The 120000-nt window shown below is 45.0% G+C and overlaps 1 protein-coding gene and 1 long non-coding RNA gene across 14 annotated transcripts in view; one reads left to right on the forward strand and one right to left on the reverse strand.

Annotated features, from left to right (window-relative positions):
- Nucleotides 1-7136: 7136 nt before the first annotated feature.
- LOC147011040 (uncharacterized) lies at nucleotides 7137-80592 on the reverse strand. 12 transcript variants are annotated; one of them, XR_015052359.1, is made up of 6 exons: nucleotides 80310-80591; nucleotides 78578-78668; nucleotides 77838-77875; nucleotides 12557-12656; nucleotides 11992-12105; nucleotides 7811-11026 (listed from the first exon to the last, which is right to left on the reverse strand). XR_015052359.1 is itself a non-coding variant. In XM_085859452.1 (5 exons), the coding sequence occupies exons 1-5, from the start codon at nucleotides 80430-80432 to the stop codon at nucleotides 8969-8971; spliced, it is 603 nt and encodes a 200-aa protein (XP_085715578.1). In that variant the 5' UTR covers nucleotides 80433-80592; the 3' UTR covers nucleotides 7137-8968. The 12 variants fall into 12 exon arrangements, 3 of the variants coding, with proteins under 3 accessions (XP_085715578.1, XP_085715580.1, XP_085715579.1); XR_015052357.1 differs by lacking the exons at nucleotides 12557-12656; nucleotides 77838-77875; nucleotides 78578-78668 and adding an exon at nucleotides 24101-24173 and having other exon boundaries at nucleotides 7137-9186; nucleotides 10847-11026; nucleotides 80310-80588; XM_085859452.1 differs by lacking the exons at nucleotides 12557-12656; nucleotides 77838-77875; nucleotides 78578-78668 and adding an exon at nucleotides 24101-24173 and having other exon boundaries at nucleotides 7137-9186; nucleotides 10952-11026; nucleotides 80310-80592.
- Nucleotides 80593-115628: 35036 nt separating this feature from the next.
- LOC147011041 (uncharacterized) overlaps nucleotides 115629-120000 on the forward strand; it is a 147429-nt gene continuing 143057 nt past the window's right edge. For both annotated transcript variants that reach the window (XR_015052090.1, XR_015052089.1), the window contains exon 1: nucleotides 115629-116223. This is a non-coding gene — a long non-coding RNA (uncharacterized LOC147011041). The remainder of the gene's footprint in view (nucleotides 116224-120000) is intronic.

Consider the following 120000-nt stretch of genomic DNA (forward strand, 5'->3'; position numbering starts at 1 on the left):
TGACCCGCTCCTTTTGAAATTCCACAGTAGCTATCTAAAGGTGCCTTGCATTGGAAAAAAAAATTACTTGGCAGTTTGAAATAAGAAGGAAGCTCTTGTAAAGAAATTCTGTTTGATGAATCACAAAATCAGAAATATTCACCCTCAATGGAAACCCATGAGTTTTATGCTGTCCAATGTTCCAGAGCTTTATGGAAACCAGGAGGAAGCAGACATGAAATTACCAGATTGCTCATTCATGCCAAACATGCATCTGAAGCTGGCAAAACTACTACCATCACGAGCAAGTTCCCTTATCGAGCCATCGCAATCCTAGCTCATGCACATAATGCACGGACGTAATCTCTGTTAATTTTCATGTCAGTGAGTGGGAATTGTACGAAGTATGTTGATATATCTGCGATGACACAAAGGTTAGCACCCAGGATCTGCAAAGCACTGTTGGGCTTACATGCCATGACTGGTTTTGACATCACGGTGTTTTTGTTGGCAAGAGGAAAACGAAAGCACATTATCTCATCGAGACACAACCAGACGTGTGAAACACAATGCCAACGATGGGAATCGACTTTGCTGTGAATGAAACAATTCATAATGAATGCTCATCATTTGTGTGTGTGCCAACTGGGGACAGCAGGGAAACAATGTCAGTGAAGTCAGATACAAAATGTTCTGTACAGCCAATGCTCAGACATCCCAAATTCGACAAATAAACGATCTACTTCGGCAGCACATAATACGAGCAACTCACAAAGCCACCATTTGGTATCAGGCTCTTCTTTTTGTACAGCGCAAAATCACAATTCCATATTGAGGCGATGCATGATGTCAGTGACGGGTGCTGAAGGAAGGGAGGACTCCGTTTTTATTGTTTGTTTTCTTGTTTTAATTTTCTCTCTTGTTTTTTCCGGGTAATATCTCGGCTATCCTTTGAGCTCGGAAGCTGAAATTTGGGGACAAAAGTGAAGATGTGCTTTCACAAAAACGTTTATTTTTTGATAAATCGATTAATTAATTACTTAATTATTATCGATTTTATATTTTCTTATTTATTTTGTTTCTCATCTGGGCAATATCTCAGGCACCTTTTGAACTCGGAAGCTGATATTTGGATACGGCAGTGAACAGGTGATTTGGCTCTGAAGGGTAATTTTGATGTATTGATTAATCGATTATTCTGTTTTGATTAATTGCTCAATTTGAAAAGTTTACAGATTCGGATGAAACAGTGGTGGTTTTGGTATGCTATGAGCAAATTTATGAAGAAATGAATTAGTTTTACGATTTTTATTATGTTATTTTAATGATGCAAATAATCAACAAATAAATCAATTATTGGACACCTCTCCCTCACAATTCCATCTCCATGTGTTGCACAGCAAGTAAGTATCATTTGTACACATTCACCTCAGAAGGACACCGCTCCCTCCCAATTCTGTCTCCATGTGCTGCACGGCGGTACCGCAAGGTGCTGAAGGTGCCCTGGCAATGTCACGTGCTGGAGGGTATATTATTTATTTGTTTAGCATGGGGGAGGTGTACTTTGAATGTACCTGTACTTGTTCCTTTTTTTGTATACAGAGTAAATCGGAATAGCGAGAACGGATCATCAGTATGCTGAATAGAAATATAAGGAACAATACAAAAAGGGGGAAACATTAACAGTGGGGTTGAAGGACAAAAGTCGAGGGAGATGTGGATAGCAATGGGTGTTGGGAGGAATGAGAGGTAGGGGAGGACACATGTGGTGGACAAGATGGATACAGAAGTGAACTCTAAGGAAGGAAAAACTGGAAATTTGGAAGGAGGTGGGCTTTGGGGTGAGAGGAGGGGTTAGCAAGGGTAGAAAAGTTCATGGTTTGGGATGGGGAATGATCTGAGAAGGTGGTGAACAGCTGTCTTCAAGAGCTGGAGGGAAAAATGGGATCAAAGAGAATGTGGAACTCCATTCCACAGGTGGGAAATAAGAATCACAAATGAGTGGAGGTGAGCATTGATTCTGGATTTTGGGAGTTTCACAAGAAGGTGGTTGATGGTGGACTGCATGCATCCTACAGATACCTGAGGGGTGGACAAAGCATGGAAAGAGCAGAGGGTGCATGACCACAAAGGAGGTGGTAGAAGACAGAGACCACCGATCTGTCTGTGATGGGAAAGTGATAGGCCCAGAGACTCAGCTCTTAAGCCTAAACTCAAAATGACATGAATGTATCATCGTGTAAGAAGGAAGAGCTGCATCATATCTGGATGGACAAGCAACCTCTTAAAGCCCTTTTGTAGTTGATTTGCTGCAAATGTTCAATAAGTCTGAGAGATATTCCTGCATGAAAACAGCCCTTCCTTGCATGGAAAACCTGTCACTATAGCGATAATATGTGTAAATATTGTTCAAGGTACTCCTATTGAGACAAAAGATGACAATCATGAAGATGAAAGATATATAGGTGCATTTTGAGATATGGACCGGTTAATGTGCAGTTAAAATATCGTTTGCACCTTAAAGCATCCAATTCACTAATGGAATTTGTGGCATATCCGATCGAATAAACTGGTCATCTCGCTACTCGCTTGGAAGGCTACAACCAATGCCAAGCCATAACTCTTCAGATTATACCTTATAACCTCTTACAGCACCACAATGATGTGGGACTAACTCTGATTTGACTTACAAATTGCTCATAAATAGTTGATATTGGCAAACATCAGGATTACGATTACCGTTTTTATGATAATTACATTATTGAACATTTGGGAATTGAGGGAAAATATAAGCATCACACAGGGGTAGCAGCAGTGAATGTCAATAACCTTGTAATACAGTGAGCAAGAATTGTAATTCTTTCAACTATGTATGGCTGAGATAGGGTACAATATGTAAATCATACGTGTCTGCCAAAGTAATTTTTTCTTCCATTTTAGAACCAAAAATGACAAAACGTCATTGTAATAGTACATATGTAAGCATTATACAAAATGCAGATTTTCAATGAAGGAGAGGCCTTGTGAATAAATAAAAAAAACTTTTAAAAAATATATAGATTTTGCTCATTTGTTTCACCAACTTGCAGTTGTCGATCCCAGAGGTCCTTCTGATCACAGAAATACATAATGTTGCATAGTTTCTCTCAGGTTTTCGACCAATAATAATGACAGCAACTTAGTACAACTAACCAGACTCAGTTGCATAATAGTTAGATGATCCACTCTGAGTCTGGGAGGTCAGTGGTTTGAACACGACCCTTTGGCAGAGTCATACAAAAAACTTCAAAAATAGTATGTGCTGCTCCTTTGCTTGACATTCAGCATTTAGAGGATGGAGCATGAACAAACCAAGAGGGATTGGTTTCTGATGGGGAGGTGGAAATTTTGCATCAGGACAGGACTTTCCAAATGACGTAATCCATCCCAGAATGCTCGCTGCACATGCACAGAAACCCTGAGAAATAGCGATCTTTGGGGAATGTGAACTGCTATTGTGCAGGCATTGTAAAGTGTGTCACCTAAAATGGCTCACAAAGCTTCTAAGAAGCCAAAAATACTTGAATTAGTACCTGAGAGAAAGCTGGAGTGTTCCTCTGCACAACAAAAGAGTTGGAGGGAGAAACCGCATCTGGTTTTGGTGCTTCTGAATACTTATGGGGACGTCATATCTGGGGCTTGTGAATGCACAGGGAAGGTTTAAAATCTACTTTAAAAATGACGATTTTACTCTTAACCATCCAGGGGACGGGGGGTGGAAGGGGAACTGTGAGGGCTGTTGTAAATATATTGTTTGGTTCTGGTGCGACAAGAGAAATCATATTCGATTTGTACATGTATTGCGTAAAGGAGAAGTGAATCAAGGAAAACGCACAAACAGCACATGACGAAAGGCCTCTTAAGCATTGAAACATCATTTTGAAAGTCCCGTACTGCCCCACTTATCGAGAGAACAGTGACATCACAAAGATGGTGTCACTGGTTACCAGAGTGCCCCAGGAAATCATGTCATTTCCTCAAAGGTCAGCAATTGTGCTTCCTGGTCGACTTGTCAGGTCACCAAATGATAATGGATTACTAAAGGTCCAATACATAAAATAAAACCACTAAATAAATGTCTGATGGCAGGCTGCAATGAAAGGAAACCTTTCAGATTTTAAACTAGTCTATTCTTCTTTTGGTTCTCTCTGGTCTCATCCCTTTCAGCTTGCAGTTTCCAAGCTCAAAAGACAAAACAAAAATATAACTACAGCAAAGTCGATGGCACACCATCACAAATCCCCATGCTTGCTTCCTCGAGTAAAGTTGAAAGATGCCAAAAAGTTCCACCAGGAATGACACAATATCACATTTTGAGTTCAAATTTTTTTTCCCATTTTGACCCCTCTGACCCTAAGTCGCAACTAATTAGGGCATGAACGAGGTGTCAAATCCAATGTTTTTTTTTTGTTTTTTTTACATCTTTCATGTGTCCTCAAATGTTGATTGCATATACAAAGATTCATTAAAAAAAAAACGTTTAAAAATATGCCCGTAATTGCATTTTTTGGTCTTTGACCTTTTGAACCTGCCCCAGGTGGCAGGGCCAAAATTGATACTGCTCATGCACCTCCTGCCATGTGCTATTCATAACGACCAAGTTTGGTCAGTTATTGCCCAGCCGTTTAGGAAGAGATAATGTGACGGATGGACTGAGAGACAGACAGACTGACAGATGAACAGACTGATGGAGCCGATTACAATATTCCCCTGTTTTCTTCAAAAAACATAGGGATAAACATTTTGCTCTTTCGATAGAATGCTCGAATACAAAGTGTGAAACCGAGGCTGCGGGTTTTCACATCGAGACGGATTTGTACGTGGAATAAGCGTGTTCGTAACGGACGATAACACCTCCCCTGGCACAGATTTCATCGAGATTGGAGGGGTTTTTTTTTTTTTTACAAAATGCATTCCAGTCGGAAATGAATCGTGCAAATCGAAATAATATCCAGTCGACTCACTCGTAAAGCCTGGCTTTCCATTTAATGGTTTACTGCGATGGGCTTTGAATGGTGTGCAAACATTTGAAGGTTTTTTTTTTTTCTAAACATATTTTTGATGATCTTTTGTGGTGTTCGTGATACAGGAGAAATCAACTTGAGGAAAATAAAAGTCTGTTAGCGTAAAAAGAGTGGTGAGGATAAAATACAAACGGGTGTGCTATAAAAATGCAAAACCAAACAATCAAATGTCAATGCCATTGGTAAAGTGTGCAAAGTTGCCGAGCATTATTTTGAGGACACAATTTACCTTTGGGCAGCAAGCACCTTCATACAGGTTCGGCTCGATAACACAATAGCGTAATGCCCCTCAAATTCCAAATGACTTCCTAATCTCTTTTTCCAGAGCACTTCAGCTTGCCAAAATGCCTTTTCCTCACACAGGAAGCTGTTCCACAACTGGTTAATGAACTTGTGCATGTAACATTTACAAGGAACTTCAGCAAATCACAATCAATAAGGTAAATGCAATATACACATATGTGTACATATATATATATATATATATATATATATATATATATATATATATATATATATATATATATATAATTAAAATCCTATATTGTACATAAAGTTATTGCTGACTTGTGGTTCCCCTCATTTCTCTCGAGTTGCTGAGTTTATGTGGATGTGATAACACCTTGGAGGGCCTGTTCTCATTTGGAGGATAATGTGTGATGAGGCAGGACAATCACCTCAATGTTAACTTCCCACCGAAGAGCAATGTATAGTCTGTAATGCCACACCTTCTCTTTTGCTAAACAGTAACTTTCAGGGAATCTGATTCCGTTGGGAATCAAATCCAATGTCACTTACGATGAGAAATAATGATTCGAGCTGAAACTCAGGTATAGTTTCCGATGAAGAATTACCGTGCTTTCCAATGAGAATTTTTTTCTCAAAATAGTTTCGGAAAATGCGGGTGGAGGTCTTGATGTACCGAATGCATGACGCTACATCTCGAGGCACCAATTTGTCAACAGAAAACATCAAAAGTTAGCACTGACTGCTTCAGCACCAGTCAAAAGCCTGATCAATAGTCATTCAGGGATGGAGCCTAGTTCAGGCCAGAATATAACTTCAGGCTTGATGTCATAATCCCAGAGGTGGTAAACTTTCAAAAGAAGAAAATGGAAGTTTTTACATTTTCACATACTGTGCTTGAAAGCAACAGCAATAACCGAGATGGAAATAGTAATTGAGATAGAATCATCAAAATTGTCAAATTTCAAACAATGAAATGTGGCACACGCAATGTGACGCTTCATGAAGCATCACATCACCCCCCACAATGTCGGTGGGAAATTGTGCAGGTTATCCAAACTGCGTGCATGAACTTGTTGCTATGAAATATTATTTGTGCTGGTTATCCCAAACTACAAAGGTGATTGTGAGAATGTACACCTTGACCTCAGACTATTACAGGTCGTTAAATGTTGCTACACTCCTCATGGAGGCCATTGCAGATATGAGTGCACAAAACCAGTGTGTGACACCAATGAAGGTTATTCTGTGGCTGAAATTGTACTTTCAGACCTTTGTACTATTTCCCTTCTGCGTTTTCTGTTCTGCTCACAGTTTTTGCATTCCACGTTTACTTTTAATGACCTCATTCTTTACCTACCTTCATCACACTTGGTGTGTTCTCCCCATCAGACTCAAATACCACAGGTGCATGGAATGGTTGTTGATTAGCTCTGGGCAGTTCTGCTAGAACAGGCCCGCAGCATGGAGATATGGATGGCTGTTGGCTCACAAGGAGATCCTCTGCCCTTTGACAGGTTTTGTTTTTAATCCTGCTGGGTGTCCATATCATACACCCTCCTCACCGGAAAACCTGGTGGGGGAGATTGGTTAGTCGCCGACAACCCGACCATGGAACAGGTTAGTACAGGTTTACATGGTACCTGTAGCATGCCACAGATCTAATGTGGCCTGATATGACCTGAAAATCAATGCAGTCGTTGGCCATTAGGCCCTTTTAATACTGTGTACTAGTTCACTGGTTGCCAACCTATGGTTAATTGTCTGTGCTCTATCCTTTGTAAATGTTTTAAATGCAGCGTGTCAAGGAAGGAAGCAGTACGCAGTATTTAAAGCCTTTGGTATGATTCGGCCAGGGTTCGAACCATCGACCTCCCAGACTCAGAGTGGATATTCCAACCATTACAACCACAGTACTTATTTTCACACAAAGATGCAATACAAGTTCCGCAAATCACTGCATCAAACAAAGGCTTCAATACAAGCCACACATGGCCGTCACTGTACTTCTAAGTGCCTTGAAAATGTTTACCAAACCCACGATCCAGTCAGGTACTCAGGTAGTGATGCAACATCAGATGTAATGTATACATGTGATGCAAATATACTCAAGGGAGTTGTAATTTCATAACAGGTAATGGGAGGGCAAAATAAACAGAGTTTGTTTCTTTTTAACACATCAACAAATGTATCCATAATAAAGTAATCCTAGGTATGTTCAGAATTATAACATTTGCAGAAAACTACCACCCGAAAGGGGAATCTTTTTGCAATAATGATCTATCAGCATGTGTAACTGTGTTATGAAACGGCTGGTGTTTCAAGCACAAAATACGGGTATTTTTTGTCAGATGAGGCACTGTTCAATGTTGACGTTTCTGCTGCTGTTACTATAGCTGCGATTGGTGCTTTTTTTTGTCCCACAACTCTCTCATACTCCGAGGGAAATAAACTCCCCGCAAAATGTGGCCATGCATATTTGTAGCCAGTTACTGCAAGCTCACCCCCCTCCCCCACCGCCCCTTTCACTCCTAACCACCTAATTTTTCCAGAGGTCCTCAGACAATGGAATGTTCTCTCATGGATTGGCACACCACTTCATTCTGCAATGGTGCTATTCAATTAGGACGAGATTGGATATTCCACTACGGCAATGGCAAGCTCCATCGGAAAAAGACTGCGTGGGACTAACTTCCAGAAGGCGTTGCTGAGTCCTCATAAATATTCCACACGATCCTTGGAGCCTTGTTGGATTGTGGTCACGTCAACCATTACAGCTTTGACTACATTTTGTTTGCCACGGATACCAATCATCACATTACATTTTTGGAACAGTGGATGATAAATAATCATCGGTATAAATTTCTAATTGAATTGCCTTATGCATTCCGAAGAAAATCATTGTTCGTTTTGGGACCATTACACAACTTGCCTGCAAAATTAGACGACAATCAAACCGCTTGTTCAAGTCGGCCGAACACGATTAGCACATCATTTCCAACTCAGTGTCCCAAAGCATCAATAGAGTCACACCATTTGTCTTTCAACCAATCAATGCAATGGATATTAAAACTTTCCCAAATGCTCCTTGGCTTGTGGATGGATGCAGGAACCTTTTGATGCATCAACCTTTATGATCTGGACATGTATTATTCACAGCCAGTCCCCCATCAAAGCCAACTTGTCGTTGGCACTTTGGAAGTATTCTGAAGACACCAATGGGAATTATTTTCTTCTGTTTTTTTTATTTTTATTTTTTAAACCAAAAGCAACTTCCCTGATCATCTTCAAAGTCCTTTTGCAAAATTCCATTTTCTCGTTGTACTGTAATTATTCTTCGATTTTGTTCCCCTCAATGCATTTTGCTCCGGTTTATTGCCTAATAATGCACAATTCCCTTTATATCGACATTGCACAGCTTGCTCGAGGCAGGCGGTCTTTCAGAGAAGTAAGAAGCAAACTTTCAAAGCAAGGGACTCACCTATACTTCTTAAGTACAAAAGATAGCGGAAACACAGTTTTCCGAATGAATCCACTTTATACAAAGCGTGCATTGGAACATTGTCTCCATGATGTAATACCCCATTGCCAGAGCACCGTTATGCAATTATGTGAAAATATTGAGGCTTCCGAGTTCTGACCAATGCACGTTCCATGCAGAGAGATGAAAGAACCGTGGGTTATCTCAATGATGTCGATCGAGAATCAAGTGTTAGTTGTCTTTGAGGTTGACGGCATCTCTGTGGCAATACCATTTGTGTTAACAAAGACCATGGCAATGTGGTAGAACAATCATCCAGCCAAAGCTCGTGACAAATTTTGCAAAGACCCAAAACTCCTAAAGTAACAGAACTCTGCAACACACATTCCAGAAGCCACCAGCCAGTGAGCAGAAGAACTGTGGAAACAAGAAGTTTCATCAACACAGCACCGTTTGGCATGATGCTAACAAAGTAAATAGAGGGATGAAGATTACATGCTCACCATTTATGGACCGTATTTCAGTCTCAATGCCTTTCACATCAAGACCAAATTGATAAACAAGAGACCACTACAATACAAACTAGAGCGAAGTTGATGGTGCACCATTGCAAATCCCCACACTTCCCACCTCAAGTAAAGTTGAAAGATGCCAAAAGGTTCCACCAGTAATGAGCCAATATAAAATTTTGAGTTAAGAAAATGTGTGTGACCCGTTTTTCACCTATTGACCCGTGTGACCCAAAGTCACGACCCCCTGGGCCATGAACCAAGGGTCAAATATAAAAATAATTGTTACATATTAAGGCCTCCCCCAATGTTGATTGTAAATATCCATCCCATCCATTGCGACCATACTCTGTGCAGAGTGTTGGTGCTGCTTAAGCAGTCTCCATGGCTATTGGACACAACGCTGGACGGGTCGCCACTCCGTCACAGGATACCAGCATGCTGGGACTCATTTTGCCAACCTCGGAAGGATGACAAGCAGAGTCAACCCCACCTGGTATAAATTCAACAGCCGAGTGGGATTTGATCTCAGGACCCTCGGATCCAAAGATTGTAAATATAAAGTTTCATAAAATTTGTTTTTAAAATATGCCTGCAATTGCATTTTTTTTGGTATTTCACCTCTCGACCCCGACTCCAGGAGGCGTGGACAAAAGTGATAACTGCTCTTGGACATTATTGCCATGTGGTGATCATAACTACCACATTTGATGAAGTACTCCCTGACAGTTTAGGAGGAGATAGCGTGACAGACAGACACACAGACAGCTAATTACAATATCCCCACATGTGGTTTTTTTTTGTTGAAAAGTGTGGGGATAACCAGATTTGCAACTAGCTATAAAGTCCAGAAGCACCATGACATCAGGGCTATTCAAACATACTTTTGCAACAAAGAAATCATCTCAGCCTTGCGAGTTAATGCTGGTACATACGATTGGTCATGATAAGAGTGTAAGATCACAGGTTCTGTTGAAACACTTTCCTTCTTGACAAATATGCCGCTTGGTTTCCATTTGCCTTCCTGGTCAATATCCAGAGGAGGCCACTGACCTAATGGTTTGCTATTCTTTCTCAAGAATCATTGTGACATGTTTTATGTCTTCAAGGTAGTAGCATTAGACAGAACAACAAGTTTAATACCCATTCCCTCTCCCGAAGGCACCGCATACTCTGTGATACAATACCGAAGAGCTGGTTAATAGATCCTCTTCCGTTCGGAATCCAATCTTATTGCCCGAGTATAATTTCCATATCTCTACCAAAATAACCATCCTTTTGAACTCAAAAAAATTCTGGTGATTGTGTACGTGAATTTTCCGGCAGTGGTCAACCCTGAATGTCATGTGGCTGCTCATTACCCAGATAGCAAATGCCAATAATGGGGAAAAAAATAAAAAAATGAACAAAGATGAAGGCGTGAAGATTCCATCGAAGGTGCTAAAGTCGATATTCTACAACATTTGAGCCCTGCCCGAGCAGGACATCTGTTATTGCATTTTCTGGAAATGATTAATGTCACCCAAAATAATTTACATTGGCAGCTGTTCACAGCCTGAATGGTGCACCTGGAATGGCAGAGGAATGGTATCATATGCTGCTTATGGATTCCCTCCTGCACGGCCCATTATGCTCATGATCTTCACCCTATCGATCAGTCTTTCATCTCTCACCGATACTGTCTATGCATGCATGTTCGCTGCGTTCATGGCTGCCATGTTCCACATTGTTATTCACTCTTCCACATCCTGCGGAAAGAATTGAAAATGACGATTTTGCATTTTGGAATAAATAATTACAGTGTTTGACGTTAATCAATTTCCCTCCATGCTGAATTTTATTGCAATCAACATTGTACCATGTTTTTATATATATATATATATATATATATATATATATATATATATATATATATATATATATATATATATATATATATATATATATATATATATATATATATATATATATGGCCAAGCATTGCATCATCAGTGCAAGTGATGCCAGTGGAATCAGAAGAAAAAAATACAAATATCAACTATCATGGCACTCGGTGCAGCATATACCTCCGCCAGGTTGAACAGTTTACGTTTTGTATCCCACTGGTAGGCTGCATCTGGATCCGGACCAGAACAAAAATCTAATCAGCTTGATATTGTCACTTACCCAACTCATCCCCCTAGTTTTGTCCGAATCTGTCCACATCTTTTTGATATGTATCATGTTATACTGTGTATGATTTTTGGCCTTATCTCTCAATGGTGAAAAATTCTCACATCCAGAATTGGATGTTCACCAAAATGTAATAAATTCGTCCTTGTCAAACTCCCAACCTGCACACCAAATTCCGTCTGAATCTGTCCTTAACTTTTTGAGATATACTGCTCACAGACAGACAGACAGACAGACAGACAGACAGAGACAGGCAAATAAACAGACAGATAAAAAGACAAACCATCTTCACTAGTGGAGCTGATAATGTCTGTATATGAGGGACATTTGAAAAGTTCCAGGCATCAAATAAAAATAAATAAAATCAGCTCGTGAAATGGATTAAATAATTTCACTGCAATAAATAATGCAAGCATATTTTTTTTTCAAAAAGATTTTGACAAAGGTTGCATTTTGAGCAATTTATGGACGCTATGTGAAATTGGTAGGATTCTTTGTTTTATCGTGTGAAAGGGTAAAGTAGTAAAGGCTGAGTAAATACCTTGGATCCAAGTCTGCATTTGATTTTTGTCGCAAAGGGTGGCAGGTGCTTTGCCTGGCGAATGCAATCGAAGGAGTCCCATTGGTGCAGTACTCGACGCGACGACACCAACACCTGGTGTGAGAATGTTGCAATGCAAGAAAAGAAAGAGCGTGAGACTGTGGTGGAAGTGGGCTTCCAGGCAAAGGGACAGAAAGAAATGGTGGAAGTACAATGGCGAAGTGGTGCAACAGCCTTTGAATACAAAGTGATGTGATGACAAAGTGATGGAGAGAAGTGATAGGCCAAGAGATTCGGCCACAGTGCCCTCGGCACGTGACCATCAAGTGACCCTCATGCAGATGAAATGGTGTTTCAAGGTCTGGCACATGCTGTGATCTCTAGATTGGCACCCTATTACTTTGTTTGTGCCAACTGCTTTTGCTTGTCTCGAAGACCAAGCTGTGCACATATAATCAAATGAAAGACCAAATACTGCACCAATACAATGCACATTCTGCAAAGACCATACAGATGCAAGCCGATGAAGCATAGAGCAAAGATAGAGTCATCAGGAGTTACTTGCATAGAATTCAGGTTTCAGCTGTGACTCCTCGACCCATCTTGGCACAGTCAAAAGTGAGCCTTACAAAAATGTTTTTTGTAAGACTTCATATCACGTCTCCCTTGACAGATAGTGTGAAAGAGGAGTGTTAAAGTTTGTTAATCTGTTTTAGTAAAGCCTAGCTTAGTCCAAAAGGAAAACAGATAAATCGGATAATTCACACAAGGGCAAATAAAATGATAAACAAGGTGTTACAAAACACCAAAATGCAAGTTTTGGCAAATTGCTTGAAATCTCAAATGTGAACACAACAAAAACTTTGCACTGCGTTAACAAAACCTTTTGTTCACTTGTACATCAAAATTTCAGAATAATTTGCTGTGAAAGAGCAGCAATATTATTTTCTACATGCCATTACTACACCGATATATATCGAAAACAGTACGAGTAAGAGTACCCATCCCCAGTGACGGGAAAAGTTTAAGTTAATCTATCAATTTAAATCATATTTCATAGACTTTACAAGGTCAATTGCGTTGTACTCTTGGTTTCGCTAACAGCTACATATTATGCCCACCGCAACATGGTGGTGCAACATAGGGCGGTGGAGGTTGGATTTCTCAAAAGAGTGCAAAATATCCTGGCTGCGAAATAAAATTTGGCATCAACATTACTCATACCTGTTCTCCCATCATTTCAAAAGTGAATGTTGAGCTTTTCAATGCAGCGCAAGAAGCGGCCACCATAAATGGGAGACAGACAAACGCACAGACAGACACCATGGTTCACAATATATATATATATATATATATATATATATATATATATATATATATATATATATATATATATATATATATATATATATATATATATATATATATATATATATATATATATGGGCGTTCCAAAAAAATGAAAGTTTGATTTTTGCTGCTCCTGATTTTGCCTTTGTTCAAATACCCCATAAGAACTTATAGGTCAAAAATGAACAAAATTCCATGATATTTAGGGGTTCCTCAAGTTGGCACAATTATGTCCATTATGGAGAGGGCATTTTGCACTGCAATGTCAAAAAGCTCATCGAGGTCTCCTTGGAAAAACTATTCTTTCATCCTATATGACTGCTGTGGTTTTTGAAAATATCAAACAACCATATTAATTGTGAAGTGTACTGCGTTCTGCATATTCGACAGCAAGTTGTCAGTTACAGTTTGGCAAATTTCAACAATATTGTGCCAACTTGAGGAACCCCTAAACATCCTCCAATCTGCTTCATATTTGGTGTGTGTGTTTCTACTGTCAAATGGAACAAAGGCACTCCCAGGGAGCATGAATATTCATACTTTTATTTTTTACCCCCTATTATGAAGCACCCTAATATATATATATATATACATATATATATATATATATATATATATATATATATATATATTTATTATTTTTTTTAAACTATATACATATATATGGTTGCCAACCTCTGACTTTTTTGGATACAGACAAGGCTTGTGGGAGAGCTAGAACACTAAATGGATCAAGACGCAACAGGACAAAAGGAACAGAAGCATGGGTCGGGAGGGACACCAACAGTGGAGTTTAAGGACAAAACATAGGGATAGTTGGACAAACAATGGGTTAGGGAGGAATGGGGTGGACAGGATGGATACAGAAGGAAACCTGTTCTCCCCTCCCCCCTCCAAGCTTCCCTTTCCGCTGTCTGTCTCTGTTCTGTCTGTCTGTCTGTCTGTCTGTCTGTCTGTCTGTCTGTCTGTCTGTCTCTCTCTGTCTGTCTCTCTCTGTCTCTCTCTCTGTCTGTCTCTCTCTCTGTCTGTCTCTCTCTCTGTCTCTCTCTCTCTCTGTCTCTCTCTCTCTCTGTCTCTCTCTCTCTCTCTCTCTGTGTCTCTCTCTCTCTCTCTGTGTCTCTCTCTCTCTCTCTCCTCCTGTCTCTTCCTCCCCTCTCTCCCTCTCCTGCTTCTCCTCTCTCTTCCTCCCCCTCCCCTCTCTCTTCATGGTCCATGCTCGATCATTTTAAAACGGCTTTATTTTAGTTTTCTTCTTTTTTCCACATTCGTTATTCAGTTGATACTTTTATTACATTTGATGTAGCGTACCATTCTCATTACTGGGCGTCTGTGCCACCAAAGCAGCTTCCTGAGCAAGGGATACGAGGTGGTTTTATACGAGGTGGTTTGCCATTGTCTTCCCAGCAGTAGTTCGGGCAGGAATTTGAAATTTGGCCATGGTGCCGGCGATAGATCGCCCACTCTTCGTGAAGGACACTGTGGGGAACTTTAACGTCCATCAACTCATGTGGAAGACAGGATGCCCGATTTAAGATCCATCGGAGGGACGACACACACATTTATGATTCATCCAGCCTATGAAATGACATTTTATAGCTGGGTCGGGATTTCAAACCTAGGCTAGACAGCATAGAGGTGAGTGTGGATACCTTGAGGTAATCTGGTCAGAGGTAATATATTAACGCACTGTTCAAAAACAAGCTGCGATTCCATGTTGTATTTATATAATTTCAGAGAAGCTGAAAGTGTTTACGGATGGACAGACGGAGAGACTGACGACGCGCCATCTTTTAAACTCCATGGAACTACTTCCAGGTGAGCTAATAATTGATGGATTTAATTAAATTGGGGGATAGAAACCACATAAAGTTTCCAGATGCCTTACAATATTCAGGTACCACCCATACATATCTATCCTCTGGTGGTGTGGTGTTTCTTTTTTCATGGTGGGCAAGAGGGGGGGGGGGGTAGGAGAGCGGGAATGTGGTTAGGAGTATCGGGAAATTATTCCTGAAACCCCTTAAGCAATGCATTTTTGCACTCTGTTCACTATTCACATATAGTTTGCCAAATTGACAATTTGCTTGTTCTCTTTAAGACAAAGGATTTTGAAGATGCAGTCAACATATGCATACAACTAGAACGACAATTTTCAGCGTCACGACGTCACCAGTATGGCTCCACCCACATTATCACATCATTTACATTCTTGTACCGAGTTTAATTTAAATTCCTGAATCCAGCTTTAAAATATTAAATAATTCTGGCTGCCAAACCATGCATCTGATGAGGTTGAAATTTAAAACATATATTCCACATGTCTACGAGATCACAACTGTGATGTTTTACATAGAATGATGAAGTGGTTAAAGAGAAAGATTTTTAAAAGAATATCATTCAAACCAATATGGCTGCCAGTCAATGAAACCTATTAATTATTCGTGAATAACCTGGGATACCCAAGGCTTGGGGAACATGCGAGTAAAGTTTCCCCTCGATCTGCCAAGCCGTTCTGGAGAAGATTTTAAAATGTTTATTCTTCAAAAAAAATCATAGCTGCCAAACCATGTGACCTATGACATCATAGGTGGGGAACTTTTTGTTCTTCATGGATAGGCTATCATACCTGTAATGTTTCACCTCAATCTGTTCAGCCATTATAGAGAAGATGATTTTTGAAGGTCTTAAGTTAAAAACAATACGACTGTCGAACCACGTGACCGATGACGTCATCAATTTATTTGCCAATCGCAATTTCGCCCAAGATGCTTCTCAAAAATTTTCATACTGATCTGATAAAGTGCTTGCCAATTATGATGTCATAACAAAACCACATATGACTGTGATGTCATCAAAAAAATCACACTTGTACTTCAGATGTGCAAAGTTTCAATTTATTTTCCACTGAGCAGTTTCAGAGATACAAAAGTCCAAAGTTTTTTTTTCCAACACGGCTACCACACAACGTGATTTCTGACGTCAAAGTTTTCACAAAAACATTCTACATGAGAAGTCGCATCTATGGTGAAAAATAAAGCCATGGCGCCCTGCTTTGATGCAACCCCGCTTCGATCGAACACCTGACCTCCTGATGTCCTCTTTATCGTCAAATTCAGAATGGGTGGCCGATCACATTTTTGGAGTTTTGCATTGATTGGAGAAGGTTTTTTTGTCCAACAATGCTGCGAGAGCACGTGACTGATGATGTTTAAATTTTCAAGAAATATTCCCGATGCCGAGTCAATCATGCTAAAAAAAAAATTCTCTGAAACCACTTAGCCTTCATGTCTGGTGTTGGCTTAATGGTTAGGGTGGTGGCCTTTGGATCCTCGGATCCTGAGTTAAAATCCCACTCAGCTGTTGAATAAATACCAGGAGGAATTGACTCTGCCTGTCATCCTTCTGAGATCGGCAAAATGAGTGCCAGCTTGCTGGTATACTGTGTCAGAGTGGCGACCCGTTCAGGATTGTGCCCAATAGCCAAGGAGACTGCTTAAGCAGCACCAATGCTCTGCATAGAGTACGGTCCCAATGGATGGATGGATGGACTTAGCCTTTTGATGGGAGACTTTGCAGTGATGATCCACTACTGTTGCTGCAAATATTGTATTTAACAATGACATCATCAGTCACATGATGTGGCAACCATGTTGGTTTTAAGGGAATAATAAAATAATTATTTATCTGAAACCGTTTATCCCATCAATACTAAATTTTGCAGTTATGATCCACTGCGCTTTCTGCTACATTTGACTTAAAAATGACTTCATCAATCACATGGTGTTGCAGCCACATTGGTTTCATGGAAAATATTTAAAAATGGAATTTGGAAACCACTTTAGCAATCGAAGCAAAACTTTGCAGTTGTGATCCACTGCCCTTGCTCCATGTAATGCAACATGTTTCACATTGATCTGTTCAGCGTAGCTACATGAGTAGTTGCATCTATGGTGAAAATTTCATGTCAATCGGATAAGCGGTTGCAGAGAAAACAGAGAAAATTTGCATGTATATCCGTACATACGTATGTACGGATGGAAAACCTGAAAACGTAATGGCACCGGTGGCTTCGTCACCTGAGGTGCAAAAAACGCATTTCCATTTCGGTTTTTTTGTTTGATTTACAATCCAAGCTGTCAGGAAATACGATTTTCCAATGAGTTTCAGCAATAAACACAAAACATTTTTGGGTCAAACGTCATTTCTCATGTTAAATCTTTGGCACGTTTCCACCTGCAATCAGTTTTGTTTTGTTCTGGGTTGTGGGTTCAGCCAAAGGCAGAAATTGTTCTGCCATTCACCAGGATGATGTTTAGGTTTTCCCTGAATATTTAATCATTTGGTCGTGAAATACAAATGAGATGCTCAGACGCTACGATCCGTGACCAAACATATTCCATGAAATAAACTGATTAGCACCACTTATCAAAGATGGAATGAATCGGTCGAGAGAGATCACTTTACTGTTTTCTTTTACCAAAGAAAGTTGAGATCTATCGTAAGCACAAAAGATACCTGTAAAATTTTTACGCATTTACAAAACTTCGCAAGAAATTGATGTGTTAATGATTGTGCATTGTTCCAAATCTGGTGTGATTAATCAGATGTATTTATCAAATTTACAGGAGATATAACGTTTAAATATTGCAACATGCACATAGAAGGGTAGGGGTGGCAGTGATGTTTAAGTGATACCAGTGCTGAACCCATCGCTTTGCTGATGGTAGTTGAACAACATAACTTGTGTATGTTCCAGTACAATAATACCGTTTATTGAGTCAATATTTGCATTTCTTTTTAATTCCAGAAACATTTGTTTTCACTGCTAACACCCCAGGGTTAATTTTAGTGCAACACACACTTATTCGCCCAAACTAAAAGCTCGGAGAAATCTGGCTACTTTAATATATCGTTTGGGAAATGCCCGATAATTTGTGGTGGAGCAGGGCTTTGTGGGTTGACACTGGAGGTAACTTGTCAACCAAGTAATTAGAGCCGCATGGAGTTCCGCAATCCTGTATTTACCAATCAACCCCTCCCCCGGTCCTTTTTATAATTGCAGCTGCCTCAAATTCAAATTCTCCTATCAAATTCTGTCATAATTGAGCTTCGTTCTACCAATATGGAATTTGTGGAGAACACTTGCAGAGATGGAGCCAAAGCACATCATGGAGGGTGAGTTGAACTCTGTCCATCAGGTTAGATTTAAAAAGGAAGCTGCAGGTGTAGAGACACTTTTAGATTGGAAAGAATAGATTGGAGACTTGAGAATGGATTAGATAATGACATTGCACATAAGGAAGGGATGCCCAAGTCAAATAAAAGGGAAATCCACAACCGCAGTATTATCAAATTATCTGGATATGAAAGTGAGAACATTACATCTTTACCTTACCGAGATATCAGGTGCGGCACAGTTTGACTGGCAATTTCCACAAATTACTGACCAGGAAAGCAGTATGGGGGAATGCTCAAGGCAAGGCCGACATAACTCTCAAGCAACTTCTCATCAATAACCTATCTTGAGACTACTGCACCTGAGTACTGTATCGAAGTAAGCCATTTGTGATAAGGACCAATGCTTCTGACATTGGTGTTGTAGCTGTTTGTTTTGCAATGGCATGGGAACAGATTCTTCAATGTGAGTTTGGCAAACAAAAAGTTGATGACATCCAGTGGCTAATGGTAACACAGCAATCTAGTAAGTTTGGGTAGTTTGTACGAGGAGGGGCTTCAGCGAATGTTGTTGCTTTGATGATATATAAATGGTAAGGCAAAAGGAGAAGGGCAGAAGAAAAGCCAATCATCGGTTGCTGAGCACCATGCCATGAACACCACAGTGGGTGTTCTTCGTATAACAGGATCATTTGTGTTTAAACTAATAAATAAATGCAAATTTGGACTACACCCACCTGCTAGTTTGATATTGGTCAATTCAAGAACCTTTGGCTTTTGGCACACCAATTACATATACAGTATCCTTTTATGTTGAAAAGTAAAAAAAAAAGTTGGCATTTCTTTGATTATTTATCTTTCTCATTCATTGAACTTCTTGAATGGCACCACCCAACCCCACCCCCTTACCCTTACCACCCCCTTACCTCTTCCTTTTTTGAATCTGAACTTCCATGTATAACATAGTATTAAACTACAACGTTATGTTGATGCAAGATGAGCTGTGAAATATGTGCAGCCCAAAAAATGAAAGCAAAACATAAAAAAATGTCCTTGGATGTAAAAATCAAGGCACAATGTAAAGTTGAAGTTTTAAACATCACAAGTGCATCCTTGGCCTGATGGGGTCATTCAACGAAATTTAACAAACATTTTCGTCAGGTGTTTTGTGAACTTTGACAAATTGCATTTCACAGCCAATCGCACAGCCACAACACACAAAATGGCATCCAACATCTGTTTCATGCATTTATTTAAAGATGCATTTCAAAATCGAAGGATGTAAAATGAAAAATGTGACGATCGGATTGAATCTTTTTTGTGTTTTTTTTTCGAAATTTGACCATTTCCACGATAAGAGCCAGTGCTAAAGGTAGTCACTTTCTTGTGCAATTTCAAGGGCATTTTGTATCCGGTGGACTGAAGGTGATAAATGTTCCGCAGCTTAACCATGACTGGACACAAAGTTCTGCTAAACAAACAGAAGCGGTGCCAGTGATTCAAAAGTCAAAGGAAAAGGTAAAAAAAACAGAAAGTATAGTTTTTGGAGGAACTCGACCTCGCTGACTGTGTTCACAACATTCATCTTAACAAGGATTCGCTGTCCCACACCCAACAGAACTCCAGTTGTATGGGAGATAAACTGCCGTGACAAAACCAAGGACACACATTCTCCAATTGTCTTGTGCAATAGCTTCGCACATTGCAGCTTTCAATTTTTTTCTGCCAAGATATTTTGTCATAACAATGTCTTTCTTCAATCCTTGCTAATCTCTTTTTGACTCTTCAAAACAACATCCGGAGACATCATTGATTGGTTGAGAAAATAAAAATAAAAAAGGGGGAGGGGGGAAGAAGAGAACATAACGCTTCTTCAAGAATGTTGTGTCTTGTGATAAAAAGTACAAATAAAGTTATCTGATGGTGACCTCACCTCATGCTAAATGTCTCATTAAATGTTTTCTTTGTGGCCAAATGACTGTCTGGTCAAATATTTCATCATTTTTGGTATAAAAAAAATATTTAAGGCACGAAACAAACTTCCTTATTTTTTTAATTACAAGATAAAGGTGAATGGAAGAGCAAGGTGGGGGAGTGTATGAGCTAACATTGGGGGAACATGTCAACAGTTGGAAACAAGCAAGAGGATGATTAAACAGGAAAAGAGAGAGAAGAGGATGGCGACGAGGAAACCGCAACCCACAAGCAAGAGGACTGGGCTATGTAGGGTCAATGGGAGTAAATAAGGTTGTAGTTAAGGATGCATGAAATGGCAGTGAACATGCTGCTTGAAGGCCATTGAAGGAAGAGTGGGATACCACAGTTTCTACAAGGCAATTCCACAAATCAAAGCAAGGAACAAAAGAGTGAAAGTGTGCAGCTTGTCGGGATTTTTCAAGCTTAATCATGCGAGACTTACTGAAAAACACATGCATCTTGTAGTTCCTGTGAAAGGCCAGATGGCTGAGAGAGCAGAGGGTGTTAGATTGGAGGCGGGGGATTAAACAAAAACAAAAAAAAAGACAGAGGCCACCAACCTGTTAATGATGCGAGAGCAACCGTTCTTATGCTTCTGCCTTTCATTGGGAGATGCTGATAATGTTGAGAGTTTGATTCCACAGAATCCAGGAGAGATGTGCTACTAGGGCACCAACACTGACTGGACAGCAATATTCAAACGAGCAAAGGACAAATGCCTTGTAGGTTGTGACTAGCTCTGATTTGACAAATCAAGACTTGGGACAACAGAGGAGGACCAATAATGGTGGTTTTGGATGCCACCTTTACGATACGGTCGGCCATGATTGATGATGAGGATCAGAAGTTAAAGAAAATAAACCTCTTCTAGTGGCCGAACATGGAAATACACTGGTGGGTTTGTTTGCCAATCCTTCCAAAACAAGAACATGAATTTTGAGATTGTCCCAGATTGAAGGTCCCAGATTCCACTTATCAAACCAACATCTCAAGAAATTCCAGATCACCAGAGAGTGATGTCAGTGATGGCTGCCGATCAGTTGTATTCTATTTCATGCAACACCTGCCCACCAGTTTTCCCAACTCTCGACACAGTTCAGGTCAGATATGGGAGGGAGCATGTGCTGGGGCAGCATGTCACTGTATCAACTTTCCACCAGAACTTCAAGAGCCTCCATCTGGCTATCCACCAGTCATATGCCTGGCCCATCCCCATCTCCTTTAGATGCTGATAAACCTGCTGCAACCACGAGGCACATGGTCAGCCCATTGGCTTCCCCCACTCATGAGGCTCCATCGCTGAGAGAATCTGGTGAGCAGGATTGGCGTCATGAAAACGAGCCGCATGTCAACATAGCTGCAGCTGACTCTCACGGACTATGCAGGTCACAAATCTCATTTAAGTCTCTCTCAGCAACTGTTTGTTGGACACAAAGTCCAACCAGCAAAAGCCAAGGATTCTCCGAAGAGAACTGGTACCAAAGTAATTAAATCTCCATCTCAGATCCCTGGTCAGAGTCCAAGTCTCACATCCTTAGACCAAGACTGGAAGCACCAGGGACCTGAAGACTCAGACTATCTTCCTGCACAGGTACCGACCAAAAACATCCTCACCACAAACAGGTACAGACGAGATAGCAGCATCCAAGATATCAATAAAAGCCTGGATCTTAGTTTTGACCCAGGAAACCCGTGATATCCAAGGGCCCCCAAAAGGATATCCAAAGTCTCTGCAAAATCAAGGTCAGAGATCTTGACATTCCCAAACAATGTACTGCAGCTTGATCTCTCTGACATCCTCCCCAAAATCCAGTCCATATAAGTGGTGAAAATGTGGAGGGCCAGTCCACACCCCTAACAAACTCCAGTTACAACTGGAAATAAGTGAGAGATGGTATCACCACATATCACATCACTCTCAGGACTAGAGTACAGTTCAGATATCAGATTGATCAGTTTTGGTGAGACCCCACAAAGACCAACAATCCTCCAGAGGACATCCTGATTCACTGAATCAAACGTTTTGCAGACACACCGGTCAGAATACTTCCAAATTTGGTTTGCAACATGAGGCCAGGGTAGGGATGCTAAATTGTCGGTCATGCCGATCACGTGAGCGGAAGCATGTCAAAATGGCTGAAGTAGTCCATTTTTTGGAAAATCGCGTAAATTCCTTGAAAAATATTCTTCTCCAGACCCACCAGTCAAAATGCTACCAAATTTGGGTCACAACATTAGGATAGGGTTCTGATGTTAAATAGCCGAGGCCATGCTGATCATGTGACTGGAAGTGTGTCAAAATGGTGGACTTAGTCAATGTTTGTGAAAAATCATGTAAATTCCTTGAAAAACCTTCCTCTCCAAACTCACCAATCAGAATGCTACCAAATTTGGGTTACAACATTAGGCCAATGCCTGGATACGCTTAGGTCCAGTGGTCCAATTTTTAATTCCATTTTCAAATCCATGTCATAAAAATTTCACCCTCCCTTCATGCCATCTTATAAGGCACTAAAGTTAAGTATAATGAATGACTAAATATGCACTCTAAGCAAAAAAACTTTTCTTTTTAAAAAAAATCTGTGACTCCTTTAAAAAAAAAACATGCAATCCCACATTGTGTGTGCAATGATGAAAAGATACACCACATCTATTTTTACAGGAAATCCAACAATCAACAAGTTCTGAAGATACATTGTTCTTTCCCATTGAGTTTAATCTGATTCCCTCATATTATAAGCATGAGAATTGTTCTTTGGCCTTCATTGCAGATATTTACACTGTTAATTTACCCCAAGCTACCGCAAGTAGACTGGGAGTGGTTTGAGCACCACCGATCTTCCTTGGAGGTGCATGATTAAAAGCAACACATTAGAGAAGTCCAAGTTTTCGTGAGAGTTTCCGATGTAGCTGTTCTTTTTGCAGCATGCCGGCATAGCCTCGAAAATTGTCCTGATCCTTTGCCCACAACTCGAAGTGCAAAAGCTTTGCCGGCCATCTGGATGACAGATGGTGTGACAATATCAACGAATTCTTCATCCCCTTAGTCACGATGTCCTGTAGTTACAACTTGCTGGAGCTTACTCAAGACTCATGGAGATGCGCAACTCAAACACACTACTAATGAACTGCTCTTATTTGTCTCCTCCACAGGAGCTGTGATGTTAAGTGTATTTTGGCTCAGAGTCCTCTCTCGCTGGGTGTACCCAAAAATGGGAACTCATCATCCTTAAACGCGTCCAATTGGAGGTTGTGCAAGCCGGTATAATTTGAGAATGCAGCGTTCTCTATAAAAAGAAAAACATGGACTACCAACACACTGTATTGCATGTAGAGTGGAGGAGCAATCGCTTCATTTTTTATGGCTCTGTAAATACTCCCCGGTCTTCATGATAGCTACATCGATCGACTCTGCCTCATTGAAGCAACTTGGTTTCTCTTTTTCCTGACAGTGCCATTGTGTAATTAAACGATCTTTTTCCTCAGCCTCAGAGTCTGCTCCGCATGCCTTGCGCATTCTAGCTCCCAGGGGATATGCTTGCACACCTATCCACACATTCGGCATGCCAGTGGACATGCTCTGCCCATGAGTGGACACTGTTCTTACCTGTCCGCACAATCTGTCCACCAGTAGACACACTTTGCACATCCATCCCCACACTCTCCCCATGAGTTGACACCTGTGTGCACACAATGCCCATCATTGAACATGATTTGCACACCCGTCCACACACAATGTCTGCCAGTGAACACAAACACACATTGCACACCTGTCTGGACACTACTTGCCAGTGGACAGGCTATACACACCTATCCACACACATGCTGCTCTTCAATGGAACACACTTTGCAGACCTTTCCAAACACTCTTCCTGCCGGTGGAGAGGTTTTGCATACCTGAATGCTGAATTTTTCACTCCATTATTTTGACCTTCAACAGAAATTCTTATGATTCCTTACACTTAAACATTGATGAGTTGAAATGTGTTTTGTTATAATTTCATCACATTGTAATTCTTCATCTAATTATCCATATTTCATTACGCTTGCCTGTACGGAATGCTTTTGCCATTTTAATGACGACTTTCATTCCTCCCCCGCACGCTGCAATGATTGCCTTTCTGTTCTAAAGGTCAATGTGCTTTAAGGTAACCAGAGTTTTGGGTAACAGGAAGCATACTGGGACTTTATCAGTTGGATGAGTAACTTAATGCACCAAATGGCTTACACAACTTAAATCTGGTCTTTCCGGAGGCAACCGGGGCTGACTAAATGGTTTGCTGAGGTGTGCAAATCCCTTTCTTCTAAAAGATGCAATTTGTTTGAGATGCAACCAGGAATCTCTAATCTCTGTCAACATTTCTTGAATTGAAGCTTCAACATCAGCACAAAATGGCTCTCTCTCTCTCTCTGTCTCTGTCTCTCTGTCTCTTTCTCCAATAACAATACTTTCATCGCAATGATCTTAAGGACCCACTGGACACCTTTTCTTGCGTTCTATGCATAAGCCCCAAACGCTGCTCATTTGCAGAACCGTTTTGCGCTTCAAACCAATCGGTGGCAATGCATGAGCTCATCACTGACCCAGCCAATGGATTTGACCTCATAAATGGGCCTTGTTCCTATGTGGTTATGGTCACCTCATTAGATCATACTATATTTCATTTGAAAAGTGTCTGATTGTTTGAGTGTTTGACTTCTCTGAAATCCTGAACTGCTGGACGGTACAAACTGAACACTGATGGTTGTATATGGGGGTGCATGGGAGGTTTCAGGGGATAAAATATTATTAGCTTATCTGGAATTTAAATTCCAGATAAGGTATTGTCATCGCACATCGTCCATCCGTCCGTCTCCTATTTCAACTTCTTCGGCCAAACAGCTGGGCCAATCTGGCTGAAATTTGAGAGCAACGTTCCTCTCGTGACTGGTAACAAGGATTGCAAAGCTCATTCACGTCACGTGACTTTAAGTAGGCCAGAATGGCCGACTTAGTAAATTTCTTCAAAAATCTTTTTCTGCAGGCGACCCAGTCAGAATGCTACCAAACTTGGGTTACAACATTAGGCCAGGGTGGGGATGTTAAATTGCGGAGGTCATGCTAATCACGTGACTGGAAGTGTGTCAAAATGGCCGAAGTTGTCATATTTTATGGAACCAGAGTTGGTGTCTAAGCCACCCAATGCTCGCCTGTTTATACATTTATCGTTTTTAAAAGACAAGTCTAATAATTAATATATTTTATAAAGCATTGCAGTGAAGTATAATTATAAAGCAATATATGTATTTGTATATTGTAATCAGTAACAAGAGCGCAAGTGAGCACAATATACACCCTAACAAGAAGGTATGTACAGAATTGTGCTACTACATGGAAAACAGCATCCTGGTTGCCATGGCAACCACTTTAGATGACGAACGTATGTCGCTACACACCGTCTCCACAGTCTGTACCGATGTACCAAATATGAAACGTGAAAGTTGCAAACTTTGGGAGTTAGAGTGCGGACAGGAACTGATGGAAAACAGCATCCCGGTTGCCATGGCAACCACTTTAGATGACGAACGTATGTCGCGACACACCGTCTCCACAATCTGTACCTATGTACCAAATATGAAACATGAAAGTTGAAAACTTTGGGAGTTAGAGTGCAGACAGGAATGGATGGAAAACAGCATCCTGGTTGCCATGACAACCACTTTAGATGACGAACGTATGTCTCGACACACCGTCTCCACAGTCTGTACCTATGTACCAAATATGAAACGTGAAAGTTGAAAACTTTGTGAGTTAGAGTGGGGACAGGAATGGACGGAAACAGCATCCTGGTTGCCATGGCAACCAATTTAGATGACGAACGTATGTTGCGACACACCGTCTCCACAGTCTGCACCAAAGTACAAAATATGAAACGTGAAAGTTGAAAACTTTGGGAGTTAGAGTGCGGACAGGAACGGACGGACAGACAGACAGACGGACGGACGGACGACCGGTACCACATAATACGCCCCGATATGTATATGTGTGTATGTATATATATATATATATATATATATATATATATATATATATATATATATATATATATATATATATATATATATATATATATATATATATATATATATATATATATATATATATATATATATATATATATGTATATATATATATATATATATATATATATATATATATATATATATATATATATATATATATATATATATATATATATATATATATATATATATCGGGCGTATAAAAAATAGTGTGGTAGATAAAAACATTAGAAAGGAAACTAGAGGGGGAGCACTCGGGAGAGTGCAAAACCTCCGCCGCCAATACTACTGGGTCACTCAAGTGAACCTTATATCTTATTCATTAAATATGATGTCAACAGTGCTGACAGAGTTATAGTTCTTTTCTCCAACATTTTTTTTTTGGGGGGGGAGGGTTGGAAATCACTTAAAACATGTAGAAATGCAAAAAAAAGAAACCGAAATTTTGTTGAAAAAAAAGTTGCAAAATTTTTTTTTCTCCAACAATTTTTTTTTTTGGGGGGGGGGGGTTGGAAATCACTAAAAACATATAGAAATGCAAAAAAAAAAAATTTCTCTAACAATTTTTTTTTTGGGGGGTGGGGACCAAGTCCAAAATCTAATGGCATGATCCTTGGACCATACCTAACCCCCCCCCACCAAGTTTCGTCGAAATCCGTCGAGGAGTTTTTCCGTAATACCGTTCACAAACAAATAAACCAATGTCACCCGCAGGGTGACCCGTATCTTGCCAAAAGGTGACCACGTGTGACTTCTTTAAGGTCACACTGAGGTGAACAGAGCTGCTGTCCACCAGGAGCGACTCCTTGAGGAATATCTGCCTCCGAGAGATTCCGATGAGAATCGTTCTACAGAGTAAGGAATGAAAAATATGCGTTTGCCTCATAACGTCACCAAATGACGTCATAATGTCTCAAGCTTGACATATCTAGAAAGCACTCATCGAGGTGTTCAATTTGAGGTACTACACGATATGGTTCCTAAAACTTGACAATTTGACCTTGGGGTCAAATATGTTTGACCTCAGGCGCTAACCATGAAGGTCAAGGCCAATCACCACCAAAAATTAATCAGCTGAGCGCCAGACCATATACTACATTCTCATAAAGTTTGGAGATGATTCGATTAAAATTACTCAATAAATAAGGGTTTCGTTGACCTCCATGATTTACCGCAAAGTGACCTTGACCTTTATGTGTGCTGAAGGGTATTGTAATAATACTACGATATGTGTACCCACAAGAGTTTCCGATGAGAATTGTGCTCTACAGAGTGATATAAAGGTGAAAAATCCAATGATTCCAGACAAACAAAAAAAAAAAAAAAAAAAAAAAAAAAAAAAAAAAACTTACCAAGTAACAGATCTTGCAAAAACTTCGTTTTGGCAAGATAACAAACAAACAAACAGAAAGGGGTGAAAACAGTAACCTCCGATCTTCGATGGCGGAGGTTAAAAATAACTTGCATCAAAAAATTTAACATTTTCACGCTCACGCTGGGGGTATCGCGATAGCTCTCTGTTCTTCGAACAGGCGAGCTAAAAATCGCATAAATTCCTTTCAAAATCTTCTCCAGACCCATCAGTCAGAATGCAACTAAATTCGGGTTGCAACATTAGGCCAGATAGTAATGTTAAATAAATTGCAGAAGTCATGCAATCATGTGACTGGAAGTGTCTCAAAATGGCTGACTTTGTAAATGTTTGGAAAATCGAGTAAATTCTTTCAAAAACTTTCCTCTCCAGACCCACCAGTCAGAATGTTACTACATTTGGGTTACATTAGGCCTGGGGCCATATAAGCTACAAGTCCACTGGTCCTATTTTTTATATTCTCAGGAATTCATGTGTGGGGGTGGGGGGGGGAGCACCCCAATTATGTGAAAATGTGTATCGTACAGCCCCACTTCCGGAGGTGTTGGGAATTACAAATCATCCCATCCATATTGCTGGGGGAATTAACACCTCTGCACCAAATTTGCTCACACCACCGGTGTGTCTCCCCACTCACCCTGCCAGCGTGTCACCCAGCACACTCTGCCGGCGCCCCGCCCCACATATACCACCAGCTCACCGCCTCGCTTAGACCGCTGCCTCCCCACCCCCCTCAGACAGCTGCCCCACTCAGAACGCTGGCACCCCACCCCACTCAGAACGCTGGCACCCCACCCCACACACACCGCCAGCGCCTTGCACTGCCACTGCACACACCGCCGATGAATGGCACCACTCACACAACCGATGCCCCACCCCACACACACACTGCCACCTCCCTGCCCCGCTCCGACCGCCAGCTCAACGTCCCGCTCAGACCACCGGCTCTCCAGCCCGCGAAGACTGCTGGCACCCCGCCTCACACACTGCTCCAATCAAACTGCCGGCTCCCCACCCCACTCAAACCACATCCCTTGTCCATCGATTTGTAAATTGTGTTGTTGTTTTTATTTTTTATTTTCATAATTATGCTGTTGGAATTGTCTGTAGACAAATGCACACAAAAGCAGGTAAAACTAAAATGGCACTCGGTAGAGCGCTTACCTCCGCCAGGCTGAACAGTTTACATTTGTATCCCACAGATAGGCGTGATCTGCATCAGGACCTCAACAAAATCGAAATGCCTTGTTCTCTTCACCTACCCAACTCATGCATCAAGTTTTGTCATAACTCATCCACAACTTTTTGAAATATCATGCTATATATCGTTTTTGGCCCCAACTCTCAATGGTGAAGAATCACTTAAACCTAGATAATTAAAAAAAACATTCTTAAATCTGGATTCGGATATTCACCAAAATCTAATCAATTTTTTCTTGTCATACACCCAGCCTATCCACCAAGTTTCATCCGAATCAATCCATAACCTCTTGAGATATTGTGCTATATATCGTTTTGGCCCCATCTCTCAATGGTGAAGATGTACTCTTAAAAAAAAAACTTCAAGATTTGGATCTGCATCCAGATCCTGACCAAAAATGTGCATTGCTGTCCTTGGCTGGTCACCTACAAACACAAAAATTTCAGAACGATTGCTTCAAAACTGTGGAGAAAATTTGTGACAAATAAACAGAGATGCTAAAGACCAATATATTGGCAAAATACTTTCACCAAGTAATGAACAGAGAGGAAGACAGGGTTGAAAACATAATCTCCGTGCAACTTCAGTGGAAGAGGTAATTACAAATAAAATATTTCGTGAGTATTTAATTTGCAATCCAAGCTAATCTTGACCTTTTCTGTAATTTATGACGTTTCGGTTTTTTCATGTCAGAATCAGTTTTCCTTACAAGTCACAGATTCCGTAAATTCCATCCATTTTCTGCGATCATGAAAAATCATTGCTTTTACCCATGTAATATATCAACTCTGCACTGTTCGGTTTGGTCTCAATTTAAGGTCACATGAAAAAGGAGAGAGAGAGACAGAGAGAGAGACAGAGACAGAGACAGAGACAGAGACAGAGACAGAGACAGAGACAGAGACAGAGACAGAGACAGAGACAGAGACAGAGACAGAGACAGAGACAGAGACAGAGACAGAGACAGAGACAGAGACAGAGACAGAGAGACAGAGAGACAGAGACAGAGACAGAGAGACAGAGACAGAGAGACAGAGACAGAGAGACAGAGACAGAGAGACAGAGACAGAGAGACAGAGACAGAGAGACAGAGAGACAGAGAGACAGAGAGACAGAGACAGAGAGAGAGAGAGAGACAGAGAGAGAGACAGAGAGAGACAGAGATAGAGAGAGAGGGAGAGATAGAGAGAGAGAGAGATAGAGAGAGAGAGAGATAGAGAGAGAGAGAGAGAGAAAGAGAGAGAGAGAGACACAGACACAGACACAGAGAGAGAGAGAGAGAGAGAGAGAGAGAGAGAGACACAGAGAGACAGAGAAAGACACAGAGAGACAGAGAAAGACACAGAGAGACAGAGAGAGACAGAGAGAGACAGAGAGACACAGAGAGACAGAGACAGAGACAGAGACAGAGACAGAGACAGAGACAGAGACAGAGACAGAGACAGAGACAGAGACAGAGACAGAGACAGAGACAGAGACAGAGACAGAGAGAGAGAGAGAGAGAGAGAGAGAGAGAGAGAGAGAGAGAGAGAGAGAGAGAGAGAGAGAGAGAGAGAGAGAGAGAGAGAGAGAGAAAGACACAGAGAGACAGAGAAAGACACAGAGAGACAGAGAAAGACACAGAGAGACATAGAAACACACAGAGACACAGAGACAGAGACAGAGACAGAGACAGAGACAGAGACAGAGACAGAGAGAGAGAGAGAGAGAGAGAGAGAGAGAGAGAGAGAGAGAGAGAGAGAGAGAGAGACTTGACTTTTATTACAAAAGTATAAAAAACAATTTATAAAGGAGAACCATTTTTCATAAGGACACAAAAGTTACATATTTAAGAATACAAGGTTACATCACGATAGCAAAAGTGATCAGTCTGTAAGGCCAAAAAAAAAAAATGTTGCATTGGCGTAACCCGCCCGACCCTAAAAATTCCGCCGACCCTACGTTTTTTTTTTTGTTTTTTTGCGATCGAAAAATTTTGCCGACCCTATTTTATTGCTATTTTTGTTGTTTTGCTATCGTTTTCAAGTATCTTGTTGATTGCGATCGCGATCGCAAAAACCCGGAAGTGTTTCGGACAGAACCCGCCGACAAAAAGGGTGGTACTCGAGCCGGGGGAGATTTTGGGAGGGATTTATTAGGAAAAAAAAAAAAAAAAGATCCCGACCGACCTACCCTATTTTTCAGTGACCCGTTACGCCAATGCAACATTTTTTTTTTTTTGGCCTAATTAAGAGACCATTTTGAACAGTACAAAGTGCATCATTTGGAGCCCACACACTTTTAAAAATGCACATTTTGTTGATGAAAATGTAAAAAGAAAATTCCATTTTAATACGGGCAAAAACGGTTCCTTCAAACAAAGCCAGAAGGTTATCAGCACACCCTGAAATATTTTCAATTTTTGTTTTCCTTGTGCAATATATTGTTACGGTTGTGGAAATTCGCAAACAACCATTCAGGTTCCATAGGTAAGATATCTCTGGAAGTACATGTGTAGTTAGCCCCAAACCCGTTGTTTAGAGGGAATAAATGTGATTCATTCGAGCTGCAACGCTTTGAGATAGCCGTTTTTCTCTTCTATCTTTATTTTGAACTAACCACGCTCCAACCATCACACAACAACAACGCCAACAGCCACGATCTTTACCTTCACAACTCGCTCCCGCATACATCGCATCACCGCCATTCCAAATGGCACCATGGCCATAAACCACCACCATAAACCCTCCACCACCTTCACCTCTCTCCTTCTGCGGCCATTCCCGCACCACCTGTGAGCACCAAGAGTCGGGCTGTCCTGGGCTCGTACAAGATACGCGCCGAGCCGCGAGTACAAAATGCGGCCTTTCCGAGGAGAATTCGGATCAGGAATGCTACACGCCCACTTCTGATCCGTCCAATCAGCAAGCGGGGGGCAGTTTGGCCCCACCTCCAGGCGCGTCTGTGTGGAATCGAGATATGCAAATTGTCGGATCAGGGGAGATTCACGCCCCTTTTTCTCCATCCAATGGGCGAGCGTGACTCCGCCCCCGAGCTCATCCGGATCCGGAAATTTGCATATGGGTTCTCCTGCCGGCCTGTAAAGCGCCGAGCGCAAGGCGAATCTGGGCAGTCAGTTTGGAAGAGCGGAGTCGAGTCGGGTGGCGAGGGCGTCCTGGTGATTTTCGGCAGTCGGCTGAGGAGAATTGGGGGAAGAGTCTGAGGAGCTCGGGTCCGAGGCAAGGAAGATGGCGGTCAGCTACGAGGTAGCGGTGGAATCGCTCGTCACGGGACCCAAGCAAGCCAGCTATACTCTTTCCCCAGAGCATCAACAATTCCACCCCCTTTTTCCCCCGCGCTGAGATAGTGCGAAAAGGGGGCCCCTTTCCCACCCCACTCCAAGCGGTGCCAATGAAACCCGCGAAGGAGCACGAAGTCGGGGCACCGCCGCGCTGCCACATTTGCGGCTCAGCACGAAGACGCGGGTAGGACCCACCCGGTCTTGTGGACCTGACCGCTCCTTCAGGTCCCGTGCAAATATTGGCCCACAGGCCCCATCTGCCCCCTTGTCTTTGAGGGTGGCCTTTTCTTTTGCTTTTGAGTAAATGTGTGTCGGCGCCGTCTGTGAAGTAAAACTGTTTAAGTGTTGTCGTGTGCTCGCGGAGTCGGTAGTATCTCTGCGTCATTGTTTCTTTTGTAGCATTTGATATATGTGCATTGTTTGGCTGTATATGTGTGCTCTCCGTGTGCCGCGGAATAAATGTGCATCATGTTGAACTGTTTTCCCGTTTCGCTTCGTCTTTTCTTTAATTGAATCTCCACCTTGCTTCACGTAAAGGGTTGGTAGTGGGCTTAATACGCCCGATCATTAATCGGAACCGTCGAGGCCGACGATAACACCGCTCGGTTATCCCAATAGTACGGAACGGATCGCTTAAGCGGCCCGTGTCCGGAGTCGACCTGCGGCGAGGTGCGAGCGCCCGGTCTACCCTCCGCGTGGGTACTTAGGTAGGTCGAGTTTGGCGAACAACCCTCTCCCACGCGTGTGGCCGATTGACATGATCGTGGTGAGGCCGAAAGGCCCACCCGTGACTAGCTCCCGGCGTTAGTCCGAGAGGGTCACGACAGAATTGTCCGTCCGGTGGGCGACGTGCCGCGATTCGAGTCACGTGGCCGTTCGCACGCCGGCGGGCATGAATTCGCAACACTGGTGTCAGGAGTGGGATACGAACTCATCCCCCTCCTCGCAACACTGGTGTCAGAGAGCAGGAAACAAACTCTCCCATCTCCAGCTAAATTCAGGGGGAATCAGTCCAGGGGTGAGAGGAGCGACCCCCGATTCCCTCCAAAGTACGAGCAATTTAAATTAACCTGTTACGAGAAATAAGATGGCGTCTCAAGGCGAGCGGGAGCCGGGGGGGTATTAGAAATGGATTTTGAATGTGTAGAATCCATGGTCCAGGATGAGAACCCCGAGCAGGAAATGTTAGTTGTGCAGGAACACGAACTCCCCCAACTGAACCGAGAGCCCGAAATAGGTGTGGCGGTGGCCACGGTGTATGACACCTCCCCTCCCCCTCTCCGCCAAAATCCCCCGATCCCTGCCGAAACGGCTCACCCAAGCGCACCCGACATGGCCCAGATATTCGCCATGCTGGCAAAGATGAATACGGATGCGCAACAAATGAATGCGAACATAAACAGCAAAATGAACGAAGTGAAAACGAAAATGGATACGAATACACAACAAATGAAAAACGAAATAAAAGGCATGAACAAGCAAATGGAAACAAATGCGCAAGGAATGAAGGAAGAAATGAGAGAACTGCGGGGTGAGACGCAGAACATGGGCCGAAGCCTGCAGGTGGGCATGAAAGCAATAATAGGGGAGTGCGTAATGGCGACGCCACGTGTGGGAGCGAACGAGCTGGGAGGGGGTGCAACGGCTGTCAGGCCCGCGGTGGAGGCGGGTGAGGACAAAATAATTCGGGAGACGTGTTGGGCAAGGGTCGTGACGGAAAAAGTGACGGTGACCGAGAGGGAAAAATTCAATGGGGAGAACAAAACGTGTGAGACGAGACACGAGGTGACGACAAAGGAAATAAAAATAGTGGAGACAAGGGAGGTAAAGGGTGAAGAGGTGACCGAGTTGGCAGAGACACGGGAGATAGAGGGTGAATTGGACGGGGTTGGAGACGAACACACACACACACACACAGAGGTAGTGGAGGATAATGGGGGTGGGCTCGCAGAGCGTGTAGGAACCCAGTGCGAGCAGCGGGATGGCTTCCTCCAGGAACGAAGGGAGGGAGTATGCCCCCCTGAGGTGGATCACGACCAGGTGGGTTCGGTCATGCTTTGCGGGGTCGAGGGGAGGAGTGCTGCGAATGAGTGCACGAGGAGCTTGGGGGGTATAGAGGCCCGGGAACCCCCTGTGGGGACACAAGTCCCCAGTGTGGTTGTCCCTGTGTGTGTGTTACAAGGTGTGAGTCCGTCCCCGTGTGTAGAAGCGCCCCCATAGGTGAGTGGTGTGGTGGCAAGTGTGCCGAGATGCGTGCTTTCCAGCGCGCCGTGTGTGAGTGAAACACCGGGGGTGAGTGCCCCTGCGTGTGTGAGTGGTATGGTGTGTGCGAGGGAAATGGCATGCGTGAGTGAACGGCCGAGTGCAAGGGAGACCGTGTGTGTGAGAGAGCGGTATGTGAGGGAGATGACGGTGGGCATGTGTGAACATGCAGCCGCGTCTCCCGGTTTGAATGTCATGGAGTGGAGTGTGCGCATCGTGACACACAGGTGTGCGTGGGTGGAATGGCGACGACAACGGCGACAGAGGGACAAAAGCCGAGTAGCGGCTGTGGATGTTTTGAGCACCGTGCTGGGTTCACCCAGCAGCGAGCGCGAGGTCCATGCTGTGTAACGCACGAGGCCGCCACGTGCTCCCTTGCGGGAGTGAAGCCCGGTCCGGAAACGAGCGCGGTGAATGTTGTCGATCCCGCGACGGACAAAGTTTAGGCAGGATAACGGATTTGGACTGGATGGGTTCTCCATGCGGGCGGGTGTGTTCAGCTCCAACGGGCAGAGCACATGTGTTCGCGTGGGGAACCCCTTGAGACGTGGGTCTTGTGGTTTTTGTTTATGCGCCGGGTGACGTCATGGCTGCGTTTATGGTTGGAATCCGGCAGGAGGGTGAATCCCTGCCGGATGGTACAGTCCAAGAGGGACGAGGGACGCGAACAGCTGCCATGACATCAAACCACAGGTGCGTGGCTGTGAATTGCCGCGCTGGTGCGCAGGTTGCGAGTTACCGCGCTGGTGCTGCGCATGTGGAAAAAAAAATAAAAGGCAAGCCTCGCTTTCGGGTGAACAGGATTCCTGGGCAAGGGGTGGATGATCCCCTTGGCCTGGGCACAGGATGGAACTAGTTAGGGGGAAGGGTTAGCTTAGCTAGACCGACTTCATGGGGCAGGGGTAAGTCCTCATGGAGTCCGTGGAATGAATGTGTTAGAGGGATTGTAGCCAGATTTAGGATGGGAAATGATTTTAATGATTTGGAGACAGTGACTGACAGTGAATGTGTAGAGGGGACGTTGCTTAGCAACGTAGTGTAAAAAGGAACGTGCTGAAGTTTAAGGGATAACCTTCGGAGCATGAGTTAGGTAGGGGATTTAGTTAGAAGGATGGCAGAGTTCAGCGGTGTGTGTGTTGAAGAGTTGTGGGTTGTGAGGTGAGTACATGTGCTTGTTGAGTGAGTGAGGCCAGCGGGTCGGTGTGAATGGAGCGAATGTGGAATGCATGGTGCGATGAGTGATTGGGGGGAGGAGTGACTACCGCCCCAGGGACCCCGGGGTCAGTGTAGAGTGAGTTAGGGGGTTAGTTAAATTAACAAAAATGGAAGTCGTTTTGTTGTTGGTGGGAAAGTAGGCTCGAAACCCATTTGGAGGGGTGCAGGAGCCCTGTTGACGGGCTGGGAGCGTGGCCGCGAAAGGTGAGTATCGCTGAGTGGGTACCCCGGGCACCAGGCTAGTCGGCCGTAGTAGGCCAAGGGCCCATGGGGGGCCGGGATAGCGTAGTGGGCACGGGTGCGCCCGTATGGTGCAGGGGCCCGGGGCGCCATTAGCCGCGTGGGCAGTGTTGTGGGCACGGGTGACCCTCGGAAAGGGGCCCGGGAAGCCAGCCTACCACGTGAGCATTTCAGGGGAGTCGCCAGGGAGGGCACTCCCCGGTGTTTAGGGAGCTGGTAGGCTCGGAGGCGGTGTAGTGCCCGGGGGTGCCATCGTCGGAGATTCGGCAGAGGGTCGTGCATGCCAAGGGAGCCACGCGTCCCAGCCATGAGATCGTGTGAGGGCACGGAAAGAAAATTGGGGGGCGAGGCCCGAAATTGTAAGGACACCAACACAGGCGACGGGAATCTGGGTTTTTAGAACCAACAGTTGAAGCGAGAGGTTCTTGTTGAAAGCCCCAGGGTAGTTTAAAGGTTCATGGATAGGGTAGATTAGGAAGTGTACCCCTCCGCACCATCCATCCCTTCGCTCTCGTTGTGGGCCGCTGGACCCACTTTGGGTTAAGATCGCTGAAGTCTGGGGAGGCCATCCTGAAGCTTCGTTGGGCCTCGAAACATGACGCTAGCCCTCCCTCATTCCCCTCCGGGAAGGGAACGTAGGGGGTGGGAGTAGGCGAGGTGACAGGATAGGTTAGCCGAACAAGGACAGGAAAGGGGTTAGGGGACGATTCATAGTGGGCAAGTAAAAATAAAAACAACAAAAAATAAGTTGGGGCTAAATTGGGTTTTACAAATTAAGGGAGTGGGTATGGACAGTGACAGGCAAAGGCGATAGGTGGGAGGGAGACAGGTAGGTAGGTCCGAGCCCGCCTTCCGAGTGGCCAGCACCACCGCACTCCCTCCACCAACCTCCACTGAACGGCAAAGGCTGGCCAGCCTCATCTGCAGGCTGTGTTGCTGCAAGGCTTGTGCCGGGGCCCACTTCGTCTGCCGGCTGTGTTTGCCTGCAGCGGCCTTGTTCTGCAGGCTGTGTTGCCTGCTGCCTTTGCCATGCCATGCCCACTGCCCCTGTTCACCAGCCGACATTCAATTTTGCTTTGCCCCCCCCCCCCTTGTTCATTGCCATGTGTGCCAGGATCAGAAAGCAACAGTTTGCAAGCTGCAAGAACTGCCCTGTTGGCAGCTACAATACGGGCCTGCAGTGGCGGCCCGTGCACCGTGTTTGCGTCCATCCATTCATCCATTCATCCATCCATCCATGCATCCGTTGTGTTCATTGCGTGTGCCACTTGAGCTGGCACGGAGACTGCGTTTGTGCAGCCCATGCACCGTTGTGGTTCACTGGGTTCATTTTAAAAGGGGGAGGCCTAGGACTGCGTGTGAGCAGCCGGCCACGTTCCCTGTAACCTGCATTGCGTGAGCCAGAGACTGCATGCGAGCAGCCTGGCTCCCTGCGAACTGCTTTTCTCTTTGCAGAGTCCATTGATCCTGGGCCATGGTTTAGTGTAAAATTTGTAAGTTAAGATGTATTGTACTGTAAATATGAGTGCGCCCCCGGCATGTCTGTCTGGCGCCGGCAATTTTATTTAAGTCATCCGTGTGAGTGGGTTTGTTTAGTTAGTGACTCAGCCCTCAGGTTATTTATTTTGGGGACACGAATACCATGAATGTCGCACTCAGGAATCCTTAGGTAAAACGTACTAGGGGAGAACTACACATGATGGCACACGAGAATTTGACGACTCGGGACGAGTCTGTAAAAGGGGGAGGGGGTCGTGTTACGGTTGTGGAAATTCGCAAACCACCATTCAGGTCCCATAGGTGAGATATCTCTGTAAGTACATGTGTAGTTAGCCCCAAACCCGTTGTTTAGAGGGAATAAATGTGATTCATTCGGGCTGCGACGCTTTGAGATAGCCGTTTTTACGTTCTATTCTTTATTTTGAACCAACCACGCTCCAAAGAGTCACACAACAACAACAACGCCAACAGCCACGATCTTTACCTTCACAACTCGCTCCCGCAAACATCACATCACCACCATTCCAAACGGCACCATGGCCATAAACCACCACCATAAACCCTCCACCACCTTCACCTCTCTCCTTCTGCGGCCATTCCCGCACCACCTGTGAGCACCGAGCGTCGGGCTGTCCTGGGCTCGTACAAGATACGCGCCAAGCCGCGAGTGCAAAATGCGGCCTTTCCGAGGAGAATTCGGATCAGGAATGCTACACGCCCACTTCTGATCCGTCCAATCAGCAAGCGCGGGGCGGTTTGGCCCCACCTCCAGGCGCGTCTGTGTGGAATCGAGATATGCAAATTCTAGGATCAGGGGAGATTCACGCCCCTTTTTCTCCGTCCAATGGGCGAGTGTGACTCCGCCCCCGAGCTCATGCGGATCCGGAAATTTGCATATGGGTTCTCCTGCCGGCCGATAAAGCGCCGAGCGCAAGGCGAATCTGGGCACAGTCAGTTTGGAAGAGCGGAGTGGAGTCGGGTGGCGAGGGCGTCCCGGTGGTTTTCGGCAGTCGGCTGAGGAGAATTGGGGGAAGAGTCCGAGGAGCTCGGGTCTGAGGCAAGGAAGACTGCGGTCGGCGACGAGGTCGCGGTGGAATCGCTCGTCACGGGACCCAAGCAAGCCAGCTATACTCTTTCCCCAGAGCATCAACAATTCCCGCCCCCCCCCCATTTTCCCCTGCGCTGAGATAGTGCGAAAAGGGGGCCCCGTTTCCACCCCACTCCAAGCGGTGCCAACGAAACCGGCGAAGGAGCACGAAGTCGGGGCACCGCCGCGCTGCCACATTTGCGGCTCAGCACGAAGACGCGGGTAGGACCCACCCGGTCTCGCGGACATGACCGCTCCTTCAGGTCCCGCGCAAATATTGGCCCACAGGCCCCGTCTGCCCCCTTGTCGTTGAGGGTGGCCTTTTCTTTTGCTTTCGAGTAAATGTATGTCGGCGCCGTCTGTGAAGTAAAACTGTTTCATTGTTGCCGTGTGCTCGCGTCGTCGGTAGTATCTCTGCGTCATTGTTTCTTTTGTAGCATTTGATATATGTGCATTCTGTTTGGCTGTATATGTGTGCTCTCCGTGTGCCGCGGAATAAATGTGCATCATGTTGAACTGTTTTCCCGTTTCGCTTCGTCTTTTCTTTAATTGAATCTCCATCTTGCTTCACGTAAAGGGTTGGTAGTGGGCTTAATACGCCCGATAATTAATCGGAACCGTCCAGGTCGACGATAACACCGCTCGGTTATCCCGATAGTGCGGAACGGATCGCTTAAGCGGCCCGTGTCCGGAGTCTACCTGCGGCGAGGTGCGATCGCCCAGTCTACCCTCCGCGTGGGTACTTAGGTAGGTCGAGTTTGGCAAACAACCCTATCCCACGTGGGTGGCCGATTGGCACGATCGTGCTGAGGCCGAAAGGCCCACCCATGACTAGCTCCCGGCGTTAATCCGAGAGGGTCATGACAGAATTGTCCGTCCGGTGGGTGACGTGCCGCGATTCGAGTCACGTGGCCGTTCGCACGCCGGCGGGCGCGAATTCGCAACAATATCGACTACTTTGCTGTGGCAACGAGAAAGTTGGCCAAAATCACTTCCAGTGGATGCGTTTTGGATTCAAAGCCAAAAATAAAAACTTATAAAGTGAAGTTCAAAGAAAGCATGGAGCACAATTCACAAAGCAAACCAAACAAAAGGGATCAAGCGTGCACATTCAACACAAGCATGTGACAAGGTCTCGTGAGTTCCACAGAAGGGACATTGGTCAGGTATTTCAGAGGAGAAAACATGCAGGAGTTTATTGGTCGGTAATACCCAATGTGCCAGCCTCCAAGACAGGTCAGCAGTTTTCTTTGGAATAAGAACATGGTAAAAGGTTTTCCAGTTAGGTTGGAAAGGGTATTCTGGAGGCAAGTAGTTGTGCCACTTCCTTGACTGCCAAGTTCCTAAAGAAGGTCGAATTGCTTTCACACAGGCCGGGTAAATGTGACGTTTCCTCACACCTACTTGTGGTTCCAAAATGTGGTTCCTACATTCCAAAATGTATTCTTGGTAAATGTTTTACAATTGAACCGGAAATCATGACAGTGGGAGTGAGTACGAGATTTGGGAAGAGAGGATTTGATTCGCGAACAGTTGAGCCATCGCCAGTGCGAGGAGATCTCTCCCAGTGTACCTTAACTCTCCGGTACACCTGAAGTACTTCACATAATAAAAAAAAAATACTTGGCGGTAGGATCGTATGCCAACCTTGGTTGCTAGTGCAACAGCACTCAACCATCTCGTGTTGTCAATCATTAAATCAGAAATGCAATGGACACCGTTCTGAATAAAATGATCGATAAAAGAACGCTCCGTTGTTATTCTTTTAAAAAGAGAGTGGTGAAACAGAGGTTCCTTCAAAAACATATCTTTGGTGTAGGAAAGATAATCACGGTCAACTATAAAAACATGCCAAGCATTTGAAATGCTATTATAAAAAGGTGGAAGCAAGGACAAATCAATACATTTCAGATTCATTAAAAATAATCCTGATGAAAAGTCAAGCATACCAGCTTGACGAAGGATGAGAAGGGCGGCGGACCTCCAGACTAAGTCCGACGGACGGTAGAGAAGCCGCCAGATTGAGGCGATGCCGAAGGCCATTGCCCTACACACGATGTCCGCAAGACCCTGTCCACCTTCCTCCAATGGAAGATTCAGGATCTGTGGACGAAGCCAGTGTTTTCCACTCCAGAAAAAATTTGTAAAGGTTTTCTGTATGTTCAACAAAAATGTTCAGGAGGTGGTATGGCTTTGATCCTGTGCCACAATAGAGATGCTGCTGAATTGATGATGACCAGGACTCGGCCTTGATAAGAGAGCAAAGTCAGTAAGCCTTTCCATTTCAGCAGCTTTTGTTCGAGGGCTTCAGCGAGACCCTCCCAATTCTTTGCTTGCGTTGCTGCATCACCGATGAAAATGCCAAGGTACTTTATTCCGTTGTTCGACCAGGTGAGGCGTTCCGGAAGAACAGGCATGGGCAGCTGGCATGGGCCGATCCACAGTGCCTGGCACTTGTTCCAGTTTATTGCAGCTGAAGAAGCCAAACCATAATAGTTCAAACAGTCCACCAGTTTCTTGATCTCCTTGCTTGTGCGTACATTGACACAAATATCATCAGCATAGGCAGAAACTTTCACAGGTTTTACTTGCAGCTTTGTGAAACCAGTTAAGAAGCAGCGAACTTTGATTAGGAAAGGCTCGAGAGTAAGAGAGTACAAAATGCCAGACAAAGGATATCCTTGGTGGATACCCCTTCCAACCTTTACAAGTGAAGTCAGTTCAGAGTTTATTCTGAGTACTGAAGAAATGCCATGACAAAAGTTTTATAAGGGAGGTAAACCTGGGACCAAGTCCAAAACACTCGAGAACCTTGAAAAGATATGCATGACTAACACGGTCAAAAGCTTTCTCTTGGTCGAGCATAATCAAACCAAGATCATCATTTTTTGCTTTCCACACATCCCAAAGATCTCTTATTCGGAATATGTTATCATGTATCTGTCTGTTAGGGATACAGTAGGACTGATCACTTTGAATCGAAGATTCTAGAAGGGGGGAGATGCGTCGAGCTCGAGCTTTGGAAAATATTTTATAGTCGGAAGTTAAAAGAGAGATTGGGCACCAGTTGCCAACGAGCTGAGGGTCCCCTTTTTTCAGTAATAAAGTAATTACTGCTCTACGAGAGCTCATTGGCAATTCCCCACATTGTAAAGAACTAGTAAAGACCTCCAAGAGCTCTGGACCTAATAAAGACCAAAAGGATTTGTAAAACTCGACTGGGAGGCCGTCTCATCCAGGAGATTTTCCAGTCGGCAGAGAAGCAAGTGAGAGTGTTAGTTCTTCCAAGGAAGGTAAGGAATCAAGATGATCCCTTCGAGTCGCACTTAACGTGGGAAGATCAGACGTGAAGTATTGCATCGCATCATTGTCAACATCGTTTGCCTTAAACACGTCTGAGAAGAAGTTATAGATCTCCCTCTTTGTGCTATCTTGTGATGTCACAATGTCCCCAGTTGAGAGCCTTAGGGTTTCAATTTGCCTTTGATGGGTGGTCTTTTTATCAAAATGAAAGAAAAATTTTGTTGGAGAGTCCAAAGTATAAATCTGATCCATCCGTAATCAGATCATTGCACCTTTCACTTGATAGTCAACAAGATAATTTAAAAAGGGCCTTTTTTCCCAGTTGCAGATGGTTATTTGTTGCACTGGGGTTGTTTGCAGCATCAGATTGTAATTTCAGTTTTTCTTTTTCGAGTACAATCCTTTCCTTTATTGCACTAAAAGATGAGAAGTGATTAAACTGTTGGCAAAAGACGGCAATCTGTGCCTTTGCTTAGTCCCACCATAATCTAGGGCTACTTAAACTATTCTTTCGTTCGATGAGGCTATTCCAAAACACCCTAAAGGCTTCACAAAAAGTAACATTCTCAAGTAACATGACGTTAAACTTCCAATACGGACTGCCATGTTGCTGCAGAGCAAGCTTAAAGGAGAATGTTGTCACCAGATGAAAAGAGAAGGCACGATATCAGATTTTAAAATCTTATCAAACATTGTAGCATTGACATAAATTCTGTCTAACCGGGCTAGAGAGTGTCTCTGGGACACACATCTTAACCAAGTGAACTGACGTTGTCTGAGGTGTTGGATATTCCAAACATCCATGAGTCCCACAGTTTTTATAATTTTTTCCAAAGTTTTGGCAGATTTTGGATGTGGCTCCACACTGTTTCTGTCGAAAGCAGGATCAAGGGTACAGTTGAAGTCACCACTCATTATAAAGCAGCAGTTCAAGTCAATTGTGCTTAGAAAGGCCTCTGGTATAAGGAAGAAGTTATACTTTTCAGCATTCTCATTGGGGGCATAAATGTTTACAAAAATAAGGATTTGATTGTTGGCAATGAACTGAAGACAAGCCAGACGTCCAGGAATTATTTCATTAAAATGAACTTGAGAGAGTGTTCATGAAGGAGAGACAAAGAAGGCAATCCCGGCAGTGAAGGAATTTATATCACTGAAGAACCACTGACCCTTCATGAGCCTTCTCCGTTGGGCTTGGGCAGTCAGATCTCCATGGGTCTCTTACAATAACAAGACGTCCAGGTGCAAACGCCGAGTCAAGTCTTTTACCTGAACTTTGCGTTCTAAACTAGAACCACCATTAATGTTCAGACTTCCGAAATTGACATTCATGTGCTTAGAAAGGTAAAGAAGAAAAATAAATAAATAAGAGAAACACACCATAAGGACCTCACTTTAGAAGCTCCTGTCGAGCTTTCTGGATCATTTTTTTTTTACCTGTGTTTCTGAGCCTCAGTGAAGTTTGGGGTGACAGGGTTACGCAAAATTTATTTCAATTTCGTAATCAACACCGGAAGATCAGGGAAATGATCTTTCAGTTCATTATTTCTCTTACGCTAAGAGTCACTCAAGAAGTCCCGAAGCTCGTCATCCGAATGTCTGCTTTCAGCCTTTAGAATCTGAGAGGACTCATCTTGACTTTCATCATCAGATTCCTCACATGGGGAATCGATTGGTGTTTCAGTTTCGTTGTGAGCATCACATGATTGTTCGGTTTCAATGAAACAATCTTCTTCGGCGGCCTTGTGTATCAGAGTTACATCTGGGGATTCTTGGGAATGTAAGAGAGTGGACTCCAAGCTTGTCCGTGACACGGCCACGCTGCTCGGGTCGCAAGTGTCACTCTCCATTGGAGGATTTAAACTATCCTCCCTCATTTCCTCAGTGTTCTTAGTTGTTTAATTTATTGTTTTGTTAGAGAGAGAGAGAGAGACTGTAAAAGTTTCTCTTCCTCCTGTGACTGTTGGATATGGGAGCAGTCTACATTAGGAACGTCCTTGTGCGAGCGGACGCTCTCTGTGGGGTTGGAGACGCTGATTGGCAAGTTCAATACGATTGCTTTATTGATGATGTTTGAACAAGTGGACGTTTCTGGGTTATTTTCTTCTTCCAGAAAGGCAAATCTGTTATTACATGGGATTCCAGTAATTACATTTTCGATGATTTGCCTTTTACCAGAAGGTGACACGTCGTGCAAGGGATTTACGTTTTTTTATTTTGGAGACGGTAATGAACCTATCACTTGCACTGTCCATTGGCTCATTGGGAGGGGGTGTGTCCACTTGTTCGGTTAATTTATCCTTCACGTCATTGGGAAGGGGCGTGTCCAATTGTTAACGAGTTTGTCCTGTCCGTCATTGGGAGGGGGCGTGTCCACTCGTTCAGCCGGTTTCTCGTGTCTGTTCGTTGAAAGGGAAACGTTAACATTAATCTGTGAGCCGTTGTTACTCGGTTCGGCCGTAGAAAGCTGCGTTTTCCGAAGAGGGCAAAACAGTTTCATGTGTCCCACTGCACCACAACCAAAGCACTTTAGAGTGTCAGTGTTAACATATACTTGGTAATCGTGACTATTTACAGTGAACTTTAAAATAACGTTCAGAGAAGGATAATCCTTGTTAAGTACCATAAATACCTGTCTCCGGAAACACATCACGTGACTGACACGTTCATCTTTACAGCCCAAAGGGAGCATTATTAGAGGGGGACACGCAGTGTCCATAGTGCTGTAGCGCTTTAAGGATTAAATCACCGCTCAGGAATGGCGGTACATTTGAGATAACCACTTTCTGAGCAGGAGTATCTGATGGATAAGTCATCACAAAGTGTCCAGAGTCGAGGGACAGGCCTTGTTGGACGATGGGACACAAACACGATAACCCGTTTATTCATGCGCGACGCGGCTCGTACCTCACCGAACCCGATAATGTTCCCGATCGCGAGAACAATCGCTTCCACCGAAACGCCCTCGGGTGGAGAGCAGGCGACGCCATTTTTGCGCGAGAACCGTTCGAACGCGGATTGTCGCTGCAAACGAGCGGCCGCCATGTTTCACCACACGACGACCGACGTCTTCCTCACTCAGGAGGAGGAAGTCACCAAAACACTCCAACCTTTCCCAAACTTTGGGAAAGGGAGCGCAAACCAAACAAAATAAGGAAAGATAAAGAGAAAAATAAAAGAAAATCAAAATAAAGGTTTAAAGCGAAAAGTGTTTGAAGCGACGAACAGGAAACCGCCGAGAAAACCGACGATACCCGAACCAGCGCCGCGACGGGCTCTCTCTCTCTTCTCCACACAGAGGGGAAACATGAGGAAACCTCATGAACAAACAACACGAACACAGGGAGTGAAATGGGCAATGTGGGAACACAAACCAGCACAACGGAGAACAGGAACTCACGACACGAAGTAAGCAGCCGCCATGACAGTCCACACAACGAACCAACGGCCAGCAGGGGGAGGGGGAGAGAGTGATAGTGATAGTGATAGTGATAGTGAGAGTGAGAGTGAGAGTGAGAGAGAGAGACAGAGTGAGAGTGAGAGTGAGAGAGAGAGACAGAGTGAGAGTGAGAGTGAGAGAGTGAGAGACAGAGAGTGAGAGACAGAGAGTGAGAGACAGAGAGTGAGAGTGAGAGTGAGAGACAGAGAGAGAGAGTGAGAGTGAGAGTGAGAGACAGAGAGTGAGAGTGAGAGTGAGAGACAGAGAGTGAGAGTGAGAGTGAGAGACAGAGAGTGAGAGTGAGAGTGAGAGACAGAGAGTGAGAGTGAGAGTGAGAGACAGAGAGTGAGAGTGAGAGTGAGAGACAGAGAGTGAGAGTGAGAGTGAGAGACAGAGAGTGAGAGACAGAGAGTGAGAGTGAGAGTGAGAGACAGAGACAGAGACAGAGAGTGAGAGTGAGAGTGAGAGTGAGAGTGAGACAGAGAGTGAGAGTGAGAGTGAGAGTGAGAGTGAGAGTGAGAGGAGTGAGAGTCAGAGACAGAGACAGAGACAGAGACAGAGACAGAGAGTGAGAGTGAGAGTGAGAGTGAGAGTGAGAGTGAGAGACAGAGAGTGAGAGACAGAGAGTGAGAGTGAGAGTGAGAGTGAGAGACAGAGAGTGAGAGACAGAGAGTGAGAGTGAGAGTGAGAGTGAGAGTGAGAGTGAGAGTGAGAGTGAGAGTGAGAGTGAGAGTGAGAGTGAGAGTGAGAGTGAGAGTGAGAGTGAGAGTGAGAGTGAGAGTGAGAGTGAGAGTGAGAGTGAGGTGAGGTGAGGTGAGGTGAGGTGAGGTGAGGTGAGAGTGAGGTGAGGTGAGGTGAGGTGAGGTGAGAGTGAGAGTGAGAGTGAGAGTGAGAGTGAGAGTGAGAGTGAGAGTGAGAGTGAGAGTGAGAGTGAGAGACAGAGACAGAGACAGAGACAGAGACAGAGACAGAGACAGAGACAGAGACAGAGACAGAGACAGAGACAGAGACAGAGACAGAGACAGAGACAGAGACAGAGACAGAGACAGAGACAGAGACAGAGACAGAGACAGAGACAGAGACAGAGACAGAGACAGAGACAGAGACAGAGACAGAGACAGAGACAGAGACAGAGACAGAGAGCGAGAGCGAGAGCGAGAGCGAGAGCGAGAGCGAGAGCGAGAGCGAGAGCGAGAGCGAGAGCGAGAGATAGAGATAGAGATAGAGATAGAGATAGAGATAGAGATAGAGATAGAGATAGAGATAGAGATAGAGATAGAGATAGAGATAGAGATAGAGATAGAGAGTGAGAGACAGAGAGTGAGAGACAGAGAGTGAGAGACAGAGAGTGAGAGACAGAGACAGAGAGTGAGAGTGAGAGACAGAGAGTGAGAGACAGAGAGTGAGAGTGAGAGACAGAGAGTGAGAGTGAGAGACAGAGAGTGAGAGTGAGAGACAGAGAGTGAGAGTGAGAGACAGAGAGTGAGAGTGAGAGACAGAGAGTGAGAGTGAGAGACAGAGAGTGAGAGTGAGAGTGAGAGTGAGAGTGAGAGTGAGTGAGAGTGAGAGTGAGAGTGAGAGACAGGGAGTGAGAGTGAGAGTGAGAGTGATGAGACAATATCAGATTTTAACTCAAGTTACGGTCTGAAAAATGATTTTTCTTTTCCAAAATTTAAAATTGTATTTATGCATCTTTACATTTCAGTCCATAAATGTGTCAAGTCTGCTCGAAATCTCAAGTGGTCCATAAGTTATTGCAGAAACACAATTTTTCAATTAAAGGGCACTTGACCATAGACCTTTGACCTTTTCATCCCAAAATGTGATCAACTCATCTTTGTATTACCTTCCATAGTTTTACCAAGTTCGGTCAAAATCCCTTCAGTGATTCACAAGTAATTGTGGCAACAAGAATCTGCTACTTTCAGCTGAAGGTCACATGACCTTTGACTATTTGAACCAAACTCCAATCAGTACATCTTAGCATAGTAATACACCCTTTGTTCCAAGTTTGTTTAAAATCCTTTCAGTGGTTCACAAGTTATTGTGGGAACAAAAACTGAGCACGGACAGACGCACACACGCATACCCCTGTTCTGTATATACTCATAATATTAGTGAAACGTGCATTTCATACTTTTGTTGTTACTTCGACTTTTCATCCGAACTCTGCAAGATCTCCAAACATGCACAACCGCTTCCCACAATGCACAGCGGGCAGGTCCAAAGATGAACTTCGGGAGGGGCTCCTCCTTCTGACTCCCCATCACAGAGTTACATTTCAACCACAAGAGGGTGTAGTTAGATTAAATCATGGCCACATTAGAAAGTTTGTCTGCCATCGTCATTCCGGGCAAAATTTCATCTGAAGTGCTTGAAAGATGGTGGAAAGCTGTGCTTGGTACAGATGTATCAACCGAAGGAGGAGAAACAGTGGAATTTCCTTTCATCAGTGAGTTGTATAGTAGAGTACATAATGTCATGGAGTGCATAACGTCAAACGATAACGAGTTAGTCGTACTTCACTACCAGACCATGACCATGTTAAAGTTCACTGAAGTCGCAGACTGGCAAACATCAACATTGTTTAATCCAAACAATCGACGAGTTGGTTAAATCATTCATCAGTTCAACATTATGGTGAACAAGTGCAGAAATATCAACGAGTTTCATTTACTTTGTGAAAAGTCAAGCTAGTTTTAGGAAGCCTGTTTAACATAATACGAACGTAAGTACTTTGGTGTTGTGTGTTCAATGCAGTGTTTGTGATCCTTTTAGTGTCAGTCCTAAATATATTCATAACTAGCAGGGTTACCCGGCGTTGCTCGGAGGTAAGGGGGACTGAGAAGGGAGGAGGGGGGCAGGAGAGCCGGCAGAGCAGAGGTGGGGTGGGGAGGACAGGAGAGCCGCTTGCCCGGGAGGCAGGAGAACCTGTGTGTGTGTGTGTGTGTGTGTGTGTGTATGTGTGTGTATGTGGGTGTATGTGTGTGTGTGTGTGTGTGTGTGTGTGTGTGTGTGTTTGTTTGTGTGTGTGTGTGTGTGTGTGTGTGTGTGTGGGGGTTTGTGTGTGTGTGTGTGTGTATGTGTGTGTATGTGCGTGTGGGTGTGTGTGGGTTTGTGTGGGCGTGTGAGTTGGTGTGTTTGTGTATGTGCCGGTTTATGTGTGGGTGTATGTGTGTATGTGTGTATGTATGTGTGTATGTGTGGGTGTATGTGTGGGTTTGTGTGTGTATGTGTGTATGTATGTGTGTATGTGCCGGTTTATGTGTGGGTGTATGTGTGTATGTGTGGGTGTATGTGTGGGTTCGTGTGTGTATGTGTGTATGTATGTGTGTATGTGTGCGCTTGTGTGTGTATATGTGTGTATGTATGTGTATGCGCCGGTTTATGTGTGGGTGTATGTGTGTACGTGTGGGTGCCTGTGTGGGTGCGTGTGTGTGTGGGTGTATGTATGTGTGGGTGTATGTATGTGTGGGTGTATGTATGTGTGTATGCATCTATTTATGTGTGTATGTGTGGGTGTATGTATGTGTGTATGTGTGTGTATGTATGTGTGTGTATGTGTGTGTATGTATGTGTATATATGTGTGGGTATATGTGTGGGTGTATGTATGTGTGTGTATGTGTGTGTGGGTGTATGTGTGTGTGGGTGTATGTGTGTGTGTGCATGTGTGTGTGTGTGTGTGTATGTGTATGTATGTGTGTGTGCGTGTGCGTGTGCGTGTGCGTGTGCGTGTGCGTGTGTGTGCATGTGTGTGTATGTATGCATGTGGCATGTGTTTATTGGAGATCCACTGGAGCTTTCTGATGTGGAATGTGACACACCAAAATGATCTTCATGACCTCCTGAATTGATTGGGCTCATTACCAACAAATAATCTGGAAGAATTCCCATGTTTTAAACGCCCGCCATGTTAAGGTGTGGAGAGAAGCTAAATAGGTCCTCTCACAGCATGGCATTCTAACTTCAAAATGAATGTGACAAAAACAACGATAACATTGTAATCAGCATATGTTAATCAATATATAATGGAGCAAGTGTATGTGATTATGTATGGATGTATATCCACTCTCCACCCATTGGTTGGACAGCTTACCTGACGTCACCCTCAATTGTAACCTGAAATACTTCACCTAAAGTACCCAGAGGACACCTCAGACCCAAACGACCTTGAGGAACTAAGTGACCCCGATTCTGATGGTCTTGGGGGGAGGGGGAGGGGATGTAAATTCTCAATGTAAATGTGTATTGTGGAGCTCCACCTCCAGGTGAGGAAGAGTATTACACGTCTCCATCATTTACAGTACAATATTCATGTCCCCACATTTCTAGTACACTGAGGTGTTTTGAATTGTAAGCAGTGGGTATGTTTTTGCTTCATGCACGTAAAACCCGGGTTAATTTTTTTTATATAATGCCCCCTCCCCAACCCTGACTCAAACACATCTGGGCTTGGTGAAAGGCAAGCAGGTGTGCAACAAGGGCTTGAAGACCAATGAAAATTTGGTCCAATGGATGATCAACTGGCCCACCACAATGTCCAACAAATACAATAGAAACGGTCGCACACCAAAGTGGAAAACAATACTGTTCAAACAACTACAAAATGTGACTTCAATAAAGGGGGAAATAGCAATTAATTATCTCATAATTGCTACCTCAAAATGAGTGCTGCATCACATAATGCCGGACATGATTTTACATTGACCATTTCACAGGGAATCACTGGGTTATTGGATTCAATGAAACTCATCATTTAATTAATTATTCACAAACTTTCCTTCATTCTTACCCATCATTGTGAACTATACTGGACCACTGAAAAACGTGTGTGTGTGTGTGTGTGTGTGTGTGTGTGTGTGTGTGTGTGTGTGTGTGTGTGTGTGTGTGTGTGTGTGTGTGTGTGTGTGTGTGTGTGTGTGTGTGTGTGTGTGTGTGTGTGTGTGTCATGTCTGGCTTCCTTCTTGGGATTACGGTACAGTAATTGGTCTTTATTTTAATTAATCATGTACAACTAGTGGATTAGAGCAAAGCCTTTCCATGGGCACATTTGGGTTCTCCGAGCTCAGTTGTCCAGAATGGTGATGGCAGACAAGCTTTCTAATGTGTCCATCTGATTTGTACATGCTGAATGGGGAGCGTGTAGTCAAGTTGGTGGATGCAAGTCCATTCTCCCCGTTCATTTATCTTTCTTTCCCTCTTCCTCGCACTCTGTAGCCGCTGCCAACACAATAACTTAGTTTCGGGGAAGTTGTCACAAGAGGATCGATAAAACTGAAAACGATAGCCTGGACAGCATTTGCTCAAATACCATGATGGCATTGTTTCCATGGAGACCACCATATTGTTAAGTGGTGCCAAGCACTCTGTTCCGTTGGAGTGCTTGATTGAGCACTCTGAATCGATGCCTGGTGTTGGCTTAAAGGTTAGGGTGGCGGGCTTTGGATCCCAGGGTCCTGAGTTCAAATCCCGCTTGGCTGTTGAATTAATAGCAGGTGGGGTTAACTCGGCCTGTCATCCTTCTGAGGTCGGCAAAATGAGTGCCAGCATGCTTGTATACTGCATCGGAGTGGCAACCTGTCCAGGATTGTCCCCACGAGCCAAGGAGACTGCTTAGGCAGCACCAACGCTCTGCACAGAGTATGGTCCCAATCTCCTCCTCCTCCTCCTCCTCCTCTGAATCAAGCAAGCCACTTACTAGCAGAACACACCTCATTATTTCTGCTTTGCCATTGTTGGGTCGCTGAAATAGGCGAGCCTTATTGTCAGTAATTCTGTCTGTTGGGTTGCCGAAATAGGTGACCCTTATTGTCAGTAATTCTGTCTGTTTATTTGGATGTTTGTTTGGATGTTTGTTCTTTTGTCATCAGCATAATTGGTAGTAAACGTGGGCGGATTTTGACCAAACTCGGGTGGTAGGTACATCTTATGACCTCGTGCTTTGGAAATTGTGATGGTTGCTCGGGATGCTTTGGTTCCCCAGCAACAACCGAAAAACCTTCAAAATCGGTACCGTTCACGCGAAATAAATTCCAAAAGCCATTATCCCACGTAAGGTTATGAAATTTGGCAAGAATGTTCCACAGGTGATGCTCTATCAAACATATTCCGGTTTTTGTGAGATATGGAAAACTATACCCGCAGCGCCCCCCTACAATTAGGGTATGCGCGAAAATTGGCGAAAATTGAAGGCCCCCTCGCGACCAGGTGAGTGCATTGATACGAATGAAACTTTGCAGGTTCATGGTACTCAATGAGTACTGCAACTTTGCCTCAGGACATATTCACCGATTTCACTTAGGTCAGGGGTCAAAGGTCAATTAGTGCAAAAATCGATAATATGCGAGAGCTGGAGGTGCCTTCGCGCCAAATGCTACTCCTCCTCGGGTTATGGTCAGATGGTCATGAAAATTCACACTAATCGTATGGAATACATTGTGCACAAACGGTCAAGCCGGATTTTCGATTTAGATCTTTGTTCACCCACAGCACCCCCTCGAACTTTGGGGATTTCAGACTTCAAACCGCATTTTCGGTACTTTTCATTCAAATGGATACCGAGTAGTTATCAGAAGATGGAACTGAATGAGATTTGATATGCATAATCTTAAGGTGATTCCCTATCTGCTATATGACATCCATTTTGCTCTATATCCTATAGTTTCCATGCTCGGTGACCCATCGCTGCCTACCGACTTGTCACAATTTACTTCACTCAAGATTTAAAGCGAGCTTCGATCCTGAAACGAAAAAAAATCCAAAATGATAGCCATTAATTCCACAGGGAATCCCAAGCACAGCAGCAAAAAAAAAAAAAATGTATAAAAATATCAACAAAATCTATTACTGGTAAAAATCGAAGATTTTTCAAGTGCCCTATCTTGGTAGGTTGCGTGCGTTATTCTATCGAATCTGTTTGTATGTCAATCACCTGCAGGTTACAATTTTAAACTGATCTCTCTCAAACTTCACCACCTGGGAGAGTTCATTATAAGCAAGAAGGCTATTGTTTTTGAGGTCAAAAGGTCAACATAGGTCAAAGGTCAACAACTTTGTTAAATTTCTGAAATCCTCAATTTTCTTTCGATTGACTTGAAATGTGAACAGCGTTTTATATATCAGGTCACTGAATTCAACCACCAATTAATTATTATTGGTAAAGCCTGGTGTTGGCTTAGTGGTTAGGGTTGTGGCTTGGGATCCAAGGGTCCTGAGTTCAAGCCCCGTTGGCTGCTGAATTAACACCAGGGGGTTGACTCAGCCTGTCATCCTTCCGAGGTCGGCGAAATGAGTGCCAGTGTACTGGTCCCGGTGTATGCCCCGGTTAGAATAGGTGTACCATATCCCTGTGTGTCGTAAGAGGCGACCAGGGTTGGCGTCAGGAAGGGCATCCGGCCATAAAACATTGCCTCAAGAAAAAGCCAAACCCCTGCACAGCAGGGAAAAATGGCTGTAAAAACGGTCAATTAATTATTATTGAGGTCAATACAGGCTGGATTTCTAAAATTGTCAATTTTCATCCAATTGACTTGAAAGTTGAAGAGGAGTTGCATAGTTGGTCATTCAATTCAACCACCAATTATTTTTGAGGTCAACACAGGCCAAATGTCAACAACTTAAGTTAAATTTCTAAAATCCTCAATTTTCATTCCATGAACATGAAATTTGAAGAGGATTTATATTTCAGGTCACTGAATCCAACCAGCCAATTATTTTTGAGGTCAGCATAGACCAAAAGGTCAACATAGGTCGGATTTCTAAAATTGTGAATTTTCATCCGATTGACTTAAAATTTGAAGAGGATTTGCATATTTGGTCATTGAATTCAACCACCAATTATTTTTATGGTCCAATTTGTTTTCAGGATTTTGCAAGTACCATGCATTCTATTCACAACGTCTTTCTTGTTTATTTATTTGTATTCAGGCTGTGGTGGCTTGGCTGAATCATTTTCTGGGGGGAAGACTGTGCCACTGATGCAGTTCCCCCTGTTACCAATCAGTTGATACTCATTTTGCCAACCTTTAGAAGGATGACAGGCTGAGTCAACCCAACTGGTGTAAATTCAATGGCCAGACAGGGGTCTTGAACTGAAGATCCGAAGATCTTAACCCAGCCACCTTAACCATGAAGCCAACACTAGGCATACCAACAAAATCATTCGTAGTTTGTGCATACTTTTGTGTATTAATCCTGTTCGGATTTGCAATCACTGCAGTCATTCATTAATTGTTTTTTGGTCATTTTTATCACTGCGCAATTAGTTTTCAGGAGGGTGCCAATCAAGCTACATTTACTTCTTTTTCTTCTCCATTTATTTTACTGAATCTTCTTCAGATATTTAAACATTCGTGAAATCGTATGATTTGAAGTGTAAAAGTTAATATTTATATATTTCATTACCTTTTCATTGAACACCTCCAAACAAATGTAAATATGGGGTGTGTTCAGTTACAAACTTTCTTGCCAAGGGGCTTAAGCCCTCAAGCAAGCACTCCATTCAAAACTGTTGATAAGGAACGGCTGACTTGGAAAGCGCAAGCTAGCTGCTAGGGAACTGAAAACACCTCTGTTGTATGGGTGTGGCCAGGAGCGACACTGCACTTGTATATGGTGCAGAACTGTGCAGTATATTGTTGTGGTTACCAGATTCGCAAACCACCATTCAGGTCCCTTAGGTGAGGTATCTCGGTAAGTGCATGTGTAGTTAGGCCCAAACCCGTTGTCTAGTGGGAATACATGTCATTTATACGTGCTGCGACTCTTCAGGATAGCCGTTTTTCTTTTACTATCTTTATTTTGGACCAACCGCCATGATCACAACCACAACATCAACCACCAACCACAACGCCGCTTCACCACAACCGCCACGACCTTCCCGTCACACCTCGCAACCGTAGCATCGCCACCGTTCTTGCCCCGCTGTGGGTACCGGTGTTGGACTCATGCAGAACGCGCGTCGAACAGCGTGTACAAAACCACGGATTTTCTGCTTCAAAAACGGATCAAAAACGACACACGCCCACTTTTTGCCGTCCAATCGGTGAGCGAGGGGCGATTTGGCCCCGCCTCCAGAACGATCGATATATGCAAATTTGTGGATCAAAAAGCCTTCACGCCCACTTTTTCTCGGGCCAATGGGGAGCGAGGTGAAAGGTCAAAGGGAGGGGGTCAAAGGCGAAGTTACGGGGGGATAAAAGGACCGTGTTCGTCAGTCAGAGTCGGTCGGAGAGTCAAGAAGAGGAGAGTCAAGAAGAGGAGAGTCGGAAGCAGAGGGTCAAGACTTCGCGGGCGGTGGAGCTGCTCGTCGTGTGCGTTGGAGTCGGAACGGAGGGGACGGAGCTGTGGAAAGGCGGCGACACCAGACGAGGGGGTGCTCGCGTCGTGCAGGAAGCTGCACCCGAGGGAGGCCGGCAGCGCGACCTGGCCGAGGTGGAGACGCACACCAGGGATAATAAAGATCCTCTATACCCCGAGCATCAGCAACCCCCTCCTGTTTCCCCCCGCGCTGAGATAGTGCGACAAAGGGGGCCCCTTTTCCCACCCCCCTGCCAGGCACTGTCCACGAGGCCCGCGGGTTGCGGGGCCATCGCCGCTCCGCGTCTCATCACCAGACGGGTAGGCCCGACCCGGTCTCGGCCTCAGGCCTACCTCATTCTTGGGGGATTTCTTTTCCTTGGTTTTGGGTATGTGTTGTCGGCGCCGTCTGTGAAGTAGAATTGTATAAGTGTTGCCGTGTGCTCGGTAGTCGGTATTAGCTCTGCACTGTGTTTTCACTTTTATGTTTGCTTTTTGTGTAAATGGAATTGTGTTTTCTTTTTTTGTGTGCATTTGGTGGAATTGTATTTGTGTGCTTTCCGTTCGTCGCGAATAAATGTGCTTTATTGTTGAACTGTTCTCCCGCTTCGCTTCGTCTTTTCCTCAATTGAACCCTCATCTTGCTTCACGTAAAGGGTTGGTAGTGGGCTGAATACGCCCGATAATTAATCGAACCGTCGAGGTCGACGATAACACCGCTCGGTTATTCTGATAGTACGGAACGGGTCGCTTAAGTGGCCCGTGTCCGAAGTCGACCTGCGGCGAGGTGCGATCGCCCGGTCTACCCTCCGCGTGGGTACTTAGGTAGGTCGAATTTGGCGAGCAACCCTATCCCACGCGGGGGCTGATTGGCTCGATCGCGGTGAGACCGAAAGGTCCACCCGTGACTGGTTCCCGGCGTTAGTCCGAGAGGGTCACGACTGGATTGTCCGTCCGGTGGGCGACGTGCCGCGATTCGAGTTACGTGGCCGTCCGCACGCCGGCGGGCGCGAAGACAGCAACACTGGTGTCAGGAGTGGGATACAAATTCATCGCCCTCCTCGCGGCACTGGTATCGGAGAACAGGAAAACGGGCTCTCCTGTCTCCGGCTAAATTCACGGGAATCGGTCCAGGGGTGAGAGAAGTGACCCCCGATTCCCTCCAAATTACGAGCGAGCAAATTAACCCTTCACGAGAAGCAAGATGGCGTCTCAAGGCGAGCGGGAGCCGGGGGTATTGGAAATGGATGTAGAATGTGTAGGATCCATGGTCCGGGATGGAATCCCCGAGCAGGAAATGTTGATTGAGCGGGAGCACGGACTCGCCCAACTGAACCCAGGGCCCGAGGTGGGTGCGGCAGCGGCCGCGGTGTATGACACCTCCCCCCCCCTCTCCACCAAGACCCTTCCCCAACCCTTGCCGAAACGGCTCAGCTGAGTGCATCCAACATGGCCCAGCTATGCGCCATGCTGGCGGCAATGAACAAACAAATGAATGAAGTGAAAACGACGATGGATACAAATACAAATGAAATGAAAAACGAAATGAAAGGCATGAACAAACAAATGAACGAAAAGATGGATACAAATACAAATGAAGTGAAAACGACGATAGATGCGAATACACAGCAAATGAGGGAAGAAATGAAAAAGCTGCGGGGTGAGACGCAGAACATGGGCCGAAGCCTGCAGGCGGGCATGAAGGCCGTGACCGGGGAGATAAAAATGGCGACTCCACGTGTGGGAGCAAACGAGCTGGGTGGGGGTGCAACGGCTGACAGGCCCGCGGTGGAGGCGGGTGAAAAAATAATTCGTGGAACGTGTTGGGCGAGGGTCGTGACGATGACCGAAAGGGAAAAATTAAATGGGGAGACCAAAACGTGTGAGACGAGACACGAGGTGACGACAACAGAAATAATAGTTGAGACAAGGGAGGTAAAGGGTGAAGAGTTGGCAGAGACACGGGAGATGGGAACGATAGAGGGAAGACTACACGATGAAGACGGGGTAAGTGACGCGCACGCACACACGGAGGTAGTGGAGGACAATGGGGTTGAGCTCGCGGAGCGGGTGGAGACCCAGTGCGAGCACCTGGATGGCCTCCTCCAGGAACGAGGGGAGGGAGTATGCCCCCTTGAGGCGAGTCACGACCAGGTGAGTTCGGTCGTGCTTTGCGAGGTTGAGGGGACGAGTGCTGTGGACAGGTGCACGGAGAGCTTGGGGGGTATGGAGGCCGCGGAGACCCTTGTGGGGACACAAATCCCCAGTGTGGTTGTCCCTGTGTGTGTGGTGCAAGGCGTGGGTGCGTCCCCGTGTGTGGAAGCGACCCCGTGTGTGAGTGGTGTGGTGGCGATGGTGCTGGAGTGCGTGCTTCCCAGCACGCCGTGTTTGGATGAGGCACCGTGTGTGGATGAGGAACCGTGTGTGGAAGAGGCCGTGTGTGTGAGTGAAACGGCCAGTATGAGTGAGGAACCGCGGGTGAGTGCCCCCGCGTGTGTGGATGAGGCACCGCGGTTAAGTGCCCCCGCGTGTATGAGTGAGGCACGGTGTGTGGATGGGGCACCGCGGTTGAGTGCCCCCGCGTGTATGAGTGAGGGACGTTGTGTGGAAGAGACCGCATGTGTGAGTGTCGCCGTGTGTATGAGTGAGGTACCGCGGGTGAGTGCCCCCGCGTGTATGAGTGAGGCACGGTGTGTGGATGAGGCACAGCGGTTGAGTGCCCTCGCGTGTGTGGGTGAGGCACCGCGGGTGAGTGCCCCCGCGCGAGTGAATGGAGCACCACGTGTGAGTAGTATGGTTTGTGTGAGTAGTGAGGCACGCGTGAGTGAACGGCCGTGTGCAAGGTCGCTGTGTGCCAGGGAGACCGTGTGTGAGAGAGCGGTATGAGAGGGAGATGTCGGTTGGCATGCGGGAGCACGCAGCCGCGTCTCCCCGTGTGAATGTGATGGTGTGGACTGTGTGCGTCGTAACACGCAGGTATGCGTGTGTGGAATGGAGACGGAGACGGCGACAGAGGAGAGAAAGCCGAGTAGCGGCTGTAGTTGTTTCGGGGACCGTGCCGGGTTCACCCAGCCGCGAGCGCGAGGTTCGTGCTGTGCAACGCACGAGACCACCACGTGCTCGCTTGCGAGAGTGAAGTCCCGGTCCGGAAACGCACGCGGTGGATTTGCCGATCCCGCGGACGGACAAAGTTTAGGCAGGTAAATGGATTTGGACCGGACGGGTTCTCCACGCGATCGTGTGTGTTAAGCTCCAACGGGCAAAGCACATGTGTTCGCGTGGGGAACCCCTCGAGACGTGGGGCTTGTTTTTTTTATGCGCACGGTGACGTCATGGCTGCACGTGGGGTTGGAATCCGGCAGGAGGGGTATCTCTGCCGGATGGTCCCGTCCAAGGAGGGACGAGGAACACGTGCAGCTGCATGACGTCACGGGCAGGTGCAAAGTGCGCGAGCTCTGAGTTGCCGCGCAGGTGCTGCGCATGGAAAAAAAAAAAGGAGCAAGCCTCACTTTCGGGTGTACAGGATTCCTGGGCAAGGGGTGAAAGACCCCCTTACCTGGGCACAGGATGGAAAACTAGTTAGGGGGAAGGGTTAGCTTAGTTAGACCGACTTCATGGGGCAGGGGTAAGTCCTCATGGAGTCCGTGGAATGGATTAGTTAGAGGGAATGTAGCCAGATTTAGGTTGGGAAATAAAAGTTATTTGGGACATTTGAGAACATGGACAGACTTGTGAATGTGTAGAGGGGACGTAGCTTAGCTACGTAGTGTTAAAAGGAACGTGCTACTAGTGTAAGGGACGACGTGGGAGCACGAGTTAGTTAGGGGAGGTAGTTAGAAGGATGGCAGAGTTCAGCGGTGTGTGTGTTGAAGAGTTGGTGAGTTGTGAGGTGAGTACATGAGTGAGTGAGGCCAGCGGGTCTGTGTGAGTGGAGTGAATGGGGAATGCATGGTGCGATGAGTGATTGGGGGGAGGAGTGACTCCCGCCCAAGGGACCCCGGGGTCAGAGTAAAGTGAGTTAGGGGGTTAGTCAAATTGAAAAATGGAGGTTGTTTTGTTGTTGGTGGGAAAGTAGGCTCGAGACCCATTTGGAGGGGTGCAGGAGCCCTGTTGACGGGCTTGGGAGCGTGGCTGCGAAAGGTGAGTATCGCTGAGTGGGTACCCCGGGCACCAGGCTAGTCGGCCGCGGTAGGCCATGGGCCCATGGGGGCCGGGATAGAGTAGTGGGCACGGGTGCGCCTGCTTGGTGCGGGGGCCCGGGGCGCCATTAGCCGCGTGGGCAGTGTTGTGGGCACGGGTGACCCTCGGAAAGGGGCCCGGGAGGCCGGCCTGCCACGTGTGCGTTTCAGGGGAGGTGCCATGGGGGGCACTCCCCGGTGTTAGGGAGCTGGTAGGCTCGGAGGCAGTGTAGTGCCCGGGGGTACCATAGCGGGAGATTCGGCAGAGGGTCGTGCCTGCCAAAGGGAGCCACGTGTCCCAGCCAGGAGACCGTGTGAGGGCACGGAGAGAAAATTGGGGGCGAGGCCCGAAATTGTAAGGACACCAACACAGGCGACGGGAATCTGGGTTGTTAGAACCAATAGTTTAAGCGAGAGGCGCTTGTTGAAAGCCCCGGGGTAGTTTAACAGTTAAATGGTTAGGATAGATTAGGAGATGTACCCCTCCGCACCATCCATCCCCTCGCTGTCGTTGTGGGCCGCTGGACCCACTTGGTGTTAAGATCGCCGAACTCTGGGGAGGCCATTCTGAGGCTTCGTTGGGCCTCGACACAGGACGTTAGCTCTCCCTTGTTCCCCTCCGGGAAGGGAACGTAGGGGTTGGGAGTAGGCTAGGTGACAGGATAGGTTAGCCGAACAAGGACGATAAAGGGGGTTAGGGGACGATTTATAGTGGGGGAGTAAAAATAAAAACAACAAAAAAATAAGTTGGGGCTAAATTGGGGTTTGACAAATTAAGGGAGTGGGTATGTACAGTGACAGGCAAAGGCGATAGGTTGGGAGGGAGACAGGTAGGTAGGTCCGAGCCCGCCTTCCAAGTGGCCAGCACCACCGCACTCCCTCCACCAACCTCCATTGAACGGCAAAGGCTGGCCAACTTCATCGGCTGGCCGTGTTTTGCTTCAAGGCGGAGGCCGGCCAACTTCATCGGCAGCTGTGTTCTGCAAGGCCTGGGCCGGCCAGTTCATCTGCCGGCTGTGTTTGCCTGCAGCGGCCTTCTTCTGCGGGCTGTGTTTGCCTGCTGCCTTTGCCATGCCATGCCCACTGCCCCTGTTCACCAGCCCCCGTTCAATTTTTGCTTTGCCCCCCCTGTTCATTTCCATGTGCGCCAGGATCAAGGCAACAGTTTGCAAGCTGCAAGAACTGCCCTGTTGGCAGCTACAACACGGGCCTGCAGTGGCGGCCCGTGCACCGTGTTTGTGTCCATGCATCCATTCGTTGTGCTCATTGCGTGTGCCACTTGAGCTGGCACGGAGACTGCGTTTGTGCAGCCCATGCACCGTTGTGGTTCACTGAGTTCAGTTCAAAAGGGAAGGCCTTGGACTGCGTGTGAGCAGCCAGCCACGTTCCCTGTCACCTGCATTGTTTGAGCCAGAGACTGCATGCGGGCAGCCTGGCTCCCTGCTAACTGCTTTCTTTTGCAGAGTTCAATGATCCTGGGCCATGGTTTAGTGTAAAATTTGTAAGTTAAGGTTAAGATGTACTGTACATATGAGTGCGCCCCCCGGCATGTCTGTCTAGCGCCGGCAATTTTATTTAAGTCGTCCGTATGAGTGAGTTTGTTTAGATAGTTACGCAGCCCTCAGGTTATTTATTTTGGGGACACGAATACCATGAATGTCGCACTCAGGGATCCGTAGGTAAAATGTACTAGGGGAAAACTACACATGATGGCACACGAAAATTTGACGACTCGGGACGAGTCTGTAAAAAGGGAAGGGGTAGTGTTGTGGTTACCAGATTCGCAAACCACCATTCAGGTCCCTTAGGTGAGGTATCTCGGTAAGTGCATGTGTAGTTAGGCCCAAACCCGTTGTCTAGTGGGAATACATGTCATTTATACGTGCTGCGACTCTTCAGGATAGCCGTTTTTCTTTTACTATCTTTATTTTGGACCAACCGCCATGATCACAACCACAACATCAACCACCAACCACAACGCCGCTTCACCACAACCGCCACGACCTTCCCGTCACACCTCGCAACCGTAGCATCGCCACCGTTCTTGCCCCGCTGTGGGTACCGGTGTTGGACTCATGCAGAACGCGCGTCGAACAGCGTGTACAAAACCACGGATTTTCTGCTTCAAAAACGGATCAAAAACGACACACGCCCACTTTTTGCCGTCCAATCGGTGAGCGAGGGGCGATTTGGCCCCGCCTCCAGAACGATCGATATATGCAAATTTGTGGATCAAAAAGCCTTCACGCCCACTTTTTCTCGGGCCAATGGGGAGCGAGGTGAAAGGTCAAAGGGAGGGGGTCAAAGGCGAAGTTACGGGGGGATAAAAGGACCGTGTTCGTCAGTCAGAGTCGGTCGGAGAGTCAAGAAGAGGAGAGTCGGAAGCAGAGGGTCAAGACTTCGCGGGCGGTGGAGCTGCTCGTCGTGTGCGTTGGAGTCGGAACGGAGGGGACGGAGCTGTGGAAAGGCGGCGACACCAGACGAGGGGGTGCTCGCGTCGTGCAGGAAGCTGCACCCGAGGGAGGCCGGCAGCGCGACCTGGCCGAGGTGGAGACGCACACCAGGGATAATAAAGATCCTCTATACCCCGAGCATCAGCAACCCCCTCCTGTTTCCCCCCGCGCTGAGATAGTGCGACAAAGGGGGCCCCTTTTCCCACCCCCCTGCCAGGCACTGTCCACGAGGCCCGCGGGTTGCGGGGCCATCGCCGCTCCGCGTCTCATCACCAGACGGGTAGGCCCGACCCGGTCTCGGCCTCAGGCCTACCTCATTCTTGGGGGATTTCTTTTCCTTGGTTTTGGGTATGTGTTGTCGGCGCCGTCTGTGAAGTAGAATTGTATAAGTGTTGCCGTGTGCTCGGTAGTCGGTATTAGCTCTGCACTGTGTTTTCACTTTTATGTTTGCTTTTTGTGTAAATGGAATTGTGTTTTCTTTTTTGTGTGCATTTGGTGGAATTGTATTTGTGTGCTTTCCGTTCGTCGCGAATAAATGTGCTTTATTGTTGAACTGTTCTCCCGCTTCGCTTCGTCTTTTCCTCCATTGAATCCCCATCTTGCTTCACGTAAAGGGTTGGTAGTGGGCTGAATACGCCCGATAATTAATCGAACCGTCGAGGTCGACGATAACACCGCTCGGTTATTCTGATAGTACGGAACGGGTCGCTTAAGTGGCCCGTGTCCGAAGTCGACCTGCGGCGAGGTGCAATCGCCCGGTCTACCCTCCGCGTGGGTACTTAGGTAGTTCGAATTTGGCGAGCAACCCTATCCCACGCGGGGGCTGATTGGCTCGATCGCGATGAGACCGAAAGGTCCACCCGTGACTGGTTCCCGGCGTTAGTCCGAGAGGGTCACGACTGGATTGTCCGTCCGGTGGGCGACGTGCCGCGATTCGAGTTACGTGGCCGTCGCACGCCGGCGAGCGCGAAGACCGCAACAATATTAAATGGCCAATGCTTTGTTCACATTTTTGTACCATTATTTATTTTTCACACACCAGTCTGAGCTCCGGACCAAATGGGTTCGCAAATTGTCCATCATTTTTTGGGAGTAAGAAAAAAAAAAGTTTTGTATTTCTAATGTGTACAAACAGCGACGTATTGGAATAACACAGCCTGCTGGGATGTTTGCTATGGAGGTGCGGACAAAAGAGGAAGTCTGGCTGCTCAGCACCTTTTGGTACAGCATCATGGAGCGAATGAGGCAATACGCGTAAGCTCTTGTCCGAGACACCATCCCTGCCAATTTCAGACACTGCCCGCCTGTCAAAACCCATATCTCTCTGGTTGTTGTAAGAGAGCAACCTTAACCACCCACAATATGACTTCGCACAGATGAACTGGCAGGGATTGCAATCTGTCCTCTCACAGAAGGATTGGGCTACCATCTACACAGCGTGTGATATTGATTCCACATGGAAAAACTTTCACAAAATCCTTCTATTTTGCTCATGCATCGGTTTATCCGATCCAGTCTGCAGCCTTCCCATCCTCCAGGCAACTGTTATTCTGAATCCTGCAGGGATTGGGGTCAAGCATTTTGCTTTCTCAACATGGAAAACGAATCTGACTGAAGGTAACTTAAGGTCATTCTGCAAAGCTCATTACACCAGAAAACGGAATTCATGGAATCAGTGGACTTGAAATGTAAAACTGAATCAGACGTGAAAAAAAATGGAATGTAGTAAATTACAGGGAAAAAAGGTCAAGATTAGATCGAAGTGCCTGTCCATCCTGAAGCATGCCAGAATGTATCATTTTGTTGAACTATCAGAGTCCCTTTCCTCCAAGTCATGGTGGAGCCTTGTCAAGTCAGTCTCTCATGTATGCTCTCCCATCATCCTCTCTCTCACCTCCAACACCGTGACTGCAGACTCTGCTGGAGATAAGGCAGAATGACTAAACTCAATGTTTGCCTCCAAACCTCATGTATTCTCATGTAGCCAAGCCATCCAATTATAACTCCATCTTAGCCATTCATGCCCACTGTCCACTAATGTCCTTCTCACCTGAGTTTGGTTTTGTGAATCTGGTGTTGGAGTGAGCTGACAGGATGGCCTTGAGTTACATACACTCCCCTCTAAGCTGTCTTGTCTGGGTTTGAATCCTAACCCACCTATAAACTGTCATCCCGGTGTTTCACCTATGTGTGTGCTATCCCGCAGATGGATGTTAAATGGGTGTCCCATCTGCCAGCATTAGTTAGTGGCCATTAAAGATCCCACGGTGTCCTTCACGAAGAGTAGGTGAACTATCACCGGCACACTGAATAAATTACAAATTCCTGCCCTGACTTCTTGAGTTGGAGTGGTGATCTGAACAGGATTGTAGCCTAAATAACTGTCAAGGCAGCACCAACACTGAATAGGGCATGGTAGTTGATGTTGATGATGGAGTTTGGTTTCGTAAATCTCACATCGAGTAAGTTGGGTAGTTTTTAGTTACGTGATTTATGATGCTAAATAAATTAAAGCATTTTACTACTCCATTTCCTGTGCACAAAGCATGTATTTTGGGTGGTTTGTCTCAGGGAGGTTAAGGCTCAATTCAGCACTTTTGAAATGACGAAATTCGGCCCAAAATGCTCGGTGTGCATGCGGAGAAACCCCAGGAAACTGGCGTGTTTCAAGCGAAATATAATGTATTATGTGTCAAGGATAAGGATTGTTACTTGGAATGGCTCTTCAAGCTTCCAAAATAATCCAAAAATACTTGGAAAAGTAACTGAGATCAAGGATTGTGCCTCTGCACAACGAAAGACTTGAAGAACTTCCTCAGCTCACAGAATGGGCACGTGATAGTACTGAAGACTCCCAACCAGGTGGGTCGGTGCAAAGGCTGAGTGGACAGACAAGTGCTACACAACCCCCCCCCCCTCCCTACTCCCCCAGACAGATCACTACCAGTGAATGGACTATGTCTGGAATAGGTTCTTTGCAACACTGATGAGAAGGATATATCTGGGTCTTTTGAATGTATAGGGTAAGTTTGAAAATATATTTACTATTTATCATGTTTGGGAGGTAGGGAGAAAGGTGGGTGCTGCAGGTGCTGTGAGTGCTGTTATGAATATATTGTTTGTTTGTTTCTGGGGCCACAAGATCAATTATACTCGATTTTTGCATCCATGACTAAAAGGTTGAAGTGTGTGTGTGTGTGTGTGTGTTTGTTGTTGTTGTTGTTGTTGTCTCTATATGCGGGTTTCAGAAGGTCAAACGGAGCCCCCCCAGGTCTCGAAGTATCCACCTCTGTGGGTGCGGTAACGTGTGTGTGTGTGTGTGTGTGTGTGTGTGTGTGTGTGTGTGTGTGTGTGTGTGTGTGTGTGTGTGTGTGTGAGCGCGCGTGCGCGTTTTCACTGATTCTGTTCAGCTTGCCGGGCACTTTTAACCTGCTATTGCTAGCGCGAAATCTAAAATTCAAATCGTCTTTTAAACATAATTTTCAACATTTAAACAAAAGAGTGGCAATTTCGGGATGGTTAACCATAATTCTTCTGTTCCTGCATGCAAATCAGACTCATGGCGATATAAGATATATGAGAAATATCTGTGGATGATAAGAGTTGGGTTCTTATAATTTCCTATTAATACAATTGGCGAGCGGTGCCAATGCTGACAAAACACACACACACACACACACACACACACACACACCCACACACACACACACACACACACACCACACACACACACACACACACACACACACACCCACACACACACCAATAGATGCAAAATTAGAGTATAATTTATCTTGTGACCCCGGAAACAAACAAAAAATAACACATTTATAAATGCACTCAGAGCCCACACATCTCCCACTCGCATCCCTCACCCCCCACTCACAAACATGATTATTAGTACATTTCATCATTTTAAACTTACACTATGCATCAACAAGCCCCAGATATTACCTCCCCATCAGTGTTAAAATGCTCAAAGGTTTGGGTTGAACACACCATCTACAAACTTTTGTCCTTTCACAGGCGAATATTTCCGGGAGTTTTTGCAGTGCAGACGACAACATATCAAATCTTTGGACGAGTTGATCTGGAAGTTCTCCAACTGTTTCGTTATGTCAACGCACGCCCCTTTCTCACATGTACGATCACAAGTACATTCGGCTTCTTTTAAATTACTTAAGTCGTTTCATTCAACAATCCCTATCTGGTGGCATGAAATATCTCCAGGCTGCCCCGATTTAGTTCATTACTCCTGGATTTTGTGCATACGTGCCATGCATTCTGGGGCAGATTACGTCATTTCATTAGTGTCGTATTGTTTTGAATTTGACGACAGCGGTAATTTTTGCTCACATACTGAGTTGTTCCATTTGCAAGCAGTTCACTTAACGCTTGTCAAGCATCTCTCTTAATCGCTTGCTCCAGTTGCTGAGTAGCTTGGCAAGTGGCTTGCAAAGCAGTTGATTTGGAGTGGCTGGCTTGGTAAGTGATAGCAAGCTGCTTGCTAATGGAACACAAACATCAAAAAATATATATATATATATATATATATATATATATATATATATATATATATATATATATATATATATATATATATATATATATTCGTACATATATGTACACATGCATATATTCCTCCACTAAAGGGGTATGCTTACACATTTTGGAAGCATACGAACCGTGCTTCCCCATTGTCTCGGGCCGCTCACCTGCATTTGATTATTCATTTATGTTTTTTTCATTAATTTATATTTTCATTTACGAATGCTTTCTGACAGTTCTGTGATTTTTTTTCCCGGAGTATCAGCTTCGATGTCTGTCGGCACACAAAATTACCGTGCTCTCCATTGGCTCGGTTCATTCACCAGAATTTTTTCATTTATTTATTTTTTATATTTATGGGTGTTGTCCAACGATTCTGTGAATTTTTCTGGTGTATCAGCTTTGATGGCCATCAGCACACAAAATTTCAGCTTCCGACGTCACCCGGAAGGGTGAGTCAGTGATTAGAAGAGCTTTATATATTAGATATACATACAAACACACACACACAACTACAATGCTGTGTGCTCCCTTGACAAAATGGTAATTTCTAATGGACCTTTTTATAGGTGGGATCTAACCCAGGATAAGGTGTTCTGGATGAAATGATTGAACAAAATATTTGATTGAGCGAAACTCCTCTCTTAACGGAGTACTGCACTGACTCATTCTCAGTACTTTACATACAAACCAAAAACTATTAAATTAGAAACAGCACAAAGTCGAGCATTCTGCTCATTTGGAAACCACATCCATGGCCATTACGTACCTGCCAACACCCATCCCTCCCCTTCCTCTTCCACCAAAACCATAGGGCCATCTCTTCTATCCTAACATATGTGCCCATTTTGCAAGGAGGCGATTCTTAATAGTGATGACAAAAAATAATCTGCACAGCATGTTGAGGGTACAAAGTGCAAGTAAAAGGTCCATCTGTCACAAATGAATGAAAAAAAAAAAATTGTGAACAAGATGTAGAAAATTTGTCTTGTTTGTCAACATGATGGTGAAGATCATTTGAACTTGACACCTCGATGTGTCCTACCTTGTGCTTCTTTCTACCCTATCTCTCTCATAAGGCATGGATAGAAACCAAACAAGTAATGGCTGTTGGGAGTAAAAATAAGAAATAACAATTATCCCAAGTATTCCCACACATGGTTTCATCGATGCCACGTAAGCCTTCAAACACGTCATCATCGGTTGATTTTGAGTTTGCAGAAACTATTATCACAAGTGGTATAACCCATTTCTAAACTGTGCTTTCTAATTCCAGTAATGGATGGAAGTCATTTGCACGGCACTGATTAACTCGATCCACCCCTCCGGCTCAGCAAAGAGCCTTAATGGACATCGGGCTGATGGGGAAAAAGCGCTGTTGAAACTAATGAGGAGGGAACATGAAAAGAAAGAAGTAAAAAAAATAAATAAAACAACCACCACCCACGGAATCCGACAGCATCGGCCTCCACGCATCAGTCTCGTCTTAATGAAGCTTCGGACCAAAGCGGGTTCACTGCAAGGGCGCGATGCCCATTTTGCAATTGCTTTTGAGGATGTACATCAGTAACACTCGTCTTGCCTGGGTGTGAGTCCTAATACAATCACATTCAGGTGCAAAGATCCGGTGCAAACGACCTGAAATAAGTTTTCCAATTTCAATCGCACTCAACATCGAGTGATGATTAAATAACTCATCAAACATCCGGTTCGGTCCTGCACCAAAAAGGAGCAGAACACACAAATTTAAAGAAGTGTAAATTTCACAAAAACTAATAAATTCAAAAACAAACACCACATGACCTTTAAGCACGGATTCAAATTTGACTTTTGACACCTCATGTCAAGATGTCACTTTCAAAATGACCAATGAATGCTAAATGAGGCCTTTTACACATGAGCTGTGTGAGTTTACAGTGACTTGGTCATGTTCATCGGGCACTTTTAACCTGCCGTTGCTCATGCAAAATCGTCTTTGAAACAAAAATTTCAGCATTTAAACGAAAGAGTATCAATTTCAAAATGCTTCATCATAATTGTTCTGTTCCTAAATTTGAATTCGACTCGCAAAAATATAGGAATACGATCATTTTTTTGAATGAGAGGTGTCCGCTTCGTAATATTTGCTGTTTATACACTATATAGTGTCAGCCATGGGTATAACACACACGGACGCTTCAACTTTTAGAAATAGATGCAAAAATGTCACATAATTTCTCTTGTGGCCTTGGAACCAAAAAAAAATATACATTTATAACAACCCTCACAGTTCTGATAGCTCCCCCTCCCCCCTTCCGACATGATTGCTGGTATATATTAAAAAAATTTAATTTACCCGATACACGCACAAGCCCTGGATATGTCCTTCCCATCGGTGTTCTGAAGAAGCTAATCCAGATACACAGTCCATTGACTTGTCCTGATTCATCAGGGGAGTTGTGCATCACACGTCCCTCCACTCGGGCCTTGCACCAACCCACAAGGTCGGGAGTCTTCAGTACTAGCAGGTGCTCGTTCGATGAGCTGAGAAGTTCTCCAAGTATTTTGTTGTGCTCAGGCACAAACCTTTCGCTCGGGAACTTTCCCATGTATTTTTGGCTTCTTTCAGAGGCTTGTTGAGCCAATTCAGGTAACAATCCTTATCCCAGACAAATGATGTATTTTATTTCGCCCTGAAGCATTTTGGAGCAGATTACTATTGGCCCAATTAATTTGAGATGAGGTGTTACACACTCTTTACAGAGCGTCAGTGCTGTCAAAGCAGTTTCTTGGCATGGGTTATGCTGGTGGTTTTCCATTACCTTCCCAGCAGTCAATCAAGGCAGGAATTTGGAATTTGTTCAATGTGCCAAAGATAACTCCCCTCTTCTTCACGAAGTACACTGAAGGGTCTTTAACGTCCACAAACTAACACCAGAAGACGTCCATCCATCCATTGGGACCATACACTGTGCAGAGCGTTGGTGCTGCCGAAGCAGTCTCCTTGGCTATTAGGCACAATCCTGGACAGGTAATCACTCCGACACAGGATACCAGCAAGCTGGCACTCATTTTGCTGACCTCAGAAGGAAGACAGGCAGAGTCAACCCCACCTGGTATTAATTTAACAGCAGAGTGGGATTTGAACTCAGGACCCTGGAATTCCAAGCTCACCACCCTAGCATTAAGCAAACACCAGGCAGAGAAGACATGACACCCAGTTGAGCATTCATCTGAGGGACACATTGATGAATCACCCTTCTTGCTCGGCACCATGATGACAGTTTATAGCTGATCCGAGATTTGAACCGAGGCTTGATAGCTCAAAAGTGAGTGTGCGTTTGTTGAGTCAATCCTAACAGTCCGCCAGCTAGTTTACCGCAGTAAAAATTTTTTTAGTCCCATTGGGAAATTCCATTTAATAACTGATGGGAGAATAAAAGAAGAAAATCTCTCGGAAAAGAAAATTAATAAACATAAATTCTTCCATGAATGTTGCAATACAACGGTATTAATCAGTGGTTCTCTGTAATTAACTTATCATGTTTCTTTTTGTGATGTCACAGATATCAGCACAAACGGTTATATTTGTTTGTGAAGGAGATTGAAGGAATCCCAAGTACCATGTACACATCAGGAAACAATCTCATCACTTTTGAACACTTTACACAGCAGAGATTTTTTGATTTTTTTGGAAATACAGGTACTAAGGCTCATGGAAGGGCAGAACGGATGAACAGACAAAACTGGGAGTAGTAAAAACAGTCACCGTCGTCATCGTCTGTATACAGAATGTGGATGGAGGTTAGCATCACTTCTTTCAGAGGTGCGGTGCAGTGCCCTGCAGTTTAGAGCCTCAATTTGTAATTTGTTCATGATGTTGGTGATAGCTTGCCTATTCTTCATGAAGGACACCATGCAATTTTCAACGTCTACCAAATAATACTGACAGAGGGAACGTCCAGTTTAACATCCATCCGAGGGACGACACAAATATCGATGAATCACCCTGCCTGTGGAACACCGGGATGATAGTTTGTGGATATGTTGAGATTTTTACCCAGGTTGGACAGTTCAGGGGTGAGTGTGAAAACTCCTACATTATAGTGCCAGTCCAGTAATAACAGTGGGACAATGACAGCTGATCGATGCACAGCAGCACAAATAGAGGCAATTGTGGGAGAAGGGTGAGAACAGGATCTCTGCAGATGTAGTACATCTCAGTTGTGTAAATTGGAGATAAAGCATGGGGTGGTGAAGGGCATAGTGTATGCACTTAAAATCCTGCAACAGCCAATGGGACTCAGGAATACAGTTTCTTGTGTGAGAAAAAGGGGTGTGAAAGAATGGAGGTGAGTGTTGAGTGTAGACTAATTTGGAGCCAGTAAAACTGCAAACTGACCAATGTTCCCACAGTGAGCAAGAAATAGACCCAAACACTCAACTTCCTTTCGAGAGATTCCAATGTCATGAAGGGCCTAATATAATGTTATGGAGAAAAAATGGAGGCAAGATAGGAAAGAGTAATGCCAGTACATCGCATCAAGGCATATTCCATGATACTCTGGGATGAAGGTTTTCCATACTGTCCTTTCAATGAGAATAGCATGGGAAGGAATTGGCCCAGTGGAAAATTCTGAGGCAGAGGCCAGCTTGGAGATGTGATAAATCCAAAAGAGGTTGTCAGTAAAGGTGTGGCCCCCACGTTCCAGAGCCTGCACCTCTTCCAGAGGCTGACTTCAGAAATAAATTGGGGGATTTAACTGTCAATCCTTACAGAGAGACAAAGTGAGAATATCAGACTTTCTTACATTAAAAAGGCATGTTCCAGGAAGTTGACCAGTTGCTAATTTATCCAGATACACAGAGAGGGATTTTCCAGTGATGAAGATATGTCATTGACATATATCAAGAAAAAGATGGGTCTCCGAACACTCCCTTGAGTGCCACCGACCTCTAGACGTACAGCGTGGGATAGTATTCCAACTAAAGTAAACCATCGCTTGTGAGCACAGAGGATATCTGATAATCATTCCAGAAGAGAAGCCTGGATACCATTACTTAACAGTTTGGAAATGAGCTTAGAATATCAGACAAAATCAAAAACACATGAGATGTTCAGGAAGATAGCCCTGACCTCTTGTTCGACATAGAGAGGATCCAACAATTTCTGATGCAAAAGCAGCAGCAGATACAAGGTGTAATTTTTACCTGGGCAGAAACCAAACTGATGGTCAAATATCAGAGGGCTGGAGTAAAAATGAGTCTTGCTGGTACAATTATCAATTCCATTACTTCACTTATGATAATGAGAAAGCCGACTGATCTCAAGTTGAGTGTTACTTTTGGCACCGTTTATCAGAATTGAGATAACTGATGATTTTCCATGATGAATGTGGATGACCATCATAAAATGACACGGAAAAAAAAAAAGGCAGAGAAAAAGGGGTGAACAAGGCAGACAAACAGTTTTTCAATATTCGGGTACTGATGCTCTTCTCAGGACCAGTGGGAGTGAAGAAAGACTGCAAGTAAGAGCCAATGGGACTTATGAATTTCTCCAACTTGGCAGGAGGGAAGTTCACATACTGTCTGAGGTTTTCAGTTAGCCGGTGTAGGATGGGTACAGGAAGAGACAGATTGGAGACTTTGGCGTTTTATTTTTTTTTTTTTGCAAAGGCTGAGTTGAGGCAGTCACCCTTAGAATGAACAGTCCCAAAGAGTGAAGAAAGTGATGAAGACCACTTTCATCCAAATCTTGATGGATGGTGAAAGACATGCGTGTTCAGACCAAAGGTATGCTTGATGCCAAATCCTGAACCAAAACATATTGCTTACAAGCACTGTGGATTGAAAACAAGTTCTCATTGATTGAAAACAAAGCTTTCCACAAGGAAAAGGAAGGCTGCTCTCCAGCAGTAGTTCTTTAACATCAATCCACATTCTCAATGTGGTGATGTTGCCTTTTAATTATGCTTTTATTCCGTTATGCAGCCGGCATCTCTTCATCAGGAAGGAGCTTTTGATGTCAGAAAAGGGAGTGGTTCTTCCTGAGTTATTGATAATCGCATCAAACAGTCAAAGAAATGCGAAACGCTTCCAGTCTTCTCGCAGAGTTTAACATCAATGGAGATGATGTCACATCTTTTAGTTCATAAAGCTTCTCGCACACACCAACCGAAACAGATAATAGGTGTTTGCTGAATTTTTTTTTTGTCATTAACACATCAGCTACTTACGACTCACACTTTGGAAGATTGAGACCGTGGAGGATTAGAATCACAGCAACAACAAAGTGCAGCTCCCTCCATGAAAAGGCCTTTTCTGGAGAGTTGTGAGGACAAAGAAATAATGGGGAGACACTGAAACTTAAAGAACAAGAAAAGGAGCAGTCAGAGAGTGCAGACCTTCACCAGGACTTGTTTTGTGTAATGACTGTGCAGTTTTAAGTGGTGTATTTTGTGTGGTGTTTGTGTACTGGTGTGATACAAAATTAATAATAGACATAATTAGAACTGCAACTTCATAACTGCTGGCAGTGATGACCGGGTACCAAAATGTCCCGCATTGATGCAACCCCGCTTTGATCAGACACTTGACCCTGACCCATGACGTATATTTTTATTCAGTTGAATTCAGAATGGGATTAAAATAAATTCAATTCAAATCAAATGGAAGACCAAATAGGTACAGTGCTGCATTGGAGTAATCAGATGGAACCCAAACAAGCAAAAAGCAAAGATGAAGTCATCAGTAGGAACCTGGATAAGATTCGAATTTCAGCTGCTACTCCTCTACCCTCAAACCCATCTAAGCAGAGCCAAGTGAGCCTTATCCAAAATAAAAATAAAAAGACCGCACATCAAAAAAACAATAATTCAGGCTGCCAGACCATGCGTCCGATCAGATTGAAATTTAAAACATATTCTCCATCACTATTTCATCCTAATTGTGAAGTTTCACATTGATCGATGAAGCAGATTAAGAGAATTTTTTTTTTTTTAAGATTTTCGCTCAATCCAATGGAGCTGCCAGACCATGTGACATCAAATATTCATGAATACCTTGGTTTCCCCAAGGCTTGGGGAAAATTTATTATGGTTAGGGTTCAGGATTTTTGTCAAATTTCCCCTCGAACTGTCGAGCCATTCTGGAGAAGAATATTTTTTGTCGGTTATCGGGTAAATCCAATATATCTGCCAAACCATGTGACCTATGACATCATATGTGTGAACCTTTTGTTCCTCATGGATAGGCGGTCATACGTGTAAAGTTTCACCTTGATCTGTTCAGCCTCTTCAAAGAAGATTTTTGAAGTTTTAATATCTATATCTAAATATATATATATATATATATATATATATATATATATATATATATATATATATATACACATATCTATGTATATATATCTTCTTCTTCTTCTTTCGGCTGCTCCCATTAGCGGTCGCCACAGCGCATCATCCGTTATGATCCGCATAACGATTTGGCACAGGTTTTACGCCGGATGCCCTTCCTGACGCAACCCTGATCGTCTCTTATGACACAGGGATATAGTACACCTATTCTAACCGGGGCATACACCGGGTCCAGTACACTGGTACTCACTTCACCGACCTCGGAAGGATAACAGGCTGAGTCAAGCTCCTGGTGTGTATTAATTCAAGCAGCCAACGGGGCTTGAACTCAGAACCTTTTGGATCCCAAGCCACTACCGATATATATATATATATATATATATATATATATATATATATATATATATATATATATATATATATATATATATATATATATATATAGCTGCCAAACCACATGACCAATGACATCAATTTTTTTTCTGTGGACCAATTCATCCTGAGATGACCCTCAAAAATGTTTATACTGATCGGATGTAGCGTTCTATGTATGTAATTATTAAGTCATAATGAAGGCACCTATGACATCATAAAAACGAGACTTATTCCCCATGTTGAGTACTTGCTGTGTGCCAAGTTTCTATTTTTTCCTTGGAGCAGTTTCGGAGATACAGTGGTCCAAAGTTTTTCAGTTTTTTTAGAAAATGGCTGCCACACCATGTGACCTATGATGTCATAATTATAATTATAACATTCTACATTAGTTGTCGCTCCTGTGGTTGAAATTTTGTCTCAATCCGACAAGTGGTTGTGGAAAAAAACAGGTTCTGTGCAGACAAACAAACAGACAAACGGACCCAAATACAATACCCTCTCCTCTGGTGAGGGTAACTGGAGAGTTAGTACAGCACATTACCCCGTGCAGGTGCACTGTCTTGAAAATATTCTTTGTGATCTTGCATAACAGGCATGATGGTCACCATACAAATCCCATGTGTCAAACGGAACAGTCCAGAGCTGACGATGCTCCACTTCGATGAATGTTTTGTTTCCATCAAGGCTTATCCATGCATTCACACAATTACAAACCTTCTGCCAACTCCTCTCGGAAAAAAGTGATGATTTTGGACCAATCAGTGAGAAAACGATGCACTAAACAAATAGGGCTTGGCACGACCATATTTGTCAGAAGAAAGAATTTCAAACAGTAATGCAAACAGTTATGCTGCCCTCAAAGCATTAATATTTTTTGAAGTATTGCTAAATGGAAGGGTTGTTGAAGTGGTGAAAAGGCGATATGTTTTCTCGTGTTCAAGTATATTACTCATTCTCAATAAAATAAAGATTGTAAAAGTCATATAAATTAATTAATTCCAAAACTTTACTGCCGTATTACCGCCATTTAGGTAGTGTCTATTATATCACCCTAATTAAGTGGCCAAGCCAGCCGTTCCTTATCAACAGTTTTGAATGGAGTGCTTGCTTGAGTGCATAATCCACTTGTCCAGTACTGTACAAAAAAAAAAAAACTTGGTAACTGAACACACCCCTGCAAAACTGGAGGTTCTTGGAAGTATGATGAAGGCGATTTGTGTTCTACAGTGTTCATATATATAATTCAATTTAAATGAAGGATTAAACAGGTTTTAAAGGCATATAAATAAACTAATTACGGGTTATACCACCATGTTATCCAGCGTCGATTACACCACCATATCAAACTCGTTACATTAGTTATTCATGCCTGTTTTTTATGTCCATTATAACGCCCTTAAAAACAGTAAGTTTCCTGTTTGGAATGATTTTACATTTTGTTTGACTGCCAGGCAGGCAGACAGGGTTAAAATATTATCTCACTCCTCTCTGCGCATGTGCGGTCGGGATGAATTCTCAGCCAAGTTTCGTTAAAACGGCAAACTTGTCTTCCTATTCATGTTCAGATTCGTGTTCAAAATATAAAATCTCGATTTATATACGTTGTTCCTCGAACACAAACTGATGATCATAAACTGATCAGACGGATGGACGGACATGAACCAATTGCTTAATCCCGCTTTTTCGCTTCACATGTGCATGTTAAGTAGAGAGTTCACAGAACACTTCATCCCAGGCTGTCTTGAGAAAAAAGGACATGGGCAGGTTCTTCGAGCAGCAAATTTAATTGGTCATGACGACATAAAATGCCAGAATATTTTGTCCAAGTAATGCTAAACAGAAGGGTTTTGAAAGTACCAATAAGGAGATTTGTGGTCTGCAATGTTCAAGTATATATTTCAATTGAAATAAAATTTTAAAGGTCGTATAAAAAATTTTTCGGAAGTTTACCACTGTTGATGCAGCGTCTTTTACACCACCTTATTGAACATGTTACATTAGTTATTTGTGTCTTTTATGATGTTATTAAAAACAGTACGTTTTCTGTTTTGAATTGTTTTCAATTTTGTTTGACTGCCAGGCAGGCAGAGTTTTTTTTTATTTTTTATTAAAATCTCACTCCTCTCTGCACATACGTGATCTGGACAAATTCAGAGCTAAAGTACTGCTGAATTACAGGTTCGTTTTCCGATTTGTGTTCAAAATATAACATTCAATTTAAAACAAGTTGTTTCTCGATCATAAACTGACATTTGTAGACAGACACAAAAAACAAAGCGAACCAATTGCGTAACCCCACTTTTCACTTCACATGTGCGGGGTAAAATATACCACATGGAGAAGATTTAAAAAACAAAAAAAAATGAAAGAAAAATCTAGAAAGAAAATCCCAAAGTCAAAGCATCCTTTTGCCACAAGCGATTTGTATAATCACAATAGAAAACACCAAAGGCAAGGCTTCACATGTCCATGGGCTGCTTCGCCTCATTTTTAGCAACCGCTTATTATCGGCAAAAGAGATGGTTAGCCAAAGCGGGATTTCCAGGATTCAGTGAGCGAGTCAATAATCCGATGAGGTTATTATTTATGGGACAATGGACGAGGCTGCGTTGATCGTGTCATCCTCGGCTTCACTACGTTGCAGGGAGAACACGGCGCTTATTAGTGGATTGATTAATTATGGCCATAAACATATAACTGTTATCAATGTAATATCACAATTAAATCCTACTTATCCAAAAATCACGGAAGGAATTAATTTGATGTAATTTCAAGGTGAAATCCTGAGCCCCCACGGTGTTGGCGAAACCATCTTTGAGGAATATGCCGAGGTTTTAATTTTCTCCAACAAACGCTGAGCTATGGGGGTATTATCCCCGAGATATGTTTTGCAAATTACACTTCATGAATCACACACATCGAAGCATCATCTGGATCCATTGGTTTAATACCTGCAATGCCAGGGGGTTATTTTGTAAGCTTTGAGAAAAATCACGGCAGAAATGTGCAAGAGATGGAAGCTTCTAAAATCCCCTTTGGTAAAGTTTTTTGTTTGTTTGTTTGTTTGTCACTTTTGGTCATATAAACGTGTGTTGATTGGATCGCTATGCTCGCCTCTCCACACCTCATTACAGAGATTTCCATTACAGATTTGCTGTATTGTCATGATTTACACCAATCATAATACTATACAAACATTTATTTTGCAAAAATTTATTTGTAATATTGGTGATATATTTACTTGTAATTTATTTGTAATATAAAAAGGACCAAGTTGTCTAATCTGTTGGAAAAGTGTCAGGGGTCGAAAGGGATTTGAAGAGCTATAAAGGTCTAAAGCAGTGTTTCTCAACCTTTTTTGTCCCACGGCTCACTTTGATTTTCAAAAAAATCGTACGCCCCACCATGATTGGAGACACTCCAGTGTATACTACATATGTATTCAAAAGGCTTTATTAAAGCTTTATTGAAAATTTTATTCAATTGCTACTCACTTCAATGGGAAAACTTAACAGCCCTTCATGGAAAAACAGCCCTTGACACTGGCTGCAGATTTGTTTGATTCGAGGAACCAATTTTGTCAGGTTCAGCCTTAAATCACCACGTTTCCTGATTTCCAGTAGATTTCTCTCAGCTTTCTCTCTCTCATTCTCTCGAAAGCGATCATATATTAATTCATTAATTCTGAATCCTCATGCCCCACAAAAATATTTCCATGCCCCACCGGTGGGGCATGCGCCCCACCTTGAGAAACACTGGTCTAAAGGGTATAAAAGGCTGATTGGTAATGGAACACAAACCCCAATTGATGGGGTAAAGGCTGCAGACAAGCTGTCTCTGCCAGAGGTTCGGAAAGCAGTGGAGAATCAGGATGTTTGAAGAATCTGATCATGAATGTCACCAGAAATCGGCCACGACTTAATGGAACTGGATAACTGATTACAAGAGCACCGATGGGTGTGTGGACCAGCAACTGTTAGCCAATACACCGTCCATACGTAAGTACGTCAAATTTTCATCAAATTCCCCTCGAGCAAGTATTAAACAATGCTATTGAACCCTAGGGTTATGGTTAAGCATCAAATAAATGTCACAATTGGGCCGTAAGGGTGTCTTCGGACATTCAATTGGAATCATCATTCATGTGTCATGACTCGTGCAAGCAGCTTCAAGTAAGGATCATTGGTGCTTACCTAGAGGCCTAGCAAGTCGAGACAGCTCTGATCCGTTCCTATGAGGGAAACATGGTAAGTGTAGAATGCCTTAATTATGTCGAGTTTCCTCCAAACTTCTTCCAATTTAATAGCAACTGTTTAAAAATGTAAGTGTACGTTGAACAGAATTGACTCAATAATTTGTGGTTATAATAATATTTATGTCTGGAAGGTATGCCCCATGAAAGCCATTATAACCTACTAGCAAAAACCCATGCTCCGCACGGAGTTGAATGAGTGGCAAAAGGTGGATGAGGCATAATAGTTGATGTTATGGGAAGCTGGAGAGTGTGTCATTAGGGATGTGATGCATTATGGTTATCGGTCCTTAGTTTTCTAAAGGACCTCCCTGTAGATGACATTTTGGGTGAGTGTCTTGTTGCTGAATAGTCCTTGTGAGGAATTATTGTCCACTTTGATAGATATATAGGAGTAACCTCTTGCACATAAAAATGCAACATATAGTTGGCCATGGGAGAACATGGGGGCTGGGAGGTATATTCCAAGTTTGTCAAATGTTTGGCCCTGGGATTTGTTTGCGGTCATCGAGTATGCGAGTCTGACTGGAAATTGCATCCTCTGCAGTGTGACTGGAAGGTTGGCATCTGATGGGGCAAGTTTAACATGATACAGGCCTAGCCCAAGACTGAACAGGAGCAGCAATATTTTTAAAAAATAAATCTTTACTTTGTATGCAATGTTTCTTGTGTCAAATTCACCTTCTGAGGTAGTCAGCATGTGCAGAAGAGGGTTTTTACATTGCAGATGCCGTTTTCTCGGAGTGGCATTACGCCTCTCGGCGGTGACGGTCTGTCGACGACAGATGTAATGACGTCAGCGAATGCCCGATTATGTCATGACGGAATTACGCCTCTCAGCGGTGGTCACACGTCGCCATGCAAACAAATGTAAAAATTAGAAAATCGCCCAAAATTCCCAAACCTGTCCATCTGGCACAATCTCACATGCTGTTCATTAAACCATAGACCACCAGCATGCCGAAAGTGGCAACAATCCGTCCGGCAGTTTTGAAGGAGATACATCAAATTACGCGCAGACGTTAACAGAAATAATATATAGATTATACACCTCAACACGGACTTCACCCAAGGTGCAAATCTCCCTTGGGGAGCGCGGTCAAGTCAAATCACGACAACCTCAGTCATTACTCTTTGTCCTCCTGTGAAGTTTCGCTGTGATTGGAAAAGTAACGATTGAATGCATTGCATCACGGTCAAAAAAAAGTCAGACAAACAGCAAATTGCATATTTTCGGAAGATTATTAGCTTTGTAAGGAAAGCTAATTGTGGTGCCTGGCAGGATAGCAGAGATGTATCTGAGCTGTCTAGCCCGGGTTCGAATCCTGACCCAGCTATAAACTGTCTTGCCAGTCTTTCTGTCATGATATTGTGAATTATATGCTTGTTTGATTGAATGTTTTCTTCTGGCCTGTACATGTGTGCACACGTGCCAATAAATCCGGCAGTTGATCCATGCAATGTAATCCCATTCGTGCACGTCATCATTACATGGTGTCAGAGATTTGGGATTTTCTTCATCACTGGTGATGGAATTTAAACTGCCTGGTTATCTCTGGCTGGATGGGAATGGAGCTGAGAACTGGCAATGCTGGAGTAAGGGCCTTGACTGGTATATTGAGGCTGCCAGCCTCGAGTCGACGAGCAACAGTCGAAAGGTCGCCATCTTGCTGAATTGTGCTGGGCCAGATGCTGTGGATGTATACGAGAACCTCCCATTTGAGTCAGCAGTTGCTTTGAAGGTATTTGAAACTGTCAGAGGCATTCGACATGTACTGCAACCAGCGGAAGAACCTTGTCCATGAGCGATCCAAGTTCTGAGAATTTGCTGGGTCTGAAGGTCAGTCATTCAAATCGTACTTGAACAAGCTGCACATCATGGTGATGGCATGCAAATTCGCCGAGACTGATACCATGATCATGGATAAAATCATTTTTTCCATGCGCAACCTTGCCTTAAAAGAGCATCTCTTACATGAACCAAGACTAACTTTAGAAAAAACGATAACTCTCTGTTTGGCTGCTGTCGAGTCAAGTAACTCTGTTGACTTCCAGTTCTGGGTTTGGAGCAATGGCAGGGTCTTTCAGGGCTCTCTGCTGGCGATCTCAAAGTTAAGTTTCCGGTTGTTTTCTGTCCCGTCTTAACTGTTTATTTTCTCACCTCCATGTTACTGTGTGTTCCTAGTTCGGTTTTGTTTCAAAAATCGTGCTATTTTGTGAGTTTTCATCGACCTTGTCGTACCGGGTTGCTTGAGGCCTACCCATCCTTCCCCTCTCGGTGGACGATCGTTTTTAGTTGTATTTTCTCCATATTACCTTCAATTCCTATCTTCCCCACTTTCTCAACGTCCCCCATCCTTCTCAACTGAATACTCTGTTTCTTATCTTAAATCCAAAAAAAAAAAAAAAATACCTTTCTCCTTGCATCCCCACGAGTCCCGATCCTTCTTCTTCTTCTTCTTCTTCTTAGTCTTCTTCTTCCACCTTTTGACGGCACACCATCTTTATTCCACTTTAGCTGACCCACTATCACCATTACTTTCACGATTTCTTCCTACAACCTTCCATTCCCGAATCTTACATATTCTTCAAAAATCCATCAAAAATTAATAATTTTCCTTGTACATCCTTTCGATCTATTCACCTGCTGTTACCACGTGTTTCTCTCCCCACCCTCTTCCTGATACTTTTCATTGACCCAGCAGCTTCACTCTGCGTTTACCGTTCCATATTCACCACACACTTCTACAATTTCACTTCAACCTTCCCTTTTCCGAATATTCCGCAATCCTTATTTAAAATAAATAAATTAACATTTGACTATACACCTCCCAAAGCCACGTTCTTCTCTCGTAACCACGTGATCTGTTTACACCCCCTGCGTTGACCGATCCAAATTCACCATTCACCTCACGATTTTTTTCTCCATTTCCATTACCTCGTCTGATGAAAACTCTCTCAAACAACAACAACAATAATAATAATAATAATAATAATAATAATAATAACAATAATAATAATAATAATAATAAAAACGATCACTTGTGATGCTTTATCTTCATTCAAAGTGTTGTACTCATGACTGTTTCATAATGCACTCCTCTTCTATTTCAACAGACTGCTCTCAATTCGACCTTTCCTTCATACCTTGCCGAAAAAATCCAACTGTTACAACGTTTCTTCTCTCCATTCTCTCAATTCGCCTTCATTTCATCCATCAATAAATGTGTTTAATCGCATCTCTGAATTAAAAATGAAAAAAACACCCAGTTTGTGATGAGTATTCGCTTTCCATCAACCATTCTTTTTTTCCAACTTCAGTGACAACTCACCCCTCTCACCCCTCCCTCTCAAAGCAACCATCACACTCTTCTCCCTCCAAACCTCCCTTTCACCTTTCTCAAAAACTCTCCCCACTCACCCTTCCCCGACTATTCACCCCCATTCTCAAAGTTGCCCTCCTCTCATCCACAAAACTGCCTCCTTCCCCTGCCCTCTCTCCTCCATCTCTTCACTCCACCTCCTCAAATCAACTGCCTTCTGCCCCCTCTATCCCCCTCACCACAGACCTTTTGTCCTCCTCATCCGGCCCCCTCCCCGCGCTATTCTGCAATCCCCCACACTCATTCAACAACTCTCCTTACCCTCACCCCCCATCTTTCCTTGTCCTACCTTCCCCTTCCCCTCCCCCCCTGCACCCAAAGCCTCCTCCCCTCTCTCTTCATTAACAGTGTGGATCTCAAATATCCGGGACCTTCGCTCAAACCTTTCAGATCTTTCCAGACAAGTTGTGATGCATTATGGTTACCGGTCCTGAGTTTTCTAAAGGACCGCCCTGTAGAAATAAAAAGTTGCCACTGACAAACCAGGCATTATCTGCCGAACAGAAACGTTCCTCCCTCAAGACGTCTCCGACTCCCAAGTATCTCTCCCTGGTTACTCCCTCCTCCAATATGATAGTCCCTCGTCAGCCTCGTCCTGGTGGAGGAGCTGCTCTCTTCATCAAAGACTCTATTCCTCACTCTCCATGCACTGCCCTCACTCCCCCACATCTCCAGGAATACCTCTGGCTATGCCTTCCCCTCCACTCCCACCTCATGTTTATATGTGCACTGCACCGTCCACCAAACAGTGATGACTCCATCCTCATCTCACTATCAGAATACATGGATCAACTTCTATCTTCTCATCCAAACTCTCTCTTCCTCATATGTGGTGACTTCAATTGTCATCATGTCAGTTGGGTAGGTGTGGGTACCTCTCTCACCTGTCATGGCACTCCAGCAAAAGCTTTCTGTGACTCAATCGGTCAATTTCCCGACTTGGATCTCAACCAATGGTACTCTATCTCTTCTGGATCTGATTTTGATAAATTTCCCTGAAAATATCTGCTCTTCTTCCTCCACTCCAATCGGTTCTTCTGACCACATCCTTTTCAAAGTGGACATCTCTCTGGCTGTTATCAGAGAACCACCTCACTGCCGTCAAGTCTGGCATTTCACTCAAGCCGACTGGCAGGGTCTCCAAGCAGCCATCAAACTTCGAGACTGGTCTCCCATCGCTACTTTCTCCAACATCAACTCATCCTGGGAATTCTTTCAAACAAACTTGCTCTCCCTCATGCACAGATGTATCCCCTCTCGTCTTCAGTTGTCCTACCCTTCCTCCCGCCCATGGTTTACTGAAGCTTGTGGCGAGGGAGTTGTCCTGAAACAACTTGCCTTTGCCTCATGGAAAGCAAACCCAACTGAGGGTAATCTCAGTTCCTTCCATCAAGCTCGGAACAAATGTGTACCTATCCTCAGGAGGCCAGAAAACAACATCTTTCTTAGCTCAAGTCTGAACTCTCAAACTTCTCTCCCTCCTCCAAATCCTGATGGCATCTAATCAAATCCGTTTCCAGTGTATGTTCCCCCTCCATCCCCTCCCTTACCTCAAATGGCCGCACTGCTGATACTGCAAGTGAAAAGGCTGAATGCCTTAACAGGGTGTTTGCTTCAAAATATTGTGTTCCTAACCCATCATTATCTCTACGCACCTTACCCGGTCGCACCCAACTGTCCCTGGACTCTGTGTCCTTTTCTCCTGACAAGGTGGAGAGCTTGCTGTCAAACCTCGACTCAGATTCTGCAACCGGTCCAGACGGCATCAGCCCACATGTCCTAAAAACCTGCTCCTCTGCGCTTGCTCAACCTCTCTCTATTCTATTCACCCTCTCATTTGCTCAAGGTCATCTGCGATCTGCTTGGAAATCAGGAAACATTACTGCCCTGCATGAAAAGGTGCAAAAACAAATACCTGCAACTACAGACCAATCATCAGCAAGGTTTTGGAATCCATCATCGTTTCAGACATTAAATCCTTCGTCTTCTCCAATGTCCTGATTTGTGATCATCAATTTGGTTTCAGACCAGGTCACTCTTCCCTGGATATGCTGCTTCTGCTCTCCCAACAATGGATGGAGGTCCTCAATGCCAGACATAAAATCAGAGCCATGTCCCTAGACATATCGTGTGCTTTTGACATCGTGTGGCACCCTGCCATGCTCACCAAACACTCTTATTATGGTATCCAAGGCCATCTCCACTCATGGCTCGCAGACTTCCTCTCCTGTCGCAGTCAACGTGTGGCCCTAAATGGAGTTCTTTCATCCCCTCTTCCTGTCCAGGCTGGAGTTCCTCAAGGTAGCGTTCTGGGCCCTGTTGTTTTTCTAGTTTTCATCAATGATCTCTCCGACTCTCTGGAAAATCCTCTTTATCTCTTTGCTGATGACTCCACCCTCTGCCATATCATCTGTTATCCCTCAGACAGGCAAGAAGCAGCTTCTTCGCTCACTGCAGATCTGGATAAAATCACAAACTGGTCCAACACGTGGAACATGTCTTTCAATCCAGACAAATCTCACACTCTCATGATGTCTCTCTGAAAGGACGATTTGGAAACCCCCCATCCACTTTCTCAACAATCCTCTGGAAGAAGTCTTTTCTCTCAAGCTTCTGGGTCCAACTATCTGACATGATCTTTTCTGGGAAAACCACATTTCCAACCTCGCCTCAAAAGCCAGTTGCCGACTGAGAATCCTCCATCGTGCAAAGTCCTTCCTCGGCCCACCTGAGCTCTTGACCACATACAAAGCTTTCGTCCACAGCCTGATGGAGTACTGCTCTCCCCTGTGGGCTGGTGCTCCTGCCTCCCACCTTTCTCAGCTTCACGATGTGGAAACCAAGGCATTTCGCATCATTGGCATCTCACGCAATGAGGCAGAGTCTTTTGGCCTTTCACTCTCTCACCGCAGGCAGATTGGTGGTCTTTCTGTCTTCTGCTGTCTCCTCTCCGGTCTCGCCCCCCCCCTGCTGTGTCTGTGATTTGTCCCCACCATATTTCTGCAGGGTGCTCAAGGTCCACGAAAAAACCCCTTATGGTAAAACTACCAAAATCGCGAATCGCTGCTCACCTTCACTCTTTCATTCCTCTTTTTCCCTGCCTTTGGAACTCACTCACTCACTCTGTTCAATCCCATTCTTCCCTCTGGGCCTTCAAAACATCTGTTCACCACCACCTCTTATCGTCCCCCATCCAAATCCTCGATCTTTTCTACCCCCGTTAATCCACCCCAAACCCACCTCCTTCAAATTCCCTGCTTTCCTTTCTGAAAGTTCCTGTAATATCCATCTTGTATACCCCATGTTCCTCACCCCATCCCTCTCCCTTCCACAGATCTCCTAATGTCTCTGTTCCGCTCTGTTTTGTCCTTCCCACTCCCACCACTCTTGTCTCATGCTCCCTCCCCCCTGCCCCCTGCTGTGCGTTGTGTGTTAGCTCTCAGACGAGCCTCGAGAAGGTATACAAAAAAAAAGAAAAATAGATCGCATGCAAGGGCCATGACGTCGACTCCCACATTTGACGCTTCCACCAGCCTCTCCCAAGACATTGACTTGATTTTCCATAAAGGGCGCTGCAGTTTCAAGTCTGCTGGCAAGGGTCCCTTTGCATCCAAGCCTGGGTCAACCAAGAGCAATAGTACACTCAAAATTGTGGGAACTGGGGGCGTATTCATCAATCTTGCCAATGCCCTGCCTTTGGGAAATGCTGTAGGAACTGTAATTAGCAGAACTATTTTGCAGAGGTCTGCCGACCATCCAAGCGCGTTCATGCATTGGCGCCGAGCACGGCATCGAACGAACTGCCGTCTCTTAGTGACTTATACATTGATGGCATGTCTACCCTGCTGGTAGGAGATACGCAGGCCATGAAGCCAAATGTCTCTTGGTTTGTGAACATCAACATAAATGGCCAGAGTGTAAAGGTGAAGGTTGACTGGAGCAAAGGTATCGATACTCCCTCGGAGAATATTCAATTCCATGGAAAAGCCAGTCAAGACTATTAACTCAATTATCCTATTGAAAAGCTACAGTGGGGGCACCATCCCTCATCATGGAGTGGCCAATCTTCAATGCTCTGCTGGGTCATCAAAGGGGTGCTTCGACTTCTATGTGGTCGACACCAAAGCACCTCCTATTCTCAGTCTTCATGCGTCAACATGTCTGGATCTTATCCAGAAGGGCCCCACATCAGTGGCTTCTACACAGCCTGACCTTCCACTGAACAAAGTCAAGGCTGATTATGCAGATTTGTTCACTGGCCTGGGGAAGTTCGACACACCATACCACATTGAACTGGACCCGTCCATTCAGCCAGTCATCAAGCCACCTTGTCGTGTGCTTCTCAGCCTACGTGAGCGCTTGAAGGCCAAACTGCTTGGTATGGAGGCACAGGGTATCATTTCCAAGGTGGATGGACCAACGGACTGGGTGCATAATCTTGTCGTCGTCGAGAAGAAAGATAAATCGTTGCGTTTGTGTCTCGACCCCAGGAATCTCAACAAGGCTATTAAGCGTGAGCACCACCCCATCCCTACAACAGATAAAGTCATGGGTCAGATCGCCGGAAAGAAGGTCTTCAGTATATTTGACCGAAAGGACTCTTTCTAGCAGGTTCTATTAGATCAAGGGAGTGCCCTCGAGTGCACTTTTAATTCTCTTCTGGGACGTCATTGTTTTAACCATCTACCGTTCGGTGTGACGTCAGCCAGTGAAGTTCCACAAGAGAAGATTGAGAGCACATTTGGAGACATTGATGGGGTCTTCTGCATCGCAGATGACGCAATTTATGCAACAACTACCCCGACTGAGCACGACGCAATCGCACACAAGGCGCTGGACTGTGCACGCCAACAAAACGTCAAATTAAACCCGAACAAAATCCAGTGTAAGGTTGCAGAGGTAAAATACATGGGTCATGTCATCACCTCTGCTGGAGTTCACCTGGATGAAGACAAGGTGCAAGCCATGTTGGAACTGCCAACTCCTCAGTCACGTCTGGAGCTTGGCTGTTTTCCTCTAGCCTGTACATCTGTGCACCTGCACTAATTAATCCGGAAGTTGGTCCACTCAAGGTGATCCTATTCGTGTCTGTCGACATTACACTTTCCTCGGCAGGGTAATTCATCAATGTGTGTGTCGTCCCTCAGATCGATGTTTAGCCGGGTGTCTCATCTGCCAGCATTAGTTGGTGAACGTTAAAGATCCCATGGTGTTCTTCTCGAAGAGTAGGCGGGCTATCGCCGGCACCATGGTCAAATTACAAATTCCTGCCCAAACCGACCGAGGGTATTTCACCAAGGCCACAGTCATGTTCTCAGCCACTAATGCTAACCCTACAGCCTTGTGCCACATAAAAACGAAGAAGAAGAAAGAGCTATATATTCCAGACCGAGTAAAATGATAAATATATAGAAACGTTTTTGTAACAAAGAAGATATGCACTTGGACTATATTTCAATGCATGAATATACTTGTCAATACTGCAGCCCAAATGATTATCAGGTTGAAATGTAATCATGAAAAATGCTTCAAAAGATAGAGGTTGATAACGGTGGGGGACAGTAGGCCTGAGTCGGGAAAGGTGGGCGGGTGGGTACACAGTCACACAGACATTAACATTGGTTTCACGTCGGTATTCATCACAGACATGGCGGTGAACAAGGCCTGGCATTTAAACATCTGAGAGTGGGTTACGACATCATCGTAGTATTCAAACAGAAATGATGCAAAGGCAGCAATGGGATATAAAATGGGGTTTTGACCAAACACCTGAAGGTCTTCGGGTCTTCTGGGCGATGTGTTTGTCTGAGTGAAGAAACTGAATGTGGCAGAACTATGTTCTTCATTCCAGCTGACAGGTGATTAGCTACATCTTCCAACTCATTATAAAACGTGCTTGTATGTAAAATAAATATTCCAAGGCTCTATTTGTCATCTCCACAGCACTGGAGGAAAAAAAATGCATTCCAGCACCTTCCATGTTGATCATGGGAGATGTGGGACCATTTTGATTTCAGGGAAAGTTCTCATCTCTACATAGTTAGGCCTGATCTGCTTGCAGGGCGAGAAAAAATTGGGATATTAACGACGACGATAATAACACTTCAAAGCTCGAGGTAGAGTCACTGCAAGTGTATTTGAGGCCAGTCACCTGTCACCTGCCACTGATGTTTTTGAAAAGAAATACAAATGGTGACAATTTTTTAACAACAAAGAAGGGAAGAAAGCAAACAGGTTCATAGAAGCTGAATCAGACACAGACACTTTAATAAGGCCAACCAATAGACAGGTGCACATATATGTATGTATATATAAATAAATAAATATATATACATATATATGCACATTCATATACATACATACATATTTATACATACATAGACATACATACATATACATTAGGGTGGTCCACAAATATATATTTTTCCGAATTTCCCGTGTCCACAAGGCTTGATTTTGTCCACTCCCACTATGGATTTATTCTAAAAAATTTCATGGCGATTGGTGTATAACAAGGCGTCGCTCAGAAAGTCAACTTTTGATCAAAACATCAAAAAACATTCGAGAATATTGGATTTTTTGTTTCAAACACTTTATGATTCCACAAGTTACATAGAAAGATGCAGCACACTGCACTCTGCACTACATCACTGTCATAACACATGTCACATTTCTCTGTCCGTTATCCTGTCCTCGGCCGAGTTCATCAAAAGGGCCTTTGATGGCTCAGGAAGGGCCTTGCGATGGTTCAAAACAAGTCTGAGTAGGTATTGTTTCTGTTCCTCGTCTTTCGTGAGTGTCTCGCTGTACTGCTGGACGAGTCGGATACCGCGCTCGGCAGTGTCGTTTACGACTTTCAGCCTCCTACATGCCTGCTGGAGCTCTGTAGAGCAGGGATGGCTCTCCCACTCGTTCGGCGCTACCTTCAGGAATTCGGAGGCCTTTTCGTGGCTTTTTTCACCCAGCAGGGAGAAGGTCATTGTTCGTTTTGTAACCAATCCTGGGATTTGTTCAGGCCCCACAATCATGTCTGATGGAGGAATTGGTCGATGGTACTCGACAGCTTTTGGTCTGGACAAATTGGTGACCATCTTCGACTTCATCTCCTCCGTCACGCGATCGTCGAAGAAGGCGAACCCCACCAAGTGTTCCGACAGGTACCACAGGTGGTTGGAGAATGCTTTAACTGTCTTGTCCGATAATTTCCGATCCGGGTAACATTTGAGCACATTCATGAACTGGATGCCATTATAAGGAGCCCGGACCCCAATGGGTGCCTCGTTCCAATATTTTACGTACGCCAGGCTCACAAACAAGGCAAAGTCCAGAATATTCTTGCTTTCATTTTTTGTCAGTTTGAAATGATGGCGGAACAAGTAAATTCTAAAAGTGTATATTCCTTAAGCCATCCATCGAGCGTGATGCATCACTCCTGGAGCCCGGAATCTGAAGGATCCAGCATCCGCATCGCCACCTAGGAATAGGAGAGATATCTTCAGCAATTCCAGTAATCGTCCCTCCGTTGGTATTGGGTGATTGCTATCGGTAAATAATCCAACATCTCCACTCGCAGCTCAGCGAATACTGGATCATCAAAAACCGTACTCATGTCGTACTGGTTATGATCCAAGTCTGCCCATTTCTTCTGGAAGCGTTTGAACGGAAGATCGTCGGGGCCAGAAGTTCCACCGAATGTGCAGGCATAGGCATGCGACAGAACTATTTCATGCATGTGGTGTCTACATGCAACCCACACGATTTCTCTCTCCATGTAGTTCTCGAGTCTGATGTAAGCGCCTCAATGTAGGCTGGTATTACTGCTCGTAGTATCAAAGACAATGCCATGAACCTGATCTTTGACTCCCCATTTTTCAATGCAGTCAATGCAAGCAGTTACTTGCTGTTCGCCTGTTCCACTGGTTGCTTTTGGGACACCCAATAGCTTCTCTTCTCCGTTACCAGTAACCAGCACCGCGATACAGTCGACATTTTTCTTTGAGCCGTCAATATCGGGTAAGAGTTTACCATCCCAGTGGAGAAGAAGAGGTCCTTTCAGGGAGAAGTCGTCTTCCTCGGCGGCAGCTGCTTCTGTACGTCCCTCCATACGAGAACATCGTACAGAGCTCCGTGATAGGGTGATGTCGCCGATATCATGACCGAAGGCCTTGGCGACAGCTCCGGCCACGAACACAGCCCCGCGATCTGGCAAGTTCACGCGATCCAGCGCTGCTACAACATCCGGAGATCAGAAAATGTTCTTTGGTTTGGGATTGGATGAAGTAGCCGAATGAGCTTCTGTTTTACTGCAGCCAGGGGTCTCTGATGACGTTGAGGGAGCTATATATTCATCCTCTGGACTTTCAGATTCAGATTCACCTGATGTAGACGATAGCGGTTCGCTTTCAGTTACCTTCAGCTTGCGGCTTTCCCTTTCAGCGTAACGATGCCGAGCTAAGTCTTCATTTTCGTCTCTTTTTCATTTATTTTCCTCTCTAGAGTGGGTGACTAAATCAGCTCCAGCCATGCTACTAGAGAACACACTCTCTCACTGACGCTCCAGGAAGTCACGGTCGGCACTGATCACTATTTCCGACAATGCATTGGCTGTCGCTACATCGAATAACTCCTCCAGGTCTGAGAGAAATAGATCATTGTTCATTTCACCAGTGTCGTTGTCCTTTTTGAGATTTTTCTTTAGTTTTAGATATCTCTTGTGGAGCTTTTTCAGCTTACGTACGCATGCATCCGGACGTTGTGTGGGCAATCTCGCTCTATTCCACACCTCAATCACTTCACAACACGTGATTCTATAGCTCTCAGCAAGTCTTTTTCTCGGTAACATGGTGGAATTGTAAGAGGCGTAGAACATCCTGTGCACGTGGCAATCTTCCGGCAGAAAGCTGTGATATCGATGCTTCCAGTAGCCAGCTTACGGAAGAAGAACGGAGTCCTGGCTTCAACGCCATCACTCAACCTTAGCCAAAGAAAATGAAAGAAATGATGGACCAAAAATATCACATCATCAGCACAATATATTATTGAAGAGTGCGGCTGTTCTCGACACGCGAGTCGAAAACCAACCGCCCAAACCGTTCCCGCTCGTGCTGCCACCCCCTTCCATCGCTGTAACGGAAGCACCACCACGCCACTGGTTTGGCAGGGGAGGGTGGGGACAAGAAGGAGTACCAACAATCCATCTCAAAATTACACAAATTTCACTCATCAGCCAAAAATCCTCATCTTTGAGCGACCGCTAAATGTTATCGTTGGACCACAACAATTCACAGGCAAATAAGTATATCACAGTGAACAAAAACAAGCCATGTGGAGGGAACATTTAGACAACTTTATATTTTTCATATTGATCATGGACCACCCTAATATACATTCATACATATACATATGTATAGTGTTGCGAATTCGCGCCCGCCGGCATGCGATCGGCCGCGTAACTGCAATCACAACCGCGTTGCCCACCGGACGGACAATTCAGTCGTGACCCTCCTGGAACTACCACCAGGAACCAGTCACCGGTGAGGGTTTAACCTCACCACATCCCAGTCCGCATTCTACCCGCGCAAGATAGGTAAATCGACATTCGGCGATTCACCCTAAGTACTTGCGCGGGTGACCTACCGAGGGGCTGCACTGCGCCGCAGGTCGGCTTGGGACACAAACCGCTTAAGCGGTCCGTTCCGTTCTAAAGCGATAACCGAGCGGGTATTAATCGCCGACCTCGACGGATCCGATTCTCTTTACCGGACGTTCAAAACCCACCACTCATTCCACGATGCAAGATGTCACTTTCAATGTGGTGAAAGGAGGACGCGACGAACGGGATACATTTCACACAAGGACATTTATTCACTAAGCACGTATATACAGCCAAGGCAGTCATGCAATGTACAGGCAAATAGAAGCAAAAGTAATACGACCGACTATAATTATTATTTACAAGCACAGTCACTTACACAGGTTTACTTATGGGGACACGGCGCTACAGCAGTCATACAAAACAAAAGGAAAGACCCTCTCATAGGCAAGGGGGTAGACGGGGTTCGTAAACCTTTATGGCCGTGGGCCGTGGATGACCGAATGGGTCCACGAAACCGACGCTGGTTACCTGCACCCTCGTGGTGCGACGGTCGACGACCTCTCTCTGGCACTCTCCTCTCGTGCGCGCCTCGACCCTGGATCACCGCTCACAACCCTAACGGCTTGGCGCCGAGGGAAGGCACCCGGATCTCGAACACCACGGAGCAGCAGCAATCCCCAATGCCACGAGGAGACGAAGCTCCCCCGAAGAGACAATACGACTCGACGACCAACAAAAAACCCCTGGCATCTCGTGCGCCCTTTTATTCCTCAGGTTCCAATGCCTGACTCCTCCCCGTTTTTGGCTCCGCCCCCTTCCAGCTCCTGCGGGAAGCTTCTAAAAAGGGGCGTGCCCTCTCGTGCCCCTCCCCGCGCGCCACCCGGGGGTGGGGGGGGCAGAGAAATAATTCTTGGCTCAGGTCCAAAGAAATCATTCCTCCAAAAAGAGGCCCCTCCTTTACATGACCTCTGACCTTTGACCCGCATTGCACTTCCCCCACACCAAAGCATAGGAAAACAGGCGGGAAAATCCGCGCACCATTGGAACTCCTCTGGTTTCCTTCGCGTTGCGCTGGCTTTCGCAGATGCTATTCGTTGGTGCATGGGATTGTGGTTTGGTTGCTTGTAGTTGTGGCGTGGCTGACATTGTGGTTGCGAAGGTGGTTAGGTGATTGATGGGGTGGAGAAGGTGGTGAGGCGATGTTGGTGGTTGGGAGTAAAGTGGTGAGGATGGCATGGTTTGTTGAGAGGCGCGTATGGTTGTGGTGGAGGGGTTGTGGTAGAGGTTGCTGTGAAGCGGTTGTTGAGAGCGATGTTGGTGGTGGTGGTTCGGTTGTGGTTGATGCGATCGTGGTTGTTGTTATGGTGGCGTGGTTGGCGTTGTGGTTAAGGTGGTTGTTGTAATGGTGGTTGAGACGTGGTTGGTTCAAAATAACGATAGAAAAAGAAAAACACCACCTCAAAGGATCACAGCCCTGTGACACGAATAAATCCCATTACACAACGGTGGGGAAATCTAACTGAACACAGAGTTATTGATCGAACTGAACTACGGACCCTTTATGATGTTCTGCGAATTTCCACAGCCGTAACAATATGTATACATATTTATACATACATATACATATTCATGGATATAGATATATATATATATATATATATATATATATATATATATATATATATATATATATATTGTTGGGGGTCGGTGGTGAGAATGACCACAAGGTGGGGAAAGCTACGTGTCTCCACCAGACTCCCCGGAATTGTCGGCCGTCGCTCTGGATAATTCCGTGATGCGGCGGGTAGCTGAACTGACCGTGGTCGCCAATATTTCAACCGCGTAGCGTAGGGTCTATTTCTCTATCACCAATTTACCTAATTAACTATGCGATTTCGACTACCGGGGAAACCACGTCCTCGGCACATCTTGCTCGAACTGGGTCACTCTACCAACTGCGGTGGAGTTCCAACAACCGACTCCCAACTCCGGTTCGGGTGCAGCCGAGTGGAAACTGCCAAAGCCGTGCCGGATGAAATGAATGGATTATCGGGTATAATGCCCCGCCGAAACTCAGATCCAAACCATGCTGGACCAATTCAAGAAAGGACGGAAACGGACTGGGAACATTTCTGTGATGATTTATTTACAATAAATGAAGACACAAAGCAAGACTTAATGCGAATATGCAAGCAAGGAATATTTACAATGGTCCAAAAACACTTATTCAGTTCTACTTAAAGATGGGCCCACACGCAGACACACACACACACACACACACACACACACACACACACACACACACACACACACACACACACACACACACGAAAAGAAACCCAGATTTCTTTATTGGACCCTCACAGCTGAGGAGAGACAAGCTAGGGGTCAGAGTTCGAATGGGTACCTGGCCGTCGGAGAAAGAGGGTACTCTGTGCGGCACCTGACAGTGGTTGCTGGTTTGGTCCCCAATCGCACATGTGGGACTCGAGGTTCGTGGCGGAGTTTGGGTGGTGAATGGCCAGGGTTCACGGAAGGCGGTCGGGGTCGCTCTTTCCTTCCTTGTAGAGGGCCAGCAGAGACACGTTCGATGCCTCGACGACCTTCTGCTCAACCCTCATGGCAGCCCTCGTAACAACCACTGTTACCACCCCTTCATAATAGCCTTCGTAACCCCTTCATAACAGCAAAAACCCTTTCGTGACAGCAAAAACCCACCAAAAACTCTGCTCTCCGAGAGTGCTTGGAGATTTTTTTAACCTCCCTCAACGGGGAGGTGCCCTTGGTGAAACACACCTCGCTGTCCGCCTTTGATTGGACAGGGTCCTACGGTCCACCCTTCCGCGGCGGGGCCTCGGCCCGTGCTGGGAAACCACAGCGACCACGTGGGTTCATACTTGACGAGTAACAGTAGCAATGTTGCAAACGTTGTTGTGAAAGAGTTAAACGTTCGTGGGAGCCGAGAAACCGGAACCGCAAGATCTTGCCTTGGCACGTCAGGGTGCGAGAAAGCAGCTGGTTGGTGGTGGTGGATCGTGATGGGCCGAGGGGTCATGCAGATGGGATGGTTGTTAGATGTAATAACAGAACTAAAAGAAATCGCAACACACGCCTTTGATTCTCGCACTAGGCAAAAGGAAAGGGATCTGACTACACACATACTTGTCCCAAAAGTCAGTTATGTCGTTATCTGCATGTTGATTGTAAATGGTTTCCAGATCCGTAACAACATATATATATATATATATATATATATATATATATATATATATATATATATATATATATATATATATATATATATTATTTCTGTTAACGTCTGTGTGTAATTTGACTTATCTCCTCCAAAATAGCCGGACGGATTGTCGCCACCTTCGGCATGCGGGTGCTCTGTGGTCTAATGAACAGCATGGGCGATGTGAGACCACGCCAGACGGACAGGTTTGGGAATTTTGGGCGATTTTCTAATTTTTACATTCATTTGCATGGCGACGTGTGACGTCACCGCTGAGAGGTGTAATTCCGTCATGACGTCATCGGTCATTCGCTGACGTCATTACGTCTGTCGTCGACAGACCGTCACCGCCGAGGCCTAATGCCACTCCTCGAAAACAGCGTCTGCAATGTAAAACCCTCTTCTGCACACGCTGACTACCTCAGAAGGTGAATTTGACACAAAAAAATGTAACAAGAAACATTGTATTTAAAGTAAAGAGTTATTAAATAATATTATTTCTGTTAACGTCTGCGTGAGGTTTGACATTTCTCCTCCGAAACCGCTGGTAGGAATGTGCTCATTTCCCATATACTGGGCTTTCTTAATGTGACGAAGACGATGCACTAGATTTCTAAGCTGTAATTGGATGACAACGTGGATTCGACAAGATTTTCAACCCATCGACGGCCTCATTTATTCCCGTTCGGTCGCCATCGCTGAACTGCTGTCCGGTAAGTGCTGCGGTCTATCCACAAAATATGAACTCGAGTGAGGGAGTACTCATGGCATCAAACACTGAACATAAATACAACTGATAATAAATAGTAAGGCTCAGAACATCAGCAATGGTTGTCATGTTTTAAAAATCAGCGTGGAAGGAGGGGAACGATGAGCGCCAGAGCTCTGCCAACATGATGTACCCCGATTGGCGCCTTCCCGGACTGAACACGTCCTCTTAGACTGTCAATTTGTGTCTGAAATCCAACGTACTTCCCGTACTGAACACGCCCTCTTTGACTGTCAATTGTGTCTGAAATCCAACGGACTTCCCGGATTGAACACGTCCTCTTGGACTGTCAATTTGTGTCTGAAATCCAACGTACTTTCCAGATTGAACACGCCCTCTTGGACTGTCAATTTGTATCTGAAATCCAACGTACTTCCCGTACTGAACACGCCCTCTTTGACTGTCAATTGTGTCTGAAATCCAACGGACTTCCCGGATTGAACACGCCCTCTTGGACTGTCAATTTGTGTCTGAAATCCAACGTACTTTCCAGATTGAACACGCCCTCTTGGACTGTCAATTTGTGTCTGAAATCCAACGTACTTCCCGTACTGAACACGCCCTCTTTGACTGTCAATTGTGTCTGAAATCCAACGGACTTCCCGGATTGAACACGTCCTCTTGGACTGTCAATTTGTGTCTGAAATCCAACGTACTTCCCGTACTGAACACGCCCTCTTTGACTGTCAATTGTGTCTGAAATCCAACGGACTTCCCGGATTGAACACGTCCTCTTGGACTGTCAATTTGTGTCTGAAATCCAACGTACTTCCCGTACTGAACACGTCCTCTTAGACTGTCAATTTGTGTCTGAAATCCAACGTACTTCCCGTACTGAACACGCCCTCTTTGACTGTCAATTGTGTCTGAAATCCAACGGACTTCCCGGATTGAACACGTCCTCTTGGACTGTCAATTTGTGTCTGAAATCCAACGTACTTTCCAGATTGAACACGCCCTCTTGGACTGTCAATTTGTATCTGAAATCCAACGTACTTCCCGTACTGAACACGCCCTCTTTGACTGTCAATTGTGTCTGAAATCCAACGGACTTCCCGGATTGAACACGCCCTCTTGGACTGTCAATTTGTGTCTGAAATCCAACGTACTTTCCAGATTGAACACGCCCTCTTGGACTGTCAATTTGTGTCTGAAATCCAACGTACTTCCCGTACTGAACACGCCCTCTTTGACTGTCAATTGTGTCTGAAATCCAACGGACTTCCCGGATTGAACACGTCCTCTTGGACTGTCAATTTGTGTCTGAAATCCAACGTACTTCCCGTACTGAACACGCCCTCTTTGACTGTCAATTGTGTCTGAAATCCAACGGACTTCCCGGATTGAACACGTCCTCTTGGACTGTCAATTTGTGTCTGAAATCCAACGTACTTTCCAGATTGAACACGCCCTCTTGGACTGTCAATTTGTGTCTGAAATCCAACGTACTTCCCGTACTGAACACGCCCTCTTTGACTGTCAATTGTGTCTGAAATCCAACGGACTTCCCGGATTGAACACGTCCTCTTGGACTGTCAATTTGTGTCTGAAATCCAACGTACTTTCCAGATTGAACACGCCCTCTTGGACTGTCAATTTGTGTCTGAAATCCAACGTACTTCCCGTACTGAACACGCCCTCTTTGACTGTCAATTGTGTCTGAAATCCAACGGACTTCCCGGATTGAACACGTCCTCTTGGACTGTCAATTTGTGTCTGAAATCCAACGTACTTTCCAGATTGAACACGCCCTCTTGGACTGTCAATTTGTGTCTGAAATCCAACGTACTTCCCGTACTGAACACGCCCTCTTTGACTGTCAATTGTGTCTGAAATCCAACGGACTTCCCGGATTGAACACGTCCTCTTGGACTGTCAATTTGTGTCTGAAATCCAACGTACTTTCCAGATTGAACACGCCCTCTTGGACTGTCAATTTGTGTCTGAAATCCAACGTACTTCCCGTACTGAACACGCCCTCTTTGACTGTCAATTGTGTCTGAAATCCAACGGACTTCCCGGATTGAACACGTCCTCTTGGACTGTCAATTTGTGTCTGAAATCCAACGTACTTTCCAGATTGAACACGCCCTCTTGGACTGTCAATTTGTGTCTGAAATCCAACGTACTTCCCGTACTGAACACGCCCTCTTAGACTGTCAATTTGTGTCTGAAATCCAACGTACTTCCCGTACTGAACACGCCCTCTTGGACTGTCAATTGTGTCTGAAATCCAACGTACTTCCCGTACTGAACACGCCCTCTTGGACTGTCAATTGTGTCTGAAATCCAACGTACTTCCCGTACTGAACACGCCCTCTTGGACTGTCAATTGTGTCTGAAATCCAACGTACTTTCCAGATTGAACACGCCCTCTTGGACTGTCAATTTGTGTCTGAAATCCAACGTACTTTCCGGACTGAACACGCCCTCTTAGACTGTCAATTGTGTCTGAAATCCAACGTACTTTCCGTACTGAACACGCCCTCTTGGACTGTCAATTGTGTCTGCAATCCAACGTACTTTCCGTACTGAACACGCCGTCTGAGACTGTCAATTGTGTCTGAAATCCAACGTACTTTCCATACTGAACACGCCCTCTTAGACTGTCAATTGTGTCTGCAATCCAACGTACTTTCCGGACTGAACACGCCCTCTGAGACTGTCAATATTTGTCTGAAATCCAACGTACTTCCCAGACTGAACACGCCCTCTTGGACTGTCAATTTGTGTCTGAAATCCAACGGACTTTCCAGATTGAACACGCCCTCTTGGACTGTCAATTTGTGTCTAAAATCCAACGTACTTCCCGTACTGAACACGCCCTCTTAGACTGTCAATTGTGTCTGAAATCCAACATACTTCCCAAACTGAACACGCCCTCTTGGACTGTCAATTTGTGTCTGAAATCCAACGTACTTTCCGGACTGAACACGCCCTCTTGGACTGTCAATTGTGTCTGAAATCCAACGGACTTTCCAGATTGAACACGCCCTCTTGGACTGTCAATTGTGTCTGAAATCCAACGTACTTTCCGGACTGAACACGCCCTCTTAGACTGTCAATTGTGTCTGCAATCCAACGTACTTTCCGGACTGAACACGCCTTCTTGGACTGTCAATTGTGTCTGAAATCCAACGTACTTCCCAGACTGAACACGCCCTCTTGGACTGTCAATTTGTGTCTGAAATCCAACGTACTTTCCGGACTGAACACGCCCTCTTAGACTGTCAATTGTGTCTGAAATCCAACGTACTTCCCAGACTGAACACGCCCTCTTGGACTGTCAATTGTGTCTGAAATCCAACGGACTTTCCAGATTGAACACGCCGTCTTGGACTGTCAATTGTGTCTGAAATCCAACGGACTTTCCAGATTGAACACGCCCTCTTGGACTGTCAATTGTGTCTGAAATCCAACGTACTTTCCAGATTGAACACGCCCTCTTAGACTGTCAATTTGTGTCTGAAATCCAACGTACTTTCCGGACTGAACACGCCGTCTTGGACTGTCAATTTGTGTCTGAAATCCAACGTACTTTCCGGACTGAACACGCCCTCTTGGACTGTCAATTTGTGTCTGAAATCCAACGTACTTTCCAGACTGAACACGCCCTCTTAGACTGTCAATTGTGTCTGAAATCCAACGTACTTCCCAGACTGAACACGCCCTCTTGGACTGTCAATTGTGTCTGAAATCCAACGGACTTTCCAGATTGAACACGCCCTCTTGGACTGTCAATTGTGTCTGAAATCCAACGTACTTTCCGGACTGAACACGCCCTCTTAGACTGTCAATTTGTGTCTGAAATCCAACGTACTTTCCGGACTGAACACGCCCTCTTGGACTGTCAATTGTGTCTGAAATCCAACGTACTTCCCAGACTGAACACGCCCTCTTGGACTGTCAATTTGTGTCTGAAATCCAACGTACTTTCCGGACTGAACACGCCCTCTTAGACTGTCAATTGTGTCTGAAATCCAACGTACTTCCCAGACTGAACACGCCCTCTTGGACTGTCAATTTGTGTCTGAAATCCAACGTACTTTCCGGACTGAACACGCCCTCTTAGACTGTCAATTGTGTCTGAAATCCAACGTACTTTCCGTACTGAACACGCCCTCTTGGACTGTCAATTGTGTCTGAAATCCAACGTACTTTCCGGACTGAACACGCCCTCTTAGACTGTCAATTGTGTCTGCAATCCAACGTACTTCCCAGACTGAACACGCCCTCTTAGACTGTCAATTGTGTCTGAAATCCAACGTACTTTCCGGACTGAACACGCCCTCTTAGACTGTCAATTGTGTCTGAAATCCAACGTACTTCCCAGACTGAACACGCCCTCTTAGACTGTCAATTTGTGTCTGAAATCCAACGTACTTTCCGGACTGAACACGCCCTCTTGGACTGTCAATTGTGTCTGAAATCCAACGTACTTCCCGGACTGAACACGCCCTCTTGGACTGTCAATTTGTGTCTCAAATCCAACGTACTTTCCAGATTGAACACGCCCTCTTGGACTGTCAATTTGTGTCTGAAATCCAACGTACTTCCCAGACTGAACACGCCCTCTTGGACTGTCAATTTGTGTCTGAAATCCAACGGACTTTCCAGATTGAACACGCCCTCTTGGACTGTCAATTGTGTCTGAAATCCAACGTACTTTCCAGATTGAACACGCCCTCTTAGACTGTCAATTTGTGTCTGAAATCCAACGTACTTTCCGGACTGAACACGCCGTCTTGGACTGTCAATTTGTGTCTGAAATCCAACGTACTTTCCGGACTGAACACGCCCTCTTGGACTGTCAATTGTGTCTGAAATCCAACGTACTTTCCAGATTGAACACGCCGTCTTGGACTGTCAATTGTGTCTGAAATCCAACGGACTTTCCAGATTGAACACGCCCTCTTGGACTGTCAATTTGTGTCTGAAATCCAACGTACTTTCCGGACTGAACACGCCCTCTTGGACTGTCAATTTTGTCTGAAATCCAACGTACTTTCCAGACTGAACACGCCCTCTTGGACTGTCAATTTTGTCTGAAATCCAACGTACTTTCCGGACTGAACACGCCCTCTTGGACTGTCAATTTTGTCTGAAATCCAACGTACTTTCCGGACTGAACACGCCCTCTTGGACTGTCAATTTTGTCTGAAATCCAACGTACTTTCCGGACTGAACACGCCCTCTTGGACTGTCAATTTTGTCTGAAATCCAACGTACTTTCCGGACTGAACACGCCCTCTTGGACTGTCAATTTTGTCTGAAATCCAACGTACTTCCCAGCCTGAACACGCCCTCTTGGACTGTCAATTTTGTCTGAAATCCAACGTACTTCCCAGACTGAACACGCCCTCTTGGACTGTCAATTTGTGTCTGAAATCCAACGTACTTTCCGGACTGAACACGCCCTCTTGGACTGTCAATTGTGTCTGAAATCCAACGTACTTCCCAGACTGAACACGCCCTCTTAGACTGTCAATTTGTGTCTGAAATCCAACGTACTTCCCAGACTGAACACGCCCTCTTGGACTGTCAATTGTGTCTGCAATCCAACGTACTTTCCGTACTGAACACGCCCTCTTGGACTGTCAATTGTGTCTGAAATCCAACGTACTTTCCGGACTGAACACGCCCTCTTAGACTGTCAATTGTGTCTGCAATCCAACGTACTTTCCGTACTGAACACGCCCTCTTAGACTGTCAATTGTGTCTGAAATCCAACGTACTTTCCGTACTGAACACGCCCTCTTAGACTGTCAATTGTGTCTGAAATCCAACGTACTTTCCGGACTGAACACGCCCTCTTAGACTGTCAATTGTGTCTGCAATCCAACGTACTTTCCGGACTGAACACGCCCTCTTGGACTGTCAATTGTGTCTGCAATCCAACGTACTTTCCGGACTGAACACGCCTTCTTGGACTGTCAATTGTGTCTGAAATCCAACGTACTTCCCAGACTGAACACGCCCTCTTGGACTGTCAATTTGTGTCTGAAATCCAACGTACTTTCCGGACTGAACACGCCCTCTTAGACTGTCAATTGTGTCTGAAATCCAACGTACTTCCCAGACTGAACACGCCCTCTTGGACTGTCAATTGTGTCTGAAATCCAACGGACTTTCCAGATTGAACACGCCGTCTTGGACTGTCAATTGTGTCTGAAATCCAACGGACTTTCCAGATTGAACACGCCCTCTTGGACTGTCAATTGTGTCTGAAATCCAACGTACTTTCCAGATTGAACACGCCCTCTTAGACTGTCAATTTGTGTCTGAAATCCAACGTACTTTCCGGACTGAACACGCCGTCTTGGACTGTCAATTTGTGTCTGAAATCCAACGTACTTTCCGGACTGAACACGCCCTCTTGGACTGTCAATTTGTGTCTGAAATCCAACGTACTTTCCAGACTGAACACGCCCTCTTAGACTGTCAATTGTGTCTGAAATCCAACGTACTTTCCGGACTGAACACGCCCTCTTAGACTGTCAATTGTGTCTGCAATCCAACGTACTTTCCGGACTGAACACGCCCTCTTGGACTGTCAATTGTGTCTGAAATCCAACGTACTTTCCGGACTGAACACGCCCTCTTAGACTGTCAATTTGTGTCTGAAATCCAACGTACTTTCCGGACTGAACACGCCCTCTTGGACTGTCAATTGTGTCTGAAATCCAACGTACTTCCCAGACTGAACACGCCCTCTTGGACTGTCAATTTGTGTCTGAAATCCAACGTACTTTCCGGACTGAACACGCCCTCTTAGACTGTCAATTGTGTCTGAAATCCAACGTACTTCCCAGACTGAACACGCCCTCTTGGACTGTCAATTTGTGTCTGAAATCCAACGTACTTTCCGGACTGAACACGCCCTCTTAGACTGTCAATTGTGTCTGAAATCCAACGTACTTTCCGTACTGAACACGCCCTCTTGGACTGTCAATTGTGTCTGAAATCCAACGTACTTTCCGGACTGAACACGCCCTCTTAGACTGTCAATTGTGTCTGCAATCCAACGTACTTCCCAGACTGAACACGCCCTCTTAGACTGTCAATTGTGTCTGAAATCCAACGTACTTTCCGGACTGAACACGCCCTCTTAGACTGTCAATTGTGTCTGAAATCCAACGTACTTCCCAGACTGAACACGCCCTCTTAGACTGTCAATTTGTGTCTGAAATCCAACGTACTTTCCGGACTGAACACGCCCTCTTGGACTGTCAATTGTGTCTGAAATCCAACGTACTTCCCGGACTGAACACGCCCTCTTGGACTGTCAATTTGTGTCTCAAATCCAACGTACTTTCCAGATTGAACACGCCCTCTTGGACTGTCAATTTGTGTCTGAAATCCAACGTACTTCCCAGACTGAACACGCCCTCTTGGACTGTCAATTTGTGTCTGAAATCCAACGGACTTTCCAGATTGAACACGCCCTCTTGGACTGTCAATTGTGTCTGAAATCCAACGTACTTTCCAGATTGAACACGCCCTCTTAGACTGTCAATTTGTGTCTGAAATCCAACGTACTTTCCGGACTGAACACGCCGTCTTGGACTGTCAATTTGTGTCTGAAATCCAACGTACTTTCCGGACTGAACACGCCCTCTTGGACTGTCAATTGTGTCTGAAATCCAACGTACTTTCCAGATTGAACACGCCGTCTTGGACTGTCAATTGTGTCTGAAATCCAACGTACTTTCCAGATTGAACACGCCCTCTTAGACTGTCAATTTGTGTCTGAAATCCAACGGACTTTCCAGATTGAACACGCCCTCTTGGACTGTCAATTTGTGTCTGAAATCCAACGTACTTTCCGGACTGAACACGCCCTCTTGGACTGTCAATTTTGTCTGAAATCCAACGTACTTTCCAGACTGAACACGCCCTCTTGGACTGTCAATTTTGTCTGAAATCCAACGTACTTTCCGGACTGAACACGCCCTCTTGGACTGTCAATTTTGTCTGAAATCCAACGTACTTTCCGGACTGAACAAGCCCTCTTGGACTGTCAATTTTGTCTGAAATCCAACGTACTTTCTGGACTGAACACGCCCTCTTGGACTGTCAATTTTGTCTGAAATCCAACGTACTTCCCGTACTGAACACGTCCTCTTAGACTGTCAATTTGTGTCTGAAATCCAACGTACTTCCCGTACTGAACACGCCCTCTTTGACTGTCAATTGTGTCTGAAATCCAACGGACTTCCCGGATTGAACACGTCCTCTTGGACTGTCAATTTGTGTCTGAAATCCAACGTACTTTCCAGATTGAACACGCCCTCTTGGACTGTCAATTTGTATCTGAAATCCAACGTACTTCCCGTACTGAACACGCCCTCTTTGACTGTCAATTGTGTCTGAAATCCAACGGACTTCCCGGATTGAACACGCCCTCTTGGACTGTCAATTTGTGTCTGAAATCCAACGTACTTTCCAGATTGAACACGCCCTCTTGGACTGTCAATTTGTGTCTGAAATCCAACGTACTTCCCGTACTGAACACGCCCTCTTTGACTGTCAATTGTGTCTGAAATCCAACGGACTTCCCGGATTGAACACGTCCTCTTGGACTGTCAATTTGTGTCTGAAATCCAACGTACTTCCCGTACTGAACACGCCCTCTTTGACTGTCAATTGTGTCTGAAATCCAACGGACTTCCCGGATTGAACACGTCCTCTTGGACTGTCAATTTGTGTCTGAAATCCAACGTACTTCCCGTACTGAACACGTCCTCTTAGACTGTCAATTTGTGTCTGAAATCCAACGTACTTCCCGTACTGAACACGCCCTCTTTGACTGTCAATTGTGTCTGAAATCCAACGGACTTCCCGGATTGAACACGTCCTCTTGGACTGTCAATTTGTGTCTGAAATCCAACGTACTTCAACGTACTTTCCAGATTGAACACGCCCTCTTGGACTGTCAATTTGTATCTGAAATCCAACGTACTTCCCGTACTGAACACGCCCTCTTTGACTGTCAATTGTGTCTGAAATCCAACGGACTTCCCGGATTGAACACGCCCTCTTGGACTGTCAATTTGTGTCTGAAATCCAACGTACTTTCCAGATTGAACACGCCCTCTTGGACTGTCAATTTGTGTCTGAAATCCAACGTACTTCCCGGTACTGAACACGCCCTCTTTGACTGTCAATTGTGTCTGAAATCCAACGGACTTCCCGGATTGAACACGTCCTCTTGGACTGTCAATTTGTGTCTGAAATCCAACGTACTTCCCGTACTGAACACGCCCTCTTTGACTGTCAATTGTGTCTGAAATCCAACGGACTTTCCCGGATTGAACACGTCCTCTTGGACTGTCAATTTGTGTCTGAAATCCAACGTACTTTCCAGATTGAACACGCCCTCTTGGACTGTCAATTTGTGTCTGAAATCCAACGTACTTCCCGTACTGAACACGCCCTCTTTGACTGTCAATTGTGTCTGAAATCCAACGGACTTCCCGGATTGAACACGCCCTCTTGGACTGTCAATTTGTGTCTGAAATCCAACGTACTTTCCAGATTGAACACGCCCTCTTGGACTGTCAATTTGTGTCTGAAATCCAACGTACTTCCCGTACTGAACACGCCCTCTTTGACTGTCAATTGTGTCTGAAATCCAACGGACTTCCCCGGATTGAACACGCCCTCTTGGACTGTCAATTTGTGTCTGAAATCCAACGTACTTTCCAGATTGAACACGCCCTCTTGGACTGTCAATTTGTGTCTGAAATCCAACGTACTTCCCGTACTGAACACGCCCTCTTTGACTGTCAATTGTGTCTGAAATCCAACGGACTTCCCGGATTGAACACGCCCTCTTGGACTGTCAATTTGTGTCTGAAATCCAACGTACTTTCCAGATTGAACACGCCCTCTTGGACTGTCAATTTGTGTCTGAAATCCAACGTACTTCCCGTACTGAACACGCCCTCTTTGACTGTCAATTGTGTCTGAAATCCAACGGACTTCCCGGATTGAACACGTCCTCTTGGACTGTCAATTTGTGTCTGAAATCCAACGTACTTTCCAGATTGAACACGCCCTCTTGGACTGTCAATTTGTGTCTGAAATCCAACGTACTTCCCGTACTGAACACGCCCTCTTAGACTGTCAATTTGTGTCTGAAATCCAACGTACTTCCCGTACTGAACACGCCCTCTTGGACTGTCAATTGTGTCTGAAATCCAACGTACTTCCCGTACTGAACACGCCCTCTTTGACTGTCAATTGTGTCTGAAATCCAACGTACTTTCCGGACTGAACACGCCCTCTTGGACTGTCAATTTGTGTCTGAAATCCAACGTACTTTCCAGATTGAACACGCCCTCTTGGACTGTCAATTTGTGTCTGAAATCCAACGTACTTTCCGGACTGAACACGCCCTCTTAGACTGTCAATTGTGTCTGAAATCCAACGTACTTTCCGTACTGAACACGCCCTCTTGGACTGTCAATTGTGTCTGCAATCCAACGTACTTTCCGTACTGAACACGCCGTCTGAGACTGTCAATTGTGTCTGAAATCCAACGTACTTTCCATACTGAACACGCCCTCTTAGACTGTCAATTGTGTCTGCAATCCAACGTACTTTCCGGACTGAACACGCCCTCTGAGACTGTCAATATTTGTCTGAAATCCAACGTACTTCCCAGACTGAACACGCCCTCTTGGACTGTCAATTTGTGTCTGAAATCCAACGGACTTTCCAGATTGAACACGCCCTCTTGGACTGTCAATTTGTGTCTAAAATCCAACGTACTTCCCGTACTGAACACGCCCTCTTAGACTGTCAATTGTGTCTGAAATCCAACATACTTCCCAAACTGAACACGCCCTCTTGGACTGTCAATTTGTGTCTGAAATCCAACGTACTTTCCGGACTGAACACGCCCTCTTGGACTGTCAATTGTGTCTGAAATCCAACGGACTTTCCAGATTGAACACGCCCTCTTGGACTGTCAATTGTGTCTGAAATCCAACGTACTTTCCGGACTGAACACGCCCTCTTAGACTGTCAATTGTGTCTGCAATCCAACGTACTTTCCGGACTCAACACGCCTTCTTGGACTGTCAATTGTGTCTGAAATCCAACGTACTTCCCAGACTGAACACGCCCTCTTGGACTGTCAATTTGTGTCTGAAATCCAACGTACTTTCCGGACTGAACACGCCCTCTTAGACTGTCAATTGTGTCTGAAATCCAACGTACTTCCCAGACTGAACACGCCCTCTTGGACTGTCAATTGTGTCTGAAATCCAACGGACTTTCCAGATTGAACACGCCGTCTTGGACTGTCAATTGTGTCTGAAATCCAACGGACTTTCCAGATTGAACACGCCCTCTTGGACTGTCAATTGTGTCTGAAATCCAACGTACTTTCCAGATTGAACACGCCCTCTTAGACTGTCAATTTGTGTCTGAAATCCAACGTACTTTCCGGACTGAACACGCCCTCTTGGACTGTCAATTGTGTCTGAATTCCAACGTACTTTCCGGACTGAACACGCCCTCTTGGACTGTCAATTTGTGTCTGAAATCCAACGTACTTTCCGGACTGAACACGCCCTCTTAGACTGTCAATTGTGTCTGAAATCCAACGTACTTTCCGGACTGAACACGCCCTCTTAGACTGTCAATTGTGTCTGCAATCCAACGTACTTTCCGGACTGAACACGCCCTCTTGGACTGTCAATTGTGTCTGAAATCCAACGTACTTTCCGGACTGAACACGCCCTCTTAGACTGTCAATTTGTGTCTGAAATCCAACGTACTTTCCGGACTGAACACGCCCTCTTGGACTGTCAATTGTGTCTGAAATCCAACGTACTTCCCAGACTGAACACGCCCTCTTGGACTGTCAATTTGTGTCTGAAATCCAACGTACTTTCCGGACTGAACACGCCCTCTTAGACTGTCAATTGTGTCTGAAATCCAACGTACTTCCCAGACTGAACACGCCCTCTTGGACTGTCAATTTGTGTCTGAAATCCAACGTACTTTCCGGACTGAACACGCCCTCTTAGACTGTCAATTGTGTCTGAAATCCAACGTACTTTCCGTACTGAACACGCCCTCTTGGACTGTCAATTGTGTCTGAAATCCAACGTACTTTCCGGACTGAACACGCCCTCTTAGACTGTCAATTGTGTCTGCAATCCAACGTACTTCCCAGACTGAACACGCCCTCTTAGACTGTCAATTGTGTCTGAAATCCAACGTACTTTCCGGACTGAACACGCCCTCTTAGACTGTCAATTGTGTCTGAAATCCAACGTACTTCCCAGACTGAACACGCCCTCTTAGACTGTCAATTTGTGTCTGAAATCCAACGTACTTTCCGGACTGAACACGCCCTCTTGGACTGTCAATTGTGTCTGAAATCCAACGTACTTCCCGGACTGAACACGCCCTCTTGGACTGTCAATTTGTGTCTCAAATCCAACGTACTTTCCAGATTGAACACGCCCTCTTGGACTGTCAATTTGTGTCTGAAATCCAACGTACTTCCCAGACTGAACACGCCCTCTTGGACTGTCAATTTGTGTCTGAAATCCAACGGACTTTCCAGATTGAACACGCCCTCTTGGACTGTCAATTGTGTCTGAAATCCAACGTACTTTCCAGATTGAACACGCCCTCTTAGACTGTCAATTTGTGTCTGAAATCCAACGTACTTTCCGGACTGAACACGCCGTCTTGGACTGTCAATTTGTGTCTGAAATCCAACGTACTTTCCGGACTGAACACGCCCTCTTGGACTGTCAATTGTGTCTGAAATCCAACGTACTTTCCAGATTGAACACGCCGTCTTGGACTGTCAATTGTGTCTGAAATCCAACGGACTTTCCAGATTGAACACGCCCTCTTGGACTGTCAATTTGTGTCTGAAATCCAACGTACTTTCCGGACTGAACACGCCCTCTTGGACTGTCAATTTTGTCTGAAATCCAACGTACTTTCCAGACTGAACACGCCCTCTTGGACTGTCAATTTTGTCTGAAATCCAACGTACTTTCCGGACTGAACACGCCCTCTTGGACTGTCAATTTTGTCTGAAATCCAACGTACTTTCCGGACTGAACACGCCCTCTTGGACTGTCAATTTTGTCTGAAATCCAACGTACTTTCCGGACTGAACACGCCCTCTTGGACTGTCAATTTTGTCTGAAATCCAACGTACTTTCCGGACTGAACACGCCCTCTTGGACTGTCAATTTTGTCTGAAATCCAACGTACTTCCCAGCCTGAACACGCCCTCTTGGACTGTCAATTTTGTCTGAAATCCAACGTACTTCCCAGACTGAACACGCCCTCTTGGACTGTCAATTTGTGTCTGAAATCCAACGTACTTTCCGGACTGAACACGCCCTCTTGGACTGTCAATTGTGTCTGAAATCCAACGTACTTCCCAGACTGAACACGCCCTCTTAGACTGTCAATTTGTGTCTGAAATCCAACGTACTTCCCAGACTGAACACGCCCTCTTGGACTGTCAATTGTGTCTGCAATCCAACGTACTTTCCGTACTGAACACGCCGTCTGAGACTGTCAATTGTGTCTGAAATCCAACGTACTTTCCGGACTGAACACGCCCTCTTAGACTGTCAATTGTGTCTGCAATCCAACGTACTTTCCGGACTGAACACGCCCTCTTGGACTGTCAATTGTGTCTGAAATCCAACGTACTTTCCGTACTGAACACGCCCTCTTAGACTGTCAATTGTGTCTGAAATCCAACGTACTTTCCGGACTGAACACGCCCTCTTAGACTGTCAATTGTGTCTGCAATCCAACGTACTTTCCGGACTGAACACGCCCTCTTGGACTGTCAATTGTGTCTGCAATCCAACGTACTTTCCGGACTGAACACGCCTTCTTGGACTGTCAATTGTGTCTGAAATCCAACGTACTTCCCAGACTGAACACGCCCTCTTGGACTGTCAATTTGTGTCTGAAATCCAACGTACTTTCCGGACTGAACACGCCCTCTTAGACTGTCAATTGTGTCTGAAATCCAACGTACTTCCCAGACTGAACACGCCCTCTTGGACTGTCAATTTGTGTCTGAAATCCAACGTACTTTCCAGATTGAACACGCCGTCTTGGACTGTCAATTGTGTCTGAAATCCAACGGACTTTCCAGATTGAACACGCCCTCTTGGACTGTCAATTGTGTCTGAAATCCAACGTACTTTCCAGATTGAACACGCCCTCTTAGACTGTCAATTTGTGTCTGAAATCCAACGTACTTTCCGGACTGAACACGCCGTCTTGGACTGTCAATTTGTGTCTGAAATCCAACGTACTTTCCGGACTGAACACGCCCTCTTGGACTGTCAATTGTGTCTGAAATCCAACGTACTTCCCAGACTGAACACGCCCTCTTGGACTGTCAATTTGTGTCTGAAATCCAACGTACTTTCCAGACTGAACACGCCCTCTTAGACTGTCAATTGTGTCTGAAATCCAACGTACTTCCCAGACTGAACACGCCCTCTTGGACTGTCAATTGTGTCTGAAATCCAACGGACTTTCCAGATTGAACACGCCCTCTTGGACTGTCAATTGTGTCTGAAATCCAACGTACTTTCCGGACTGAACACGCCCTCTTAGACTGTCAATTTGTGTCTGAAATCCAACGTACTTTCCGGACTGAACACGCCCTCTTGGACTGTCAATTGTGTCTGAAATCCAACGTACTTCCCAGACTGAACACGCCCTCTTGGACTGTCAATTTGTGTCTGAAATCCAACGTACTTTCCGGACTGAACACGCCCTCTTAGACTGTCAATTGTGTCTGAAATCCAACGTACTTCCCAGACTGAACACGCCCTCTTGGACTGTCAATTTGTGTCTGAAATCCAACGTACTTTCCGGACTGAACACGCCCTCTTAGACTGTCAATTGTGTCTGAAATCCAACGTACTTTCCGTACTGAACACGCCCTCTTGGACTGTCAATTGTGTCTGAAATCCAACGTACTTTCCAGACTGAACACGCCCTCTTAGACTGTCAATTGTGTCTGCAATCCAACGTACTTCCCAGACTGAACACGCCCTCTTAGACTGTCAATTGTGTCTGAAATCCAACGTACTTTCCGGACTGAACACGCCCTCTTAGACTGTCAATTGTGTCTGAAATCCAACGTACTTCCCAGACTGAACACGCCCTCTTAGACTGTCAATTTGTGTCTGAAATCCAACGTACTTTCCGGACTGAACACGCCCTCTTGGACTGTCAATTGTGTCTGAAATCCAACGTACTTCCCGGACTGAACACGCCCTCTTGGACTGTCAATTTGTGTCTCAAATCCAACGTACTTTCCAGATTGAACACGCCCTCTTGGACTGTCAATTTGTGTCTGAAATCCAACGTACTTCCCAGACTGAACACGCCCTCTTGGACTGTCAATTTGTGTCTGAAATCCAACGGACTTTCCAGATTGAACACGCCCTCTTGGACTGTCAATTGTGTCTGAAATCCAACGTACTTTCCAGATTGAACACGCCCTCTTAGACTGTCAATTTGTGTCTGAAATCCAACGTACTTTCCGGACTGAACACGCCGTCTTGGACTGTCAATTTGTGTCTGAAATCCAACGTACTTTCCGGACTGAACACGCCCTCTTGGACTGTCAATTGTGTCTGAAATCCAACGTACTTTCCAGATTGAACACGCCGTCTTGGACTGTCAATTGTGTCTGAAATCCAACGGACTTTCCAGATTGAACACGCCCTCTTGGACTGTCAATTTGTGTCTGAAATCCAACGTACTTTCCGGACTGAACACGCCCTCTTGGACTGTCAATTTTGTCTGAAATCCAACGTACTTTCCAGACTGAACACGCCCTCTTGGACTGTCAATTTTGTCTGAAATCCAACGTACTTTCCGGACTGAACACGCCCTCTTGGACTGTCAATTTTGTCTGAAATCCAACGTACTTTCCGGACTGAACAAGCCCTCTTGGACTGTCAATTTTGTCTGAAATCCAACGTACTTTCTGGACTGAACACGCCCTCTTGGACTGTCAATTTTGTCTGAAATCCAACGTACTTTCCGGACTGAACACGCCCTCTTGGACTGTCAATTTTGTCTGAAATCCAATGTACTTCCCAGCCTGAACACGCCCTCTTGGACTGTCAATTGTGTCTGAAATCCAACGTACTTCCCAGACTGAACACGCCCTCTTGGACTGTCAATTTGTGTCTGAAATCCAACGTACTTTCCGGACTGAACACGCCCTCTTGGACTGTCAATTGTGTCTGAAATCCAACGTACTTCCCAGACTGAACACGCCCTATTAGACTGTCAATTTGTGTCTGAAATCCAACGTACTTCCCAGACTGAACACGCCCTCTTGGACTGTCAATTGTGTCTGCAATCCAACGTACTTTCCGTATTGAACACGCCGTCTGAGACTGTCAATTGTGTCTGCAATCCAACGTACTTTCCGGACTGAACACGCCCTCTTGGACTGTCAATTGTGTCTGAAATCCAACGTACTTTCCGTACTGAACACGCCCTCTTAGACTGTCAATTGTGTCTGAAATCCAACGTACTTTCCGGACTGAACACGCCCTCTTAGACTGTCAATTGTGTCTGAAATCCAACGTACTTTCCGGACTGAACACGCCCTCTTAGACTGTCAATTGTGTCTGCAATCCAACGTACTTTCCGGACTGAACACGCCCTCTTGGACTGTCAATTGTGTCTGAAATCCAACGTACTTCCCAGACTGAACACGCCCTATTAGACTGTCAATTTGTGTCTGAAATCCAACGTACTTCCCAGACTGAACACGCCCTCTTGGACTGTCAATTGTGTCTGCAATCCAACGTACTTTCCGTACTGAACACGCCGTCTGAGACTGTCAATTGTGTCTGAAATCCAACGTACTTTCCGGACTGAACACGCCCTCTTAGACTGTCAATTGTGTCTGCAATCCAACGTACTTTCCGTACTGAACACGCCCTCTTAGACTGTCAATTGTGTCTGAAATCCAACGTACTTTCCGTACTGAACACGCCCTCTTAGACTGTCAATTGTGTCTGAAATCCAACGTACTTTCCGGACTGAACACGCCCTCTTAGACTGTCAATTGTGTCTGCAATCCAACGTACTTTCCGGACTGAACACGCCCTCTTGGACTGTCAATTGTGTCTGCAATCCAACGTACTTTCCGGACTGAACACGCCTTCTTGGACTGTCAATTGTGTCTGAAATCCAACGTACTTCCCAGACTGAACACGCCCTCTTGGACTGTCAATTTGTGTCTGAAATCCAACGTACTTTCCGGACTGAACACGCCCTCTTAGACTGTCAATTGTGTCTGAAATCCAACGTACTTCCCAGACTGAACACGCCCTCTTGGACTGTCAATTGTGTCTGAAATCCAACGGACTTTCCAGATTGAACACGCCGTCTTGGACTGTCAATTGTGTCTGAAATCCAACGGACTTTCCAGATTGAACACGCCCTCTTGGACTGTCAATTGTGTCTGAAATCCAACGTACTTCCCAGACTGAACACGCCCTCTTGGACTGTCAATTTGTGTCTGAAATCCAACGTACTTTCCGGACTGAACACGCCGTCTTGGACTGTCAATTTGTGTCTGAAATCCAACGTACTTTCCGGACTGAACACGCCCTCTTGGACTGTCAATTGTGTCTGAAATCCAACGTACTTCCCAGACTGAACACGCCCTCTTGGACTGTCAATTTGTGTCTGAAATCCAACGTACTTTCCAGACTGAACACGCCCTCTTAGACTGTCAATTGTGTCTGAAATCCAACGTACTTCCCAGACTGAACACGCCCTCTTGGACTGTCAATTGTGTCTGAAATCCAACGGACTTTCCAGATTGAACACGCCCTCTTGGACTGTCAATTGTGTCTGAAATCCAACGTACTTTCCGGACTGAACACGCCCTCTTAGACTGTCAATTTGTGTCTGAAATCCAACGTACTTTCCGGACTGAACACGCCCTCTTGGACTGTCAATTGTGTCTGAAATCCAACGTACTTCCCAGACTGAACACGCCCTCTTGGACTGTCAATTTGTGTCTGAAATCCAACGTACTTTCCGGACTGAACACGCCCTCTTAGACTGTCAATTGTGTCTGAAATCCAACGTACTTCCCAGACTGAACACGCCCTCTTGGACTGTCAATTTGTGTCTGAAATCCAACGTACTTTCCGGACTGAACACGCCCTCTTAGACTGTCAATTGTGTCTGAAATCCAACGTACTTTCCGTACTGAACACGCCCTCTTGGACTGTCAATTGTGTCTGAAATCCAACGTACTTTCCAGACTGAACACGCCCTCTTAGACTGTCAATTGTGTCTGCAATCCAACGTACTTCCCAGACTGAACACGCCCTCTTAGACTGTCAATTGTGTCTGAAATCCAACGTACTTTCCGGACTGAACACGCCCTCTTAGACTGTCAATTGTGTCTGAAATCCAACGTACTTCCCAGACTGAACACGCCCTCTTAGACTGTCAATTTGTGTCTGAAATCCAACGTACTTTCCGGACTGAACACGCCCTCTTGGACTGTCAATTGTGTCTGAAATCCAACGTACTTCCCGGACTGAACACGCCCTCTTGGACTGTCAATTTGTGTCTCAAATCCAACGTACTTTCCAGATTGAACACGCCCTCTTGGACTGTCAATTTGTGTCTGAAATCCAACGTACTTCCCAGACTGAACACGCCCTCTTAGACTGTCAATTTGTGTCTGAAATCCAACGTACTTTCCGGACTGAACACGCCGTCTTGGACTGTCAATTTGTGTCTGAAATCCAACGTACTTTCCGGACTGAACACGCCCTCTTGGACTGTCAATTGTGTCTGAAATCCAACGTACTTTCCAGATTGAACACGCCGTCTTGGACTGTCAATTGTGTCTGAAATCCAACGGACTTTCCAGATTGAACACGCCCTCTTGGACTGTCAATTTGTGTCTGAAATCCAACGTACTTTCCGGACTGAACACGCCCTCTTGGACTGTCAATTTTGTCTGAAATCCAACGTACTTTCCAGACTGAACACGCCCTCTTGGACTGTCAATTTTGTCTGAAATCCAACGTACTTTCCGGACTGAACACGCCCTCTTGGACTGTCAATTTTGTCTGAAATCCAACGTACTTTCCGGACTGAACACGCCCTCTTGGACTGTCAATTTTGTCTGAAATCCAACGTACTTTCCGGACTGAACACGCCCTCTTGGACTGTCAATTTTGTCTGAAATCCAACGTACTTTCCGGACTGAACACGCCCTCTTGGACTGTCAATTTTGTCTGAAATCCAACGTACTTCCCAGCCTGAACACGCCCTCTTGGACTGTCAATTGTGTCTGAAATCCAACGTACTTCCCAGACTGAACACGCCCTCTTGGACTGTCAATTTGTGTCTGAAATCCAACGTACTTTCCGGACTGAACACGCCCTCTTGGACTGTCAATTGTGTCTGAAATCCAACGTACTTCCCAGACTGAACACGCCCTCTTAGACTGTCAATTTGTGTCTGAAATCCAACGTACTTCCCAGACTGAACACGCCCTCTTGGACTGTCAATTGTGTCTGCAATCCAACGTACTTTCCGTATTGAACACGCCGTCTGAGACTGTCAATTGTGTCTGCAATCCAACGTACTTTCCGGACTGAACACGCCCTCTTGGACTGTCAATTGTGTCTGAAATCCAACGTACTTTCCGTACTGAACACGCCCTCTTAGACTGTCAATTGTGTCTGAAATCCAACGTACTTTCCGGACTGAACACGCCCTCTTAGACTGTCAATTGTGTCTGCAATCCAACGTACTTTCCGGACTGAACACGCCCTCTTGGACTGTCAATTGTGTCTGAAATCCAACGTACTTTCCGTACTGAACACGCCCTCTTAGACTGTCAATTGTGTCTGAAATCCAACGTACTTTCCGGACTGAACACGCCCTCTTAGACTGTCAATTGTGTCTGCAATCCAACGTACTTTCCGGACTGAACACGCCCTCTTGGACTGTCAATTGTGTCTGAAATCCAACGTACTTTCCGGACTGAACACGCCCTCTTAGACTGTCAATTGTGTCTGAAATCCAACGTACATATTAAAAACACCCGAAAATAAGTTGCAATAGGCCTACGTCCAGATAACATCAAAGGCTATAATCTGAAGGTAGGGGGAACCACGGAACGGGTGTGAGGTCATCCCTTCATTACCCGGATTATCTTCTTTTCTTTGTTGTTCGAAAGCGCGGTGTCCGACAATAGATTCTGTACCTTGAATTCGTGCGTGTTAACTGTTCAAATTAAAGAGGTGTTCGATTGTCGGATGCACCCAATGGTGTATGTTATGTCGCAATTCATACAATGGTCAACTTTTCATGTGGAATCTGGAAACTTGTGTTTTTTCACTTCCTAAGATCACATAGGACTACAAACCAGCTGTTTCCAATTTTTCCAAACATTGCTAATGACAAAAATCCAAGATAGCGGCCAGCGAGTGACGAAAATAGATAAAAATTTTGATGACAAATTTCGTTTCCTAGTTTCAGACACAGTGTATGCAGTAGAAGATCTACAATAGGCATCATAATCATAATCCCTAACACTCATCAATATGACCACTCTGATATCTTTGCCTGATTCTGTATATTTAGACAATATACGTGTAGTGTCTTTAACATAAAAATTATCAATTATGTGTTTTTTCTATATTTGCAGATAAGTCATGGCACAGAGCGAAGAACCCCCTAACAAAAGGGCGCGCACAGAAATAAACTACAAACTATGCATAAAGTGTCAGAGCTCCAAACAAGAGCAATTGAAAGAACCACCACAATCTGAGGAACATTCAACGTACGACAAATTCTTGACGGCAGTTCGTTTGAGAGCGAGTTTTGGGAACAGTGAGTTCATTACACTCTGCTCGCAGCTCGCAGTCTTTCAGCATCCTCATCGGTGTCCATTTCGTTTGCCATGAAGTACTGCATCGGTGTCATCGGTGTCCATACTGCTTCAGACGATCGGCATAGTATTCATAATCACCCACAACTGCATATTCTTGCAATATGCCGGTGCATGAAGACATCTTCGTCGCCACTGTAATGTACTCACAAAGGACGGGGATGAAGGCTCTGAAATGGGAACAACAGGTTTAATTCGGACACGGGCTCAAAACAGCACAGCATCGGAACATGGGCGGGTCACATCACTCTGCTTTACCATGCTCCGGTGCACCCATGTACGCTTGCATTCCCAAAGACTACTGATACATCTCACTTTCCGATAACAGGAACATCTGAATACTCCCACTCTTCAATCCGCAGGTGAGCCAGTCTCGTGGCGTGTCATTTAGATTGTCACTAAAGTCGCAGTGCTGAGGCAACCTCTTCAACTCGGCGACAAAATCACACAACCATTCTCCGTTATGCTGATCACGTTTGTGGAATCAAAAATCATTGTGCAATTATGCTGGGTTTTGGGTATAAATTATCCTGGAGAATTTTCACCAATTCCCCATCAGGCTTCTGCAAACCAGTGTGAGTTAATTGGTGTGTGTGTGTGTGTGTGTGTGTGTGTGTGTGTATGTGTGTGTGTGTGTTGGTGTAAGCATGCATGAAAATACACCCAAAAGTGCATGGCTTGTCTGGCGCAGTGAGATTTTGAAGCAACCCGTACATTTTGTTGCCAACTACGCTAAAGAATGCTGGCACCTGTCTTTCATCAGCAATGCCACTCACCAGAAAATATTGTTCCAGTCTCCCCGATTATGCTAGTCAGTCTTCCCGCCCTTCATCAAATGCTTCAGTGCTCCCGATATAGCCTGCCATGTCTCTGTGACACAACACAAATGGCGCTCATTCACAGTCTGAATTCCAAGGTCTTCAACGCTCCAGGCCAAGACGTTTGTCTTGCTGTTTCAGTGATGCTCAACGAACGTCGGACTTGCACAGCAGCTCAGCGTAGTTGAAAAGACCCTAAAAGACCTCAAAGACCCCAAAGACCAAAAATACCCAGAAGACCCCAAAAGACCCAAAAAACCTAAAGGACCCTGAAGACCCAAAATATCCCAAAGACACAAAAGACCCAGATGACCCAAAAGTACTCGAGGACCCAAAGGTCCCAAACGTTCCCAAAGACCTTGAGGATTCAAAAGAGTCAAAAGACCATGAATACCCAAAAGACTGCAAGGACCCAAAAGTCCATGACGACCCAAAATACCCAGAGAACCAAAAAGACCCAAAATACCCTGAGGATCCAAAAGACTCAAAATACCCAGAGAACCAAAAGACCCAAAATAGCCTGAGGAGCCAAAAGACTCAAAAGACCCAGAGAACCAAAAAGACTCAAATACCGCAAGGACTCAAAAGACCCAAAAGTTCCCAAAGACTATGAGGACTCAAAAAACCCCAAAGACCCAAAAGACCCTGAACACCCAAAAGACCGCAAGGACCCAAAAGTCCCTGAGGACCCAAAACACCCAAAAGACCCAGATTACCCAAAATACTCTGAAGACACACAAAAGACCCTAGGACAAAGCATGGAAGGAGCAGAGAATGGAAGACCAGAAAGAATCTGGGTGAGATAAGATTTGACCTTCCAATAAATATACCCAAGCTGATTTTTGAGTGTGTCCAGAGGCTAGGTATCCTGGATGGGCAGACAACACTCAATTGTTGCTCTCATGCATGTTGGCTGCATATTTTATGTACTCTGAACTGAACAAGTACAACGTGTACACAAATAAAACAGAACAGAAAGAAATTTAAAAGAAAGACAGAAAACATTAAGATATTAATACCACATTACAGGATTTTGGACGCCTTTTGTCCGAACATTTGGTCATTTTTTGCACCTTTTTGCAGCATTATGGCCCCGAAGAGCACAAACAGGGCACATGTAGTGCATGTCACCGATTGCTTCCTTATTTTAACCAGTTAGCGGCTACTCGGTACTTTAAAAGGAAGTATATCTTCAAAACTACCGAATTTGTGTATTTTCCAAATTTCTCTTATTTTACCTCGGTACCCTCTCTACTTCAATCAACATACAATAATTTCCCCAACAGGGCAGCATGAGGCAACGAGAATGTTAAACGATATAAAATTATGCTACGAATGGTACCAAATACAGCTTTGGTATATTTTTTGGAAGGCGAGGCCTATTTTTGGGCTATCTTGCCCAGACTAAAAGGTAGAAGACATAGGGATGACCGATCTGTCTGCAATGGCAAAGTGATCGGCCAATACACTCCTGGTCAAAAGTTTTAGAACACCCCATTTTTCAGTTTTTACTGAAATTTAAGCAGTTGAAGTCCAGTGAATAACCTGAAATGGAACAAAGCTAAGTGGTAAACTGCCAGAGGTTAAAAAAAAGTTTAGGTTACCAAAAACTGAAAAATAATGCAAATTTCAGAGTTGTTAAAAATTTCAGAGTTGTTCCCTTTTCAGGGAACAAGTAATGGGTTAACAACTGCAGCTGTTCTGCAGCAATGGAAGTAAATTAAGCCTTGAAAGTTGATGCAAACAATTCCTACAGGTGTCCCAACTTTTGTTGATTAGTTACAAACCCTCTGTCTGTATAAAATCAGTGTTGGAACAGACTGTGTTGCTACACCCTCTGAAGCATTATTTGGTCAATATTGCACTGCATGAAGTAGTATATTGCTATCATAATGGCAAGAAAAAGACAATGAACAAAGGAAGACAGACGGACCATTATAACCCTTAAAAGTGTCGGACTTTCCTTTGGAGAAATTGCAAAGTGAGCCAAGATGTCAGTGAGTACAGTTTCCTACATCATCAAAAGGCACTTGGAAACTGGAGGAAACTCTGACAGGAAGAGGTCTGGCAGACCCAAAGCCACAACACATTCAGAAGACAAGTTTCTGAGAGTCAACAGCTTGCGTGATAGGCGGCTCACAGGACAGCAGCTTCAAGCACAGCTTAACACTGGTCGAAGTAAGGAAGTCTCAGTTTCAACTGTGAAGAGAAGACTTTGATCTGCAGGTCTGACAGGTCGAGTAGCAGTAAGAAAGCCATTGCTAAGATGGCAAAATAAGAAAAAGAGGTTTGCCTGGGCCATGAAGCATCACCAGTGGAGTATGGAAAACTGGAAGAAGGTCTCATGGACCGATGAATCAAAATTTAAAATCTTCGGTTAATCACACAGGGTTTTTGGATGCTGTCGAGTTGGCGAAAGGATGGTTCCTCAGCGTGTGACACCAACTGTCAAACATGGAGGAGGAAGCGTGATGATCTGGGGCTCTTTTGCTGGATCCAGTCGGCGACTTGCAGAGCGTGACTGGTACCCTGAACCAAAAGGGCTACCCACAGCATTTTGCAGTGCCATGCAATAACCTCTGGTCTATGCCGAGTTGGTCAGGGGTTCATCCTACAGCAACATAACGACCCAAAACATACCTCCAGGCTATGTCAGAACTCCCTTCGAAGAAAAGAACAAGACGGTAGGCTTCAAATCATGGAATGGCCAGCACAGTCTCCAGACTTAAACCCCATCGAGCTGGTTTGGGATGAACTGGACAGAAGGGTGAAAGCAAAGCAATCTCCAAGTGCAACACATTTGTGGGAACTTCTGCAACAGTGTTTGGAAGAACTTTCCGAACAATATTTGATTTCCAATGGAGAAAGAATGCCACGAGTATGTTCGGCTGTTATATCTGCAAAAGGTGGCTACTTTGTGGAGTCAAAAATTTCGATTAAATTGTGTTCAACAAAACGATTCCATGATTTATTTTTTTTTATCTGCAATTGTTTATTTGTTCTATGTTTTAATTTCAGAGTACATTGAAACATTAAAGTGCTTAAATTTCAGTAAAAACTGGAAAAATTGGGGTGTTCTAAAACCTAGACCAGTATTGTAGACTCAACTTTATCGCGAGACATTCCAATAATCGTATCGGCCTTGGATTCCACAGCGTCATGCTGAGCAAGCTGTGAGGCAGGTGAGTCAGCTCAGAGGAGAGAGCAGTACTCCATCAAGCTATGGATGAAGGCCTTGTAGGTGGATAGGAGTTGAACAGTTGTGCCAAAGAAGAAGGTGGTATTCATTGGAATCCTCCACACCAAAGTTGAATATCTGGG

Source organism: Eptatretus burgeri, chromosome 16, assembly GCF_056783735.1.
Source record: "Eptatretus burgeri isolate ZD-2024b chromosome 16, Ebu_testis_v1, whole genome shotgun sequence".
In the NCBI taxonomy this organism is placed as follows: Eukaryota; Metazoa; Chordata; class Myxini; order Myxiniformes; family Myxinidae; genus Eptatretus; species Eptatretus burgeri.

Excerpts from the sequence above, each read along its gene's own strand:
- LOC147011040 (XM_085859452.1), bottom strand. The coding sequence starts at position 80,432 with ATGGTGATAGTGGGTCAGCTAAAGTGGAATAAAGATGGTGTGCCGTCA. Across the intron at positions 12,106-24,100 it reads TGGACAGATTGTGCGGACAG|GTGTTGGTGTCGTCGCGTCG; the intron begins GTAAGAACAGTG and ends TTCTCACACCAG. Across the intron at positions 11,027-11,991 it reads AATGCAGACTTGGATCCAAG|GATGTGGAAGAGTGAATAAC; the intron begins GTATTTACTCAG and ends TTCTTTCCGCAG.